The 142,955-nt window shown below is 38.4% G+C and overlaps 11 protein-coding genes, 1 long non-coding RNA gene and 1 pseudogene across 15 annotated transcripts; 7 read left to right on the forward strand and 6 right to left on the reverse strand.

The window, feature by feature from the left end:
- Positions 1-2,741: 2,741 nt before the first annotated feature.
- On the reverse strand, positions 2,742-12,316 carry LOC144628218 (prolactin-releasing peptide receptor-like). 2 transcript variants are annotated; one of them, XM_078486286.1, is made up of 2 exons: positions 12,244-12,316; positions 2,742-4,976 (listed from the first exon to the last, which is right to left on the reverse strand). In XM_078486286.1, the coding sequence occupies exon 2, from the start codon at positions 4,897-4,899 to the stop codon at positions 3,877-3,879; it is 1,023 nt and encodes a 340-aa protein (XP_078342412.1). In that variant the 5' UTR covers positions 4,900-4,976; positions 12,244-12,316; the 3' UTR covers positions 2,742-3,876. The 2 variants fall into 2 exon arrangements, with proteins under 2 accessions (XP_078342412.1, XP_078342411.1); XM_078486285.1 differs by lacking the exon at positions 12,244-12,316 and adding an exon at positions 6,546-6,652 and having other exon boundaries at positions 2,742-4,979.
- On the reverse strand, positions 7,324-13,462 carry LOC144628217 (prolactin-releasing peptide receptor-like). Its single transcript, XM_078486284.1, has 2 exons — positions 13,316-13,462; positions 7,324-8,550 (listed from the first exon to the last, which is right to left on the reverse strand). The coding sequence occupies exons 1-2, from the start codon at positions 13,338-13,340 to the stop codon at positions 7,448-7,450; spliced, it is 1,128 nt and encodes a 375-aa protein (XP_078342410.1). The 5' UTR covers positions 13,341-13,462; the 3' UTR covers positions 7,324-7,447.
- A 4,384-nt stretch (positions 13,463-17,846) lies between these two features.
- On the forward strand, positions 17,847-21,450 carry LOC144667478 (prolactin-releasing peptide receptor-like). The gene is made up of 2 exons (XM_078528899.1): positions 17,847-18,100; positions 19,741-21,450. The coding sequence occupies exons 1-2, from the start codon at positions 18,085-18,087 to the stop codon at positions 20,742-20,744; spliced, it is 1,020 nt and encodes a 339-aa protein (XP_078385025.1). The 5' UTR covers positions 17,847-18,084; the 3' UTR covers positions 20,745-21,450.
- Positions 21,451-29,414: 7,964 nt separating this feature from the next.
- On the reverse strand, positions 29,415-42,934 carry LOC144629068 (uncharacterized). Of its 2 annotated transcripts, none has more exons than XM_078487240.1 (7): positions 42,846-42,934; positions 39,125-39,262; positions 37,656-37,885; positions 37,080-37,149; positions 35,665-36,072; positions 34,923-35,108; positions 29,415-31,130 (listed from the first exon to the last, which is right to left on the reverse strand). In XM_078487240.1, the coding sequence occupies exons 2-7, from the start codon at positions 39,258-39,260 to the stop codon at positions 30,889-30,891; spliced, it is 1,272 nt and encodes a 423-aa protein (XP_078343366.1). In that variant the 5' UTR covers positions 39,261-39,262; positions 42,846-42,934; the 3' UTR covers positions 29,415-30,888. The 2 variants fall into 2 exon arrangements, with proteins under 2 accessions (XP_078343366.1, XP_078343365.1); XM_078487239.1 differs by lacking the exon at positions 42,846-42,934 and adding an exon at positions 41,090-41,370.
- A 4,887-nt stretch (positions 42,935-47,821) lies between these two features.
- LOC144629061 (carboxypeptidase B-like) lies at positions 47,822-73,192 on the reverse strand. Its single transcript, XM_078487230.1, has 10 exons — positions 73,094-73,192; positions 56,242-56,320; positions 54,665-54,883; positions 54,080-54,181; positions 51,938-52,042; positions 51,412-51,519; positions 50,789-50,879; positions 49,584-49,789; positions 48,737-48,821; positions 47,822-48,209 (listed from the first exon to the last, which is right to left on the reverse strand). The coding sequence occupies exons 2-10, from the start codon at positions 56,299-56,301 to the stop codon at positions 47,845-47,847; spliced, it is 1,341 nt and encodes a 446-aa protein (XP_078343356.1). The 5' UTR covers positions 56,302-56,320; positions 73,094-73,192; the 3' UTR covers positions 47,822-47,844.
- LOC144667262 (uncharacterized) lies at positions 64,031-67,932 on the reverse strand. Its single transcript, XM_078528661.1, has 4 exons — positions 67,740-67,932; positions 66,056-66,366; positions 64,638-65,124; positions 64,031-64,200 (listed from the first exon to the last, which is right to left on the reverse strand). Exons 1-4 carry the CDS (start codon positions 67,930-67,932, stop codon positions 64,031-64,033), a joined length of 1,161 nt encoding a protein of 386 aa, XP_078384787.1.
- A 138-nt stretch (positions 73,193-73,330) lies between the features above and the next one.
- On the forward strand, positions 73,331-86,540 carry LOC144628974 (ATP-binding cassette sub-family C member 4-like). 2 transcript variants are annotated; one of them, XM_078487110.1, is made up of 7 exons: positions 73,331-73,452; positions 76,299-76,938; positions 77,733-78,106; positions 78,762-80,068; positions 81,509-82,079; positions 82,689-82,825; positions 83,989-86,540. In XM_078487110.1, the coding sequence occupies exons 2-7, from the start codon at positions 76,468-76,470 to the stop codon at positions 84,897-84,899; spliced, it is 3,771 nt and encodes a 1,256-aa protein (XP_078343236.1). In that variant the 5' UTR covers positions 73,331-73,452; positions 76,299-76,467; the 3' UTR covers positions 84,900-86,540. The 2 variants fall into 2 exon arrangements, with proteins under 2 accessions (XP_078343236.1, XP_078343235.1); XM_078487109.1 differs by lacking the exon at positions 73,331-73,452 and adding an exon at positions 75,021-75,132.
- Positions 86,541-96,298: 9,758 nt separating this feature from the next.
- LOC144667263 (ATP-binding cassette sub-family C member 4-like) lies at positions 96,299-102,628 on the forward strand. Its single transcript, XM_078528662.1, has 6 exons — positions 96,299-96,972; positions 97,430-97,806; positions 98,296-99,551; positions 100,108-100,678; positions 101,299-101,435; positions 101,613-102,628. The coding sequence occupies exons 1-6, from the start codon at positions 96,436-96,438 to the stop codon at positions 102,626-102,628; spliced, it is 3,894 nt and encodes a 1,297-aa protein (XP_078384788.1). The 5' UTR covers positions 96,299-96,435.
- A 17,600-nt stretch (positions 102,629-120,228) lies between these two features.
- Positions 120,229-125,976, forward strand: LOC144628444 (QRFP-like peptide receptor). The gene is made up of 2 exons (XM_078486533.1): positions 120,229-120,351; positions 124,886-125,976. Exon 2 carries the CDS (start codon positions 124,930-124,932, stop codon positions 125,974-125,976), a length of 1,047 nt encoding a protein of 348 aa, XP_078342659.1. The 5' UTR covers positions 120,229-120,351; positions 124,886-124,929.
- Positions 125,977-131,370: 5,394 nt separating this feature from the next.
- Positions 131,371-134,397, forward strand: LOC144629262 (uncharacterized). Its single transcript, XR_013566330.1, has 3 exons — positions 131,371-131,529; positions 131,788-131,933; positions 132,854-134,397. It is a non-coding gene; the product is annotated as an uncharacterized LOC144629262 (long non-coding RNA).
- A 3,054-nt stretch (positions 134,398-137,451) lies between these two features.
- On the forward strand, positions 137,452-142,285 carry LOC144628094 (indolethylamine N-methyltransferase-like; annotated as a pseudogene).
- LOC144628092 (uncharacterized) lies at positions 137,955-139,359 on the forward strand. The gene is made up of 2 exons (XM_078486152.1): positions 137,955-138,776; positions 138,947-139,359. Exons 1-2 carry the CDS (start codon positions 138,113-138,115, stop codon positions 139,357-139,359), a joined length of 1,077 nt encoding a protein of 358 aa, XP_078342278.1. The 5' UTR covers positions 137,955-138,112.
- On the reverse strand, positions 140,117-141,805 carry LOC144628093 (uncharacterized). The gene is made up of 3 exons (XM_078486153.1): positions 141,669-141,805; positions 141,455-141,518; positions 140,117-140,982 (listed from the first exon to the last, which is right to left on the reverse strand). The coding sequence occupies exons 1-3, from the start codon at positions 141,760-141,762 to the stop codon at positions 140,199-140,201; spliced, it is 942 nt and encodes a 313-aa protein (XP_078342279.1). The 5' UTR covers positions 141,763-141,805; the 3' UTR covers positions 140,117-140,198.
- Positions 142,286-142,955: the final 670 nt, after the last annotated feature.

Consider the following 142,955-nt stretch of genomic DNA (forward strand, 5'->3'; position numbering starts at 1 on the left):
AATGGATTGCGTAACTAAAACACGAATAAATAATCACTAGCACTTACATCGTTTAAAAATTACAAACGTCAAAAATAAACCATACCAAAAAACTCGCTCTTTTCAAAGATATTATTGAAGTTAAAACAAATGCAAGAGATGGGGGCTTCTTTTAGCTTAGGAGCGGTTAAAAATTAGGCCAAATTTGGTCGCTACATGTAAGCGCAACTCTATTTCGTCATCAGCCTAGGTCGTTAGGGACGTGACCTCGCGTTGACAGGGAATGACAGCAATGTTGCATGAATCGGCTTTACAACATGCGATCGTATCTACGCAGTTCGAGTGGAATTTCAGTCAAAGACAGCATTCGTATTTCATCTTCAAATATAATTCGAAAGCATTCACTGTATATATGGCTTTTGTTTAATCCTGGGTCTTGATATCCGACCCTCGCAGAGCCTAGACAAAACGCAGCTTGAGTGTAACGATTTGTTTACGCCCCAATTATATGCGCAATGTTTTCTCCGACAGTAGTCGGAAATATCCGTATTTTTTTTCGTGCTTTTTCGTGGAGCAATCGTAACGATACGGCCTTGAACACATTGAACAGCGGTCTACCTATAACAATTCAAATATGGCGTCGCAAAAACAAAGCGTGGAACGCATATTTTGCTGTTTCATTTGCTAATTTCGCTGCCGTAATCGACTGCCTCGAATGGTCCTTGCAATTTTGAAGTATAGAATTGTCAGATCTCGGTGAAATTTGCACTGTTTATTTGTGTAATGTTAAGGAATATGTGTATAAATACCCGGCGCGGACGAGCCATTTTTGACAAAATTATATGGCTGCATTTCCTCCGCGAAGATAGGAAATTGTTAAACTAAACTACAAAGAAACTGTAATGATAAGTTCGAAGAACAATGTACAGGATAAACCTTCGACTCATACTTCATGCAAAAACGTCGGTATCTCGAAGAGACTTTGATTTTATTGTCGGTTTACTGACTTCTGCATGGTTGTTTTTTTTTTTACCTTAAAAAACGATTATTTTGAACTTTGAAAGACATTTTTTACATCAGGTTATGACTTAAAATGTCGTGCAGTAGCTCCTTGAGACCTTTGTTTTGATTAAGGATTTTACAATGCATATATCAGAGATCACAACACCCGCCACATAAGATGTTGCGATTACTTTGCTTTATACTGAAAATTATTTGGCCTTCTGCTGGGTGAATTTTATCATCGACGAATCCACAGAGCGCCCCATTATTTATTAAAATTATAATACCTTAAGCTGTTTAAACTGTTTTTCAATTTTTTTTTTCGATATCTTGTGATCATTTTTTTTTTTATTTGCTGCGGTGAGCTATTAAAAAGATTTGCATAATTTTGTTTACATCGAAAGAGTGTGCCGTTTCGCGATGGAGCAGGAGTCTTTTAAAAAGTGATTTGAGCTAATCGAAAAGAGGGAACACAACTTGCATAAAACGTTGTAAGAAACCCGGGCCAAGGAAAAGGAAGAACGACGGAGAATCTCATCTTTTTTTGATGACAGTGATTCGACCAAACTCGTAGCTTTGCATCGGTCAAGACGAGGTACTTGCCTTGTCTTGGTTTTCGAGTGTTTTATCTCAAATAAAAAAAATAAATATACTGATATCTGCGCATTTGGCATTGGGTCACGAAGGAAAAACCCGGGTAAGGTTAGTTAAAAAAATTATTTGTGTGGGCAATCTGTTCCAAATTAAATATAAATTGTCAACCAAAATGTTTTACGAAATAAACTAAATAATGAATTCAATAATGTTTTCAGTTTGACATCAGCTTTAGCAAATCCTTTCAGCACAGGATGTTGTCTAAAAGGTTATTTCATAGATGTATTACACTGCAACCCCGTCCCCCACCGGGGAGTCCTATATGAAAGGGGCGGGGATGCTCGTCGGAAATTTTGAAATTTAAGAACCCCTAAAAGAGACCAATCTGGGTGCGGCTCAAGCTTTTCTTGACCCCTAAAAGATACCAAAAAACTAAGAATACAATCTATATTTGTATATTTCTTCGTGTGCAGCTCCAAACGAGACCATGATAATAGCTAAAAATATTGGCGTTTTGCCCAGAACACCCTAACTGAGACCAAAAATCCGAAATGTTCACCCTTACGCGAGACGACGAGCATCCTTGCACCTTTCAAATGCAGAAATGCGAGTTTCCCCCCTCCTCTGGCAAAAACCCTCTTTTCTCAGTTTTCTCCCGAGATGTGACACCAGATATGTGATATGCTAGTTTGTGATGTTTCTCCCACGTGGACTCACGCTGAAACATAAGGACTGTTTTCACAGTTTGCAATCTACTGCAATGGAGTTTTAACAGCGTTTTAAAAAGAAATTCGTTGATTTATTTTTAACTCTTTTAACAGTGTGCCCTGAGTGTGAGGTATTGATTGTAACCATGTGTTTCAAATAGTGGAAGCTGTCCACAAAACGGGGCATGTAGTTATTTTGATTAACATTCCTTAGTGTAGAATTCTGTCTGACGTCTAGAGCGTCAAAAGTGAAATGACGCTGTTAATTTCATAGTTCGTCTGCTTTTTGATTTTGCCTGCAAAGGATGCAGCGGATCCAAGGAATTGAGGATTTTTCGAACGCCCCGACAGCCCATTAACCACTCTCAAGTCTTGGTTAGTTATGGACTTCACAAATAAAATATATGGCATAACAATAAAACATTTTTGATAGCACAACACACTGTCCATGATCATAGCTTTTATACTTTTCGATTAAACTGCAAACCATGTTTCCATGCTCAGGAACTCAATTTATGGATCAGTATCTAAATCGACCGCTCCCACAATTGGGCTTTTCAGGCCCAATGTAAACAAACAATGAAATAAATATTGTAAATGAAGATAACACGGTTAAAAACCGCAACTGGTAGGAAGCAGACCAGTTGGCTATTTACAAACGTAGCCAAGGAGTTAAACCTGGGACTACCGAAGACAACACCAGCTCGTCCCAGGAGCCTGCTAGTGGTCAGAACAGGATATATGAACTACGACCTCAGGATTTCAAGTCCAGCGCTCTAACCACTCGGCCAAGCTGCCTCCTTTTGTCAAAAATACCATGAGTTGGGTTGTTCAAAGCACGATTAAGCTAATCCAGGATTAACCTGGATTTTGATTTCACTTTTTCAACTTTTCGGTTATGTTTTCTGTCTACATTTCACGTCCTCCAGCTTTGGCGTCGTCTAAACTCAAACTGCACAAAACATAAGCTATAAAAACACTTTTATACAAGAGAAATTGAACCCTTGATAAGCTTTTTATCCTGGTTTAGTGTTAATCGGCTTTTGAACAACTAGGCTAATTAAAACAGGGTGGTCAATAAAGTGAGTACAGTATTTAATTACGAAGCCAGTAGACAAATTATTTTAAGCATTGTATACCTGTTTAGACAAAACACGCTACATCATTGGAGTATCTTTTCATAATAAGGGCTTTCTGGACTAGTTACACTATGAAAGGTTACACAATCTAATCTAACAAATCGCATTAGAAAAACTCTAGCCTATTTAATTATATTTGCCAAAACTTCAATAATTAGATACATACTTGTGACCAGAGACAAGCAGATCACCAATCTAATTGTATACCTAATTCCAACTGTGAAGAGTTTGGTCTCTTCTGTGGGAGCAAAGCCTGATACGGCCCACTAAATGTCATGACTAAATATTAATCATAGCTATACATCGTTCTATATAAAAGTCCAAATACGGATGGACCTCTTCCATTCTACTTTAAAAATAGTGAACGCTTTTCGGTGATAACCTCTTAGGAGATGTGTGCCTTTACAGAGGTCTCCATAGGCACAGGTTCAACTATTCTGCAATCTATGTAGTTTTTACAAGACTGTTTCTCGACAAACGTCCTCTTGGTCCTGATGAAGTAAGCCATTTTTTTGTTTGCGGTTTGAATGTTGTGCCCTTACAGAATTTTGTACAACCGAGGTATATCTTGTTGACGACTGGGCCCTGGACCTGGAGCCAAATCTTGAATACCTACCTCTGTGCACCACGTCACAAAGAGACTTTCGGAAACTGTCGCTTAACATCATGTAAAGCCATGGATTTATCGCGCTATTGGCGTGCCCCAACCAAAAGCAAAGGGACTGCACATACAGTGGAGCAGTGTCGTGGATATCAGGGCGAAATGCCAAAATAAGATGATAACACTGGGTTGGAAGCCAACAAAATGCAAAGACAGCTGTGATTATGATGAGCGTCCGTACAACTTTTCGCTTTGTCATTTCGTTTCGTTGCTCGCCCCCATTTGTAAATTGACGTCCAGGAACATTCCGGAGCCAAAGTGCACGGCCAATCAGGATGTACAACGATGACATCACAATAAGTGGAATCAAATACATCAGTAGGAACAGATACATGTAGAACCACTTCATTCCGAATTCTCCAAGCAGCAGAAAATTAGGTCCGCAAATATATAAACCAAATGGCTTGTATGCATCATAAATTTCCCATGTAACAGCGGCAGGAATCGCAAAAATCATCGAGCTTAACCAAATCAGGACGGTGAGGACTTTCGCTCCGCGAAATCTTGGGAAACGGCGAAGAGGAAAAACCACACCCAAGTAACGATCCACTGACATGAGAGTGAGGCTGAAGATAGATGCTGCAATAGTGACAAAGAAAATGTAATACACAAGTGTACATGTCACGTCGCTTAGAATTTCTACCGGCAACCACTTTCCACCATCGGTGTAAAGCCATGCTAAGGAAATGGGCATGACGGTAAATGTTACCAGAAGATCAGCGACGGCCATATTAACAAAAAGAAATCCAGTTAATGTTCTTGCGTCAGGCTTTCTTTTGACAATGAAGATAAGAAGTACATTGCCAATAAGGGCCATGAGAATCGCAATGCAGTACAACACAGTGAAGGTCGTTGTTTGTAGAGTGCTGAAGCTTGGATGTGCTGGAGGTGGTACTCCTGTTGAGCAATAAGAACGAATTCAAATTACTATCCGATGTTTCCTATTGGTATTTATCGAGAAATTAATCCGACAAATAAAACAGAAGGAAGCTTTGAAATTAATGTAGGTGAGAGGTAGAGAGCGAAGCCATTCTAGACTTACGCAAAACGTCCTATCACTAAATGCCCTACAGCCTCTGTTATTAAATGACGTCATTATGACAAATAATCTGTCGTGTCATAGTTAGTCGGTTAATTATCTGGTGTCAATTTAGTGACCATTGAACGAGGACTTTTATAGATAAAAGGGGTGGACTTCTGACCACGAATAAGATGGTTTTTTTGTTCTGTTACACAATACTATCTATAGATCGGAGTACAGTCAACTTTCTCAAAGACAGACACGGGCTCCACCTGTCCGTATTAGAACGGTGTCCGGCTTCTAAAGATTCAAGGTAACGTGACATCAGTAAATCTGAGATTACAAAACTGAAGTTATTCATCTGATTGATCTGTTTTAGGTCTGTTTAAAGTCGTTAACTTACGGTAAGCAAAAGCTACACCTTGAGAAATTGAAACAAAAATATTATCAGAACATTGACTAGTTTGTTCATTACAATCAATTGATAGTTTACTGCTTCTAAAAATAATACATGCTGCAGACTGGAACAAGTATTCGCTTTTTCATGCAAACAGTAGTGGCCTCTAGTTTAAAAAAATAACTCTCTCGTATAACTCGAACGTATTCAGTTCGATTCGCTTGTCCCAGCAAAAGTTGGGAGCTTCTACAAACTGTAACTGTAAGTAGTAAGCTACAACATCTCTGGTAAATGTAATCCTTTATAGCAAATTGTCTTTGAAGGGAAAGTTTTGGTATCCTGAAGTCGCTGAAGTACTTTTCACTAAAAGGAAACACATCCCACGTGTTTGTTGACGGTTGGCAAAGAGAGGTGACTACACTAATAAGATGTTGATGACTATTTTGGAAAAGGAAAAACTGGACGCAGTCTCTCAGCGATGCTTAAGTTTTCAAGTACGTTATTAAAGCTGGTCCCCCGCTGTCTCTTCTCTTCCACTTAGCTCTATCCTGTCTTAAGTGGTTTTAACATGGAGAAGCCTATATATTCGTATCGCATTAGGCTGTGTCTTTCATAACACGGCCTATTCCTTCTAACAATATCTGTTCACACAAAGGCTCGTCTTAAATGTGACGACTGCCGTACAAATCGGAATGCGCCGATGAATAACGTTTTGTAGTCAAAATTTATTAAGCGTGAAATTATATGTCGTAAACCAATAAAAATATGCACAGCATGCCACTTAAAAAGATAAACATGATAGTTTACATTATGTTCTAAACATCATACAAATGTCTGGATGAAAGAGCCAGAAAAAAACGTAAAAATAATTTCAAACGAAACAAAATGGCGTTTGCAATTCAGTTTTGGGCGTGCGTTTGTACGATGATGTTGCCTGTTAGCGTGTTAATACCAAACCATTTGATGACAGAGAAAGCCAAGAAAACTTGCTTCACGCTTGACGGCTCGCTATGATTGCAATCTGTGTGGTAAAACATTCACTTACCATGACTATCGTTCGATAAATTCATTGCTTAAACTTGGTGTGTGGCAATATATCACGCACACAAGAATACCTTACTTGAGGACGATCGCGAGATATGTGCTATAAACTGCACAGTATTGGAAGGCACGCATCAACCGCGTACGTAATTGTAAGATACACCAGCACTGCGGTTGTTTGATAAACTGAGGTCAACATCGTGCTAGTAAAAAATCAATTATATATATTTCCTGCCCTCACGATAACAAGACGGTTATTGGCTTTATTTAGAACAGGAAAATTAATTTGTGGCACTTTTATACAAGAGAAATTGAACCCTTGATAAGCTTTTTATCCTGGTTTAGTGTTAATCGGCTTTTAAACAACTAGGCTAATTAAAACAGGGTGGTCAATAAAGTGAGTACAGTATTTAATTACGAAGCCAGTAGACAAATTATTTTAAGCATTGTATACCTGTTTAGACAAAACACGCTACATCATTGGAGTATCTTTTCATAATAAGGGCTTTCTGGACTAGTTACACTATGAAAGGTTACACAATCTAATCTAACAAATCGCATTAGAAAAACTCTAGCCTATTTAATTATATTTGCCAAAACTTCAATAATTAGATACATACTTGTGACCAGAGACAAGCACATCACCAATCTAATTGTATACCTAATTCCAACTGTGAAGAGTTTGGTCTCTTTTGTGGGAGCAAAGCCTGATACGGCCCACTAAATGTCATGACTAAATATTAATCATAGCTATACATCGTTCTATATAAAAGTCCAAATACAGATGAACCCCTTCCACTCTACTTTAATGGAGAAAGCTTATGTTTGTTCACCTCTTAGGAGGTGTGTGCCTTTACAGAGGTCTCCATAAGCACAGGTTCAACTATTCTGCAATCTATGTAGTTTTTACAAGACTGTTTCTCGACAAACGTCCTCTTGGTCCTGGTGAAGTAAGCCATTTCGTTGTTTGCGGTTAGCATGATGTGCCTTTACGGAATTTTGTACAACCGAGGTATATCTTGTTGACGACTGGGCCCTGGACCTGGAGCCAAATCTTGAATACCTGCCTCTGTGCACCACATCACAAAGAGACTTTCGGAAACTGTCGCTTAACATCATGTAAAGCCATGGATTTATCGCGCTATTGGCGTGCCCCAACCAAAAGCAAAGGGACTGCACATACAGTGGAGCGGTGTCGTGGATATCAGGGCGAAATGCCAAAATAAGATGATAACACTGGGTTGGAAGCCAACAAAATGCAAAGACAGCTGTGATTATGATGAGCGTCCGTACAACTTTTCGCTTTGTCATTTCGTTTCGTTGCTCGCCCCCATTTGTAAATTGACGTCCAGGAACATTCCGGAGCCAAAGCGCACGGCCAATCAGGATGTACAACGATGACATCACAATGAGTGGAATCAAATACATCAGTAGGAACAGATACATGTAGAACCACTTCATTCCGAATTCTCCAAGCAGCAGAAAATTAGGTCCGCAAATATATAAACCAAATGGCTTGTATGCATCATAAATTTCCCATGTAACAGCGGCAGGAATCGCAAAAATCATCGAGCTTAACCAAATCAGGACGGTGAGGACTTTCGCTCCGCGAAATCTTGGGAAACGGCGAAGAGGAAAAACCACACCCAAGTAACGATCCACTGACATGAGAGTGAGGCTGAAGATAGATGCTGCAATAGTGACAAAGAAAATGTAATACACAAGTGTACATGTCACGTCGCTTAGAATTTTTACCGGCAACCACTTTCCACCATCGGTGTAAAGCCATGCTAAGGAAATGGGCATGACGGTAAATGTTACCAGAAGATCAGCGACGGCCATATTAACAAAAAGAAATCCAGTTAATGTTCTTGCGTCAGGCTTTCTTTTGACAATGAAGATAAGAAGTACATTGCCAATAAGGGCCATGAGAATCGCAATGCAGTACAACACAGTGAAGGCCGTTGTTTGTAGAGTGCTGAAGCTTGGATGTGCCGGAGGTGGTACTCCTGTTGAGCAATAAGAACGAATTCAAATTACTATCCGATGTTTCCTTTTGGTATTTATCGAGAAATTAATCCGACAAATAAAATAGAAGGAAGCTTTGAAATCAATGTAGGTGAGAGGTAGAGAGCGAAGCCATTCTAGACTAACGCAAAACGTCCTATCACTAAATGCCCTACAGCCTCTGTTATTAAACGACGTCATTATGACAAATAATCTGTCGTGTCATAGTTAGTGGGTTAATTATCCGGTGTCAATTTAGTGACCATTGAACGAGGACTTTTATAGATAAAAGGGGTGGACTTCTGACCACGAATTAGACGGTTTTTTTGTTCTGTTACACAATACTATCTATAGATCGGAGTACAGTCAACTTTCTCAAAGACAGACACGGGCTCCAACTGTCCGTATTAGAACGGTGTCCGGCTTCTAAAGATTCAAGGTAACGTGACATCAGTAAATCTGAGATTACTAGTAATACGTGACTCGCAGGGCCTCGCGAAGCTCTGAAGTGGATTATTTGAAGTTGAACATTGTACATATTCAATTTTCCACAGTAGGCAGGAAGATATATTTGTTAAAAATTAGTTACGGGCATGGCCGCGACACCCTCGTTCCCAGGGTCTACTCCGCTTTGAAGATGGCGGCTCTTTCAGGTTCGTAAAGAGGTATAAAGCGTTGGGAAGCGCAGGCTATTTTCAAAATCATCGACAAATTATTGGATAGTCGCATTTTGGTCATTTATTTGAGGGCATTAAAAAAAAAGAAGAACGAACGGCAGGAGGATTCGAACCCTCCGCCCGCGCGCCCCTGATGGCGATGAAAGGTTTATAGCCTGAATAGGCGTTGAGGGAGTAATATGTGGAAATCAGTGTTATTTTAATCCGAAAAGAAAAACGATAAAAATGAAAGGCTCAGGATTCGAACCCACAAAAAAAATAAGGAAAAAAAAAAAAAAAAAAAAAAAACCCTAGCCGGATTCGAACCCGCGCCCTCAGTCCCGAAGATCTGATTTCAAGTTCGACGCCTTACCATTAGGCCACCAGCACGCGGCGGCCGTGTGACGTCATTTCCGCCACACACCAAGCTCACAAATAAATAAATATATATATATATATGACCGTAAACTCCACACGAGATTTCATCCCGCCTGAGCCCTTTGAGGGACAAAATTATACACCCCGCTACGCTCGGCCTTCGGCCTCGCTTCGCGAGGAATAAAACTGAAGTTATTCATCTGATTGATCTGTTTTAGGTCTGTTTAAAGTCGTTAACTTACGGTAAGCAAAAGCTACACCTTGAGAAATTGAAACAAAAATAATATCAGAACATTGACTAGTTTGTTCATTACAATCAATTGATAGTTTACTGCTTCTAAAAATAATACATGCTGCAGACTGGAACAAGTATTCGCTTTTTCATGCAAACATTAGAGGCTTCTAGTCTAAAAAAATAACTCTCTCGTATAACTCGAACGTATTCGATCCGCTTGTCCCAGCAAAAGTTGGGAGCTTCTACAAACTGTAACTGTAAGTAGTAAGCTACAACATCTCTGGTAAATGTAATCCTTTATAGCAAATTGTCTTTGAAGGGAAAGTTTTGGTATCCTGAAGTCGCTGAAGTACTTTTCACTAAAAGGAAACACATCCCACGTGTTTGTCGACGGTTGGCAAAGAGAGGTGACTACACTAATAAGATGTTGATGACTATTTTGGAAAAGTAAAAACTGGACGAAGTCTCTCAGCGAGGCTTAAGTTTTCAAGTACGTTATTAAAGCTGGTCCCCCGCTGTCTCTTCTCTTTCACTTCGCTCTATTCTGTCTTAAGTGGTTTTATCATGGAGAAGCCTATATATTCGTATCGCATTAGGCTGTGTCTTTCATAACGCGGCCTATTCCTTCTAACAATATCTGTTCACACAAAGGCTCGTCTTAAATGTGACGAATGCCGTACAAATCGGAATGCGCCGATGAATAACGTTTTGTAGTCAAAATTTATTAAGCGTGAAATTATATGTCGTAAACCAATAAAAATATGCACAGCATGCCACTTAGAAAGATAAACATGATAGTTTACATTATGTTCTAAACATCATACAAATGTCTGGATGAAAGAGCCAGAAAAAAACGTAAAAATAATTTCAAACGAAACAAAATGGCGTTTGCAATTCAGTTTTGGGCGTGCGTTTGTACGATGATGTTGCCTGTTAGCGTGTTAATACCAAACCATTTGATGACAGAGAAAGGCAAGAAAACTTGCTTCACGCTTGATGGCTCGCTATGATTGCAATCTGTGTGGTAAAACATTCACTTACCATGACTATCGTTCGATAAATTCATTGCTTAAACTTGGTGTGGCAATATATCACGCACATAAGAATACCTTACTTGAGGACGATCGCGAGATATGTGCTATAAACTGCACAGTATTGGAAGGCACGCATCAACCGTGTAAGTAATTGTAAGATACACCAGCACTGCGGTTGTTTGATGAACTGAGGTCAACATCGTGCTAGTAAAAAATCAATTGTATATATTTCCTGCCCTCACGATAACAAGACGGTTATTGGCTTTATTTAGAACAGGAAAATTAATTTGTGGCACTTTTCCAAAATTTCTTTATTGTTAATTTTGTCAGTTAAACAGAAGTTTCTTTTATATTTTAAATTATATTGAATGATGATTGATATTTTCTCTTGTCCTTTCTGCTCCTTTCATTTTTTACCTTTCCTTTCTGTTATTTTCTTTTGTTTTCTTCATATTCATTTTCTTATTGGTGAGGCCCGATTATTTTGAGGGCAGTCATTCCTTATCCGTAAAATTAATAAAGGTGTTACCCTATAATTTTGGTTTTCATTATCCCAAAAATTGAGTTGTTATACCTTATACCTATAACTTTAAACATTTATCACTTATCCCTAAAATAATTTTGTGAGTAATACCTTACCCCTAAAACCCCAAACAGGGCCTCATTAGTGAACCTACTCATTTGCCGCTAATCTTGTCCACACATTCCAATTCATCCCCCCGCCAAAAATGGAAACTTGTGATGGCAACATGACAAGGAGCGTATTGACGCATTTTAACACTTTTTAAAACCGCAAATTAATCGGCTTAACGAATTTAGGAACAATTTGAAGCCGTGGCATGCCGTTGCAGTCGGGGTTTGCTTGATCGAACTCCCTCGAAAGTCATATCGGAAACTTGACATATCCGGTTTGTTTTTATAAAGACACGTTCTACATCTCTTCAGTTTGTACAAAATCTTCGTGAGTTCTACAAGACCTATTTTGTGCAGAAAATGCCGTCCTCTTTTTAATTTTTTTTTCTCCCATCTCAATTTTCCGTTGAAAAGCTATTTACTCCTCACTGACGGCAGCTAATCCAATATCACCGTACGTTATAAGTGTCACGCCATTTAGCAACAATTTGACCGGGAATAGTGAATCCAGCTCACAATCATGGACCGTGCAAAACGTTTGGTTTCATTACTCGATTACAAATAAGGAAGCCGTTAAATTTTGTTTAGATAGAAAAAGGATTTTTTTGCCTCTGGGCCATGCTTGTCTAGTTTCGTTTTCAACAGTTAAGATTACTTATTTACGAAGCTTTCCAAATGAGAGAGAATTGTAACACTAGTATCCCAGTGTAACCAATTTAGAATTACCTTGATAAATAACATTTGATTTGTAATATTTACTGCCTTTGCATGTTCTGCCCTGTTACGTCGGTAATACCAAGATGTGAATGCTGATAAAGCTGTTCATAATCTGTTTTTTTTTAGTGTTTGCGCCATGTCTTTCAACGTGGTTATTGAAGTTTCCAAATGTGCTGAGCTTGCACCCCCCCCCCCCCCCCCCACCCTTTCATTCTTACTTTCTCCTTGTCCCTTTCCCACACCTCCCGCCTGAACTCCCCTCCAACACGTCTCCCGGTAAGCTTGGTGAATGGGCACAATAAGTGATTGTTCTCCTCAAAATTCGATGAAGATGCAATTAAACTATTAACCCACGACAGCAGCTCAGATTTACATAAAGTTTCGAACACTCCCTACTTAATTTCTCCCGCGTTTGCATTCCTGGGCCCCTCGGACGCTTACTGGCGCGCGCGTTAACCCCAACAAAACCGCCAGCTACGCAGGTTAAGCTCTGTTGGCAGAAAGCGCCCAATTTTCATATTTCTCAAACTGATCTGTTCACACCAAGGCTCGTTTAAATTGTGACGACAGTCGTACAAATCGGAAATCGTCGATGAACAGCGTTTTGAAGCAAAACAATGTAGTTATTTAAGAGAATTATTAAGCGTGAAATTGCGGCGTAAACCTATTAAAATATGCACAGCAAGTTTGTGCCACTTAGCAAGGTAAACATAACAGTTTACGTTATGTTCTCAAGATCTTAATGGTAAGAAAAACAATTCATTCCAGGGTGGAAAAAACAAAACTTAAAAAGAAAACAGAATGCAAAGGCGTTGGCGAGAGTTTGTTTATTGCTTTTGCTAAACACAATAGTTAAGATTATTATGTTATCTGTTGGTAACAGCATAGAATGGAAACAGAAAGGGTTAATTTCAGGGTGGAAGAGACAAAATTCAAAAATTCAAGAGTAAAACAAAACAGTTTCATTTGCGCGCGTTTTTACAGTGAGGTTGCGTGCAGGAGTGTTAATAATGAACGATTTGATGACAGAGAGAGAACCGAAAAAATATCGTATCACGCTTGACGGCAGGCATGCAAATCTATCAAATTGCAAAATATTTGAACTTCCACTTACCCGGTGTACCGTTAGAAGAATTCATAGCGGTCGCTCTGTGTATACCACTATTTCAAACGCATTACAATACCAATACACTCGGCAGGCAGAGTTAGCAGTTAAACAGAGAACATGAGCGTAAGACACACCACCATTGACGTGTTCCGGTTGTCTTATGAACGTTTATGTTAATTTTATAAGGTCAACAGCGAGAGAAACCAAGATAAACTTTGGACAGCGTGCTGTCACGTAACAATTAAAGATAATAACTGACTTTAATTGGAACCGCGTGGAAGTACAGGAACCATGGACAAATAGAAACAAGGAATTTGGATTTTGGATATTTTTTTTACAGTTTATTTGGTATGAAAGAAAAGATGTCATAAAAAGTATAGTTTTTGTAGTTACTTTTTTCTTTAAAGTTTAGTTAACTCAATGGAGGTGCTTGATATTTTATTTTCCGTTGAGCAATGATATTGCTCACGGTATTTTTTTTTATTCTTCTATATGAAATTTCATACATTTGAACTTTGGGAGAAAGATTCAAAACACATGGAAGATGGTAGAAGTTATGTTCGCAACTTAAGCAGTAGCAAAAAGAAAACCTAAAAAAAAATCGGGCTTGAACGTTCAAGATCTTTCATGTGTTAAAACAAACAATAATTTGTTTTGCTAATATAACTATATGCTATTTACAGACAAAATTTTCCTCTACATTGGAAAAGCAACACTAATTTCAGTATCACACAGCTGCAATCAGTTTGGAATTGCATTCCAAAATGCCCAAGAATAAATTAAACAAAACCAACCAAACAAAAGAACCAATGCCCGCTGTGATAGGTTTCTTCTAATATTTCTTTCGACAGAAAGTTCATAAACTTAAGGTGATTCCACCAAGCCAAGCTTACATGATTACATTATCTATGATCCACTTTGTGTTGAATGTGTGTCTTATCAACGCAACTTGAAAAGAATTATATTTTACAACAATCATTTTCGAGGCCAGAGAAAATATTGTCCAATATTCTTTGTGTTGTCCTTTTTTCACAAATCCTTGAAACAATACCTCCATACATAGTTTTGATGTTTGATATGATTTTGTAAGGTTTTTTTTTGTGGGGGGGGGGGGGGGGGGGGTTGATAAGGTTATGTTTACCAAGTTCATGATTGTTATTACGGGCCAGTGGATCTCAAGTGGATCAGAGTTTGCTTGTCATGGTCTCATCGCATGTTTAATTTAGGCGATTAAAATAAGGTCACTAAAGATTTTCTTAAGTCTAAAGGAACTTTTTCTCAGATGCATCTTGTGAAACCGTACTGTTCACTGTGCTAAAAATTCGCTGGCTTTCTGTTACCTGATGGATTTTTATAATCATTTGAGCAGAGCCGCGTTAAAAAGCTAGCGTGGAACAAGACGATGTACTTGCCTAGTGTCTATGCTAGCGCTTTATCTCAAATTTAATTGAAATCTTCTGTTTATCTCCAAAGAGCATCTGGCACTGGGTCGCGAAAGATAATCCCGTGAAGGTGACTTTAAAATGCTGAGTTATTTGTGTAGACAATCTGTTCCAAATTAAGTATGAAATGTCAACCAAAATCATTTAAGAAATGAATTCAGTAATGTTTTCAATAGTGTTTACAGTTTTTCAGCAACTTAAGCAAATGATCTTGTTTTACTTTGAACTTTGAGTTCATCTGGGACCCTTTTTTCTTTTAAGATAAGAGACCGGATGTGTGATACTCAGGACGACTACGTCCAGGGGGGTCTGTTTTTGCAATCTACGACTTGGAAATGGAGTTTTAACAGCGTTTAAAAAGAACAATTTGTTTGATTTTGACTTCTATAACAGCGTGCCGTTAGCAAATGTGGAAAATTGATCTATAAATAGCCTAGGATTTCAGTTGGCTCAAGGTGTCAGTAGACCGGGGCGTTAGTGTTGAATTTTGTCCGCCATCTCGAGTGCCCAAGGTGGAAAATTTTAAACATCTTACTAGATCGTACGGTGGCCCATATAGGACATGAGCAATTTTTTTTTTCGATTGAAATTTTAACTCAAATTTCAGTTACAAAAATCCGTATTGTGTAATTGTCTAGGCGTACAACTCGGATTTTTACCGCAAAAATCCGAGTTGTTGAATTTTCAAAAAAAAAACTCAGATTTTTAACACAAAAATCCGAGTTGTTAAATTTTCAAAAAAAAAAACTCAGATTTTTAACACAAAAATCCGAGTTGTTAAATTTTCAAAAACACAACACGGATTTTTACTTCAGACACGTGGTTTTCCGCCGGGAACAGCTTAAAGTGCTCGGTCTTTCGACCTTATTTGCTTCTGACTTCTTTCTAAGGGTACTGTTATTATTTGGAGGCATTATGTATTGTAGAGCCGTAAGATTGTGGCCAAGGAAGTGTCTAGAGGTCATAAGTCTCGAATAAGTCCGCGCTGCGTGGTTTCCGTTTGTAGAGTTGAATGACGCCTCTAAATCTGTACTTTGCCACACGTGTGCTAGTTTAGTTTGTTTTGGCTAAATTCTAATTGCAAGATATGCTTTAAGCTCTCAAAATGTTCGCTCTGGAAGGACAAGATCTGAAATGTTCCGTGAAAATGTAAACTACTGCAAGATGCAAGATGTATTGTCTTATCACGGATTATCTTGGTCCGGCTTCGCCAGAGACTGTTTCAGCTTTACTATGAAAAAGCTGAAAGTTGGTTTCAGAGAGACATTCTGTGTTGTAAAGGCTATGCTTCTTGCATTATTTTGATCGAGCGCTCTGTCTTTTAAGCTCGATGTTTAGAATTTTACTACCTCCTTTGCTCGTTGCGTTACGTTGGCACCACATGATTCAAATATAAATTTGAAATCTATCACGCGCAAGTCCTACTGACTGTTTTGCGTTTTGTATATGCCACTATATAGTTTAGTTCAGGCAAAAACCATGAAACCATGAAACCATGGTCTTGCCTGATGTCACGAACGAAACCTTGGTCTTGCCTGATGTCACGAACGTAGGAGTCGTGTAGGCCCGTCACCTTTATTTACCATGCACTTTAAGCTGTTCCCGGCGGAAAACCACGTGTCTGAAGTAGAAATCCGAGTTGTGTTTTTGGAAATTTAACAACTCGGATTTTTGCGATAGAAATCCGAGTTGTGTTTTTGGAAATTTAACAACTCGGATTTTTGCGATAGAAATCCGAGTTGTGTTTTTGGAAATTTAACAACTCGGATTTGTGCGGTAAAAATCCGAGTTGTGTTTTTGAAAATTTAACAACTCGGATTTTTGTGTTAAAAATCCGAGTTGTGTTTTTGAAAATTTAACAACTCGGATTTTTGTGTTAAAAATCCGAGTTGTGTTTCTGGAAATTTAACAACTCGGATTTTTGCGGTAAAAATCCGAGTTGTACATTGAACGATGCATGTTTACAACTAAGATTTTTTAGTATAAATCCGAGTTGTACGCTTAGACAATTACACAATACGGATTTTTGTAACTGAAATTTGAGTTAAAATTTCAATCGAAAAAAAAATTGCTCATGTCCTATATGGGCCACCATAAGATCGTGATATTGATCTTGACTATATAAAGGATGCCGTGCAGCTGAAGAATTTGAGAAGAGTGTAAACGCCCCGATCAACCTTTAAATAGGGTCTTGCTTGAAAGGAGGGGTTGAGGAGTAGTGGGTGATAAGTCCCACTTTCCAGCCCAAATTTTGCCAAATTTTATAACTTAGCCTATTTTTTTGGAAGTCCCAACTTTCAGTCCCACTCTCATTTTCCTGTTTGTGATTGCCAGTCCAAGTGACCAAAGTTTCATTTTCCCAGGGAAACAAACAGGCAAATCCCAGGTTCCCCCCGTTTCCCTAGATCCCTTTTACCCCCTTAGCCTCTTCTTTGCATCTTTCCTTATTATTATTATATATCTTGTCACCGTATATCTTTATATAGCCTGTATTAGTTAAACATTAACCCACACTGTATTATCCAAATTCAAATTTTAGAGCCGTTATTTTCCTTATATTATAGTACTGGCCCTGAAGAAGACTAGCTCTGCCAGTTGAAATATTGGCCAATAAATCTTGCCCTCCTGCCGTTGTACCAGCCTTGCAATCAATTTGGTTTTATAAGCACTTAGAGTGACGTCTGGTACGAGCATTTCTTGAACAAGAGATCCGGCAGCAGAGAAGCCAAGCAGTTTTTTCTTCGTTGCGTGGTCCCCTGCATCCAAACTGTTTTTGTATTTACAGTCGGGACCGGGGACGGGGGGACTCTCTTTTTGACACGCTAGAATTCTTGTATAATTGTGCCGAATCTGGTACCACTTAATTTCTTTAGATAAACAAGGAAAGGCTAGCGACTCGCCTTGTGACTGACGATTGTGGAAGGTCTGAGAGCCGTGTTTGCAGATAGCGTTGCAGCCGGCTGCAGCTGAGTTCGTTTCGGCCTTTAGCGTGACTTTGGGGACAAGACTTGGGTAAAGACTTGACGGGCTGCTAATCAGCCGGATATGTCACAGTGGTGCTCAATAGACAAACGATATGGAGAACAGTCGAGAGGCGACGGATAAACTGAAATATTTTCGAAAACGAAAAGCAACAGTCCGCCCAGCTGGACGTTCCGCAGCCGACAACCTAATTGTGAACTGCTAGGTCGAAGTTGACCGCGCGAGGAGCTGGTGCTAGCTCTATCGACCACACTTGATATAGTTTCTTGTTGACTTAATCACGATAAATGACTTCTTTCATCCTGACGCACATTATATATATGGTATTGACATACGGAGCATACAGAAAGTATGAATTTCTCAGAAGGTAGGTCCCAATTTCCATTTAGCAGGGGTTCGAAATTAAGCGGGGTTTGCATATTTCTCTAAATATATCTGATCCAGGTGGAAAGAAAACAATGCCTAATTCTTGTCTTGATGCTATGTGTACGTAAATTACAACTTTATAAACATTGTTCTATAGATAAAACAAGCTTAGGCCGGAGTAATTGGATAGACTTTTTACATTTGAGCCTACAATAGTAGATTAAGCAAGGAAAAAAAGGTGGCCGGTAGGGTCTCAAATCATCTGATATTTTAACCACAGAACGTTCAGTGGATGTTTTTCGGGTTTACGGTTTCACATATGTGAGTTTTGCATAAATGATAATCAAAGACCCATAAAATCATGTAATCACTCTAAAAGCCCTTATTTTTGTCACGCACGAACGACCTAAATGAGATTAAACTGAATGATTCGAAAATAAGTCATATTCTAAACAACAGAGTGATTTAACATCACATCTCGAAAGCAATGTGACATTTAATCCAATCTTTTCATACCGCTTTCGAACGCTCGACTGATAACAGCATTCTTGTCCAAGCAAAGTTCAATTTAAGCTCTTTGCGCCACAGGATTCGCTAGAACGTTGTTCATTTCGAAGGTATAAATCGTGCGAAAAGAAGAGGCACTGAAGGGTTATCCACGCCTGTGGCCACATTAACTGTATTTTCGTCGAGTCTTACCGAATTTACTCTTACTGACTGATGGGTCAATAGTCTGCAAGGCAATTTACTGTAAAATCGCACTAACAAATGTTACGGCTCTAACAAATTTTATAACGAAGTTTACGTTGTTTCTAGTATAGTGTGCTGAACGCTTTTGTATATGGTGAATTCAATGATGGGTCTTGTTAATTCATTCTGTAGTTATTACATTTCGAGATAGTGAGGGTTAAGTTGGGTCAGTCGCAATTCTAGATTTTGTAAACTATCCACTTCGTTGCCGCCATGTTGTTCTGGCAATCTGAAACCATCAAGCAAGGCATACTCAGTAGATTTTGCGATAACCTGCAGGCATAAGCTATCGCGTGGGTAAAAAAAAAATAAACCTTCAGAAATCTGTGTAAGCCCGGGGTTTAAGGGGGGACTTAAAGTAAATTTGAGTGAAATTTTTAGTATTTTTTAAAAGGAATAAAAAGGAGAAAATTATTTTTGGAACACCAACAGACAGTTGACCCCCCACGCAAGAGCAAGAGCAAGAGAGTAAGGGGATTGTCATGTGTCCGTCCACTAATTTTGAACTTTAACTTCTAATTTTAAAACTACATCAAATTTTTAATATTTCTTATTTCTCTATATTTTATAACTCCTTTAAGAAAAAACTATCTCCTCCCAAAAACCTCCAAAAATCACCCAAATATTTAACCAACACCCCTGAACATAGATTTATGGGGCGAGCATAGGGTTTTTGCATTGCTAAAAAGCGAACGAGATATTTCCAAAAAAAACTCATCAAAAGCGACAGAAAAGAACCTTTATGTTAAGCTCCGCCTTAAAACCGGCATTTAACATTAGCCATTCCTTATTTAATAATGAAAACTAAGGGATTACTCCCTAGGCCAGGTTACTAGTTACATTCAATTATTTAAAAAAAAAATATTTAAAAATATTTATTTTCTTTAACAGAGCAATCCTCCTTCCTGAGCACTCGACAAGTCATGGGCTTCACTGCGTTGTACTGCATAACAATACTCGCGGCTCTCATTGGAAATCTACTTCTAATTTGCATCATTACAAAGAAGCGTGACACAAGGACTCTAACTGGATTTCTGTTTGTCAACATGGCCGCCGCTGACCTTCTGGTAACTTTGATCGTCATGCCCGTTTCTATAGAATGGCTTTACACCGGCGGAAAGTGGCTGCCGGGAATTCTAGGCCATGTCACGTGCACACTCGTGTACTTCAGCTTTTACGTCACTCTCACAGCATCTATCTTCAGTCTCACCCTTATGTCAGTGGATCGGTACTTGGGCGTAGTTTTTCCTCTTCGTCGTTTTCCAAGATTTCGCCGAGCGAAAGTCCTTGCTGCCGTAATTTGGTTGAGTTCAATGATCTATTCCATTCCTGTTGCTGTTATATGGAGACTTGTAGAATATAAGCCATTGGGTATATTCATTTGTACGCCTCAGTTTGAACAGCTTGGAGAATTTGGGATGGAGGTGTATTACATGTATCTGTTCCTATTTATGTACCTTATTCCACTTTTAGTGATATCATTGTTGTATGTTTTGGTTGGCCGCACGCTTCGCCACCGAAATATTCCTGGACAAGTTTCAACAGACATAGAAAAACGAAACGAGGAGACTAAACGAAGAATTGTGCGCATGCTCTCCATAATCACCGCTGCCTTTGCACTGTGTTGGCTTCCAGCTCAATGTTACCATCTTATTTTGGCATTTCGACCTGATGTTCATAACGCTAGCCCTCCGTATGTGATGTTCCTTTGTTTTTGGTCAGGACACGCTAACAGCGCGGTAAATCCTTGGCTTTTCATGATTCTAAACGACAGGTTCCGCAAGGTTCTTTCTAATGCAGCTTCTAGAGCACAGTCTTCAATCAATTACATCACGAGAGAACACTATGCAACGAGACGACAACATGCAAATCCTAATAGAGAGACAATCCTGTAAGAATTCAGGGTCCAAAAGGAATGGGTGGGGGACTGGCAGGAGCTATGAGTTCTAAAAGTTTCATCCTGTCGCGGACCGCTGTAACGTATAGTGAGCAGGACCCGATGCCCTAATGTTTTGGTTCGCCGGTCTCTGGAGCCCTATACCTCTTTGAGATCCTGACATTCTTGAGAACTTCAGAGATAGAAATGTCAAATTTAATGCCTTTGCTACAACATCAGTCGATAGAGCCATTCGAACGTTGAAATTACAAAGTACTGGTATAACAATAATGAATTAAGAAGTTCCTTTAAATGAAATTGTTCCGACTACATTCATGAATATATATTACATGAACATTATCACTAGTGTATAATAAACATTAGGTTTGTATAGCTTTAAGGTTCACAGTTTGGGATTGAGGCCACTATTTGGTCCTTTGTGTTATATAAGAACCCGACGATTTCAATCAATGAAAATCAATCATTGATTTCAATCAATATAATCAATATTAATCAATAGTAATCAATTGATTGATATTGATTAATTTACATAATCAATAAAAATCGAAAATCACTCACCGAGCCGTCTTAATTTCATTGATTTTCATTGATTTTAATTGATAATCAATAGCTGATTGTGCAACAGTAAAAACCCGGCTACAAAGGCATTTGCTTGATTTAACGCGTTTCCCGGCGCGTTTGCAAACACACTGAAACACATCATCGGCGCCATGTCTGTGAAGATTTCCATTTCTTGTGTAGTCAAAGGGTATCACCTCTGTCCTTTTCAAGTAGAGGAAGGCGAAGTGTTTTCGGTCACCAAAAAGAGGGGAGAACGCGGAAACGCATTTAAAGTTTTCGATGAAAGAGGACAGCTTGGCCACCTCCAGGTGGAGCTTGTTAGCCCACTCTGGCCACATAATACAAACATTTCAGCGTAAGTTAAATAGCCTGTAGAGATCGATAAATGTAATTCCCAAATAAGAAATAAATGGAAAAATACAGTTGTGGTTGTCTCACACTATTGTGATATTTCTATCTGTTTAATCTTAATAATAATATTTGACACACAACATACTCTACAGGGTTAGGGTTTAGGGTTAGGTTTAGAACGCTGATTCGAGATTCGACGTTGGGCACTGTTGCAGACATGCTATTAAAGATAACTGGTCTGTATCTGAAAGAGAATATGAGAACGTTTGGATAAACAGTTACCAAAGCACATTGTCAAGACAAAACAAGTTTTTAAGTCAATGAATTTTCGATTGAGTGTTGGAAAGCCAAAACCAAGCTTAAATCAGTCTTGCCAATTACAAAAGACGAAGACATTCCACTGAACCAATGAAACTAAAACAAGAAGTAATTACATGTATGTTGGGCTCAAAGTATAGAAAAACGCGTGCGGGCCTGTCGCGTTTGGTTTTGGTTTTACTTGTGATTGCAGTTAGTTAGGAAGGTAGCGTGAGATTTTTTTTCTTTAACCCTTTTCGGACGAGTGGGGTCGAATTCGACCCCGTCAGAGTCGAAACATTTTTCCCTCCCCTACACAGGTTATTTTTGCTTGTATGAAGCTGCAGTGACGGGGAAAACTATACAGCGGTTATCCAATTACATAAACATAGAGTCGGCCATTTTACTTTCAAGAAAATTCCCAATTTCTCTTCGCCGTTTCGTCGTTCTACGTTTGTTTACATCTGTGGAAAGGCATGGCGTCAGATTATTTTAATACTGAACAAGCTTTAGAAATGTTTTTGCGGGCTAGAAGTGATCTTGAGGACGAAGAAAGCTTGGAAGACGATTTTGACGATCGTGGAAACTGTATCTGGCTCGTTGTTCATTTATTTCGTGAGACGGACGTTTCTCTGAAGGATCGATTCAACCTTTGCCACCATGTCACAGGTCTTCGCTGCTAGAATAGGAGATAGAGCTAAGAATTCATTGTTTATTTTCTTTAATGTATTAGACGAAGTTTAAAAATGGTTGTTTGAACATTTTGGCCAAGTTAAATTGACATGTTCGATTCGAAGCTCACTGGAAGCTGTCCTCGGAGCTGCTACCACGTGTTTCTCCCTATGTTATACTAGAGTGAAAGTCACATTATTTTGTATATAGGAAATCGCTGTTGGCTAAATGATTGTGCTAAATGAATAACATATATAATAGCCTTTTTGATGATATATACATTTCCCAGAAGAAAATGTAAAACATCTTGAGAAAACTCGTTCAAACCTAAAAGTTTTTATTTTAATTTGCATATTTGCATAAATTATGTATGTTTATCGGTTACTATGGAGACGGATATAAATTATTTGTTTATGTTTTGGGTCAAAAAATGTTCAGAATTTTATAGGCTTTCTAACCATATATAACATGTGTATATTACTGCAAAGTGTACTTCTTGATAAAAGTATTTTGTTTTGTAGCCCTGAGAACCATTTTCTGTCTAAAAAAAATTCAGTCTGAAAAGGGTTAACTAATGGCTAAACGTAGTAATGCAAAACCAACGAAGACGCAAATTACTTTCGACACTCAAGTGAAATTAATTTTGTTCTAACAAACGAGAAATTCCCATACAATTGTCTATATTCTGATAAGCAGTGTGTCCCTTGTGATGAATTGTCTATATTCATTTTATGTTCAACTGTGTAGTTCCAAACTTGGTAGGAATTGCACCGTTGAGGTTTTGTCACGGTTATAAGTTGCCCGTTTAATTTGTGTTCCGCAATCCGGGTCTTTAATGGTCGCTCCGTTTGACCGTAGTATACAAAATTACAGTTGGTGCAATTGATTTTGTAAACTACGCCCAATCTTGGGCGGTCAGCATCATTTTGAGCCTTTGGGCCTGAGCCTTTTGTTATTTTGAGATATGTGTTCGTATCATTTAACAAAACAGACACTTTTTCTTGATATTCTTCCTTATCCATTACAACTATGGATTTACCTTTATCGGCTGGAACGGTTGTTACATCCTCAGTTCTCCTCAGGTCGTGCAAAGCGTTTTTCTTCTCTCTTGTCACGTTAGACGTTTCAGGCATTTTGCAAGATTTTAAGATGTTACTGACAGAGACGCGTATTGTCTCTTTCGCTAATTGACTCAGTTTGTAGATACCTGTTTCCACTGAAGATAATATTTCTGAAACGGGAACTTCTGTCGGAGTGACGGAGAAGTTGAGACCTTTCTTAAGAACTGCACTCTCAACAGGAGTTAAAATATGTTGGGATACACTGACAACCCAAAATAACCGACACAAGATCAAATCCAACAACTATCGTCGAAAGGGACCTTAACAAACTTTTGCTTAACATCAGAGAGGAAAAGAATGCTGGAACATCCCAAATTGGACCAGAGCTTTACAAAAAGCTGCATTGCAACAATTTAACACCAGCATCTTTCTATGGTCTCCCAAAAATCAACAAACCTGAGAGACCACTCAGGCCCATCACCAGTAGCATAGCCCGACATACGCTGTGTCCAAGCACCTGGTTTCCATTCTATCTCCTCTCCGGAGGAGCAGATTTTCAGTCAAGAACAGCTCAGTCCGTCACCAGTGATGAGATAATGGTCTCTTTTAACGTCAAGTCTTTATTCACTTCTATTCCTGTGAATCTGGCTCTAACCACTACAAACGAGAGGCTCAACCAAGATCGACATCTAGCAGATCGCACAAATATGCCCACCAGTAACATCATGAAACTATTAGAATTTTTTCTTAAGCAAACTATTTAAAACACGATAACATCTACTACAAACAAATCTTTGGATGTGCGATAGGCTCCCCGATCAGCCATGTTATAGCTAACCTTGCAATGGAGGAGATTGAAGAAATTGCGATCACCACAACTCGTCACCCTCCTAAGTGGTGGTTCCGCTACTTGGATGATAGTCACGTATGCCTCTGAAAGGAACATGTAAATGAGTTCCATCAACATTTAAACTCCATAAATCCCAGTATACAATTCACTTTTGAACTTGAGGACACCACGAGCAGGGACTACCCTTTTTGGATACTATCACAAAAAGGAGTGGCACACGAATTGACGTGAATGTCTACAAGAAGTCAACAAATACAGACCGATACCTTGACTTCAATTCTCATCACCCTGTGTGTCATAAGAGATCCGTAGTTTGCACACTGCTACGAAAAGCAAAGAGCATTCCTTCAACACAAGAAGGAAAACGAAAAGAAACAAAAAGAGTGAAGTCGGTGTTGCGCGAGAACAACTATCCACCATCTTTTATCAACAAGTGTGAGAGATCACTGTCAAAACCACAAACAGATATACCAGCAAATGGCTTCGTGGTACTTCCTTATGTTCAAGGCATTTCCGAAAAGATTGACCGCATTTTGAGACAAGAAGAGATCAAAGTCGCCTACAAACTGCTTAAAACTGTGAACAGTTGTTTCCGCGCCCAAAGACTCAAAATGATGCTGACTGCCCAAGATCAGGCGTAGTTTACAAAATCAATTGCAGTAATTGCAGCAATTGCAACAACCATAATTTTATACTACGGTCAAACGGAGCGATCATTAAAGACCCGGATTGCGGAACACAAACGGGCAGTTGCCATGTTCGACCATGACTCAAAAATCTCCTGTCATGTACATGAAAATAATCACCACATGGATTTTAATGCCGTCAATGTAGTTAGACATGAGCCAAATTACCACAAGCGACTCTTTTTGGAAGCCTGGTTGTCCTGGTTGTCCAATAACATTAAAAACACAGTCAGTGACAAACCTTTAACAAACTATGTCATCCCCTGACTACAAATACACTATTTTCAATAATGTTGTAAACAACTGGTTCATGCTTAAGCTTTTAGCTGTGCACTATCGAGTTACTTAAGAAGTCTGGAGAGCGGACGATATAGATGAGTAACGATAAAGATGATTAAAAAACTCATTAATAATTCATAAAGAAAATACAAAAGAAATTAATGTTTAATGAGTGTCTTTATATCTGATAAAGACACGGCTCAACTTTGCGTCGAATTTTCTAGGCCAAAATAACCCCAAATCTAAATATTAGTGCAAGAATGAGTTGATCTACATCAGAAGATTTTTAAGCCGTTCAATAAATTCGCAGTTCGTGTTTTATCAAGTCTAAAACACTCGGCTGCGCCTCGTGTTTTAAACTTGATAAAACACTGCTGCTCATTTATTAAACATTACGTAACTGTTTAGCAGCATTTCTGGTAAAACACGTTTATCCCGTACTTATACTTCTACTTTAAATAATATATATGTATTTTAGTTTTTTCTAAGCAGGCGGGAAGGGCAAAGCTAGCGAATATCACCTCCCTTGATCAAGCTATAGCTTTTGCTACATTATTCCTCCTGGTGGAGAATCAGTTTTATTAGAACAGCGTGTGTTTGTTTGTTTTTTGTTAGTTATCTGCTTGGAGTTTTCCCTGCTTTCTATGTTTTTTGTATTTTTTTTTACTTAACGTCAGTGAAACTCGATGATCTCGTTTGTAGAAGGCATCTAGCAACACTTCTTTTGGCCGCTTCGATTTATTTTTTCAAACTGAATTACTCTGTTTCTTTTTATTTATTTAGACAACTCAGCTTTAATCGGATTACCATAAAACGGGCAGAACTTGCGGGATCCCGAAGGTGACACCAAGGCATGTGAGAATATTTAAAACCCAATGGCTTTAACAATAGCCTCTTTAAATGTCAGGGGACTCAGGGATAACACGAAACGTAGAGAGGTGTTTAATTGGTTACGAAGAAAACAATTCTCAATTTATATGCTACAAGAACACTGCATCGAGCAATCAAATGATCTCTGGGCTGCAGAATGGGGCTACAAAACAATTTTTAGCACCTACAGTAGTAACAGAGCAGGAGTATGTATACTTTTCAACACTAATTTCAACTTGCAAATTCAAAGGCTCTCTGTTCACTGTCTGTTGATCCGTTAGGACGTTTCATTATATGTGACATCAAAGCAAATGAAAGGTGTTTTACCGTTGGCAACATTTACGCTTCAAATGAAGACAAACCAGAGTTCTTTCAGGATTTCTTTAATCACCTATCAGATTTTGACTGTGCAGATATAATCTTAGGAGGAGACTTCAATCTTGTACTCGATATAGAAACAGACAAAAAAGGCGACGTCGCTAAAACGCACCAACATAGTTTAAAAGTTGTTGAAGAGTTCTGCCAAAAACTAGATCTGACAGACGTTTGGAGGATCTTAAATCCAGATAGCTATAGATACACATGGAGACGGCGGCGTCCAAATGTTCATTGCAGATTGGATTTTTTCTTAGTAAGTCAAAGCTTAGTTGGAAACACTATCCTTGCAAATATCATGACAGGTTACAAAACAGACCATTCGATGATTACATAAAGCTTATCACTACATTCAAATCCAAGGGGACCGGGTTTTTGGAAATTAAATACATCCTTTCTAACTGAAATCGATTATATCAACCAAATTAAATAAACCATTTCGGTTACTCTTGAAGAATACAAAAATGATGACTCAGTAAACCCCGCATTACTTTGGGAAATGGTAAAACTCATAGTGCGCGAGAAATCGCTCCATTACGCAAAGACTAAGAAAAACATGACTAAACAGCGGGAGCTAGAAATAGAAGAAACAATTGCCAAACTTGAAGAGAAAATTGATAATTTACATATTAATAACCAAGACACGCAATACTTACACCTCGAACAGCAATTGGATGAACAAAAGAGTGAGCTTGAGAGAATAATAGAATTTCGCACCAAAGGTGCAATCCTAAGATCAAAAACTAAATGATACAACGAAGGAGAGAAAAACACGACATATTTCTTAAATCTTGAAAAACGTCAATACAAACAATAAGCCAACTTAAAACAAATGATAACGATTTTGCTACCACCGATGACGAGATATTAACTGAATGTGTGACCTTCTACAAAAATTTGTATACATCTAAAGTAAATGTTCTAGATCCAAAGGACATTTCTTTTTTTTTCTCGCAAGAGAACGATACAGTTCTCACAGAATTAAGATGAACAGAAAACCTGCGAAGGATATCTAACAGAAAAAGAATGCCTAGAGGCCCTTCGAAGTATGGAACCGAACAAGACTCCGGGAAGCGACGGACTGCCAGCTGAATTTTATAAAGTTTTTTGGAAAGAAATATCTACTACCCTCATCAGAGCGCTTAACTATTCATACGAATCTGGACAGCTATCAACAACCCAAAGAAGAGGCATTATCAAACTGATTCCTAAGAAAGATGCAGAGCCTTTTTTATTTAAAAATTGGAGACCCTTAACACTTCTTAACTGTGATTACAAAATAGAAGCAAAATCAATCGCGAACCGCATTAAAATTGTGCTCCCAGAGGAAAACTCTTCGATATTTCGGATTTGGCGATGGCGTCATTAACTGGATGAATATCTTTTACGGTAATGTGGAAAGTTGCGTTTTAAACAACGGATGGGCGAGCAACTGCTTTGAAATTCAAAGAGGAGTAAGACAGGGATGCCCTCTCTCACCCTATCTTTTCGTTCTGTCTGTTGAAGTACTAGCTAAAGCAATCCGAGAAAACAAAAATATCAAAGGCATCCTTGTCAACCAAAATGAAATCAAACACTGACAAGGACAATATAATATTTCCAGAAAGGAATTTCAAATGGCCAAAATATAAAGTTACATCCTAAGGTGTACGAATTTCAGTTGACCATGAAGCGACCATAATGTTATTATAAACAACGATTAGCTAAAGTTCGGAATGTCCTTGACTGCTGGAAATACCGCAGACTTACACTAATTGGCAAAATAACAGTATTGAAAAGTCTAGCGGCCTCTCAACTTGTCTCCGTGCTATCTCCGCTACGTACAGATTTAAATGCAATCAAAGAAGCGAATAAACTGTTCTATACATTTTTATGGAATGGAAAAGGTGACAAAATCAAACGAGATGTGATGATTAACGACTATCCTCACGAGGGTCTTAAAATGATAGATATTCAGTCTTTCAGTAAGTTCCTAAAAGTCACTTGAATTAAGAAATACCTTGACACTGAAAACCAAGGAAAATGGAAACTTTTCTTTGACTTAGAACTAGGAACATTTGGAGGAAAAATAGCCCTCACAGGAAACCTCAACAAGAAAGATATAACCAGCACTGCAAAAGCTTCAAATAGTTTTATAAAAGAAGTTTTGACAATCTGGTCAGAAACAAATTTTGAAGACAATATAATTTCTGAGAAACAATTTCTTGATCAATCCTTATGGTATAACTCGCTAATTAGAATCGATAACCGCCCTATTTTCTACAAAGAATGGTTTAACAAGGGCATCAAAAAAGTGAAACATTTGAAAGATGACTTAAACAACTTCCTGTCTTTAGATGAACTAAGAACTAAATACAATATCAATGGGTGTCCTTTAAGATATTACGGCCTGGTATCTACAATCAAGTCTACCTGGAACACGCACAAATGTAATTTTGTAAACTTCTCTATTAAGTTAATGACAACACAAAGTGCAACCCGACTTGCATATTCTAAACTCGTTGCCGAAAAATCAACTGCTCCAACCCAAAGCCAGCAGAAATGGATGAATGAATGTGACATCACAAATGCTGAAGATATTGAATGGCAAGAGACGTACCAGCTAGCTTCGAAGTGCACAAAAAGCACCAGTCTGAAAGAGTTTCAATTTAAATTTTTGCACCGAAGAATATCAACAAACGATTTCTTGTATAAAATAGGAATTAACAATGACTCTAAATGCCCTAAAACGGAATCCTTCTGGGCCGATGTGACATCACGGCTGACGCAGTGCAAAATTAATCTAAACAACAATTCATTGGAGTACACTGTTGCTATGGGTTTAACACCAGATTCATCTCAATATTACAATCAAATCAATTTCTGTTGCCTTCTTGCCAGACACTTTATTTGGCTTTGCCATACAAAAGAAACTATCCCCCACATAGATGGTTTTCGGCGATATCTTAAACTTGCATATGACACAGAACAGATAACAAAAACCACTACTCCGAAGAAATGAGAACTTTTGAACAATTTCATTTAAGAAGGTCAAATAACCAAAGAAAACTCTTGTATCCCCTGACATTCCACTTTCTACCCCCACTTGCCTTGGAAATGTCACCAACAGCCCTACATTTTTCTGCCACCATATAGATTTCGTCCTTTTTTCCTGCGCCTTTATCGTTTTTGTGCTTATTATTTTCTTATGGCTAAGTGATGTAGAGATTTGTAATACATCGTTTCTTTTTGTTTCATTTATATATTTACCTTGTTATTTTTTCCCTTTCTTGTGTGTATTGTATTGTTGTTAGCATTGTTGTAAGCATAAATAAACAAAAATTAAAAAAAAAAGTCTAGAGAGCCGCCTAGAAGCTAGAGTTGCTTTCGATTCTCGCCTCGGTCAACTCTTAAACTTCTTTCATGTTCTCCAAACTTTTCTCGGGCACCATAACGGGTAAAGTCTGTATTCGAGCTAAGTGGCTCATCAGGCAGCTATATCCCTGTTTCAATAGCATAAAGCGACTAGGAGTATTTCTACTTCCCCTGGATGGAATGCTAGTCCATCGCAGGGTTACCCAAAAGCATTAAATTCGCCGGTACCCATTTATACACCTGAGAGGAGAGAGGCAATACGAAAGTAAAGTGTCTTACCCAAGAACACAACGCAGTGCCCTTGCCCGCTGGGCTCGAACACGGACCGCTCGATCCGGAGTCCAGCGAACTATTCATTAGGGCAACCCACTTTTCACCATAGCTCGAGAGTGCGCTAAAACATTAACTAATTCTTAAATCAAAGTTTGCTTCTAGGCCCCTTGACTTATTGCGACCAGTTGGGAGGCGCGTTGTTTTAATGGTTAGCGCGCCGGACTCCCGATTAAACGGTCCGGGGTCGAGGCTGGCTGAGGTGGCTGTGTTGTGTTCTTGGAAAAGACACTTTACTCTCATAGCGCCTCTCTCCCCCCAGGTGTATAAATGGGTACCGGCGAAATAATGCTGGGGGAAGGGGTGTACCCTGCGATGGACTAGCATTTCATCCAAGGGGGGAGTACAGATATTCCTAGCCGCTTAATGCTATTGAAACCGGGATAAGCTCCGGTGGTATGGGCCCCTTGGCTCGAGGCTTCCTTTCTTATTGCATTGCGACCAGTTACTGATAGTTCAGGAACACGCACTTTCACACTCGCATATATAACTCCAGCTATTGCTGCACTCAACAGTAGTCCACTTCTTGTAAAAAGAATCAGAGTGGGTGTATAACACAACACAGTCTCTATTCTTCTCAATGTTGTATTCCTGTGGGTAACCTGACATCCAGTTAAAAAATGTGGCGTCATCTTTATTCCATTTCCATCGATACACGCCCTCGGTAGCCCCGTCAGTCAGACCAATGTAGTATCTCCCTGCAAAAGAGATTCGATATATCCCTTCATTTCAAGGTCCTTCCCTGCGTTAGTTAACGTGCTTATATCGCCTTTGCGTTTGTGAATGAACCCCTATTGAGTGACCATTCAAATGAAAGCAATTGAGCAGTACTTTCATGTGGAACTGTTAATTATGCTGTACGAGGTGGTTCTAACTTTTTAGTCTGGGGATGTATCCCAAGTGTTTGACCATTCAAAGAAAAGCTATTAAGTAGTACTTTAATGTGATATTGTTTGTGATATTGCCTGTCGGCTCGTGATTTACAGGGGGGGGGGGGGGAGTCTCTAAGGAAAATATTGGTTCAATCATCACTGCCAGTATGACGTCACGCTTCGCATGAGTGATATTAAAGATGGCGGGCAAGCGTCAATCGAGAAACGAGTCAAGAATGTGGTATTTTACTCCGTTACCTTCCTTCACAAGTCAATAATACAGAGCTGTTAGCGAATGCAACCGTCTCTCTTCTGCTATTTTTTGGTAGATAAGACGTTTTATTCATTTTTTTAAATCAACAGAAATACCTCCGCAAAGTGTAGAATGATCGATGAAATCTGTAAACAGGTCAAGTTTTCGAGGGTCCTTGCACAGCGAATTTAACATTTATTGTAACAGAAATAGGAGGTTTGGCACGGGATGTACGGTTATTGATGTACGTGCAGTATCAGACTTTCAGCATTCGTGGATCTTCATGTCTTTCCCCTTAAAGGTGAAAATCGGAGCAATCAAGAGGAAAAAGGCGCTACACGGTAATTCCAGTTGGTCACCCATCCAGGTGTTAACCTTGCGCGACAGGACTTAACTTCAGCCAGGTCGGATGGAGTCTGCGCTTCCATTGGGTATTATAGAAAAACAATACAGAATAACTTTACTCAATTAATCTACTTTATTAATCGGTAATTTTTTACTACTTGTCTTGCGGCAACGAATTTGAACTCATGTATATTTCGCACAACACGTTTTTCCTCGTTCAAACCACAATGAAAGCGCTTGTGCAATTAAAGCTGGCCAAAGTTAAGGCTTGCCGGGCGGGGTTAACTCTTGGATGGGTGCCCGACTCGAAATACCCCGTGTTGAAAGCTTTTCTTTTTCTTTTTTTTTTCCAGGAGGTATGCAATTAATGAAATCTAAGAGTCGTCCCGGCAAGGAAAGCCCCAAAATACAACAGAACTGCACAGATACCAACAGTAGTACATTATGATAAGCCAATGAATGCGAATAAAAATATATGGAAAAAGAATTCTACATCGGATCGCGAAGCAGCGATCGGCGTTGTTGACATGTTCTGGATAAAAATTATACCTTTGCACTCGAACGAAAAGACATGAAGTTCGGCTAACTCAAGCGACACGGAAGGCCCCGGAGATTAATCGTTAATATTCAAGGAGTAAAACCTCCTATTATGAAGCGGATTTGAGAAACATGTTTGGGTAAAAAGGTGGATGTTTTTGATGGACTTCGCTTGACCCGAAAGCAAAATGGCGGTCCCGCCTATTTCCCGTTCAAGAGTTAAAAATAATAACCAAATTACAGGAAAACGGGCGCTACAAAACAGAAACAGATCATACACACAGAAAGTTAAGGCATCAAACCTAACTACTGGGAAAGAATTAGCGAACAATACCGATATAAGCACTCGAAATACCCCGTGTTGAAAGCTTTTCTTTTTCTTTTTTTTTTCCAGGAGGTATGCAATTAATGAAATTTAAGAGTCGTCCCGGCAAGGAAAGCCCCAAAATACAACAGAACTGCACAGATACCAACAGTAGTACATTATAATAACCCAATGAATGCGAATAAAAATATATGGAAAAAGAATTCTACATCGGATCGCGAAGCAGCGATCGGCGTTGTTGACATGTTCTGGATAAAAATTATACCTTTGCACTCGAACGGAAAGACATGAAGTTTGGCTAACTCAAGCGACACGGAAGGCTCCGGAGATTAATCGTTAATATTCAAGGAGTAAAACCTTCTATTATGAAGCGGATTTGAGAAACATGTTTGGGTGAAAAGGTGGATGTTTTTGATGGACTTCGCTTGACCCGAAAGCAAAATGGCGGTCCCGCCTATTTCCCGTTCAAGAGTTAAAAATAATAACCAAATTACAGGAAAACGAGCACTACAAAACAGAAACAGATCATACACTCAGAAAGTTAAGGCATCAAACCTAACTACTGGGAAATAATTAGCGAACAATACCGATATAAGCACTAATAATACGCCTTTCTGGACCTCTGCTGTGTCGTACTCGCGATTTAATCCCGCTCATCTGACAAAACCGAGGGAATCGCTCGCGCGTTTCCATGTTTGACGTCATACTGGCAGTGATGAGTCAGTCACGAATAAACAACTGGAAACAATAGAGTCACCTCCTCCCCCCCACCCCTGCTATGGAAAAAGTTTGTTAAAGAAAAAGGAATCTATTTTATATTTCGTGATCAAATGGCTTTTTCTCATTAAGTTCTTCGGATAACGCGGTAAAAGCTGGCAAACCAATCACAGCGGCTAAAAGAATTAAACACAGGTCCAGCTCCACACACAAAATCTGCGAATCGACTCGACAAAAACGCTAAAAGTTCTCCAAAGCTACAAAAGTCATAGGAAAGAAAAGGAAAAAGGCAAACTGTCACGGTAAAAAATGTATTCAACGATTTTAAAGTTCTTTGACGTGGAAATCTAACAAATTATGACCGGAGTCATTCATCGCGAAAGTTAAAAACTACACGAAAACTTTGCAAGTTTTAACAAACTTTACCGACTGACAAAGGGATTGGAAATAAAGGTTAGTTCCACAAACTCTGCTTTAGAAATTTGTTATGAATTGATATATTTCTTTTTTTTTCGCTTTTGTCGAATAACAGACTGGCAGAAAGCAATGAAAGCACATAAAACTAAAATTATAATTCAAGCGCGTACAAGGACTCAGGTTATCAAAATAAATCAAGAATGCTTTCAAAGCGACAATTTGATGCAGTCTTAACCCTATCCAGACTGGGCTTTTTTGGCCTATGTAACTTCCAGAATATTTAAGCAATCACAATGAAACTTATAGGATGTATTGTATGTTCAAACATCTTTTTTTGGTATACGTAACGTGGGATATGGACGTCACGTCACGTGACAATTACATCATGATGTTAAAACAGCCGTCATCTTGGATCCGCCATCTTGGACTTCAAAATGTTTCCAAAATGCCAGAGAACCACCCAAAATTACTGCATAAAATTACTGTCATAAGTAAATTACGCTAAGTAAATTCAAAGGATCTTGCATCTACATCTTTACCAAAAATTAATGTTTTATACAAAGTAAAATACTAGAGTGTAGCTTTTCAAATGCAAAGTAGTTAACAGTAGTGTGCAAAACAAATTGGCTTATACTTTTAGTCTGTAGATGAAACGTTAGTGACTGTCTATTATGTGTGGTCATTTTTTTTTATTTGCAGCACAAAGAACACTACTTACAAAACGAAAACATATACTACCTACAAAACTACTTACAAGACAATACTTATACTACACTACTTATTGCACAATACTTGTGGTCAATGATCGGTTCAGTTGGCGAGGGCCATGAGGCAAAAGGGATTTTGAAGTCGTTTTCCCCAAGCCACTCCCGTGCCCTTTGTAAGTTGAAAGATTAAGATCCTGAAACGCGGAGGAATATGTTGCGGGAACAAAACCACAGCTGGGACGTGCCCCCGCAGCATGCCCCTTTGTATATGAAAGCACCTTAGTGTTAAGGTCACAATGGTGCATTAAAGAACACACCTGCTTGGGGAGCCAGGCTAACAAGGTGGTCGTTATCAGCGCTGGAAGGAATCTTGACCAGCTTTCCCGGGACGTTGCTAGACGTTTTATAGCCCGCGCACTGTTGGTGTGCTTTCGATCTCGTTAGAGAGGCGGTAAAGTATTTGATGCATCCAGTTCTGTATTGTTGCCAGCCGTTGATGCAGTCTAAAATTAAAGAAGTAAAACTGAGATAAGTCTATACCTGTTACATGCTTGTTTGCTCAAGCCCATGATTTTGTGTCATTGCTTTGAAAACAGATAAGAGACATTAAGTGTGGCGAGTCTCAGTCAACTTCGCTTAGGAAAAGTTAAAGTTTTTTACGTTCGCAATAAACGCACATTCAGGAGGAAGTGGTAAACTGCAGAACCGCAAATTAATGGGGATATTTTGCCGTTCATAGGAGAATAACCGATTTGCATAGCATCTCTGTTATAAGTACTGTATCACATGCTAGTTGTCTTATGCGTGAGAGTGTAAGAACGCAATGTTGTCCTTGAAACCTTCTAGAATGAAAATTGTTTATAATCTAAAGTACAACAATTTTCTTTGTGCCCGGATCATTTCACCGTCGCTTTTACCAACTACGAGCTACGAGGATAGTTGTCAACACGTGGTAAGTTAGACAGTCAGTCGCAACAATAGAGATACGCAGTCTGATAAGTGAGCAAAGTTGTCATTTTGGATTTAATAAGCAAAGGGAAGCAGCAAACTGTTCCATACCTGCCACTTGTGCAACTGACGAAGACGCTAATAAGTTAGTCGATGATGACGGCATTTGCATAGGTGATGTCATGGAATTTATTTCCGACGTCATTATCGGTGACGTAGAGGCATCTAAAATAGCTGATGACGTCATCGGTAAGGTGTCTGAAAGCGCTGTTGGTAACGTAGGTGATGTCACTAGGTATATTGCTGACGCCATCATCGGTGACGTAGAAACATCTAAAATAGCTGGCGACGTCATCGGTAACGTGGCTGAAAGCGCTGTTGGTGATGTCACTGGGTATATTGCTGACGCCATCATCGGTGACGTAGAGACATCTAAAACAGGTGACGATGTCATCGGTAATTCGACAATAGAGGACGAAGAGGGGGCCAACAGAGCTGGTGACGTCATCGATGATGTTTCTGCGGAATCGGATGGAAGGTGAATATTTATAAGTAGTTTTATAATGGTCTAGATATTAGTTTGCGTGCTTGAATTATATGGCGAGTTTAGGAGAATTAGACGCTTGTGTCTTTTTTATAAAATAATTTCGCCCCAATTAAACTGTATTTAGCTCAGGACATAAGAAAAAATCTCGCGTTTGATTAAAAGGGGAAGGACTATGCCCGCAGCTCGTGCAGTAGCACGATTTTTTATGTGTAGTCAAAATAACACTTGGCTACCGTTTCTATTGTAATAAAATGTGAATTCTACACATCTTTTTGAAGATGGATTACTTGTGAGTAACAAGCCTCCATCGAAGCAAGCTGCAATGCAGTTACTTAGATTGTTTTGACTTTGATTGATACCATGAATACAAGCCCCGGATGGGTTACTCCCTATAATGTCCTATACGGGGAGGCTCCGCCCGAAAGAGGTACCTTTTTCATGCTTTAGATATATAAAAGGGTAGGGATTTCACAAGTTAAAGTATTTGAAAGGGTAGGGAAATTGGTCATTTAGGTATTTAAAGGGCCTTCTATAAAAACATTTCAAACAGACGCACCTTATGGCGCACCTGTTTAAGGTATATGTCATGTCTTTTCGGTATATGAAAGGGGTACCTTTTTTGAGTAAAAGGTATAAGAAATGGGTGCGTTTTCTGTCAAAATGATATATAAAAGGGTAAGGGGTTGGGCATAGGTGCGGAGTCTCACTCATCCAAAACATTTTTTTTGAGTGCCACCCCCCCAAAAGGCAGGCTTCAAGTTACGTTAATTTCGCTCAGGGAAAATTATTACTGGTAGACACTCCCGTAAGAAAACATACCCTGAATGTGCTCTCTGATTGACAAAAGGCGCATTTATAATAAAAATATGAAATAGAAATAAGTAGATTTTGTTTTTTTCTTTTTCCATTTTTCGTTTTCATTTTTTTTTTCATTTTTCATTTATTTTTTTTTTCACAACAGCTTTTCTACTTAACTAACCTTCAGTTGTAGATGCAGCAGGATTTTGAACGTCGTCTATAATGCCTGAGGGACGATCTTGTCCCTGCAACTATATATATTAACAAATTAATTAACCTTCGGACGTACAAACAAAACCATTCCCCACCTTGGTACAAGAGAAGGGGGCGGGGGAGGGGAGGGGAGGGGAGGGGAGGTTAAAAACCTTCAGGGTGTGGTGGCACCCCCTCCCCCCCAAGGGTTAAATCCGTAGATAGGTTATTGAGGTTTCGGTTATTTAGTTATTGTCTCTTGCAGGGAGGAAAACATACATGTAATTCTGTGAGATTTACAGATGGAACTACGAGAAACTTATTGTCGGTTGAGTGCTGGCAATGTATATATTTGAGTGATACACTGTGGAATTTCACACCATTGACTTGCGTTGTTATTTCATTCAAAACCGCACCAGTTTAGTTACTATTTTCATATCCCTGCAAAATCCTGCCCCTCCCCCCCCCCCCCCCTCGAACACCCCGCCTCTTCAATCGGCCTCTTAAAGGCCAGTATTAATCACATTTTTCTCCTCATCAAGATCAAGTTAACTTCATCTCTTACCTCGTTTAACAATACGACTGGTTCGTGATAAGAGAACCCATCGCGAAATGTAAGTGCGTGACCAGATAACGACTGGGTCACGTCATTCAGCTGACAAATGTGACGCAAACCCGAATCGAAGAGTTGAAAGTTGAATGACGCACATTTAGAACACGACAGACATTTATGCAAACAATCCAGTTCGGAGAAGACCAAATACGTAGATATCACATGACCTTCTAGAACTGCACCTATTGGAAAAAAAAAAAGGAATGCACTTCTTTCAAGGCAGAGTGGCCCAGTGGTTAGGGCATTGTTTTGCAATCCGGAGTTCCCGGGTTCAAATCTTCGACCCTGCCACTAGATATATTTGTGTTTGATGCTCTCAAATTCAACTCCTCTACGCAGAAACAAAAATCTTTTCGACACGTTAGAAGGTCAACGAAGATTGTGGGTTCAGAACTGCTGTCAAAGTACCATATCTATTATTACCGTTTAGGAAAGGTGCTTCCCTACCAGAACCTTATGGGGCGAATTTGACGGTACGACGTTGCTGATGATTATCGCATGCGACACGCTTGCACCATGACTACAACACGAGTCGCTTCCTGTAAATCAACCTACAGCATCCTGACGACAGATGCTCGCGCTTGTACATGGTTAGCATGTCGTATGACTTTTGTACTGGGTAAATCGGCCCTATATATAAAATTTCTACTTCGTTTGGATTGAAGGACGTCTTTAGTGATCCAGTTTTCTTATGATCTGTGGTCTAAACAAAGTCTAAAAACGTCCCTACCCTCTTCAATTTTTTTATCCGACTCAGCTTTTTTATTATAATTGTTTGTTATTGAAAAAGATGGAACGAACAAAAACCAACAGGCGTTACTTTCACTTCGGACGTGGTTGAAACGTCTGTAAGATATGGCTCTAGCTTGTCTGCGTTTTAATACGAACTCAAGCCAAATTTTTTAAGCCTCAGTGCCCTAGGTCCATACTGGAAAGATCATTTACCTTGCAGGATTTATTTTGCAAGTTCCCTTCAGGATAGTTCGACGATGGAGGAAAAACAACGATATTCGAACAACACAGGTTGGGAATGCAACAAAATAATGAAAAATAAATAGTAAAAAAGCGTCTCCTGCTGTCTTTTTTTTTTTTATAAATCCGGACGAGAAATATTTGTTTTTGTAATGTATTGTCAGCAGTTTGTTAGGTATGCGCAATAAAGGGCGCGACCCTGATCTTGTTATGGGTCGTCATATTGAAATGTGGTTGTGTGTGGCATGTGTTTGTATTCGGCTTTATCGGACCTTTTGGAAACCATCTGTAGCTTTCTCGGTATTAAACAGTTTTTTTACTTGGCCTTATCATGTAGAATAAGTTCTCGTTCACCTTTCCCAAGTTTTTTTTCCTGAAAGTTTGATTGTCCAAGTTTTACTGTCAATTCACCCGCCAGAACAGAATCAACACCTAAATTTGTCACTTACCTTGCTTGACTTCACGAAAAAAAGCAAACCGTTTGCCTTCTTCCCTTTGAATTCCCAGTTCACTTCCAAAAGAGGTTTTTTCTCCAATAAACCTTAGAAACATGAAGAGGCATAGAGCAATTTCCAGTTCCTTCATTGCTGCGTGAAAAACATTAACATTGACATGAAGTTTCCTTTAGGTTTCATGTGTTTACAGTGTTAGAGGATAAATAACAGATGAATGCAATCAAAATGCAAATTAACGTCGATCGATGTTTGAAACATTTTTTTGACGGCATACTACAAAAGAAAATGGTGTTTTCATTCTCAGACGAGAGTTCTTTCCTCAGACATCCTGAAACAAGCTGTGATCACTACAATCAGTTCCACAAAGGCTTTTAGTGTTTACAGCATTCTATCTACATTTCTCTGCATGAAGCCATCAGAGAAAAGGATAGGAAGTTGATGGAACTGAACAATAAATTTATTTTTTAACTCTCTCGGAGTCAATCGGCAGTGCCAATATTTAGTGTTAGTATATACCACACAATTGAATATTGCTCTTCGTGCACTCTGATTGGTCAACTCGGAGGTCATTAGCAAGGTACTATTCACCTGCAAGCAGCTAAAGAGAAACAAAATAGCTTCCCGTGTATCTTTGGTTTTCGATAGTATTGTTCTAGTCCGCTTGTTATTCAACTTGTGTAGTATATACTAAAACAGTTATTCACCTCAGTTTCGGTGAATGTGGTGGATATTTACCCCGACACTTCCACCAATTGTTAAACATCACATTCTGTTGCTCTATTACAAAGTTCTAGAAAACTCCAATTTATTCAATATTATGTTAGCATTTGTTTTAAGAACAGTTCTAATTAACGGTTTGCTAAAAAGCTAGCTTTAGTAGAAAAAATATACTTCTACTTTTCATCAACTAATATACTGAGTACTTATAATATATTATTAATGTTGTCCGACGTTTCGATGTTGCTAATATCAGTATTAAGGGAGAAGTGATAGATTCGTTGCAGTGTGAAAGTTAATCAGTGAAAAATATAACAGGAATTTTTTTTTCTTGCACGGATAAAATCAGTTTGACTATTGGCTTAAAATCTCAAAAGATCCTAAACATATAACAGACATTTTTCCTGTGTTTCGATGTGTTGTCAAGTAAATAGTTTCCCACGGATTGCGGATTAGTTTGCACGTTAAGAGTTGAATTATTGGTTTGTTGGCTCATTGTTCACTTATTTACATTCACACCTAGGTAAAACCAAATCTGTTTCATAGACAATGATGTTATCAACATCGAAATGTAAGAAAGCCTTTTTTATTAGTTATTATACTAACAACAGAAAATAATGTTTTTCGATAATTCTCCCTTTCACATTCGGTGAATTCACCCTTTTCACATTCTTTTTTTCCGGCCGAATATGACTACTTCTACCAATTTTAGGGAGGTTTTCAGCGTTTGTTTACATTTTTTCTATCTGTTTTTTTTTATGAACTTTAAGCCAACAGGACAATGTATATGGTTTTAAATTGATCAAAACAATTGATGTATTTTTTTTTACCATGCGACGATATCCAACGACGCCGAATTCAATTTTGCTTTTCAAAATTGTAGACGTTGACAAATCCCAAATAAAATACAAAACAACTGGTTTTTTTAACTTTTTTCTCCCAATGTTTTTCTCCTGGGCGTTTAGATAAAATCGGCATCGAGGTTGAGGCTGGAATGTTATTGCTTCATTGAGGAAACTTGTCAAATTTCGACAGGATTTTCTTTAATTCGCTGCGACGCAAAAACATATCCAACGCGTCTCTGGCGGCTGAAGTGTGCCACAGTCTTTTTTTAATAATGAATTTTGAATTTTACTTCTTGTGTAAAAAAAGTATTCTTCGAAAAAAGACAAATCAATGGAAGTTTTGGAAATAACAGCAATATAGTTATATACCCAAATAAATTTTAACAGACACGCTCACCTTTATCATTCGCTGGTTTAGATTACCATGCTGTCTTGCCAATAAAGTTATGTATTTCAATCTTTCATCCCATTCTTATATATCATGATGTTGAATAAGCACTGACAATTCCATTCTTTTTTTAGTCTCCCGCAGCCGGAAAACCTTTTTGGTGGACTGTTTTGCTTACTGATTTCGTCACATGATCAAATTCTAGCGCTGTGATTGCCTATACGGACATTGGAAAAAAAGAGGCCACCTCCCGGACTTTTCAATTTTCCGTAACTCAAGCAGATTGTACATCCGCCAGTAGCTAGGTGAAATAAACTTGATGCTTTTGCTTACATTAATTTGGTCGGATGCCGAAACATCAAACGTTGGACATGTACGTTTCAAGAATTTACACAATCTCCATTCTTCCGGCCGAATATGGCTTTGAAATATTAAAGTTTTGACACAATTACGTTGGTAAATAGCTACATTTAATATAATTGAACAACAGAATAGATAATGTATTTAATTTCATGTCTGGCATTGAAAGAGTACATTCATTTCACATTTCCATCAAGATGAATGTATGCAACAAAAACTCAATAAACATGTATTGGGAAGATTTGTGTTGTGAAGCAAAAACGAACTAAAATTTCAGTGTTTTATTCTGGCTTCTGTTGAACTATAGTTATAAACACAAAAGATAAACAACTCATTAAAATTTTGGTCTCCATAGACAAAGGCGGCAAAGCTTAAAGAAAATGCGAACAACCTGCTAATTGACCGACTGAAATTTTTAATTTTCCTTCTTTGTGTTAAGTTAAAGTTTTATATACAAATCGATAAGAAGAGAAATGATTTAAAATAAATTGATATGTTGGTTTAGCCGAAAAATATACATTACACCATGCACGCGAGTTGTGCAAACTGGTTGAAAACGAATTCGTGTTCAGATCAGGGATTTTCAGTTAAAACAAACGATTCCCGAAAACAATAAAACTGTTAATTGCTGCCTAAAATTCTTAATTTTTCACTTTCTATTATTTTGCGTTCTTTTTCTTTGTTATGAAAAGTTTGTGTTTGACTTTCGTCGGCAAAATACGAAAAAAAAATAAATAAATAAACGCAATAAAACAAGAAATGTAAATTTCACGCTTAAAATAACAATAAGATTTTAAAATGGATTTTTTTATTTCCCAGCGTACTGTTTTAAATGTTAAAAGTTTGAATGCTGATTAAACGGAAGTGTTGAAAAAGAAAACTTTGGTGTTTTGCCCTGTTCAAAAGAATAATTATTTCTTTCGTCGCGGGGCATTTCTGGTACTGATGTTTGGTTGAAAAATGCTTTAAAAAAGGTCTTCCTCCCAGGAGCGAAATACTTTATAAAAATTCAAATGATGTAGAAATTTAATTTGCTTAAAAACTAGGAAGATTCGAGAAAACGTCCCTCTGGTTGAATACTAATTATGAATTATAGACAATTTGTGCAATATTCTAAAAAAATTTCCTGGTATGCGCCTTAAACATATATTGAAACAGCGAACATTTCACGGCAAAACAGGTAAATTAGATTTAAAAATAAAAACGTATATAAACTGGTAGATTCTGTGATCTGTATATTCTCGGTTAACTTAGTCGCGTTGCAATTACTGATCGTAATTTTAAGGATTTCGCTTTAACTTTCATCGCAAACATCTCACGACAGATAACCTAAATACTAAGCACGCCTCAAAACAGTAACATAACATTTTTCGTGCATGCCGATTTCAAAATTATTTCTACTTACTTCAATTTCAGGAACTCGTCTTTGCGTTGTCATAGTTCGACCAACAAAAAGCTGTCACAGTGTAAAAGTTTCGAAATATCCCAATGCCGTCATTGTCTTTTTCTGGAATATGCACTTAATTAAGTCACCTTTATATTCCAGCTAATAGCTTTGTTTTAGCGAGTGTTTATGGCAAACGCCCGTAAAACCAAAATAACAATACAAATAACTTGTAACTTTATACCTCGGAGTTTCGCTGTATTGGCTTAAATATCTTGGTCATTTCTTTAATGTTTAAAAAATAATACAATTTAACGTTTAAAAATAATAAAATTTAGTTCCTCGCCATGTCTAAAAAACTGTATGGCGCCGATGCAAGTGCAAATATAGTAAAACAGAGGTGTTAACTTAAAGTATATTTTCTCTAATGTTTGTCTGTGTTTTTTGTAAACGTCGCCAGGCAGCTGTCGACTTCAGATTTAAATGGACCCGGCGAAAGAAGCAAACGTTAGCTTGTTAGCTTAGGCCTTTTACTCCCAAACGTAAACCCCAAATCAATTATTTATACCAAACTGAAAATATACGTTTTTATTGTTACCTAGCACTATCTGCAATTAGTAGAATTCTACTTGTATACTAATGCAAATGCTGCAAACTGAATGACTGAGCTATAGTTCACTATTACCTAAAGCCATTAGCTAAAGTTTGGTACTAGTTCATATGTTTGTAAATTACTGGAGAACATTGTTAAATTTTAAGGAAAATGAGTTAAAATTTAACTAAAACAATTAGATAATTCGCTCGTAAAATTTTTGAGGTGATAGTTGATGAGCCAGAGGCCGAACCTCGAATCAATTATCCCCTAATAGATCGTTTTCACCCCAAAAACAAGATCGTTTCTCTTGCATTAAGGAGGCTCGATGTAGTTTTTTTAGCCGAAGGGTGGTTGTTTTGAAAATTAAAATAACCTAGGAAACCAATGTTCGATTTTTGCCAAAATACACCATAACGATCAAATATAACCAAATTTTAATTTTTTACCTGTCACTTAGTCACAACGGTTACCATAGCAACGATTGACGTTTTCTTTTGTTCTCAAACAAACTTGATTTTCTCGAAATCTAGATTGACTCTTGGTGTTTAATTTTTGGTATGTTAAAGTTTAGTAAATTGACTAACTGTTGACGAAATTTTAGAAAAATCTGTAAGAGCGTTTTCAAGTAAATCAGGAATGAAATTTTCAGAAAAACACCGTTTCGATATAAAATAGGTCCTTTAAAATTGTTTCGTATTATTTGAGCACAGTTACTATCACTGAAATATAAATACTTACACCATCAAAGACCATTAACTAAAAGCAAAAGTCTTTTTGCTTTAATTTGTTAAAATATATCGACTGCCGATTGTAAGAAATTATAAGAAAATACCAAAAACTTCATTCTTGATTTACTCTAAAACGCTCTTACAGATTTTCCTAAAATTTTGTGAACAGGTAGTAAATCTACTATACTTAAACATATCAAAAAATAAACACCAAGAGTCAATCTAGATTTCGAGAAAATCAAGCTTGTTTGAGAACAAAAGAAAACGTCAATGGTTGCTATGGAAACCTTTGTGACAAAGTGACGGGTAAAAAATAAAAATTTGGTCATATTTGATCATTATGGTGTATTTTGGCAAAAATCGAACATTGGCTTCCTAGATAATTTTAATTTTCAAAACAACCCCCCTTTGGCTAAAAAACTTCATCGAGCCTCCTTAAAAGCATCAACAAACTTTGAACTTTGACGGTACATCACGGGAAGAAAAATAAATCCCAAATCTAAACGCTACAGTGTTAAATGGAACCACGTTACGGTGAAACAATATTCGGAAAGTTGCAGAACTTTGGCGTCGCCATATATTGGTGTACCAAAGTGGTAACCCAATATGGCGGCTAGAAACTGGTCTGCAAGAAAAAAAAATAGGTCACCAAGGGTGACATGAGTCTAATGCCGTATGGCATAGTGATACAGATTGCGCGGTTTTCGTAAGCCGGTTAAAATTGGTTAGAGGTTTGTGTTCGGGAGTTTAATTTAAAATGCTTATAGCAAGCTAGGGGCATCGTGGATGATTATGGATGAAAACGAAACAGTCATAAATGTTATATGCTTCACAAAATTTAAAGTATGAACAGGAGTTGATGTTACTTCTTCCGTATTGCCCGTAAAAGCAGAAACGATTAAACATTTGGACAAGATTGCGTGACGATTTACAAAAAGCATGTTCATTACAACAAGGGTTGAAGAACTTCACATCGTTTTCTTTCAGATTTTTCACCATTTTGATGATGACTCTTGAAACAGATTTTGCAATAAAAGCACTTGAAATAGTGACTGTTACTCCACTGTACTGTAAGCACTTAGTGACAGATTTTCCTAAAAACGGGTGTAAATGCTCACGTCAATATAATGATGACCTTTTGAACGCTGGAAACTAGGCAATTATTATCGAGCTACCATACACAGGAGCGAAGACTGTTTATCATGATGTACAAATTTCGCGAATCATCACTTCCATATCAATGTAACCATTTTATGATTTTTCTAGCTGTAAGAAGAACTTAAGATCTCTGAGAGTCGTAAAAGCATGAAATTCGATTTCAGTGTATGGCAAAGGCCGGGACAGTGTAATACTGCAAAGCGGCCAAACAAACGCATTTTGATTTAGTCGCGTAACTTGATTTACATTTATCCATGTACATCTTTTATTTTTGAAGGTTTTTGTTTGCACTGTAAAGAAAAAATTGGTCAAAATTCGAATGACTTAAATACAAAAACCGAGGTAAAGTTTTCTATTTTTTAAAACAAAATAAATATTTGGTCGCATTGTGTAAATAAACGCGAGTCGCCGTCGAAATATTTTTTCTCAAAGACGTCTTGCTTTTTAAGCAAGACGAAAACACAAGTGCTTAACTGAACTGAAAACGAAGATTTATTTTCACAAAAAGCTTACAAATGTCTTAACTGGAAAATTATTTCGTCCTGTTCAAGTGTTGAATAATCGTGACTTGAGAAAGAACTTTTAATTATGCGTGGGAACACGTGTCGCTGATTGGCTGTTTTTAATTGAAACTAATCGTGCGTGTCCGTACGGAGTCCGTTCTTGCAGCTGATCATTGTTTTCTACATTACAGCGAACGATTATCGATCCCGAACCATTCCCTTGGGATTGCTAACAGCTTTTTTCATATAACAAAGAGTCTAATGCGCATGCGCAAAGCGCACGCAAGCATTAGACTCAAAAACTGACAGATTTGGCTACCAATGGATACGATTTTTACTTTAAAATGCTTTGGTAATCATTTAAAAATCTGAAAGAAAAATATATAGAGAAGTATTTAAAATAGGAAAAATATTGGTTTCTGTAACGCTTCAGATCACCTTGAGTAAGGTTGTCTCAAATTTCAAATCGCTTTTAATTTTTTTTCAAATGAAGCACTTTACCAACTGAGACAAAACTGTCATTAAAGATGTGAATATTGTTCATCGTGATGTAAGATAGGTAATGAACGTTTATTCGTTTGTCTCACGATAGAATCGCTTTGAGATGTTGATCGCGACGTTTCGACTGCAATACTGCTAGTCTTCATCAGGCGATGAGGTCGATTGTTTACGCGTCGCTATTTATGCACGTTGGTTCGCTGTGATTGCTGCATTTCGATCCTCATTATTATTCCGACTAACAGATGGTGTTCCCTCATAGGTCCGCTTTGTAGTTGAACGGCTGTTATGCTTTCTGATCGTAGGTATCCATGCTTCAGGAATTTCAATTCCGCTATCTCTATTGATGTTATTAGAGTGAAGTCTTATTTGGATAGCCTCTTTGACCCTGCGTGTGTATCGGTGAGGGTCACGATCGATAAACTTGACTTGATTCCATAAAGGAATATGCCCCGTTTCGTTTGCGTGCTCCGAAACTGCGGAGGTTTGTGTATGAGCAAGCCTTATGTCTCTGTCGTGTTCTTTTATCCTGTCTTGCATCGCTCTCCCTGTTTTCACTATATATACTTTGCCGCATTCACATGGAATTTTGTATACAACACCTTCTTGTTTGCCTGGTTCTAGGGCGTCTTTTGGTCGTACTAAGTAAGACCGAAGAGTTGTGTCAGATTTAAACGAACGCCTTGTTCTTGTAGGCAGCGGCGAAGAACCTCTGATACACCTTTGATATAGGGTAAAACCGCAGTAGATATAGGGTAAAACCGCAGTAGGGCAAAACTCTTCCCCAGTAACTGGTGACAGCCTGGCTGGAACAATAGTTTTAAATTTAGAATTTTGATGATGTCACGTGAAACTATCTGAAGAAAACTCGACCGAATAATCTAATAATTGTTATTGTTAGTCTCTGAGCAAAATAAAATGGTCCCCTTAATTTGACTTGCTTTTCCATAAATGAGGTCGCTGGACCTTAACGCGTTGCAGGCATGTGTCAAGAGTGTTCATCAGTAGCGTTTGTCACTTATAAAAACGCTAAAAATGTGGTTTCTAATATTTCGTTTATTATTTTGGAATTTAGATAGTATTAAGCCGAGTTAACACGAGCAAGTTTTATGTGACAATTTGTATGTGACAAATTTATTTAATCGTGTAGATGACAAAACAATGATTCGTCAGCAGTCCAAAGTTTAGCGCGCCATTAATGACTGCTGGGATACGCACAGAGATACGCGTATACAGTGCTCAGTGGGAGATTGGGAGGTTGGAGACCACACATGCTGACGCAATATTTGGAACATTTTATGTGACAAATCTTCTACACGAGCAATTTTTCGTATTTGACAAATTTTAGTTGTCACATAAAGCTTACATGCCAGCTTCTCAACAAATATATATTTGTCACATAAAATTCGCCATTTCTTTCTCATATACCCAAGCCGAAATAAAATTTAGCACATAAAAATTTATTTAGAACAAAAAAAAAAAGAAAAACAGTCTCAATCTGGAGTTTATCAATGTTTAATTGATTCTGATACTTTTTTCTATTGTCTCGCTATATTTTCAGTTTCTCTTCTCTTCTTTTCTCTTCTCTTCTCTTCTCTTCTCTTCTCTTCTCTTCTCTTCTCTTCTCTTCTCTTCTCTTCTCTTCTCTTCTCTTCTCTTCTCTTCTCTTCTCTTCTCTTCTCTTCTTTTCTGTTCTTTTCAACAACTGTTTCCTTTTCTTTTGTCAAGATCGGTGTGATGGCTTTTAGGGCCGCCATGATTTCTCTTCCTGTAGGAATGATTTCGCACGCAGACAACAAAAATCCATTTGGGTCATCGTCTCCTGGCCTTAATTCCAAACCATAAGAGTGGACCACATTAAGTTTGTCATAGACATAGTCAACTGTATCTCCATACGTTGGATCTACAATAAACATGAAAATACACAAACTTTAAAATGCAAGGCTGATAAAGCAGCTGAAAACTAATATGTTATATCATTATTTTAAATCTGACCCAATATCCCAGATGGACAAAACCAACCTTACTCAAGGACATTAAATCGAAAGTGGGCAGGAAAAATGAAAAAAAAAACGGTTACAATAACTATAAAAGGATATGATGAAATACCGACATATGGTTGGCTGAGAATAATAAACAAAAACCAATAACAGTTGGAAAACAGACATAACATGCAAAAATGAACACAATAAGTCTTATCGCATGTTTTTATGCCAATAGGTGGGATTTAAAATTATTTCATTGAGTTCCCGGCGAGAGCCGAAGTGGTGTGAAAGGACAGCAGGTTTTTTAAGAGCTTATGTATGGTTTTCAGTTTTCAACTGCAGTCTGTGTTCTGCACATAGGTCACTTGCTTGTTAATTATTTATGAAAAAAAATACTGTCGGTGTAAGCTACGTTACTTAAGGAAAAAAGAACAATTTTGCTTACAGATGGTCGAAAATGTAGGTCCGTAATAGTACTGCTTTCCACTTGTGTTATATATAGCGTCTGCAGCAGCGCTCATCAGAGTTTCCTGTGATAAGAAGAAACTGAAATGATTAGCAGTGCATTTACCTTATAATAAACGCTGTATTTGTGCCCCTCCCCCCCCCCCCCCCCCCCCTCCCCCTTCGTATTGCGATTAAACTATTTAGGTCTGAAACAGTCGACACCATTCTGGTTAATTTTTGATCGACAAAAAGTCAAATGGGATACTCAATTTTCCTTAGAAATGGCCATGGGCGCCGCAGGCCGTTCAATACAGTATACACCCGCGACCAATAACCTGATTTTGTTAAACCTGTTAGGCCAACATTTGCCAGTTTAACAACCTTTTTATAATAACCTCTTTAGCCTAAAGTTTGGATATAAAATTATGTTCTTATTATTTTTAAATCATTAAAAATGTTTCCTTTAAGGGCAATTAGCTACGTCGTCATTCTGGATCTTCATTGGAGACACGTGGGAGCTTTATCACTCTAATTGTAATGTAAATGTCAATGTTCAAAATCTACGTAAAATATTACAGTATTATTGATACAATCACAAAAATTATAAACAAAATGGTATGCAAACTTCATGGAAGGAAAAGGCTGAGTCTCACATAAAACTTTATTGACCACAATGTAAACTTTTTCTTCGGGAAAATAAGAACCTATTAAGACTCTAAATAGCCTAAATTTGTGCTAATTACCATTTATGTAAGAACCTGTTTAGGCTAACTTGGGAAAATGCAGGTTCTTACTGGCGGGTTTTTACTGTATTCTTTAACAGTCTGCATAAATATGCGACTAACCATTTGACTATACTCTGTAGGCATATCGTCCTTCCATCCCCATGGCGACAACCACATCTGCGAATAAGAATGAATGTCAAAAAATGCCACCAATTCGGAACTGCGTTTGGCCAGATAATTTGCGACGTTCGAAGATTCTTTCTCCGAGAAAGGCCTATCTCCGGGATATACTTCACAGCAAAGGTCTTTTGAACATTTCCCTGTTCCTGTAAGAATAATAACAAAATCAATATGTAAAGCTATAGCTCGTCAGCTGTCAGTAAAAATGGGATTTTCGCTGGGCTGTTAGTTAAATTAGAGCCATTCGTCGGTTATTAGATAGAAACGTTAGTTTGTCCAGATTAGTTGGTGGTCAAGTGAGATATGGAGCCATAATTGCCTCAAAGTAAAGGTAAGTCTGCAGCGAGCCTAGTGACTCATAAAGGCCTGAGCTTATCCCGGTTTCTGTAGCATGCATGCATGCGCCGGTACCCAATTTCACACCTGGGTGGAGAGAAGCACTATGAGAGTAAAGTGTCTTGACCAACAACACAACACAATGATCCTGGCCAAGGCTCGAACCAGGACCACTCGATCTGGAATCCAGCGCGCTTACCATTAGGCCACCGCTACTCCCCGGCTCCCTCCTTCAGTTTTCATGGAAAAGAAACCCCGATATAACGGAACCCCGTTACGGTGGAACGTCGATACATGTACAACAAAGGGCCAAGGGACGGGCAAAATATCTTCGCTATAACTACGTTTTGTTTTATCGAGGTTCTTTTCCATATATTTTACTATTACTGGGGAGAAGAATAATGTTCGTAATACCGAGGACTTCGTTATGTAGAAGTATGTTAAATCGAGGCCCCACGGTAATTGGAAATAACGGAAAGATAACTTAACAAAGGTATGCTTCGCTTAGCAGATGTGGCATTTGCCGTGTTCCTTCCGCATTTACTAATAGCTTGCTTTCATTTAGACGAGTTCTGAAGTACGAACTACATTTCTGGTCGAATAAGGTCCAAAATCTTTCCAAATGTAATCCTCTTTGGCTTTTAAGATACATGTAGGTTCAACATCCTCTAGAATAAGTCCCGGTATTCTGGGAAATTTACTCACTATAGGTAATTTTCAAGAGAGAAGGTGGTCCATCAACAGGAGAAGGAAGTATGCCCTATCGGGAGGTGGTTGGGTGGTATTAGGCACACCTTTTAAACACTTACCCCATTGAACTGAATAAAAGTTCCGATTCAGGTCCACGCCAATGCATGAAGAATTCAATACTCGTCGATTTTTTCGCCAAAGACGGTCTTCCTATATTTTAGAAAGAAGAATTTCAATTTTCTTAGTCCTTGCGATATAACTTTCTACTTTTTGCTCGTTACTCGATCCTTTCTAGCGAAGTCTGCGTGACGACTTGCACTCCAGCAAAACATTTATTTCCCGAGGGGGAGGGGGGACGAGGGGTACTACCCTATAAACGCCTATACGCTATACGCGGGTATGTGCCGCTGGATGAGGTCTCATTTTTGACCTTCCAGGTCTGTGTTAGAATTCCAGTCAATCCGACCATTTTGTTTGAGATGGCATCGCTTAATGGAAAAAAAAAGTTATCAAGTTTATTGAAAATAAAAGCGAATTTTGTAGTACTGAATCGCTTCACTTCTGATCTGAGATAGGGAGTATAGATTAAACTCTTAAGTCTGAGATGGGATAACAAATTTAATGAGCTTTTTTGGTCTGAGACGGGTTAGGGGTTTCTAGAGCACCCCGACTTAAACTTTTCCAAGCACCCCCCTTCCGCCACGACATGCTATTGTTATAATATTTAATAATTTTTGCTAACCTTGTGTGTAAAATCATATCCGTCCACGTTTAAAACTGATAAGAAAAACCATTCAAATGTTTTCAACATGTCTGCAATTTCTTGGTCATTTCCTGTGGAATTCAGCAACTGAAAATGGAAAGGAAAATGCTAAAAAATGGCGTTTATTATCCTACCTCCCCTTTAAAATATATATAACTAAATTGAATTATTTGACCGGTGCATGTGCATTAAATGCATTTAGAACAATTTTTTCCCTCCCATTCACGTTTAATAAATAAACTCAAGCGTAAATTTTCGGTAATAAACAACATAAAATTAGTGATATTTCCAACTTAAATTTCATATTTTTAGGTTGGCGAGAATCAAATTTCCATCCTCGACATTACCAATGTAAAAACATTCCTTAAGTTGAACTATTATTTTTTAATTCCCACGTATAACTTGAAGCTTTCAAAATTCAACCCAGTGGTCTCAAAAAGGCTGTCGTTTTCTATTTAATGAGGTTATGAAAACAGTTATTGTGTTATAATTGAGTAGACCTTACTTGACGCATTAGGTACATGCATGTCGCAGGACTTATCCACTCCCTGGCATGAATTCCGCAAGTGATAAAAATCAAGCCCTGAGTGTTACTTGCGTTTCGTTTTATCTGTAAAACGCAACAAAATAAAAAAAAGTAAGTCAATAACAAAAACAAGGTACTGAACTCGTTTGCCAAATTACAGAGTAATAATTAACAATTATTCCATGAGCCCGCGTTGGATACGAGGTGGTAAATAGCCAACGAGGCGCGAAGCGCCGAGTTGGCTATAACGACTCGTATCCAACAAGGGCGAATGGAATAATTGTTTTATTAAATTCTTCTCAAGCTTAAATCGACTGGACATTTCATTTTGATGTAAACGAAGTGATAGTATGAGGAGGCGCAAAAATTTCTGGCGCGGTGTTCACTTCTTGAGTTGAATGAAACATACGAGGAAAGCGAGCGAGAGAGTTTTCTTCCCAAGATTTTCCTCGAACAATCCACTCTAAAGTCGTCTAAATATCCTGGAAATTGTGACAACAGTTACGATTTACGAGAAGATCTGAAGCAAAAGCTTTTCTGGAAACTACAAGTCTTGTCCAAGTCGAACGAAGCAAGTGTTTACATTGCACTTCTTTACGGCTCCACGGCTGTCATCAAGACTGCTATATTATTTGAAGCGAAATTGAGCTCAAAGTGGAACAGGTTTATTGAAGTATAAAAGGACAAAACCAATATTGAAAGGTAACAAACTTTACTAAAGTGCTGAGCCTAGTTTTATGACGTACACTGAATGAAACTGTGTCAGTTCGCCGTTCTTTCGTAAATTATTTGCTGCTTTTCTACTTTATTCACTCGCTCTTATTGTGTGTTTAAAAGTATTATTAATTAAACTTTTCGAATCTATCCTTTTGTTTTGCGTAGTTAAATTTACTATGGCATTTCTGTGGTTTTTGTAGGCACCGCTGATTATTTCTTGTTCATAAAGCTCGCCAGATTTGCTGTTTTCAACCATTTTTCTGATGGAACTGTCGCTTCCCGCCGAAAAATTTTACGCTGAGCGGTACTTGCCGCACTCATTTCCCATATAAGGTCAAACATAGGTATATGAGCTGATAACCGGGATTCAGTAAACCAATCAGAAAGCTAGAAATGCAATATTCGAGGTTGAGAATTTAATAACAAACAATAGTGCAAGGCTGATTATACGAAGTGAGAACAGTAGGTTTTGCGAGACACCACCGCGACTAGAACTGATATAGCAGGATTAAAATTGCGGACGTCTGTTTCGTCCTTATTAAGACTTATCAGCGCGGTGTAGCGAATCTAAATGACGCCAGCTCAATTAACTTAAAGAGGTTTTTTATGCACGTAAAACGTAAAAATTGAATGTTGAACGACGCAAAGGTATTGGTGTCTAACTACATGTAATGCTAAAACAAGAGAGGATGAGGGGACAGAGAGGTACTCTCCCAGTCTAGGCCTTGGGATATGTCAAAGACAGAAAAGTTATATTTAGCCGCGTTTAAAACGGAAGTGTCTGTTTTTGTTGGCTTCCGCACACGCCATTCATGATCAAGGCGTGAGAAATGTCATAAACAATAGCGGAAACGTTTCATTGATGGGAGCAAGTTGTGAAATTAAATTTTCGCAGGAAATATTAGGAATAAGAGATAGATTCTACAATTTTTTTTCAAATCCAATGGCTCGCGAAGAATAAAGTCAAAACCATATAAATTAAACCTGCATAAACACAAGGCAAACAGATAACAGATAACAGACCCCATGGCCAGTAGCAAAACAAGCTATTATAAGAAACTGGAGCATAGGATAATGGAGACGTCCTAGAGTTAGGTTGGCTTAGCGCGGGCCATTTGATATAAGCCATGCTCAGCTAATATGGTCGACAAAAATGAACTTCAGGTCTTTTGATCAAAATAAAATTAGCACGATTTGTCAATATTACGATATTTTCGTGACTTCCGCTCCGGTGAAAAGAGGCATTTTGAGAGTAAAGTGTCTTGTCCACGAACACAGCAGAATGACTCGGCCAGGGCTCGTACCCGGACCGCTCGATCCGGAGCCTAGCGCCATAACCACTCTGCCCCTGTTAGGATAAAACTGTCGATTATTATTTTCTAATTATAACAGAACTTGTCTTACCGTCATGCCTAACATATCTCGTTCCTCGTGTGACTTTCCGAGGTCTACAACCTTTGCCAAGGAGGGATGAGCGTTCGCTAGGCGATATAGCTCTCTGTGAATCTGTGTCGGAAAAAAATGTGCATGTGACTTCATACGTTGCTTCATTAATTCTTAAATCAAAGCTCGTCCTCTGATTGGCTTAATTGGTGTCTGGTAATTGATCACCCGTACGTGCTCCTGCGTATTTTGTTTTGAAGAAAAAAAGATTGTGTTTCACAACAGGTTTTAAACTGAAACATACAAAGTTAAACTCGAACAGTCTACTATTGATGTACCATATTGCAATCACGGATGTAATATGTAATAAGCAGACACCCTTTATTTTAGAGGTCCTTTGTCAAGATCGCATAAAATGCACCTACTTATAACTATAAACTGTCCTTTTATTCTATGTTCGCATTTTTAAGTTGATTCCTGAGCTGATTGAGGTATTGAAGAACAAAAAGCAATGGCTCTTGCTTGGGATCGAACCCCGACCACTTGGACCGAAGTCCAACGCGCTACTATTGGCTACACTTCTCCCAGAAGCACTATTCGACATACCTCTTCCAATGTATTGTAACAGTTGTCAAAATCATGCAACCCCTTATCATTTCCACAACACATGGACTGATTGTCAATCGATTCTTGTGAATCGGTTATTATTGCTATCTCAGCTAGAGATCGCTCATCTAGACGAGCCTTAAAGTCTTCAATAACATCTGGACGTAAGTGAACATGCACCTCTCTTCCTGCTAGTGACGGTGCCTTCCATACATCTACCTTAAAATTAAGAGGATAAGTTTTTTCGAAGAAGGGTTCATTTAGAGGTTTATATCTGACTGATTCAAACATATAAAAAAAAACTGGGTATTTCTTTTTATGCAAGCAAGCATGTTCTTTGCTTCTTCCTAACAAGGCGGGAAAATGTTATGGCTTTTGTAAATATATTCCAACCGTGGTGTTCAGTGCCGTTGTAAGGTAACTCTCTTTGACAGAGAGATACGCGCGCTTCCCGCACTTTAAGGGGCTAGCTAGGTAATTCTGTTTAGTTTTGTTAATTAAAATATTTACATAAACTTTAAATCGACAAAGCAAAAGTATTTTTATTTGGCACAATTACGGTCACATAACAAATAAGGATAATTTTCGAGCGTTGTAATTATACTCAAAGTAGTTAAAGGAGAAGTTCACTCCAGAATGGCCATTTATTTTCTTTACGCCAATAAAAAGTTTACACAAAGATATGTTATTCACCAAAATTTCAGCCTCCAACGTTCGCTATAACCCTGCGAAATCTTTCCCAAAACTCGACAACTGAACGCCGCCATCTTGGAGCTGGTAATGTATGCGTGACGTCAAAGAGATCAGCCTGAAGTTTGACGGGGAAATTTTAATAGTCGAAACTCCTTGTTTTTTGTATTTCTTGGAGCTCTGTTTGAGCAAAATAGAGCTGCACAAAGAGGCATTTTGACAAACAAAAGCCACTACGAAGAAACGAGGAGTTTCGAGTATTTAAATTTTCCCGCCAAACTTCAGGCTGAGCTCTTTGACGTCACGCATACATTACCAGCTCCAAGATGGCGGCGTTCAGTTGTCGAGTTTTGGGAAAGATTTCGTAGGGTTATAGCGCACGTTGGAAGCTGAAATTTTGGTGAATAACATATCTTTGTGTAAACTTTTTATTGGCGTTAAGAAAATAAATGGCCATTTTGGAGTGAATTTCTCCTTTAAAAAAACCGAATGGGCCTTTTGCAGCTTACGGTCACATGATACATATCCGCCATGTTGAAGGACAAGCTGGGGCATTCAAACCAAAGAAATGTCAAGCATGACTGGTAGAAATCGCTTTGTTTTGGATGTCCCAATGCGTAGCTTGCCCTCCAGCAAGGTGTTACCATGTACCACGTGATCTTTAGCTGCAAAGGGCCCATTCGATTAATGAGCGTACACATTCCAGACATTCAAAAACTTCTGGCTAATCTCTAGAGATGTTCTCGCCTTCTTTAATAGTGCTCATTTTCATCTGGGCGCCGTTACGTATAGCGCTGAAGGTTATAGTACTGATTTAAATGAAACGTCGCACTTTACTGAAGTATATTGTTTAGTCACTAGCAAGATTTTTTCTTACTTATACTTACGTCATTTCGAGTTTGCAGTAGTTCTGCCAGGGAGGCTACGTCATCATTCGACTGCGGCATCACTCGTACAAGCTTGTGACTGAAACATTAACATGCACCATATGTAGAAATGTTTATAGAAAAATGAGTATTAGGCATCTGTGTATCTGTCGATTTTTTGGATTCATATCGAAGTGAGGGGTGAACGGAGTTTGTGATAATCGTGCAAAACGCTACTTGAATGACTTCTATTTATTAGCTCCAGCTCCTAAAGCAACCGCGTTACGCGAGCCTGGGTAACTCCTTACTAATGATTAGCTACTTTGGCACGTGCAGAGCCTAAGGGTATGGTCTTTGACCCGTATAGATTATTCAAGGGTGTAAAATTTTGACCGTTTTGGTCTGAAATAGGGTTGGTATTTTGTACTTTGGTCAGAGTTGGGTACAGTTCTTGAAAGAAACTATTTTTTTATAATTTTTGTTGTTCACCACTTAAGAAGTGCAAATTAATGACAACTGTTTTTTGCAAACTGAAATACCAAATATTTATGCAAACTGAAGCTGAGTTCATTGGAAGGGGCCGGTCTAAAATAAGGTGTCGAGTTTGGGTCGTGTCTGAAAAAACGTAAAATAGCAGGTGGAATAGTAACTCAAATGTTTCAAAGAGGTTTTATGTTTGGATGGAAATCGTCCCCATTTTACATGTACATGACGCTAGCAGCGCTTACTACTGTGTAACTGTTATTATAGAATAAATATCAAGAAGCGTCAAAAATGTTTTACAAAATACAAACGTTTTGTTATATATCCCTTTTTCAGCGTCAAGGGAAAAATGAAGCTTTATGTGGAGGCGGGTGCGAGTATATAGTAGCGCGCATAATCCACTCAACTTTGCGCGAAGCGTGGGGCGAGCATGGTTCAACAAATGGTACAGGGTTTTCCGGTCATTTCTGTTGGTTTCCTAAGGATTTCCTTTTTTTTCGGAAAATTTTCATTGGAATAAGCTGTCCTATTACTTTTCAACGAAAAATTCCGGTTTTTCATGACAAATGGTAAACGACCCTGGAAAATATGTTAAACGAATTTCCGTTCAGCGTTTATTTCCATCTAAATTGGCAATATGAGGAAAGTTGACGATTTTTACATGACACAAGTAAGTTGCTCTATCTAAACTGATTTGTCCAAAGAATTCAAGACACCAACACTGGATTAACTTCAAACTCATTTCGGCCCTTAGTTATCAAGATCGCTTAGAAATAATCAAACAAACAAACAGGGTCTCGGAAAAAAATCAACAATAATGGATCCGAGAAAAGGGCCCTTGGAAAAAATATTACATATTGTTCGAAATCGTCTTTTCATATTTGTTTTCAATTTCGGCTACGGACAGTAATATGAAAAAAGGACATTATATATATCTTTCCGTTCACCGTTTATTTCCGTCTAAACGCAAGCAAGTTGCTCCGTCTAGATTAATCGGTCTAAAGACCTCAAGACACCAACACTGAATTAACTTTAAACTCATGTTGGCCCTTAGCTAGCAACATCACTTAGAAACACACAAACAAGCAAACAGAGAATCGGAAAATAATCAACAATAATAAATCTAAAAAAGCTCCCCCCCCCCCCCCCCCCCCATAAAAAAAAGAAAGAAAAAATGTTCGAATTCGCTCTTCTTTGAACCAAAATCGGCTACGGACAGAAAAACAAAAAAACAAAAGGACAATACAAAATCACAAGGTGCTCGCAGGTATTAATTAAAACGATTCAAAAATCAAAGGCACGAATCACCGGGACAACAGCAAATATATTGACTGCATCGCCAGTTTTAGTATGAAATCTATGTGCCCACTTATTTTTCGTTTGTTGAAAAATTAAACAATTCATGTATTTTTAGCATACTTTTTGTTACAAATATAACATCGTTTTTCAAAACTGTTGATCTGACGTCCTTTTACTACTTCAAATGTTTAATTGAAAATCACCTGAATTTAATATAAAACATGTTTATTGCACTAAAGAAAACAAAAAAAATCGGTCCACTTTTGCATCTCGATTTGCCAATATTTTCTGCCTGTTCTCAAGTTCTGTTACAATTACTTTTACATTTAACTAGCCCGGTGGCGGGTGACGCAAGATTTTGTTTTTGTACAACATTTAAATACTAAATATGACGATACATACATGAAAAATAATATCAAGTCAATCAGGACTATATTTTTTCTGTGTGGGTACATCTTAGGCCTAGTTCAGACATCGTGCTCCTGCCGTGCCGAACTAAATTGTAATTAGGTTCGACTGTAGCACGGCAAAAGCACGACTCTTGATTCAGACGTCGTGCCAGAGTCGTGCCAAATTCAGGAGTACTGAATCTACGTAACATTTAGTCAGCGGTGATCCAACAAAAATGGCGCCGTTTTCCAAATTGCAGCAAAAACTCAAAGAAAAGCAACAGAAAAAAAATTTCCTTTAGCGAGTACTGCGAATGCTTGTTTGTTTGCCTGACTAGTTTTCGAAAACTTGCTTATTTCGGATTCAGACCCGCTAGCTTCTTCTTCGCCCTGCTCCCTGTCATTAGTGTCATCTACTTTGTTGAATGAAACATCCTCGACGTGCTTTTTAGCAGAAAAATATTCATTGTATTCCTTTGGCTGGCCGCCATGGTTTTTGCCGTCTGGCAAGAATAAAATTCAATTTGCATACTTTTAAGTATGCAACTGGTGACGATGTTAAAACATCGTCACCAGGGTCTTCTCCGTTTTCAAAATGGCGGCTAAAACGGAGAAGACCCTGGGAACGAGGTTGTGCGCATACTCCGTAATGGAGAATTATTCTCGAGTCTCCTCGCGGGAACGTAATCCCGCCAAAATACATTAATATAATTTATGAATTTGGTTTGGTGCGGCAAAAGCACGACGTTTGAACCGCTGCCGTGCCAGAGTCGTGCGGCACGACATGCCGTGTCGAACTAAATTGCTTTGCCGAACTCAATTCAAAAGTTTGATTCAGACGCCGTGCTTCTGCCGTACTTTTGTCGAACTTAATTCCTGAATTTAGTTCGGCACGGCAGGAGCTCGATGTCTGAACTAGGCCTTAGTAATGCAATAGCAATATGGATTTAAAACATTCGTTTTATAGTCCCCCCTTTATAGTCCAAAATGCCGATATTTTAAGCAAGACACATCTGTGATATCTGCTGTAAATTACTTTGCGTAATATGCCGGACCAGCCTTTCTTTTGAACGAGTCTATATTCATTTATTTCCTCTACATAATAAGAACGTCCTTCAAGTAAAGAACAGTAATTCATGAATTATGTTCATTTGACGATGAATTATGTTGTCTTCAGCAAACGAGCAAGGAATATTATAAAAAAAATGTTCAAGGTGTTCTTTCAATCGTCGATTGAAATCTGAAAGCGCGCTTAGGCGGTGGCAACGAGGATATTCTGTGGCGGACACATAATATGTTGGCCATGGTGTTTTCTTGGGAAAACAAATGGGGAAACATTTGTTGCGGACACAAAATGTTTCTGAAAGAGTTAAAAAGCATATTTGTGTCTCGAACACAAATTTTGTGTTCGCAACAGATGTTAAGCGCGCGGGAAAACAGGGAAACGTTTGCAACCACCTTTAAATGTTGAGTGAACCGTTACAACTGCAAAATATACAAAGAAAACTAATAAGTAAGATTTTTGCAAAGTCAAAGAACCTGGTTAAATCTTAAAAGCGTAAAGCGAGTCATAGCTTGCCCACAAAATTCCGCGCCGTCTCTAATAATTGCAGTCCGCGAAACCTATTTGACAACGGAGTTCTGTTGAAATTTATCACCCAGAACATTCGCGATTTTTTTTTTCACAGAGATTAAACAGAGCCCTTTTAAATTCTAAATTTAATATTTTCGTAAATGATTCAACTTACCCTTTATAGCGCTTCCGACCCTGAATTTGGTGAGTGCTGAAAATAATTAGTACAACGAATCCAAGTTGAAAATAGCATCTTCCAGATATCTTCATCTTATTCCAGAAGATAAACAGTAAACCGATCTGGACAAAATTGGTTCCTCCAGATTCTTTAGTAAGATCCTTTCACAGTTTTTGTTAGGCTGAAACTTCACTTCCTCAATCAAAATTCTATGTGTTTTCGACTGTATTCATTGTTAATCAACAATTACTTTTTACTTAAAATATCAATACGTTACCAAGAAGTCAGGCGACAAGAATTCAACAGAATTATCAAGCTGGACGCATTGGTGTGATTTACGATTAAATTCCCCGAACCAATTGAAAAAGAAATTATGTAAATCAGTTAGAAAAAGACGTATTTTGAGATTTTGAACAGTGGATTGATCATATGCAGTGTTCCAATATTCGTCATTGTTGTTTCTAATAAGACCTTCACGCTCAAACAAAACAAATGCTAACGAAGTAAGCCCTTGCTTTTCGATACCACTTGTTAAAAGCGCAATATAAAAGGAAACAAGTAGAAAAATAAACCTTTCATCCTGTGTTCTTATTTCTAATATTTAACGCTCAGTGCTATTTTGGGTCAATTTTTGTTGTCATTGCTTACATGGTATCAGATCGCGATATTTTTTTTGCAATTCACTAGTAAAACAAAGAATAGAACATTGAGAAACGTTTCCAAGGTAATAAAAGTCCCTTTAAAGATCGGGCAAGTTTCGCCACCTTTAAGGTCGCGGGGGACACCTGAGGCTCATCATTATGCATTTATTTAAAGCGTATGCACGACGTGCAACGACTGACATGGACGACTTTACGAGATATTCATGACTGGATAAAAATATGGGTGCGTGCGCGTGATTTGAAAAACAAATCCCTGTTTCTTTGATATTTTTTACCAATTTAAAACAACACTTAGCTTTATACTTTTAAATAGATTGTAGGAAGTCTATGAGCCTATTTCCATTCAAATTTTCAAAATTTCTGCAACTCTGAGTAATAATATTCGGCGTAAACAATCGTGTCCTCTTTAAAAACGCATTGTTCTCACTATAAAAGCGTGGAATATAATTACCATAATTACATCTCTCCTTTGGGAACTGATCGTGTTTTGGTCGGGACACCTTCGGAAATCTCAAAGTTTGGACTTTTCCGACAATTTTGTGGCAGAGAATACAGCGCGGATACAGAACTTCATGACTTGCCACTCCCGATAGGTAAACTTTGAATACTGTAGTGTGTCATAACAGAAGCGGAATTTTAAAAGAGCGCTTTAAGAAAGAGGTAGAAGGCATTAAATAAAAATTTCCGCCTTTAAGCCGCCATAACTTGCTGGTAAATTTTAAATTAAAAAATCCGCTTCTGTTATGACACTCTTGAGGTATTGACTGATCAGTTTTTGACAAGATCACAGTGTGCTGTGCCAAAGTCGATCCGTAAACTCTGCCACAAAATCATGTTCTTTCCAATTTGGCACTAACGAGGCTATAACATCGCCTTTAAGTGCAATCTACCAAATAAAAGATGACATACATAATATTTCATCATTTCTTTATGTCTCTGTAAAATTTGAGCTTAATCGCACCCATAACCACCGAGAAATAAGCGTTTTAAAAGATGCAGGTCAAGCAAAATTTCGCTTCATGAATTTATTCATGTTGTAGTATCCCCCGCGACCTTAAACCAGATTTTAAATTGAAGTTTCTCCAAGGAACAAAAGCTTTCTAATTCAAAATTTTAGCAAGTATAATTTTTGCATATAAACATTTTTTTTTTGGAGTCATTGCCAGCTTATATTGTGCCCTTATAAAATTACAGCACGTAACACTCATAAAAACGTTCAGGTTAGGTTTTATTTTGGTTCTGTCCTCGTCTATAAGAAGCAAAACAAAGACCGAGCAGTACACTACAACGAGAGAACAAAATGACAATTACATAGAGTTAGGGGCTTTAGAGATAAAGTAAAAAAATATATTTTTTTTCACAAAATTATTTTAGCAATAAGAGATAAATGTTTAAATAAATACAGAGATAAGGTATAACAGCTCAATTTTAGGGATAATTAAAATCAAAATAATTGGGAAAACATCGTTGGCACATTTAGGGATGACGAATGAATGCGTGCAAAATTATTGGGATAAGGGGTAACGTAAACATTAATGCAAAATTCAACCGGCTGCTCGTTTGTACGTATCTGCAAGAGCAGAGAGAGACTTGCCATTCGAAATTGCAACACCAAAATTATTTGCCACAATAGTACGTTTACTAGCATTCTGAATTATAACTGATAGTTTGCTGTGTAACCTAAAGTAATTTTACAGCTTAAGAGGCGGTTGCGCAACTGTGATAAACCTTTACTACAGCGGACAAACTGGACAAGACTGCCTGGGCCCCATTACCTAGTTTGTGATTTAACCCCGGGGGAGGGGACTCCCATATGAAACGGACGGGGATGCTCGTCGGAAATTTTGAAAAGAACCCCTAAAAGAGACCAATCTGGGTGTGGCTCAAGCCTTTCTTGACCCCTAAAAGATACCAAAAAACTAAGAATGGAGTTTATATTTGTATATTTCTTCGTGTGTAACCCTAAACAAGACCATTATGGCTAAAAATATTGGCGTTTTGGGCGTTTTTTCCCGGAACACCCTAAGCGAGACCAAAAGTCCAAAATTTACACCCCTAAGCGAGACGACGAGCATCCCCGTCACTTTCATATGCGAGTCCCCCCCGGGGATTTAACCAAGCATCACCGACTAGCTGATGCCACCCTTTAATCCCGAGACGTCATCCGTCTACACGAACAGTTAAAGAACTAGTGACTGATTTTTATTACAAGGAAAGGCTAAATACAATTTCACACGTTGCTTTCTCGTACTAAAATCATCGTAAACGATTGCTGAGAGGTCATCCGTCTACACGAACAGTTAAATAACTAGTGACTGATTTTTATTACAAGGAAAGGCTAAATACAATTTCACACGTTGCTTTCCCGTACTAAAATCATCTTAAACGATTGCTGAGAGGTTTCAAGGAACACAACCTGCAATTAGTAACTCTAGCGTGAACGTTCATGGAAGCATTTCTTTTAACGCAACGTGACAATATAGCAATTAAGTAAAGTATCGATAAGGTATGTCGTAAGCATAAAAAGCTTTTCTTAAAACCTTTACGCTTTGAGTTCGAAATGACCTTATTAGTTTACGAGAAATTATATGAGATGCTTCACAGTTGTCGCTTCACAGTGTTCGTTTATGGGAGGCGCGGTGGTCTAATGGTTAGTGCGCCGGACTCCGGATCGAGCGGTCCGAGTTCGAGCCCCGGCCGGGGTCACTTGTGTTGTGTTCTTGGACAAGACACTTAACTCCCATAGTGCCTCTCTCCACCCAGGTGTATAAATGCATATGGGTACCGGCGACATAATGCTGGGGGGGGGGGGGGGGGGACCCTGCAATGGACTAGCATCCCATTCAGGGGGAGTAGAAATATTCCTAGCCGCTTAATGCTACGGAAACCGGGATAAGCTCCAGCAGTATGGGCCGCTTGGCTCATGGCTTACGGCAGCGGTCTCTTACGAAATATACTAATTATAAAGTTTGAGTGACTTTTCAAACAGGGTTTTTACAATGGTGGTCGTAAGGGTAGTCACAAGGGTAGCCATTTCCGAGTTACCCTTTGCCTCTGTTTCAAAACGAGTCTACGTGCGAAACCATTCAAATGAAAATAAGTTTGATTTGCATGAAAATGGACTTGTAGGTGAAACTCATTTTCATATGAATGGTTTCGCACGTAGACTCGCTTTGAAACAGAGACAAAGGGTAACTCGGAAATGGCCTATTTCTACCCGCTTTGCCTACTCGTTAAGATGGCATCGAAATCCGCGATAAGGCCTATCGTTGCTGGTTTTTGAAGCACACCAAGGAGGACCAAACTGGCCAAACTGGCCAAACTGGCCAAACTGGCCAAACTGGCCAAACTGGCCAAACTGGCGAAGACATTCTGAGGTGTCAGGTGATGTCCAGTCTTTAAAAATGGAAGTAAACGCATGAGCAAAATTTAAGACTGTACAACAACACAAGCAGTATTTTATTTATTCATTTTAATTTGTTATGCAATTGAATGTACAATGAAACGAATCCACTAAAAATGTTTATCTACAAGTAATTATAGCTAGCATCTAAGAAGTTTGGTCGTTGACAGCTCATCTAAAAAACTAATTATAATTACTTAAAAAATAACCGTTGGTCTATTTCTACCTAAGTAAAATACTTTGTTTTCGGGTTTTCTTAGATTAAAACTTAGTATAAAAATGACGTAATGCAATACATCGTAGTTTCATTTTACCTTACGATTACTTCAAACAATAACATTTTTTCTCATAAGAAAATAATAAATTAAAATTATTAAAATGATCAAATTTAAAAATTTTCATACTAAAATGTCAGAAAGTTATTGTTTACTGTAGTCTCCGTTGCAGTACTCTCGAATTCCCGACAGCCCTTGCAGGAGGTAATCACGTGAATTTTCCCGTTTGTCTGACATCTTACGAAACTGGTTTGCGTAAGTCCTGGGTAGTTTTTCCACGAAAGCTGGCGATTTTGCAGAATGCCGCAGCCGGGACGGTAAGTTGTCCTCCTGGTTTGGCGGGAAATCCATATCGACAGATTCAAACCGGTTTGACTGGATTGGGCAGCAAGGACAAGGCGTTTCCTCAGGTGGGTATGCTGGTAAGTTTCTCGGTGAATACCCCGCGGGGCTCGGGAACTGCGGTGGTCCTCGAAGGCCTACATTCGCAGGATAAAATGGATTTCTGAAATGAAGGTCGCTGTAGGACGCACTGGGGGGAAGCGGAGACCGGTCAAACTGGTTTGGCAAGCAGGTCTGAGGGCGAGCAGCTGTGGATCGTTCTTGTCTTCTCAACTTGGCGCGACGATTTTGGAACCAAAACTATAAAGATGAAAATATGGAATGTAGATATTATAAATTTATTTGAAATTTACGATACACTAAGAATAACAAATCCATTATTTATAGAGAGTGTCACTTTCTGTTGCTCGAGAATAATTATTTCCCCTTCGCGTTATCAGATATAATATTGAACTTGAAAACATCGATCCCGAAATAGTGTTCTGTTTGCAAATTGTTAACATTATTGTCTCTCATCACTGGGAAAGAGTTGTTCCAAACAAAATGCTTTGTTTTTGTGATAAAATGTTTTAGATTTTAGGCAGTCTGGTTCAACATGTTTTTTAAACGTTAACAAAACAAATAGTTTTGCACTTAAAAAAAAACATTTCGTTCATAGCACAAATCTCGGACACTGGTAGAAGAAACTGTTTTGAAGCTTCATTTTAAATCGCCATAGCTGTCCACCAAAGTGGACAGTGTATCAATATTTAGAACACAACCATACATTCCCGTGTAATTTTCAAATATTACTTTTCCAAAACTTGGTTATAAAGATCACTGCAAAGAAATGTCTTTGATGAAAACAATATGATATTATTTTGTTGAAACGAGCTATTTTGTGCATTTAATAAGAAAAATACCAATGAACATTGCACAACTTCGTTTCTTATCCGGAATCATTAATTATTTAGAGAGTCATTGGAAATAAAATCGTTAAAGCATGGGGATGCTAACGCATTTACGGTGCTCTTAATCAAAGGCAAGGGATCTTTTTTTTTTTCCTTTAAAGGTGGATTTCCACTGACGCGTAATTTTTTACGTGCGTAAAAAAATTAGAGACAATGTATGAACGGCTTGCGTACACGTTTACGCAGGCCGTTCATACATTGTCTCTAATTTTTTTCACGCACGTAAAAATTTACGCGTCAGTGGAAATCCACCATAAGTGTACAATAGAAAAAACTCTTACCCGAATATTCCTAGCTGTGAGTCCAAGTTTTTGTACCAATTCATCTTCATCCTCTGGCATTAAATATGGCCGCTGGGCGAACACTTTCTCGAGTTCCCATACTTCGATCGGCGAGAATGTAGTTCGCTGCTTTTTCTTTCGCGGACGCTCGGCGGAGTTCGGAGCTGATCGGCCAGTGTCGTCGCTTTCGCGACCGCTGTCAACGTCGGTGCTCGGGTTGTCGGAGTCAACGCTCGGTGAGTTGTCGGAGCTTTGTCGGCTTTTGTAGTTGGCGTTTCCTATACTGCTTTCGGTGTTTGAGTCACCGCAATCTGGAACAGAAAAGTAATGAAGGGCATTAGCAATGATCAGCTTTTATCCAAAAACAACAAGCGCAATACTTTGAAAACGAAACAATATGCTGATAGAGCTCTGATGAAAGAAAACTTTCGAGAAAAAAAAAAATAAGGAAATCAGTAGTAATCCGCTTTCATGCGAACACAAAATAATTATGATAAACTTAGAAAACGAAACAATTGCGATAGAAAAACTGTTGAAGAAAGAAAGCAAAATAATTAATGATGAAATTTATGATAAAATGCCTCTCCGTTTGTTTTTTTTTTTTTTGTTTTTTTTTTAATTGACCTCGATTGCATGAAATAACATAAAAGAAATTACAATATCGTTTAGTGTTGTTATACTGATACAGCATGCTGCGCGGTTTATTAAATCGATATACGATGAAATGCAAGCCTGTCTCTAATGTAAAGAAAAGCTCAAATAACTTGTGCGCACAGGCAAGCGAGATGCATGTCACATTCACTTCCAAGCCTGAATTCATCAAAGCAACTTGGCTAAATTGAAACTTTTACAAGATTCTAAAACAGTTTTGGTCAAGTTAAACTACAACACCACGCGAGAAAACACTTTTCCAACTTTAATAAACCATTTTCCGTGCGCTCACTTTATTTGACAGTTTTGCCTTCAACCTCCAAACAAAGTTTATCATAATAAATTTCAGACGAATAAACTTTCGAACAAGATATTAGAACGCCCGAATTCTTTTTTTAGTCCAAACTTTTACGGTCAGAACAGTTTTCGATAGTATGCCGACAGCGGAATCCAGGATTTTCGAACGCTTCATCAGTTCGCAACCTGGAACCAAACTAGTTTCCAATGGATTTGCTTCACTAAAGTGATCACTGCAATTTTACCCCGAATTTCCCGAGCCTCCAGTTTCTCGTAGCAATTTTCGTTAGCCATGAAGGTTCGAGAACCCGAAATTCTACAGTAGATTTAGTTCGAGTAGATCTTCAAATTACTGCAATTTGAAGAATTTTGTAAAGCAAGAAAAAGCTGTGAATGCGACTTCATTCGCCAAGACAACAAATTTAATTTCAATTTTGAATGCCGTCAGCCAATAAATTGAATTTTCAAAGCGGTCGGAACTATGTTCAATAAAGCCAACATTACTTTGTATATATTTGTATTCGCTTACATGCTTAACTTACACGTTTCCTCGCTTTGTCATACTACGTTTACAATTTGCCACAAATTATCCCCCGGCTAACGTATTTTAGTCCGACGTTTATCGCCGGAGCATTTTCGTAGTTGAAGTAGATATTTAATGAATGATTGTGGTCCCTTCTCTTATTGATGACATAAACGTACATAATAAACAAATAACAACGTAACTTCGACTTACCGAGTAGGCGTGTATCTGATTGAGATTGAACGGAGGCTTCGTCAAGACCCAAAATCCGGGATATAGAAAATGATAGCTGCGGACTTGTCGGTGGAGCTGGTACAGAGGATGCTCTGATCAGTGGAGGACTGGGCGATGATTGAGGTACAGAAATCGCAGACGAAGAACTAGTCATTTGAACACTCGAGGCCATATTTTCTAAGTACAATTAATATACAACTCACTAACAATCCTTCCCTTCTGAACTGATCTGACATGTGCTTTGCTCGCCGGAACGACAGCCCGCTTATATCCAACACCGGCTGTCAATCAAACCGATCAAAGGCGGCCGATATTTTTCATGTATCTTTGAACCGTCGACCTTACTCATCGGCGGGAAAAATATACAAATAAACGAACTACAACGCTTCAGAACTATATAAGCAGCCGCGTACAACTTTGACGGCAGTAAACTGCCGCCAACTGTTTTTGCCGCCACGATGAAAAAGGGGAGAGGGAGAGAGTTATTAAGTTTAATTTCGCAAAACAGTTTTTTTTCTTTCTTTTTCATTGCCATTTATACCAAATGCGAAAGTTTTGAAACGAAAAACAAATATAAAATAAACAAGAAAAGCGCCCCTGATTTTATCTATAATTTGCTACTCCCCTACTCCAGGTTTTTCTCCACGTACTTCTGATAAAAACTTAATTCAGTTGAACCAAACTTAAAACACGACGTAACACTGGCACATCTGTATAAAGCGGCACCGCATTGAGCTTTTTATTAAGCAGTCAGTTGTCTAGGTCCCAAAATTACATCACACAGTTACTTTAAACTTTACCTTTTTTTCAGAAGTCACCTCTATTAAGCTCTAAAGATCCCAACTAGAGTATTCTATTATTGTTTTACTTGAAAACCGTGGGAGACGGCCGCCGTTAGACAAATGGTTAGTGCGCTTGACTCCGGATCGTGCGGTCTGCAGGGTTCGAGACCTGGCCGGGGTCACTGTGTTGTTGGGCAAGACACTATACTCTCATAGTGCCTGTCTCTATCCAGGTGTACCCCGTTAAAGTGTATATGACATGAAAAATATTTTCTGCTTTTTTGAAAGGCCTTTCGAAATACAGAAGAATGGCGTTTTTCTTTACGAAATATCTTTTTTCGTTTCAGAGATAGTGACGTTTTTGTATTATGCAATGTATTATCTACAAGAAATTAAACGTATTTCAAATTAAACGTATTTCAACAGCAACATAACGTTTTCTATAAAGTTCCCTGTGTAACTGAAACTCTGACCGTAACCGTACTAAATCAACTCTACTAATGAACCCAATTGAAAAAGTCGGTAACTTTACTTTGCACAAAAGCTTTTAGCTTGTGACACAACCAAGCGGACTTAAGTCACGCTAGTAAGCTACTCTTTGTAATAAAGTTGTTTTAGCTCGTCGAATTCTGTCATTTTTGACCATGGTGAATTTACCAAATAATCGCGACAATGAAAATTAACAGTGCACACATAAACAGTGTCCGTAAAGCGGGGTTGACAATGTATGACAGTTTGTCACTCGGGGCACAGAAAAGTGTCCGTATTAAAGCAAATTTATATGTAATATAAATGCCAATATACATGTAATATAAATTAAAGTTAATGTGACAACCATGAAAGGAGTTCAGAGAAGTCATAAGATCACTTTATTCAAATACGCAGATCTGTCACGCAATATGCTGCAAGACTATCACTCTTGCGTTACATTCAAAGGTCAAACTCACTTTTGAGTGTGATGCGCTATTCGGGCTGGCCAATCACATCGCCCCTTTTCTATTATGTCAATCAAGGCCATGCGGTTTTATCTAGACTTGGGTAGTTTTACTTCGAATTCTCTGAGCTGCCTAAAAGAGTTTTCACAATAATTCCCACCCACCCAACCCTCTTTGGTTCTCCTTTAGCTTAGTATTTGTAAAAATGTAGGCAATGTTTTAGTTCTACGCACATATCCGGCTATGTTAAGGGTGTTTATTATATAACTATTATTATTTTTAAACGTTAGCCATAGCTGATGGACTAAAGAAGCAAGCCCGCATTTATAGACATTATTCTATTATTATTTCCATTTTGTATGCTTACTTACGTTTAGAGCTGATGGACTTAAGCAGCATGCCTGCTTACAGAAACATTGTTTTTTTTTATATTGTTATCATTTTGTATGCTAGCTCAGGCTTAGAGCTGTTGGACTTGAGCAATGTGTCTGCTTTTGAGATATTGATATACATGTAACCGTTAGCTTTAGTGTCGAGCTGGCATGTAACAACTCGACCATTCTGTTATTTGATTACTGTCATTTCTGAACTTCTTCAATAGCTTTAGACCATCTTAACTAAGCATTGTCTTTTCTTATAGTTAATAAACCACGGGAGGGGATGAAGTGCTCTGTACCATTCGCCCTTTTCCCCCATAGCCTCACAGGGTCAGCTTTCCCCTTATAGTGGGGCCCCCCAGTGTTGCTGTTGTTGGTTGTTGTGATTGTTCCCAAGGGTCCTAGAGATTAGGACCCCAGTTTCTTGGGAACGTTCCCAAGGGTCCTAGAGATTAAGACCCCAGTTTCTTGGGAACCAGGGCATGTGGTTGTGTTTGTTCCCAAGGGTCCTAGAGATTAGGACCCCAGTTTCTTGGGAACTAGGGCTTCCTGAAAGGAAGGAGAGGATTCCAGTCTCTCGTTGCCAACCAACTAACCTGTGATACATGTACCCTGCATGATTTCTATTGATGATTCTGATTGACAACTCGAGCACTTCATCCCTTACCCCTTTTCTCCCACTGAACTTGTTGTCTTGCTTTGACTTCATGGGTTGGGAACATTAAGCGGATCAATTTTAGCGAAAAATGTATGAGGCTTTTGTCGGGACAACGAAACTGTCCGTAATACCGGGGTGTCCGTATTAAGCGGGTGTCCTTAAAGCGGGGTTCCACTGTATTTAGTATTATTGGGTACCAGCGAATTAATGCTGGTAGTAATACACCCTGCAATAGACTAGCATCCCATCCAGGAGGTAGTAGAAAAACTCCTTGTCGCTAATGCTACAAAAACCGGGATAAAATCCGACGGTATAGGCCGCTTAGCTTGACGCCGACTTTCTGCGTATCCCTTTGCTTAAATTCAACGGCCACTTTAAAGTTATCCTGAAAATGTCAGTCTTTTCCGCTATCAGACTATCCGTCTACCGGGCAAGAGCTAGCCACCCTGGATTTTAAGCTGAGTGCGGGACACGACTAATATTTGAGGCTACTTTGAAACGTTGTGAAAAAAATATGAAAACCGTCTTTAATTTGACTTCTCTGAAAACATCCAAGCATAAGACGGGTAACTCCTGGATAATTTAGATATACAAGATCTAATTACGATAACAAATTTTCGCGATTTTGACTCTTGTATTGTACAAAAATTCACGCAGTTAAAACTCAAGACAAAGTTAATGGAAAGTCAATTTAAGCTTTCAACCTGAACTGGACGGTACCATATTGAGTGGTCTCTCTTTATTTATTAGACGGTTAGTTGTCAAGATCCACAAATTGCACCACTAAATTACTGTAACCGCAAGCAAACCGGAGTGAAAGCTAACCGCAAGCAAACCGGAGTGAAAGCTAACCGCAAAGAAATCTAGATATGAAGGCTAACCGTAAGCAAACCGAAGTGAAAGCTAACCGGTCCTCGTAGAGGCTAACCGAAGCGCTGTTAGAATTCTGACTTGAGTCCTGGCTCGAATCCTTAGCTTGAGTCCTGAGCTAGAGTCCAAGCTCACGTCCTGGCTCGAGACCTGACTCGTTATTTGGGTATCCTCGAAAAAAGCTCTTTCGCCAACAGCAAACTATTATCAGTTTGCAATTGAGAGACTAAATTAACTATATTTTAGTTCGAGTACCAGCAACCGTTGGAGAATCGCAATCTCGCCTGCCCTTTTTTCAAGCTTTGTTAACATGAATTGCTGCTTTTTACTTGATCTTTTTATTATATAATATTTGTTTTGTTGTTGTTGTTGTTGTTGTAATTGTTTTGATTTCATGAAATAAAACAAGAATGAATCAGGCGTTATGTTATGTCACGCTTTCATGTATGTATGCTCATGAAAATCATTGTGCTCTCCAAAAAGTATTACAGTTGAACCCCGATAACTCGAACCTTCGAGGGAAATTGGAAAAGGTTTGAGTTAACGGAGGTTCAAGTACCTTATTACATAAAATTTTCGCGACACTTTAATTTCGCGAATTTCGCGATTCTAAAAAAATCGCGAAATTAAAGTGACGCGAAAAATAAGTGTCGCGAACATAACATGACGCGAATATTAAGTGACTCGCGTATGTCCGTAATCAATGTAAATGGATGTTGTCGTCAATTGACTCACTTGTAGACATTGTGAGAACTGCTCTGTTGTTGCTATTGCCGAGAGTAAGTCCCCCTGCGTTTTTGTTAAATTTGACGTTATTGTTCCTTCGGTGAAGTCGTTTTATATAATTCAAAGGCATGTCAAAATAGATTGCCAAGAAAATGTAAATTGTGTCTCACTCAAAAACGCGAAATTAAAGTGATTCAAAATACTAATTTTCGCAAAATCGCGGCACTTAAAAGTGCCGCGAAATATGTGCACCTCAAAATCGCGAAATTAACGTGTCGCGAATATTTCATGTAATAAGGTAATCAAGGGTAAAATTAGTAAGAAAATGACCTGAAGGGGAATTGAAAAAGGTTCGAGTTAGCGGGAGGTTCGAGTTATTGAGGGTTCGAGTCAGTGGAATTCAACTGTACCTACCTATTATCGCCCCCAAATGAATCCCGATAACTCGAACCGCCATTGCGAATAAAGAAGGTTTCGAGTTATCAGGGTTCGAGTTACCGAGGGTAACACTGAGAAAATGACCTGGGGAAATGAAAACGTTTCGAGTTAGCCGGAGGTTTGAGTTTTTAAGGGTTTGAATAATCAGGATTCAACCGTACTTTTCATATATGTGTGCTCGGCCATTAAAAGAAAGTACGAGTTTCGAAATTAAGTATCTAGCAATGTTTTGTTTGATAAGCACTGAAGTGAGACAAGTAACGTTCCAAAAGATGTCGAAAGCGATTCAATAAACGATATCTTGGCTATCCCTATATAGGCCTTTCTTCGCTTTTCTTCTTCGCGGTGGCTATTGCTGCTTGCATTCAAAGATTCGTTGCCTTAGTTATGTCTTTGTTATCCCAGTTATTTTAGCAGCAAATATATATGATTCGCGAGAATCAATTCATGCAAATTTTGGTGAAAACACTTATGAATTCAATTAAAATTAACGGAGCTAAAATGTTTCACGATCGGAAAAGCACTTCCATGCAGATTAAGACTGTACATATTTTTGCACTCCTTCCATTTTGTCCAGCGTTAAGTTGATTTTAACGCATGATAGCCGGGTTTTTCCATTTCGAAACACCAATTCGTGCAAAAATGCCTTTAGGAATAATACCCCTGAATGGAGTAGGACAATTAATGGCAACCCTCTTTTATATCAACTTTCTGAACCACGACAGAGACATCTCAGCAAATCACCGAAGCAAGCAAAATATTATTTGTTTTGTTGTGTTTCATGATTAATATCACGACGTAAAGGTCCGATATTGCTTTTTATTTATGCGATCCATTCACTGCCCAACAGTGAGCAGCTAAACTTCACCATTCTCAATTGAAGATATTTCGACGGTCTGCAACCGGGTAAGTTCCGTTACTGTAGTTAGTTCTATATTGCCCGTCGTGGTTTCCTGTGCACTTATTTCTTCATTGACAAGTTAGCAAAAGGTTTGTGCGGGATTGATCAACAAGCCAAATTAACTCGAAAATTGATTACCAAACTACGCATGTGGCTTCTCTCAATTGATCAACGCCAGACAGCAAAACGGTTTTATAGTTATCGAAGCTGTCGAACTAAAAGGTTTAAAATTTACTGACTTCATCACAAGCTGTCAGACCAAGTAGTATTTTCACTGATCGACTGACAGAACCGACAACGTACATTTTTTTCTAAGCAAGTCCCCGAGGAAACTAGCGGTCAAAGGCATGATACCTTGAAGAAACTAGCCTGAGAATACAGCCGCCTCTCATTCGCTCCCGCTACTACTTAGTAGCGGGAGCGAATGAGAGGCGGCTGTATTCGCAGGCTATGGAGAAACAGCCTCAAGCTGCATTGTTACTTAACTATTTGTGTAATTTAACTGGTTTTGATTTGAGAGGAAAAAAATTCATCCAGTGACTTTTTCATATTATTTATATCTAGATCAGTTGTACTAAACGTCCGTTGCATTACGGTAATTTTTAGTTGCATGTTCATTACATATCTTTGGTATGTTTGGTATGACGTGGTGCTTGAATTAATTTTACAACTCACGGCCTCATAATAAAAAATACAATGCTAGTGCTCGGTAGCCGTTTACTATGATAAAATCTGCAAGCCAGCATTCTATACATCAAACTGTTTACAGTGGAACCACGCTTACACAAGACTGCAAATTAACAGTCCGGTTAGCAGTAGTCGGGTGGCAGCTGCTCGCGCAATGTCTCGCATGAATGGCTCGCCACCCTTCGAGTGATCTGCGATCAGGCGTTCTTGCAGTTTTCGAAAGGGAGAGATAAGTGAGAGTGATAAGTATGGAGGGAGGCATCTTCTCAGTGTCTCTCAAGCTAGCCTTCGAGACAGCAACTGTTATACTGGAGGACCAATAATTTAAAAAACAAATTACGAGAGATGCTACACTACCGATAGTGGCGAATAGTTGTGGGGCTCTGAAACCTTTAATTTGATCTCGAGACCTCGGAAGCCTTTGCGATGCATAATGAAGTCACGGCATGTTTTCGTCTAGGAGTCTTAAAATTTTTGCCGCCAAGTCTCGTAGTTGAGAACTTCACCGAGTCGCTCTAAAGTCGAACTTGTGGTAAACGACGAAGGGTTTCGCTTAAATTGAGCTCTATACGAAATATCTACACCGTGTTATTAGTATTATGCAAATCGTTCAGTCAAGCCAAACCGTATTATAACTTCAATATTATCGACTAAGTCATTCTCACGTGTCACGTCAGAAGTCACGACAACAGCGAAAAGAAAGTTTCACTTCGAATTAGTTAATTTTAACTATTTTTTTTATTATTATTATTATTATGTTCACGACTTACTTTTCTTAAACATTCGAGACCCGATATATCGGCCATTCAAAGCACGCCTTACAATTCCGCTCAGCGGATGCTCTCTATTTAGTTCCCAGTCTTCCCCTGCATTGAAACGCCTGGAAGAACAATTAGTCTCCACTATTTTGAGCCGTTTTGAGTGAGTTTCTGCGGCTTTTTTTTTTCGATTGTTATTAAGAAAACAAGTCTTCCTTTAATGCTCCAACATATCTGAAGGTAGGAGATGTTTTATTTTGGAATAAATTTGCAATTATCTCGACGAAAAGATCGATGTACCCGACGATTTTTTCGATGTCGAAGGTTTACAAGGTGACAGCAAGGATGAAAATTATGAAGTTATCCAACCAAGGATGATAATTCTGTTGAAGAACAAAAGAGGGACTAAACCTTCGTGGCAATAATATTGCAGATTATAAGTGCAATGAAGATTCTCCTGATCCAGGAAGGCTTCTAAACATTTGTTTTTGCAACAGCAAAACATTTTCGTACGAAAAGTATTAAACTTCCAGTTATCTGTCCTGACACTCAGCAACTCTTTTTTTTTTTTTTTTTTTTTTTTTTTTTTTTTTTTTGGGGGGGGGGGGGAGGGAGCATAATGTAGATTTGAACTAGTCAAAGGTAGAAAATTTGATATCAAAATAATATACTAATATTCAATAAATTGGTTATCAATCTAGATATGTGCAGTAGTTTTCATGACCAGATCAAAAGTGCAGGACACTGAAAAACATTGAAGTCAACATGTTGTGTGACACTAACGTAATGTTCTACCACGTGTTAGACATAACTTATTTAAGTAACTTATTAATAAATATGTGTATTGACAGATAGCCCTATGTCTTGTTTGTGACATATCCAAATTTGGCTGTAATATGTCAGATGAAACTTAAGATAGAGCAAATGTTATAAGACTGGTCCAAAATTAAAGAATCTCACTAAAATTAATTTGGGCTATAAAGGGTTAAGATGACCGACGACAACAAGCTTCAGGAATCTTCAATTGAAGAACAACTACAACCTCTTTGGTGCAAAAGTCTATTGAATGTTATCGGGGGCTAGTTCAAGACGGGGCTTTATGGGAGAAGGGGCGTTCAAGGATAGATGGGCTTTTACGGTATGCCGTTCGACCAGGAGCCCATGTAATGGATACCCGTTTCAATGGTCAGTAGTATACGAAGATATTTGGAAAAGTGTTTCGGCCTGTTTAAAAAACAGGTTGCACTGTACTTGGTGTAGTACCCTTGTAGTGTGGAGTAGTAGTTTTTTCATACTTCCATAAACGATCTCCTTTTTGACATATTGTTTTAATTGATTTGTGATTAGTGGAATTTTGCACTACAGGATTTAAAATAAATATTTAATGTAATATCCTTTTATTTTAGTTTTCAGAATTAAAGTCAAGAAAATACCATACTATTATCGAAGAAAAAAAGAGCAAGAGTAATGAGGAAAAGAAGAAGAGTGCAGCAATAAACAACAACAACAACAACAACTATCACCACAGTACAAGATTACGATTAAAAAAATAAAACACACTGAAAGTATACAGCTATGTTTGGCAGACTAACATTTAATTTTCTCTCTGGCATTATTCAAACCGGCAATGAAAGGCCTCTGGAAGAGGCTGATTTTGCTTCTCTAGAAATCGAGAGTACGCGATATGTGACTGAGAAACTGGAAGAAAAATGGCAAAATGAGATGAAAGTAAACGGAGAACCCAGCTCTCGACCGCGCTTGTGGAGGGCTCTACTTGAAGCCGTCGACAAAAAGCTCATAACGATGATTGTACTTCTGGCTATTTTAAGCTCTTTCTGCAGACTCATTCAGCCGGTTGTACTCAGCTTTTTCCTGGAAGAAATGACTTCTGGTCCATCCTTCAGTGCGAGCATATTGTGTCTTTATTCAGCTCTTCTATGTATCAGCTATTTTGTTCAAACATTTGCTGTCCATCACGCCACTTATGCCATGTACGTAATGGCAGTTCAAGTCAAGGCCTCCTTGATCGGACTGGTTTACAAAAAGGTAGGTGGACGTCAATTGGCTCCGATACAATAACTCGGGTTTCAGCCCTTTTAAAACACGTTTTTTCTTACTGTTAAGTGTTTGGAGGGTTTTTTGTGAAAAATTTTAGCGTTGTAAATCTTTATCTGCTCTTCAAAAATCGGTTAAAATCCCTCATGAACCAAGAGAAATTTTTTGAATTTCTCCTCGGAAATCTTTGACAGTCTTCGGTCGTCTTCGGTAGTCTCCGGACATCTTCGTTAGTCTTCGAAAATCTTCGTCAGTCTTCGGGAATATTCGGTAGTCTTCGAAAATCTTCCTAAATGATCGGAAATTGTCGGAAAATGGCCGAAAACTTAATATAAACAAAATGAAAAAAATGGGCCATTTCCGAGTCCGCCCGTTCAAAGATCTAAGTGGAAACCATCATATGAAAATGAGTTTCACCTACAGGTCCATTTTCATGCAAATCTAACTCATTTTTATTTGAATGGTTTCGCACGTAGACTCGTTTTGAAACGAGGGGGTAACCGGAATGGCCTATTATATTGGCTTTTTGCCTAAGGTTTAACTGTTTCATGTTACAGAGCCAAAAAACTAAGTGTTCAGTGTTATCGAAGTACCTTCATTGAGACCCTCTTGCCAATGTCTTTTTTAAACTGCCGAAAATATCCACTTGACACGGAAGCTCAGCTAAAAGCTAATCCTAGGTCTACCTGGTCTAACTAGTATTGTCATTCTCTGTGTTATCAAACATGTTGCTATAGTTAATAAGCATGCTGTCATAGTTACTAATCCATACTTTATCCACGCAGATTATGACAACAAAACATCACACCCTTGCTGAAAAATCTTCAGGCTATGTAATAAACTTGATTACAAAAGATATGATCCATATTGAACTAGCCATTACCAACTTAGACTCGTTTACAGCTCTCGTTGAGATACTAGTCGTCTTTTGCCTGCTTTGGAAACTTGTCGGCTGGCAGACGTTTGGTGGAGTAGTCTTTTCAATTATTCTCATCGCTTACCAGACAGCTCTGGGAAATGTTTTCAGAAAACTCCAAAGCAAAGCGAAGTTGACCGACAGGAGACTAAGACTAATCTATGACGTAGTTTCCGGTATCCGTGTGCTGAAGATGAATGCGTGGGAATGGTGCTTCCGTGACTTGGTTTCCAGTGTAAGGCGGTATGTTGTATCTCTCAACTATTCTTCTCAAGTTGTTTCTCGTTCTCTAAGTTATAAACATGTCATAAAGTCGAGTCGTGGAGCCCACTTGTGGTGGATGCCACTAGTAGAGCCCACCAGTGGTGGAGTCATGGTGGAGTCAGGGCGCCCTTTGCTCACTAGTTAGGCAGGGTTTGAAGTAGTTCGAGGAAGTCGACAAATTAGTGACAGACGTATCCAGGAAGGGTTTGGAAAGCTCGTAAACATTTTTAAGGCACAATTTCCAACTCATATGTCTTTTGTTTGTATCTATAAAAGCAACAATCCTCCATCAAAGCCTTAATTTGCCTTCATTCGGGGGATTTACTGTTCAAACTTCAAAAAGGGTAAAGCCTTCGTTCATATAATTGTTCTTGGTATATTAGCATAATCTTGCTAGAGGCCTAATCAGCCTCATCAACCCGAGTTAAAATGAAGTTATCATCATCATCATCATCATCATCATCATCTTCATCATCATCATTATGGGGTTGGGAATAGGCAACGCGCCCAGAAAAAGCAAGAGTTTAGCGATGATCGTTAGCAGAAAGTCTTTTAGAAAGTCTAGGGGGGGGGGGGGGAGCACAGAGTTATCGTATGATATTGCTTATCTACCGAGTATCTACGTTTGTTTCAGATCTGAGCTTAACTTTGTTTACAAAAATGGCGTAATCTTGGCTGGCTACGCTTCTGCGTATTCCTGCTACCCAATAGTTTCTAGTTTTGTCTCTTTATTTCCATTTTTAATGGCTGGAAATCAACTAACACCTCAGAATGTCTTCACCACTTTGGCCCTCCTCGGCGTGCTTCAAAAACCAGTAACGATTCTATTTGCCTATGAGTTACGGTCTCTGCTTCAAGCAACAACGACACTTGAAAGAACCAAGTCTTTTCTTCTTGAAGATAGCTGCGACGAAATTAGTTCTTCAACAGAAGCAAAAGATTCATTACGTTTGCATTCTGACAATATTCACCAAAGCAGTTACAATGAAGAACTTAGTAACCAGTTGCAGTCTCACGGTAAGAAATCACCACTGACAAGACATGTTTGTAATCAAGGAAAACCATTCCTTTGTTTAAGCAAAGTACAGTTCTGTCCATATGAAATATCTGACTTTCTAAACTTGTGTATATCTGACAGTCCATTGGTTGGAATAACGGGTCCAGTAGGATGTGGCAAAACTTCTCTATTTCACACCATCATCGGCGAAATGCCATCAGCCTTTGGACAAATTGCTCACCAAGGACGAATCGCTTATGTTTGCCAGACACCCTGGGTGTTTTCAGGAACGATCCGTGAGAATATTCTCTTTGGAGAGGAGTACAAATATGAAGCTTTCCAACGAGTTGTTGAAGTTTGTTCCTTGAAAGAAGACCTTGCGTCGCTTCCAAGTGGTGATATGACCCATGTCGGTGAACGCGGTGTAAGTTTGAGTGGCGGTCAGCGGGCACGGGTCAACTTGGCTCGCGCAGTTTATTCTGATGCTGATATTTATCTACTGGATGATCCTCTTAGCGCTGTTGACGTAAAAGTGTCAAATGAACTATTTGAAAGATGCATTTGCGGCGCTTTGTCTGATCGCATTCGGCTTTTTGTAACCCATCAACCATTTTGTCTCCAGATGACAGATTTGGTTCTCTTCATGAGCAAGGACGGTACACTGTCTCAAGGCACATTTAATGAGCTGTGTAGATCGGGAAAATTTTCTGAAATTTCTTCACTAATATCTTCGGAAAAAGCACAGGAAGTGAACTTTCCAAGCCCTCTGCCAACGTATGAGGAAGCTTCTGCCACTGATATTAACAACTCTTCAGGCTTGGAAATCGAGGACGAAGATCGCTTGACAGGCTCTGTTTCGTACTTGACTTACTGGAAGTACTTGACATACGGTTTCTCAAAGTTGTCCATGGTGTTTATGGGAGTTGTAATTCTTATACCCGAAGGTAAGTACATACAACCAGTGATAGAAGCATGTCAATGCAAGGTAACTTTATAAAATTGAAAAGTGTGAACTGTTTGCAAGCAGGAATTGAGATTAAACGAATTTGTGTAAAAGTTAGAAGTGTTCTCTGGCTAAGAATTTTGTACAAAATATAAACTTTCGTCTGCCAAACTACAGCCTTTGACGAATGATAAAAATGGCGCGAAGGAATGAATATATAACGTGTAAAAAATTCAGAATAAACATGCGTAATAAGGTGACAAGAAAACGAGAAGGATTTGATAAATAAAGAAAACTATTTTAAAAGAATGGAATATTGTCGGGGTAATGACCTAGCAATGTTTTCCGCTTCAGTTGTCATGGCAGTGTGCCATGACTCGAGAGTTTTCCGAACGCGATTGTCTCCTTTCTCGATAACTCTTGCATTTTTGAAATCAATTTGATGGGTCGTTCATCCATGTATGGTTTGCGACGCTCCATCCTTGTTACAATGTTTTACATTTCTGATGTGTTCTTTTTTACGTGTCTGTAGACATATGCCGGTTTCTCCAATGTAGCTCCAACTGCATTCATTGCAAGGAATCGTGTAGACAACGTTTATTTGAAGATGGCTGGGTGGCCTGAATTTTGGCGAAGGAAGTTCCTGATGTAGGGTTCAATGGGGTCTGGTGACAACTCGAATTCTATTGTTTCAAAGCAGGGGGTGGGAGGGGGGGATGTTGGAAAGGGGAAGAAACGTTTTTATTTATTTAGAGATTTGAAATTTTTACACATGTTGTTAATGATATTACAGTTGCGATGTTCTATCCCGAAGACAACGCAAAAACTTTTAGGTCTTTTTGGTTAATTATATATGGACTACAACCAGAGGAAGTCAAAACATAGTGTGAAATAAAATTTGGCAGGAAATTGCTAAACTGCCAATTGTAATGGTAGTTTCAAACGCCGCTAACTCCGATTTACTTCTAGATACCAATTTGAACTAATCTGGATTTTGATAACAGCACATAAGACTATTGAGGGGGTTTTTAGTGAAACAGTAGACTGAAAATGACTCAAATTTGGGTCAAGCTCATTAATAAATCAGTGCCAGTTTTTAACACCGCGCAAAAAAACTTAGTATTGAAGCTCAGGAAGTTTAATATATCTCAGTCAATTTATAAGGGAGTAAGTGTCATTGACAAAATAGAAGTTTGAGGGTTTGTTTTGTTTTTTTTTTTGGCGGGGCTATCTCGAAGAAGGGGGGAAAAAAAAAAAAAAAAAGAACGTCTACTGCTGCAAATGCCACCGTTGCTAAACTTTTCAGATAGCTTTTATACTGTGAATAAATGGCCGACCTCGATGTTTTGCTTCTGCCCGGTTTTCTTCGACAATAACACTTAAGTTTTTTTATCAATTGAGCTCTCGTTTTTTTTAAGAATGGCCTATTTCTTGTCAACAGGAGCAGTACTAGCTTCCAGCTTTTGGCTTGCGCACTGGACCAAATTACCATGGCAACACCAACAGGATCCATTCAACGTTCATGTCTACATTGGTCTGGCGGGGGGTTGTTTGATCGCAGCTCTATGTCGCTCCTTTCTTTCTTTCTTTGGACTCATCAACTGCTCGTCCAACCTGCATACGGCAATGTTGACATCACTCTTGAAAGCCCCGGTTCGTTTCTTTGATGTGAATCCCGCCGGTCGCATCTTGAATCGATTTGCCAAAGACATTGGTTGCATGGATGAAGTCTTGCCGCCTACACTAGTAGAAGCTGGTCAATACATCATGTTTACCATAAGTATTTTGGTTTTGGTATCAGTTGCAAACGTGTGGGTGATCGGAGCAAGTGTGCCTTTCACAGCCCTGTCGCTGTATCTTGGCAGGCGCCACCTTAGGGCTACACGTGAGATCAAGAGAATTGAAGCGATTACGAGCAGTCTAGTCTGCACACACGTTGCTGATACAATTCAAGGTATTACTACAATACGCGTTTACAAGAGGCAAGAAGACTTCATAGAGCAGTTTTACAGGTTTGCTATCTCGTTATATGTTCGATTAGCAACTGTTTTTGCGGCGATTAGTAATGTCAAGTCGGTGTGAAGTCTGTTCAGAACCGGCGGATCGGAGGGGAAATATGGCTTATCATTACCAACACCTAACACCGCTTTCTGTAGTATAAGGATTGCATACAATCCCCCCCCCCCCCGTTAGGATTTAGTATCTTTATCTCTTTAGTTACTAAGTTTCCCTCACAATTTGCCGGAATGCCTCTGTCTTCCTCTGAATAGCGAGAGTAACTAGACGTAATTAAGAGAAAAGTGCCTCACTCAGGCCGTACATAAGGGCACACGAGGGTATCAACGAAGGTACAACCGATTGTCAGTCACCATCTCCGGCGCTTTGATAATTTGACCATTGCAATACAACTTAAGTAAAAAGGCGCGTTCCTTTCAGGGATGATCGAATCAGGATTTATGATTAATGATTACTCGGATCATGGTACATCAAAGAATCTGATGAATACACAGTAAGAATTCGTAGGTTCATTTGACGCCACATGATCCCATTGATCTCGGATCACTGATCCTGATCCAAAACGAGAGCATCGTCAATTCCGTAAATTTTTCTTACTGTTTTAGTTATCAAGATCGGAACAACAAAGCTTGGTACTGCTACTTCGCCTCTCTGAAGTGGCTCGGTGTTCGCCTTGACATATTGAGCGCATTTCTTGTTGCTGTTGTTACTTTGGCAGCTACATTTCTCTCAGGCGATGCAGGTAAATTTTAATAAACTCTTTTGAACTGATTCATCATGTCAAATTCATTTGTGTAACTAAAGTAGCCAGGTATCGAAAGAGTAAATTTTTGTGGTCTGTAAAAACCTGAATTTATTTTTAATCAAAAAACGTCGTGCACTCAAAATAACTGTCTGCTTACCGTATTTACTCAAAAAAGCGCCGCGGCGCTTTTTAAATTTTTCGCGCCTCAAGTGCGGCGCTTATAAGAGATTAAAGGGCGGCGCTTATTTAAAACTTGGACGCCAAAAAGAATCTTTTATTTTACAGTAATCGGAAAGAGCGTCTTTTGATTGTCAGTATTCGTCTCTTGCTGAGACAGAAGTGGCACCAGCTGCCCTGGCAAAGTTTGCGGCGTTCACAACATTAACAGAACTATTACTCAACATCGCACTTAATGAAACGAAAGGTTCAAGCTTGTTCAAGAGTTGCTTTGTAGTGTCATTTTTAGTTTAACGAAATTCATCAAATAAGCGCCGCATCGGGTCTCGCGGCGCTTATTAAATTTTTTGTCCCAAATGCGGCGCTTTTTCGAGGGCAGCGCTTATTCGGGGGTTGCGCTTATTCGAGTAAATACGGTATGTATTTAGACAGTAAAAACGGAGAAAATGCACCCAGAATATATATATCTGATGACAACTAGATCGTAAAACTGAACTAAACTGAAACTTTATTTACCCTCGGTGTTATGAACCGTGTTAGGCCGCTAGAAAGTAATGCTAATTAAACCGAGCATTTCACAGTATACAGCATAATGCACAAAGACCAGACCACAACACCGGGAACTCCATACATGCCCTACTCTTTATGAGAAGTATGTGGGTTCTTTGACGTCTCCTACTGACCAAAACACTGAAGATGCAGGAGACGGGGCCTACGGTTTATTGTCCTTATCTCAAAAGACTAGAATATCAAACCATTTTCAGATGACATTGCAAAGGCAGCATATTCTCCTCAGTAGTTTTAAGACCCTGAGTGTTGGTCCAGTCCGGGAATTGAACCCGAGAACTTCCGCACGATAGTCTGGCACTTTACTGACTGAGCTAACCGGAATATTAATTTGTTCTAGTTTGTTTTTAGATTAACTTACCAAACGAATCCAAAACTAGCAATGGTTTTATTGCATTTCATCTTTTTTTTTTCAGCTCTATCTGGTTTATCGATAAGCTATTGCCTCCAACTAACTACAACTGTGTGCTGGATGATACAAGCAGTTGGAGACGTGGAGAATTACATGACATCTGTAGAACGAGTTTTAACTTACGCAGAACTTCAGTCCGAGTCCGGTTACGATACATCCAACCCGCACAGTTCTACGGGATGGCCCGAGAAGGGCTCTGTAACTTTCAGAGACGTCTCTCTGCGTTATTACGTGGATGATCCTTCCGTTTTGAAAGGCATCAACTGTGATGTCTCTCCTGGAGAGAAAATAGGCATCGTTGGACGTACTGGTGCTGGCAAGTCTTCACTTCTTGCGTGCTTGTTGCGAATGCCTGCAAACACCGAAGGCGAAATTATCATCGATGGACTATCCGTTGCTGACCTTAATGTTCAAGACGTTCGCTCTGCAATCGCAGTTATTCCTCAGAATCCCTTTCTATTCAACGACGCGCTTCGTCGAAGTCTTGATCCAGCGGACAAATTTGCTGACGAAGAGTTGTGGACAATGTTGGAAAAAGTTCGGTTGAAGTCAACTGTGGAAAATAGAGAAGGACAACTAAACTGCCATGTTACAGAACATGGGGCCAATTTTAGTGTTGGAGAACGGCAGTTGATCTGCTTCGCTCGCGCTCTGCTGTTCGGTAAAAAAATAATTGTGATGGATGAAGCCACGTCTAGTGTGGATAATCAAACGGATGAACTGATTCAGAAGATAATTCGGAAGGAAATGGTTCACTGCACTGTGATCACAATTGCCCATCGTTTGAGTACAGTTATTGATTATGACAGAATAATGGTTCTTGATGGCGGAAAAATTGTTGAAATGGATTCACCGAAAGTTTTACTTGACAATGAGCTTAGTATTTTCTACAAGCTGTATCACGGTTTATCGTAATATCTGCAGGATTGTACTCTATTTACAGTAGAAGTTGTCCTTGTGACCAATCAATTTAAGACCACCATGGACACCATTGTGAAACCATGTTAAACGTTGTAATTAGTAGCTCTCGTAAAGGACCGCTGCCGTAAGCGACCGCGACCACTGCGAAGCATCTCATATAATTTTTCGTAAACTAATAAGGACTTTCCGAAATCAAAGCGTGAACGTTTTAAGAAAAGCTTATCATGCTTATGACTTGCTTAATCGATACTTTACTTTATTGCCATTGTCGCGTTTGGGAACGGTGGCAACCACAGGTGATACTAGTTTTAAATTTTCGTACTTCGCATTTGTTTTTCTAAAAAAAATCCTTCCATAAACGTTTACGCTCTAATTGTAGGCTGTGTTCCTTGAATCCTCTCAGCAACTGTTTACGATGATTTTAGTACGGGGAGGCATCGTACACAATTGTATCTAGTCTTGCAGAACCACCTTGTAGGCTGTTACATTACTTTAGGCTACACAGCGAGTTATAATTCAGCAGTTATAATTCAGCATGCAAGTAAAAAGATTATCGCGGCAAATATTTTAGGTGTTGCAATTTCGATAGGCTAGTCTATCTTTGCTCTCGCAGCAAGTACATGCAAGCTAGCAGCCGGTCGAATTTTGCATTTATGGTTCTTTATCTCAAAAATTTTTGCGGGCATTTTTTCGCTATCCCTAAATTAACCAAAGATGTTTTCCCTAGAATTTTGATTTGCATTATCCCTAAAATGGAGTTGCTATACCTTAACCCTGTAGGTATTTAAACATTTATCTCTTATTGATAAAATAGTTTTGTTAGTTATACCTTATCCCTAAAACGCCTAAAAGGGCTTCAGGTTGTTTCTATTTGCTTCAATAACCGGGTTTTCTTTGCACGTTAGAATCGGTCATAACTGAGGTTAGCAAACGGGTTTTGCTTGATTCACCCGCCACCGAATTACTTGGCTTCTCTCACCTTATCTTCATCAGGCAGTAAAACAGTTACGTTAAATGTTTTGAAGCTGTCTGACCGATATACAGTGCAAAGTTAGACTTCCCGACAATATTTCCTTTTTTTATTTTTATTTATTCGAAAATCACATAATAATATTAACATACAAAAAAAAATTACGCTACAGTGATATTAATTGTTCCTTAGACATATGTTACTTACAATTAACTACAATAGGTTTGCAATACTATAATTATACAAAGTTTGTTAAACACTATAACATTACTTACAGTACTGGGATAACTTTATACTTGTTTACAATTCCATTTTATAGTTACAAACGCGATAACATTACTCATTTAATAATTAAGGTTAAAAGCTATTAAAAAAAATATGACTAAACGTTTTCGACATTTTTGACGATGATCAAATAAATCGAAAACGTTGAGTCATATTTTTTTACAGCTTTTAACCTTACTTTTTTAATATATTTCATCGGCGAAATGTACATATTACTTACAATAATTATAATCGTACTTATGAAGCAAAACTAAGGATACGAAAAGATACAGGAGAGAGGAAAATACCTTAGATAACCTAATACAACTAACAATGTAAAAAAATTCAGATCTATGTCATACTAATCAAAACTTTCAGATTATAATACCATACTTACTTTCCTTATCACTCCAAATAATATTTTGTCAATCTCGCTGTGAAGAGGAGCCACGACAATTAGACCACCATGAAAGCATTTTAAAAGGCCAAGTAAAAAAAGTTGTGTTTCGTCCCGCCCGCTTCATTTTTGGGGGCCGCCTCTGCTTTTTTTATTGTGGGCGTTGTACTTTCACTTTGTACCTAGTTCTCCTCAATTAAAAACAAAGAAAATTCTATAAACATGGCTTCTTTCTGCGTTTTAATACGCACTCAAGTCAACATTTTAAAGCCTCGGCACGATAAGTTCGTACTGGACAGGTCATTTATTTTGCAGCATTTATTTCACAAGCTCACTTCTAGGGAATCGGACGATGAAAAAAAAAATAATAGTGATGAATAACTACAAATAGCGCCCTCCCGCTCTCTTTTTTTCGTATAGTATAGAAATCCGGACGAGAAACTTTTTTTTTTACTAGACCCAAACGAACTGAGAAGAGATATTTTAATCCTTTATATCTTAGCTACAAATTAAAAAGAAAAAAAATCATCCCATGGGTTCCAGCAAGTGTTGTAGATATGATTTCCATGTTCCACTCCCGTGGGGGGGGGGGGGGAACATGGGGTTTTATACGGGGAGGCTCCGCCCCAAGCTCTAACCCTTTACCTTTTTATATACCATTTTGACAGAAATTGTACCCCTTTTGCATACCTTTTACTGAAAAAAAGGTACCCCTTTCATATATCTAAAAGACGTGACATAGCCTTAAAACAGGACGTTTTCTTGTCATTTTTATGAAGTGCTTAATAAATGAAAATAATACAGCCATAAAGTGGGTCTGTTCGAAATATTTTAATTACAGGCCTTTTAAAAAACCTAAAGACGGATTTTCATACCCTTTCATATACCTAAACTTGTGAAATCGCTACCCTTTTATATACCTGAAGCCTGAAAAAGGTACCCCTTTCGGGCGGAGCCTCCCCGTATAGGCCATTATATGGAGTCCCCCCCCCCCCCCCCGGGTTCCACTGTTGACTTCGAGTATACGTTTTAATTATCCACGCCAGCCTGAGTTTTCCTGGTCAAATGGTTTCACTTGCTGGCGGACGCAACCGGCACAACATGGAGTAGAATCCCGGTAACTGGAACTCGGATAACTCGAACACCCTGCTAACTCGAACTACTTCCATTTCCCTTGGATTCGAACCCACTTTTCAGTCATTTTTATTCGCTTAACACGAACTCGGATAGCTCGAAAATCCCGCTAACTCGAACTAGTTTTCGTTTCCCTTCATCAAAGTTTGGGTCAAATTTACCCCGATAACTCGAATTCCGATTCTTGAAACTTGGCACGAGCAAGAAGTTATCACGTATTTGACAGCCATTTTCCACTCTTATCATAAGATTTTATGATCTTGTTAGAGTTTCTGACGAGATAAGTTTAATCTGCACTGTACTGTATCGTTCTGTAGTGTACTGTACTTTACCGTTCCCAAATTCGCAAGTAGCCAATCAGAAGCGCGATCTACTGTCCTGATATCCTACGATATTAAGTAAATAACCTGATATGCCACGATATCATAGTCACTTTAAAGTAGTGTTATTGTACGATGAATTGAAAAGGGGTTTTATAATAAAACAGAACCTCCTTGTTTAGATTTAGCTGGTGTTTACTGCTCGTAAAAGGAGAAAAACTTTCCTGCCAAAACTTAACTTGAGCGCGCTCACCAATTGCGCGATGTTTGCCGACGAGTACTGAAACATTCAGACTGAAACAATGGATTCGGAGTTTTCAAATGTTTCGCAAAATTTTGATTTTGAAAATTTAAAGAATGAAGTGTTGTAGTGAAGTGTTGTATTCGTTCATTTATTTTCGAAAAAAATCTTAGCATAGCAAAAATGAACATTTAAGAAAAACCCTTACCACTTTTCGTCACAGTAGGTTCCAATTCTGAGGAGAAATAAAACCGCCAAGTTTAATACTTCCCACCATCCGCTTTTCGACTGCAATGAAAACCCTGTGCCTGATAATATATTCAAGATTGCAGACTTTGTTTTCGCATTCCCTACGGCCAGTTTGCCACTTGGGGATAACAAGTCTTGGGAAACATTAAAACATCATTTTAATAAGAAAACCAATTTTCATATTTGAACACTCGCTATGCCCAAGTGGCAAACTGCCCGTGAGGAATTCGAAAACAAAGTCGGCTATCTTGAATATATTATTGAGCACGAGGGTTCTCGATGCAGTCGAAAAGCGGATAGTTAGATGTACTGAACTTGGCAGCTTAATTTCTCCTCAGAATGGGAACCCACTCTGATGAAAACTGGTAAGGGGTTTTTGTAGATTTTCTTTTTTGCCATGCTAAGATTTTTTTTTCCGAAAATAAATGAACAAATACAACATAGGGGAGCTAAATATAAAATATCTAATTTAACCTTGCACGCGTCATAAAATTGTGCTTCCTGTTGCACTGCTTGTGTTTGCTGTAGGGTTCTGATTCCTCACTTTCGTTTTGATAAGCTTTTGGGGATCATTATTCTTGCAGATGACCGATAGTTTGGCTGCACTGTTCCGCTATTTGTGCGTCAGTTTACATGATTGCATAAGCGAAGCATTTTTAGATACAATTTGACCAGCATTTTGTGCAGCGAGTTGCACGGTCAGGATTGTCATGAAACATTCTGATACAAAACTTAAGAGCTCTGAGGCTTATTTGCTAAAGTTTGGGAGAAATCTGTCGTCGGGATTTAAAGTTATAGACATTTTTGGTAAAAACTAGATTTTCAAAATATGTTAAAATCTTAAAAGATTTTATTCCAACTGAAAAACAAATGACATTTTCCGTAAATTCGAACATTTTTCATTCAGGACGCAAAAATTCGAAGAAATCGGTGAAATCTTTCCTGCCAAAAAGCGCGATTCAAAAATGCAACCATCGCGTAAATAAATAGGATCGGGCCACCTTAAATTATTCAATTAAGGCACCGCTTGAATCAGTGAGCCGTGTACAAAATTTACATACAGTATTATTGTTGTTGTGCAAATTGTTTAGTCAAGCTAAACCAATATTATAACTTCAATTTCAAAGTGACAGGTCAGAGCTCTCGGCATCAAAGAGAAGTTTTATCTTCGAGTCGCTGATTTTATTTTGCTAAAATTGTATTATTAGCAGCTCATTTCATTTGAAGATGACTGACGTCAACCATGGGCTTTAGTTGAAGAACAAACTCTAAACTTCTTTGTTCCACAAGTGTATTGAACGTTATAAATGTAGGTAAGTATTTTCTTCCCTTAGTCATTTTTTTTAAAAACTTTTGTGATCTATTCTGGCAAGTTATATTATACATAAACAACGTGATCACAATGACGTTATTGTTCGTTGCCCCCCTGGGGAGCAACTAGCGATGCGTAAACCCTTGGGAAGAGCGCTCTTTCGTTTATAGTGTTTTTGTCGAGTAAAGAATGTTAAGACTCCAGAAACAGTCTTTTGTTCTTGCTGCTTACACCTGTTTCAAGAATTTCGGCGTAACTTGGATGTATGTCGTGGCCGATTTCTGCATGATGTTTAATCGCGGAGTTGATATTTCCGTTTGTTCCGGGCTTGTGTTCGGCCCCTCGCGATTTCCAGTTTCTTTTGCTTTGCCCAACGTATGCAAATGAGCATGTCCTGCAAGTCACTTTGTATACGATTCCTTTCAACTGCTCTTTATTCGGTCGGTCCTTGGGCTTTTTGAAGATATTTACTAACGTTCGTACTGGTTTAAACGCTGTCTTGATGTTTTCGCGGCTCAAAATCCGTCGAACGCGCTCCGATACTCCTTTCACAAATGGATGGACGTGTATGCCTTCGGGTTCTCCTGGGCTCTTGGTTGCGTGTTTGTTTTGTTTGATTCGCCAGCTGACTTGATGAAGCTCTCAGGATAACTGTTAGCTTTTAAGTCATTAATAACGCGCTGTTTCTCGTTTCGTCTTTGCGTAGTTGTTGATTAAATGCACTTAACTCGGTCCATTAGAGTCTTAACGACAGCTCTCTTGCTTTGCGCTGGGTTGTGTGAATGGAAGTCTAAATGCTTGCTCGTATGTGTGGTCTTGCGGTATACACCCACCTCGATCCTACCATCCTCATTAACGGTGTTGTTGGTGTCCAGGAAGGCTATGCTGTTCTTGCCCATAACACCGTTAATAATCCATCCCGTATGTGAAAGGAGTGTCGGAGCGCGTTCGACGGATTTTGAGCCGCGAAAACATCAAGACAGCGTTTAAACCAGTACGAACGTTAGTAAATATCCTCAAAAAGCCCAAGGACCGACCGAATAAAGAGCAGTTGAAAGGAATCGTATACAAAGTGACTTGCAGGACATGCTCATTTGCATACGTTGGGCAAAGCAAAAGAAACTGGAAATCGCGAGGGGCCGAACACAAGCCCGGAACAAACGGAAATATCAACTCCGCGATTAAACATCATGCAGAAATCGGCCACGACATACATCCAAGTTACGCCGAAATTCTTGAAACAGGTGTAAGCAGCAAGAACAAAAGACTGTTTCTGGAGTCTTTACATTCTTTCCTCGACAAAAACACTATAAACGAAAGAGCGCCCTTCCCAAGGGTTTACGCATCGCTAGTTGCTCCCCAGGGGGGCAACGAACAATGACGTCAATGCAACTTATTAGAATTCTGCGAACCTTGCAAAATCCATCATTCTCTGAAGAAGATCGCAGAAGGCGATCGAAAATTTAGAGTATCCTTTTATATTTTTAGATCTGTTTTAAACATTTTTATATTTTAAGCTATGACCACAGATCGCTCCAGCAGTTTTATTTACAACGTGATCACAACTTATAGTTTAAAAACATTGCTAAATGCTGTGACTTCTATTCATAGTGTGATATTTTAAACCTTTATGGGCTCGCGTTCTGGCGGGAAACAAACGTTTATTTTAAAAATTTAACATATAAGTAAGGCCAAGGCTAGACGCTGTATATATACAAAACTAAAAGTTTGATTACTAGTCATGTCTAATTATCAGACCCTCGTTCTCTATAAATATCCTTAAATATTAGTATAGTTGAGACTATATCCTAGCGAATCATAATTTCCTAAATTTAATTTTAGCGCCTTAATCGTGCCTTCTGTCCGATGATCAGGTCCAATGAACTGAATAATTCGTTATTTAGTCTGAGGCCTTTATGCATATTTTCGGTGTACAAGAAGGTAATGATAATAGAGACAAAACGACGCTTTTATTTTTCACAAACAAGTTTCGACGGTATAGCCGTAATTGTCAGTGCAACTACTTATTAGCGGGAGTTGAGTTATATATCGTGCATGAATTGAATAAATTATATATCAGTCGCATGTTGGCAAAATACTACAACAATGAATAAATACAGATAGCGGAACAAAATCAATATTAAATAGAGCGCGTTAAATTGAGATGTTTGAGTTTGACAAAGGCCAGGTTTTCCTTGGTGATATGCATAGCTTCTTTTAGATTAACCTGAAGTTTAGAGATGTCAAAATCTAAAATTTCAAAACAATCATAAAACAGGAAATGGGATGTGGCTCGCAATTACGTAAACTGCTGGAAACTTTGGCAGGGTCTTTACAAAGATAGCACCCCAAGATAAAATGCACCCGCGCGTGCTATCAAATGTCCTGTTGGACTCGCTGATGTAAAAGCATTACAGCCAGCGAAGTAAGATTCATGATCGATGTCATTTTTCTTTTCAATATGTATAACCCAAGCAACATTAGCGAATATTGTTATTGTGCCACAATCTCTTGATCTCGCGTAAAAGGATGTTAGGTATCTCATGGAGCACGCGATCTTATCTCCCGAGAATATCTCAGGCATTCCCGACAGTATTTTTAGGTTTCAGATCTCGCATCTGCTGACGACAGCGTGTTTCAACTGAATCAAAATGACCGCCCCAAAACAAAAGTTGAGTTGATTCGTTCTCTAATTTTTGGCCCCTCTCCCCCACCCCCGTGAACAGCTTGTATAAGTGAATTAATAGAGTCTTAATAGATAACATGCAGACGCGTACGGAGATTAGTGGGACGGTTTTTCACGTGAAACAGATTCCTAACGTTGAAAGTTGTAAAGACAAGCTTGCAATCGATAGCCTAACTAACAATAACCAGTAGCAAAGCTGGGTATCTTCCTTTGAACATGACAAAAAAGCCATTTAGAAAATAGCACAAAGAAAATACGTGCGCTGATTGGTTAAAAATTGTGTTTCTATAACTCGATGGAGACACAGACAGTTGTCGTAGACACGGCAATCAATATTTACGGCGCTGAAATAAGCAATGCAAAAATAACAACTAAGAATTGTGTCAAATTTTAATGTCACAGCTGACAAAAACCAGGTTAAGACTAAACAAATATTTACACACTTGAAAACAAGCGAGTAAGATGTTTACGGAGCCCGCTACACATTCAAAAATAGTCTGTGAAAGAAATGATCGATATTTCTCATAATTAAATTAACTTTGAGGCCTGTTTTCTTTGTTTGTTTGGCCAAAAAACGGTGAATTTTAGCCTTGAAGCGAATGTTGAACAGCTGATTTATTTCTGTTCATTGACTCCCTTACTATGAGCGCGCTCACCAATTGCGCGATGTTTGCCGACGAGTGCTGAAACATTCAGACTGAAACAATGGATTTTGAAAATTTAAAGAATGAAACTCCAAACAAACGAATAATAAAAAATGTCAGAAGAGTAACTTGATAAAAGTGTTGAAGACCAAAAAAGTACCAGTATAAGCAGGTCATTACAATTGGCACTATGTACCTAGCAATCAAGACTTGACAGAGTAATTAATATCACCGGATTTTTGGCTGAATTTGGGTACGGTAAATACCTAATCGTACCTTTTTGGTACGCTTCGAAGGCATATCAGGCTCGTTTGGTTTCTCATTGGCTCGCCGGATATGCCACCGAAGCGAACAAAAAAGGTACGATTAGGTATAAGAACTGGACTGGACTGGACTGGACTGGACTGGACTGGACTGGACTGGACTGGACTGGACTGGACTGGACTGGACTGGACCCTTAAAATAAGTCAATAATAATTCAATATGTTAACTGGATCCGTTCTGCAAAACTTGACTAATTTTTACATGCATGTATAAATGTTGCCTTATTTAATTTTTGAGCTGCTTGAATTAATTTCAAAATGAAACATACATGGGTCGTTAGTCGTTAGCTATGATAAAATAAAATCCGTTACATCAGATCGCTTTTAGTGGAACTGCTTTAAAACAATAGACTGCAAAAAAGCAGTTCTTATTTGAGCACAAACGCGGCTCCTGATAAGGAGCTGGGTTACGTGACGATGCCAAAGGAAGTGTGCGTAAAAGGTTAGAAGTGCCACACGCGCGTGGCGCGAAAATGACTGCATAACTTATGATGATGTAAGACACTTCTTGCTTAATTATGCAACCGTTCATAATTTTTCAGTGGTCTGATCTGATTCAACTATTGAATGCAGTGTTTTGACAATGGTTAGCGTCTTGGCTACAAGTGCTGTCAAGTGCACTTTAACCAAACTAAACGGTTGCATTTACCGTCAAACTTCGCCGAGTCGCTCTAAAGTCCAACTTGCAGTAAAGATAAACAGAACTTAAAACTATTCAATTAAGGCGCCACTTAAATCAGTGAGCCGTGTACAAAATGTACATACAGTATTATTGGTATTATGCAAATTGTTTAGTCAAGTTAAACCGATATTACAACTTCAATTTCAAAGTGACAAGTCAGAGCTCTCGGCATCAAAGAGAAGTTTTATCTTCGAGTCGCTGATTTTATTTTGCTAAAATTGTATTATTAGCAGCTCATTTCATTTGAAGATGACTGACGTCAACCATGGGCTTTAGTTGAAGAACAAACTCTAAACTTCTTTGTTCCACAAGTGTATTGAACGTTATAAATGTAGGTAAGTATTTTCTTCCCTTAGTCAGTTTTTTAAAAACTTTTGTGATCTATTCTAGCAAGTTATATTATACATAAACAACGTGATCACAACTTATAGTTTAAAAACATTGCTAAATGCTGCGACCTCTATTCATGGTGTGATATTTTAAACCTTTACGGGCTCACGTTCTGGCGGGAAACAAACATTTATTTGAAAAATTTAACATATACGTAAGGCCAAGGCTAGACGCTGTATATATACAAAACTAAAAGTTTGATTACTAGTTATGTCTATCTGTTTATCAGACCCTCGTTCTCTATAAATATCTTAAAATATTAGTATAGTTGAGACTCTATCCTAGTGAATCATAATTTCCAAAATTAAATTTTAGCGCCATAATCGTTCTTTCTGTCCGATCAGCTCCAATGAACTGAATAATTCTTGATTGATTCTTCGGCCTTTATGCATATTTTTGGTGTACAAGAAGGTAATGATAATAGAGACAAAACGATGCTTTTATTTTTCACAAACAAGTTTCGAGAGTGTAGTCGTCACTTTCAGTGCAACTACTTATTAGCAGGATTAGAGTTGTATATCGTGAATGAATTGAATAAATTATACATAATAGTATGTTGGCAAAAGACTACAACAACGAATAAATACAGATAGCGGAACAAAATCAATATTAAATAGAGCGCGTTAAATTGAGAAGTTTGGGTTTGATAAAGGCCAGGTCTTCCCAGGTGATATGCATAACTTCTTTTAGATTAACCTGAAGTTTAGAGATGTCAAAATCTAAAGTTTCAAAACAATCATAAAACAGGAATTGGGATGTGGCTCGCAATTACGTAAACTGCTGGAAACTTTGGCAGGGTCTATACAAAGATAGTACCCCAAGATAAAACGCACCCGCGCGGGCTATCAAATGTCCTGTTGGACTCGCTGATGTAAAAGCATTACAGCCAGCGAATTAAATTCATGATCGATGTCATTTTTCTTTTCAATAAGTATAACCAAAGCAACATTAGCGAATATTGTTATTGTACCACAATCTCTTGATCTCGCGTAAAAGGATGTTAGGTATCTCATGGAGCACGCGATCTTATCTCCCGAGAATATCTCACACATTCCCAACAGTATTTTTAGGTTTCAGATCTCGCATCTGCTGACGACAGCGTGTTTCAACTGAATCAAAATGACCGCCCCAAAACAAAAGTTGAATTGATTTGATCTCTAATTTTTGGCCCCTCTCCCCCACCCCCGTGAACAGCTTGTATAAGTGAATTAATAGAGTCTTAATAGATAACATGCAGACGCGTACGGAGATTAGTGGGACGGTTTTTCACGTGAAACAGATTCCTAACGTTGAAAGTTGTAAAGACAAGCCTGCAATCGATAGCCTAACTAACAATAACCAGTAGCAAAGCTGGGTATCTTTCTTTGAACATGACAAGAAAGCTATATAGAGTAGTTTTCACTTGAGTGTCGAGAGTGATTCACATTTACTTTGGTTACGCATTACTACACTTGTTCACAAACGTTTCTTTCGCTTCGTGCCGGCTCTTGTATTCCAGTTTCGATTGCAGCACTGCATTGTTTTCGTAAATTAAGATTGCCAGAGTGATAAACTTTGTTGGTTGGTTTTATGAAACTCGGTTCAGGCAAAACTGTTCTAAGAAAGGACAATAGTAAAGGGATGCGTTGCTTATACTCTCATTAACTATCTCCTCATTGACGTTTACTTTCCGACAATAAGTTTCTGCCTTTTTTAATATTTTACTTTTCAGAATAAAAGTTAAAGCGTTCTATTCTCCAAGACTTGAAATTCGAAAAAGACTGCCAAGAGGGCCGGGAAAGAAGAACAGTGCAGAAGTAAACAACAACAGCAATAACAATAACAACAACAATAATAATAACAATAACAGCGACTATAATGAAATCAATCAGAAGAAGGACATAAACAATTGAAATTCACGTTAACTAAGTACGCAAATATGGGTTGCAATGTCTCCAACATTCGTTACGAGAAGTTGGATGACAAACCAGATGAAACTAAAACATTCTTTGGTAGGCTAACATTTGGTTTTCTGTCGGGTTTAATCAAAACGGGCAACACCAGGCCTCTGGAAGAAGCCGATCTGTCTTCTCTGGAACTTGAAAGCACGCAATATTTGACCGAAAAACTAGTAGAAGAATGGGAAAAGGAGATTAAAGTAAAAGGAGACAGCTGTTCTCGACCGCGTTTGTGGAGCGCTCTGCTTAAAGCCGTCGACAAAAAGCTCATGACGATGATTGTACTTCTGGCTATTTTAAACTCTTTCTGCAGACTCATTCAGCCGGTTGTTCTCAGTTTTCTCCTGGAAGAATTGACTACTGGTTCATCCTTTGATGCAAGCATATTGTGTCTTTATTCAGCTCTTCTATGTTTCAGCTCTTTTGTTCAAACATTTGCTGTGCATCACGCCACTTATGCCACGTTCACGATGGCGGTTCAAGTCAAGGCCTCCTTGATCGGACTGGTGTACAAAAAGGTAGATAGACATCGATTGTTTCCAATCCAGTTAGGCAGGTTTTGACTCTTCACAAGTAACAAAATACGTTTTGTTTTCTACTGTTTCTTTTTTTTCCTAGCGTTCATTGAAGTAAGATGATCTCAAAGGTACAATGCTACACAGCCAGGTTATTGGACAATACACTGGAACCGAATGCTAGCTGCAACCTATTAATAAGACAGACAACAACAGACACACTTTTCTTAACACGGGTGTTTACAAGCAAACACATCAAAAAGTGGGCATAAAACGTGAAATAACCCGAAGACACTTTTAACTAAGTTGCTTATGCTAAATAGATAATTTGTCTCGACACGGAAGCTCAGCTTTTCCAACACAAATTACGTTTACTTAATCTTAATTTAATATCAAGCATAAACGGTAAATAATATTTTCATGTTAAAAAGCTGATTCATTCATATTTTATCCGTCGCAGATCATGATTACAAAACATCACATCCTGGCTGATAAATCTTCAGGCTATGCCATAAACTTGATTACAAAAGATATGATCCACATCCATCAAGCCATTAGCAACTTAGATTCGCTTACAGCTCCCATAGAGATACTTGTCGTCTTTTGCCTGCTTTGGAAACTTGTCGGTTGGCAGACGTTCGGAGGGGTAGTCTTTTCGATAATTCTGATCGCTTACCAGACGGCGCTGGGAAATGTTTTCAAAATCCTCCAAGAGAAAGTCGCGAGGCTGACCGACAGGAGACTGCGATTAATCTATGACGTAGTTTCCGGTATTCGTGTGCTAAAGATGAATGCATGGGAATGGTGCTTCCGTGATCTGGTTTCCGGTGTTAGGCGGTATGTTGTTCTTCTCAACTGTTTTACTTCGGTTGTTTCCTGTTCTATAATGGATAATTATGTAAACACGCTTACCTGAATGGAAGCCTGGGTTTCTGTCACTAGTTTGGCAAGGGGATTAGTCATTAGTTAGGTAAAAAAAAACCCTGATCATCATCATCAAACGAACCTTACGGCCTATTTGTCCCCATTCCGTTCAATTTTCACTCTAAAACTGAATTGTTAGGGTGTAGAGAATCGGCAAGGCACCGTCAAAAAGTTTACTACGTAGGACCTTTCAATAGTTAACTGGTGATCGCCAACAGTAACAACGAAAGTGCTCCGTCATCGCCAGAGATCGCACTACCAAGCGAAAACTCAAACAGTCGTTTGTCATCTTATGGAAGACAAGCTTTAAAGGTTATTCTACTTCTGTTATGGTGGGCGAGGAGCGGAAGTATCTTATGGTAAAGAGAGTATCTCGTTTTTTTTTTTCGTTTTTTTTTTCAGATCTGAGCTTAACCTTGTTTACAAGAAAGGCATTATCTTGGCTGGTTATACTTCTGCGTATTCCTGTTACCCAATAGTTTCCAGTTTTGTCTCTTTATTTCCCTTCTTAATGGATGGGAATCATCTGACACCTCAGAATGTATTCACCACTCTGGCTCTTCTTGGTGTGCTTCAAAAACCAGTAACGATTCTATTTGCCTATGAGTTGCGTGCTCTGTTTCAAGCAACAACGACGCTTAAAAGAATCGAGTCCTTTCTTTTCGAAGATAACTCTGGCAATATTCACCCAAACAGTTACAATGAAGAACTTGGTAACCAGTTGCAGTGTCACGGAAAAACATCAGCACTGACAAGACATGTTTGTAATCAAGGAAAACCGTTCCTTTGTTTAAACAACGTGCATTTCCGTCCACGGGATGATTCCAACTATTTAAACATGTGTATATCTGATAGTCGATTGATTGGAATAACAGGTCCAGTAGGATGTGGCAAAACTTCTCTTTTTCACATCATCATCGGCGAAGTACCATCAGCCTTCGGACAAATTGCTCACCAAGGACGAATCGCTTATGTTTGCCAAACACCCTGGGTGTTTTCAGGAACGGTCCGTGAGAATATTCTATTTGGGAAGAAGTATAACCATGGAGCTTTTCAACGAGTTCTAGATGTTTGTTCCTTGAAAGAAGATCTCGATTCGCTTTCAAGTGGTGATATGACCCATGTCGGTGAACGCGGTGTAAGTTTGAGTGGTGGTCAGCGGGCACGGGTTAACTTGGCACGCGCAGTGTATTCTGATGCAGATATTTATCTACTTGATGATCCTCTTAGCGCTGTTGACGCAAAAGTGTCAAATGAACTATTTGAACGATGCATTTGTGGCGCTTTGTCTGATCGCATTCGGCTCTTCATAACTCATCAATCGTTTTGCCTCCAGAAGACGGATTTGGTTCTTTTGATGGGCAAGAACGGTACATTGTCACAAGGCACGTTCAAGGAACTATGTGAATCGGGACAATTTTCTACAATCTCTTCAGTAACATCTTCGCAAAAAACACAGGAAGAAAGCATGACAAGTCCTTTTGCAACGTACGAAAAAGAATGTGTTACCGATGATCTCATCTCGTCGGGTTTGAAAATCGAGGACGAAGATCGTTTGACAGGCTCTGTTTCTTACTTGACCTACTGGAAGTACTTGACATACGGGGTATCAAAGTTGCTCATGGTTGTTATGGCAGTTTTAATTATTTTACCTGAAGGTAAGTACATCTAATAAAGGTTACAGGGATTTACGTCACTGCAAGGTAACTTTTTCTTGGATAAGTGAATTTCGGGAATTAAACGGAAAAGGTATTCTATCGTGTAGAATGTTCTAGTACATGCACGACATGTGCCATCGTGATCGTGAGTCCCACGATATCAGAAAATAGGGTATTGCCTGATAGCAAATTATTCAACTTAATATAATTCAGAAAAAATCCTCGCAGTTATGAACACAACTTAAGCAGTTGCGAAAAGAAAGCCTGAAAAATCTGGCTTGCCGGGACTCGAACCCTGACCTCTGCGATACCGGTGCAGCGCTCTAACCAATTAAGCTAACCTGCACCGGTATCGCAGAGGTCAGGGTTCGAGTCCCGGCAAGCCTGATTTTTTCAGGCTTTCTTTTCGCACCTGCTTATGTTGTGTTCGTAATTTCGAAGATCTTCTCTTCATTTATTCTTCATCCGCAGTTTAAATATATGATTTCATATATTCATAATTACATTAAGATAATTCATTAGAACTCTTTACGAGTGACGCATTTCTTGTCAACAGGAGCAGTACTAGCTTCCAGCTTTTGGCTTGCGCACTGGACCAAATTACCATGGCAACACCAACAGGATCCTTATAACGTTTATGTCTACGTTGGTCTGGCGGGTGGTTGTTTGATCTCGGCTCTATGTCGCTCCTTTCTTTCCTTCCATGGACTCATCCACTGCTCGTCCCACCTGCATACGGCAATGTTGACCTCACTCTTGAAAAGCCCGGTTCGTTTCTTTGATGCGAATCCCGCAGGTCGGATCTTGAATCGATTTGCTAATGACATTGGTTGCATGGATGAAGTCTTGCCGTATACGCTATTAGAAGCTATTCAATACATTATGTTTACCATAAGTATTTTGGTTTTGGTATCAGTTGCAAACGTGTGGGTGATCGGAGCAAGTGTCCCTTTCGTGGCCCTGTCGCTGTATCTTAGCAGGCGCCACATTAGGGCTGCACGTGAGATCAAGAGAATTGAAGCGATTACGAGCAGTCCTGTCTGTACACACGTCGCTGATACAATTCAAGGGATTACTACAATACACATTTACAAAAGGCAAGAAGACTTCATAGAGCGTTTCTACAGGTTTGTGATGCCATTATATGTTTTGATTAGTAATATAATAGTTTTTTAATTAGTTTTGATGTGACGTTCGTTTCAAGCCAATGGGTCAAAGGGGTCAAATGGTTTATCGGTGGAGGTACCTACATATCTTTCTGTAGCATGATGTGACTCCGGATGAGATACTCTAGTCCATTCTGGGCTACATCAAAATATTTTTTCAAGTTGACCTGTCAACTCGCTGGTATACCCACGTATACCTATGAATAGCAAGAGCAGGTAGATGAATGACTAAAGTGTTTGTCCGTCTAAAGACACAGCTCGATGGCAGAAACAAGGATACCACCGATTGTCATCAAGTGCGCTTTGTTAATCATTTGACCACTGCGCTGCAGCTTTAGTCAAAGGGTTCGTTCCTTTGTGATGATCCGAATCTGAATGAATGAACCAAGATCACTCCGATGACGGTTCACCATCATGAATCATGAATCCACTCTGGACTTGGATTTACCAGTTCCTTTATATTAATGCACGCTAATCCGAAAGATCTTGGATCACTGATCCTGACCCAAATCATCTCCAATGAACGCATGCTAACTTTTGCGTGGCTTTTATTTATTTATTTATTTATTTTATTTTTTCAGTTATCAAGATCGGAACAGTAAGGCTTGGTACTGCTACTGCAGTTCTCTCAAGTGGGTCGGTCTCCGTCTTGACATATTGAGCTCATTTCTTCTCGTTGTTGTCACACTGGCAGCCATATTTCTCTCGGGCGATGCAGGTAAATTACCTTTTTTTTGAATGACATTACAATTTGTTTGCGGGATAAAGGCGCAATATACACAGCTAAAAGCAGCTAGATATATAAAACAGGAATATCACCTTGTTATTAGATTGTTTTATCAAAAAATTTCCAAGGTTAATTGCATTGATTTCCCGCACTTCTTCCTTTTATCAGCTCTATCTGGTTTATCGATAAGCTACTGCCTTCAGCTAACTACAACTGTGCAGTGGATGCTGCAAGCGGTTGGAGAAGCGGAGAATTACATGACATCTGTAGAACGAGTTTTGACTTACGCACAGCTTCCGCCCGAATCCGGTTATGGCACATCTAACCCACAGACTCCTGAGCGATGGCCAGAAAAAGGCTCTGTTACTTTCAAAGATGTCTCCCTGCGTTATTATAAGGATGGGCCTTCCGTTTTGAAAGGCATCAACTTTGGTGTCTCTCCTGGAGAGAAAATAGGAATTGTTGGACGTACTGGTGCTGGCAAGTCTTCACTTCTCGCGTGCTTGTTGCGAATGCCTGCGAACACAGAAGGCGAAATAATCATCGACGGAATGTCCGTGGCTGACCTCAACGTTCAAGTCGTTCGCTCTGCAATCGCAGTAATTCCTCAGAACCCCTTTCTATTCAACGACGCGCTTCGTCGAAGTCTTGATCCAGCGGACAAATTTGCTGACGAAGAGTTGTGGAACATGTTGGAAAAAGTTCAGTTAAAGCCGACTGTGGAAAATAGAGAAGGACAACTAAACTGCCATGTTACAGAACATGGGACCAATTTCAGCGTTGGAGAACGGCAGTTGATCTGCTTCGCCCGCGCTCTGCTGTTCGGTAAAAAGATAATTGTGATGGATGAAGCTACGTCCAGTGTGGATAATCAAACGGATGAGCTGATTCAGAAGATAATTCGAAAGGAAATGATTCACTGCACTGTGATCACAATTGCCCACCGTTTGAGTACAGTTATTGATTATGACAGAATAATGGTACTCGATGGAGGAAAAATTGTTGAAATGGATTCACGTTCGAGAGCTGCTATAACTTTGCGGTTGTATAAATATTTTATCAAAGGTTTTTGTTATTCGTTTTTCGTGTTCAAGCCGAAGTTTAGTTGGCTTTGTGTAACACTCTATAAGCTTTCCGAGTTTTCATTTGTAATTGATATTCCTTTACCGCCCCACACAGATTGAAACTGATTTACTCATACTCATTCATGAATTTATTTTAGTGTGTTTTAGAATTTGTTTCTTTCGAAAGAACTTTGGTTTTTATAATTTATAATTTTTGGTTGAATCATCTACCATTCCATCGCATATTCTCACCACAATTAATTTCCTGTATTTACACAATTTTGTACTATGACTATTTCTCGTGAAATATAACATGGATTGTGCGTTCAAGATTGTGATGCATTCACCATCAGTCTAGATTATAGAATTTTGTTAACGTGATTCCACTGAATTGAATTGCACATTCTTCCTGGATATAAATTTTCGCGTCATCTAGCGCATACACCAGGGGGCGGGATTGCCTTCAGGCTTAGCTCAGCAGGGAGATATTTGGTCGTTTTCTTTTAAACGAGCACGGTGACCCCCATTATTAATGCATTAATTTAAATTTCAAACGGTTGACTACAATATATCACGATTTAAAGAAAAGTTTAAGAATCTACCTTGAGGAAATTTGGGGGGGGTTGAACTGCTTTAATATTTTAACGCAAGAAATGATTTTTTTTTCTTGAAATGATTCGTATTACCCCCATTCGTATTACTAAGTTTCCTAATATATACCTCGCGGGTTGTATATTTACTATAATGGCTATTCATTTTGCACAAAAACTAGCGTGGTGACCCCTATTTTGTATTACATTTTTGTAATGCTCATAACATAATTGTAACCGAGACCAAGATTTCGTGTTTGTCAAAACTGTACTAAATTCACATTATGCACTACTTGTTTATATTTACCGTATTGAAATCCTTAATCCTTATTGCCTTGTAATATAAAAGGTGTCCATTTCTAATCAGCTGGTAGAATAATGTGTCTTGTGTTCATGTTTGCCCACTAGGTTCCGTGATAACATAAAGTGCACTGGGTAAACATTTTCGACCACCAAATAATATTTTATGATCAAGTTTTTGTCGGCAAAGACAACGTTAGTTTAATATAGTGACTTGCACAATAGCCGTTGGGTAGTTTTATGAAAATCGGTATCTGGTTTGCAGAGGTATTCGTCATCCTGGGTCGTGCAAAAGAAGTATACCGTATGCGCAAGCAATGAGGCTACGAAGAATTTGTTCGAAATCGTCCTTTTTCGAAAAGAGAGCGAAAGATTTGGTGCTTTTCTTAACCAACAGGGGCTACAAGAAAAGTTACGTCGAGAGCCAAATACAGAGAGTAAGAAGCAAGACCAGAGAGGAGTTTTTGACAGGAAATCATCAAACGCGCAAGACAAAAACACCGTTCGTGGTGACTTATCATCCGGGATTGCCAAACTTAAGCAGGATTCTTAGGGACTTACATCCAGTGTTGCAGTCATCTAACAGATGCAAGAAAGCTATCAAAGATGTTCCATTAATAGCATTTCGGAAACCTAAAAGCCTTGGTGATTATTTGGTGAGAGCAAGAGTGAATAATCGTGAACGTGGAGATTACAGGCCCGGCACATGTAAATGTACATCCAGAAGATGTGAAGTTTGCAAATACATCGATGAGAACGGTCGTTTTAAGAGCTCGCAAGACAATAGAAGTTATTCGATCAATTACAACCTTAATTGTAACTCTAGTTATGTAGTTTACTTAATTACGTGTAAGAAATGTTTGTTGCAGTATGTGGGCTCCACAACAACGAAATTTAGACTTAGGTTTAATAACCACAAGTCTAGAGTTAGGCGACACGAAATGTTGACGCAGGCCGAGAAAAGGGCTGATGATCTTTTGTACAGACATTTTTGTAGTGAAGGACATAATGGACTAAGCGACATTAAGATTCAATTGATAGACCGGGTTAATGGAGAACAACAGTTGCGAGAAAAGGAGGGTCAGTGGGCTTATAGACTGAAAACTCTAGATCCGAATGGATTGAATGATAATGATTTTTTCTTTGTACAAAATAGGCGCTCGAGACGTACGTAGATTTATGTAAAGTTAGTTAGCGCGCGCATGCGGGGGTGTAAATTAATTATTGTAGCGCGCGCGCGTGGTTGCTCAATTTGAAACTTGTTAATGTAGTATGGCGTGTGCGGGGCAACGGTTATTTACCCTGAAGAAGACGCCTATAAGGCGTCGAAATATAGGTAAAAAAATGGAAAAAAATGTCTTCATTTGTGATAAAGTTATATATATATATATATATATATATATATATATATATATATATATATATATATATATATATATATATATAAGAACTTTGCAAACTGACTTTGTAATTAAGTAACGCAATCTTTAGTATACGCAATTTCTGTTTTCAAACCCTATAGTTTTTATATATCATAGCAACTGCTTTTATATCGCATAGCAACCTTAAGTTAGCCTTTTATTGCCAGTTTATGTATTTTAACGGTCATTCGTTGATGTTGCCTGATGAGTGTGGTCATACTTTGATCACACGAAACAGCGTTGTCGCAATAAAACGATGAATTGAAATCTTCCTACTTTTGATCATTATTATTATCACTGCTCCTCTCAGAGTTGAGCGCTCTACAAATTTATTCTATTCAAGTTCAAGAAGTATATATATATATATATATAACCAACAAATGGAGTGAAATTCTCATCTGCTACAAAGTGCTCAATAGCTGAACTAGAGCGGTGAATAACAGTAAAATCTCAAGAGTTAGTTTATATGGTCATTTATTCGCTACTCTGAGTTTCATGCCTCGTGCGAGGCAATCATCAGGCGACTGCCAGAAAAAACGGTTACATTCAAAGATATTTGAAAATTCAGAACAATACAATACATTGCGTGTCATATGTCACGTCACGCGAGAACTTTATCACTAGTTAAAAAACGTTTTTCAGTAAGAATTTCCTAGAATGTTTGCAACACGATACAAGCTCATTTCTGCTGTTCAGAGTTGACATTTCCGGTTTACATAAAATGAAAAATTTCTCCCACAAACACAAATTACATCTCTTGGTTACATTCGAATAAGACCTAGCCTGTTTAACTTTGCGCCACTTGATGTCATACTTTACTTTCTGATCTTTCAGGCTCCAGATATACTTACTTAGTTCAGTGGCGTGTTTATACCGCTCATTTCGAAAAGAACATACATGATTACGGTATCTTAATTTAAACGTAGTGTCACATAGCCCGATGTATGTTTCCTTCGTGGTTGGTGTGGTGACTTCGGCCTGGTAAATAATGCTTTCAATGTTACAATTTCCATCCATAGGACACGTGCTAGATTTCCGGCAATTGCAATTTTTCGTTTGGTCATTAGTACTGGTGGATTTGTTAATTTCAGCTTTGTTATGGTTAGATATGATTGTTTTGATGTTGCCCATGCAGCTGTAGCTTAATTTGATTGTGTTACGGTTAAAAATTTTATGAAGTGGGTTAGATTTGGGGAAGTGTTTATCAATAAGTGAAAGGAAGCATTTGCCGACGTTTGTTTCCACGTTCTTGCTATATGGTGGATTAAACCATAGGATGTTGCGCTGTCTGTTTTTTCGTGTGCGGGGTGTCTGGTTTGGTGTGGCATTGAATGAAAGGTTGAAGTGGTATCCGCTTTTGTTGAGTGCTTCTTGATAGACGCCTTTAGCGTTATCGAAGCATTCTTTATCAGAGGATATTTCGCAGAGCCTCTTGTTGATAGATTCGGGGATATTTTTCAGGATGGATGGTGGGTGGTTGGATTTTCTGTGGACGTATAGAGGGACGTTGCCTTCCTTTGTGTAGGGATAGTACTTTCCACTTTGGAGGTCAAGCGTGACGTCTAGGAAATTGACCTTGGTGGTGTTTGCTTCGACTGTGATCTTTAAGTCGTGGTCACGGAAAACTTTGCATATATCTTTTTTAATCCTCTCCACTTCCTTTGGGTTTCCCTTGAGGGCTGCCAATCCATCGTCGCGGTATAAGCCGATGTTTTGGCCATACTTCTTTGTAAGGATGGACAAAAGATAGCACCCAACCAATTCACAGGTTTCTGCTCCGTCGAAGGACCCCATGGTGACATCGAAAAGGTTGTTTGCAGATTTCTTCTCCCATGGCCAATTATCGCTGAATAGCAGAGATCGTTTTGCTTGCAGGATAATTTCACGCTCATGCTCGGTGATTCGACGGTACTTGGTGGCAAAGTCAAGCGCATCAGAAAGCAACTTCTCAGTTATTGAGGGATAGAACTCACACACGTCAAAACATATGAACGAGAGTGAATTCTTGCTTTCCAAACTGTTAAACCACTTAAGAACGCTGGAGGTGTTTTTCCACTGGTTTATCTTCGTGCTGTCGATGATAGCTGTGTTAATTTCATCTAGAATGTGTTTACTAATTACACCGATCTCAGACTTCGATGGATTTATTAGGCGACACGTTGGATGGTCTTGAAAATTTGGCTTGTGATCCTTCAATGTGATAAATGCGTCTTTCTTAGCTAATTTTTCAATGCGATCATCTAAATTGAGTCGTTCGGCTATGCTGGCAGACTGCGCGTCTATCTCTCTTACAAGTTCATCATTCGATTTTTTGTAGGTTTTGGTGACATTTTCTTTAATCAGTTTGTCGTAAGAGGAAGGGTTCATTGCATAGAAGTTTGTAGTCTTGTCTGCTGGAATGAGGAGGGTGTCTGATCTCTTGATCTTGTTCTTGATATCGCAGTTTAATTTGCCTCGGAAACTGCATTTAGTGTCATTGAATTTGATGTTCTGGATAAGATTTGTCATGTCTTCTTCAAAAGGTATCAACTCGTTGATTTGCGGCGGTGAGTTTCTTGATTTGAAGCCATAGGTCTCGTTTGCTGTTGATTCTGTTTTATTTAAGAAATGGTACGCTTTCCATCGCATTCGACGTATGAAATGTTCTGTCTTCTCAATAAATGTCTTTAAGTACTCGTTCTTCTTTGGCAGCGGGATGTTCTTGGTCGAATAGCCCAAATTAACCTTCTCCATAGTAATGAGAGATGAGTCAGACAAAGTGCTCTTAAGTTCTTAGTGCTCTTAAGTTCTTAGCGTTCTTAAGTGGTTTAACAGTTTGGAAAGCAAGAATTCACTCTCGTTCATATGTTTTGACGTGTGTGAGTTCTATCCCTCAATAACTGAGAAGTTGCTTTCTGATGCGCTTGACTTTGCCACCAAGTACCGTCGAATCACCGAGCATGAGCGTGAAATTATCCTGCAAGCAAAACGATCTCTGCTATTCAGCGATAATTGGCCATGGGAGAAGAAATCTGCAAACAACCTTTTCGATGTCACCATGGGGTCCTTCGACGGAGCAGAAACCTGTGAATTGGTTGGGTGCTATCTTTTGTCCATCCTTACAAAGAAGTATGGCCAAAACATCGGCTTATACCGCGACGATGGATTGGCAGCCCTCAAGGGAAACCCAAAGGAAGTGGAGAGGATTAAAAAAGATATATGCAAAGTTTTCCGTGACCACGACTTAAAGATCACAGTCGAAGCAAACACCACCAAGGTCAATTTCCTAGACGTCACGCTTGACCTCCAAAGTGGAAAGTACTATCCCTACACAAAGGAAGGCAACGTCCCTCTATACGTCCACAGAAAATCCAACCACCCACCATCCATCCTGAAAAATATCCCCGAATCTATCAACAAGAGGCTCTGCGAAATATCCTCTGATAAAGAATGCTTCGATAACGCTAAAGGCGTCTATCAAGAAGCACTCAACAAAAGCGGATACCACTTCAACCTTTCATTCAATGCCACACCAAACCAGACACCCCGCACACGAAAAAACAGACAGCGCAACATCCTATGGTTTAATCCACCATATAGCAAGAACGTGGAAACAAACGTCGGCAAATGCTTCCTTTCACTTATTGATAAACACTTCCCCAAATCTAACCCACTTCATAAAATTTTTAACCGTAACACAATCAAATTAAGCTACAGCTGCATGGGCAACATCAAAACAATCATATCTAACCATAACAAAGCTGAAATTAACAAATCCACCAGTACTAATGACCAAACGAAAAATTGCAATTGCCGGAAATCTAGCACGTGTCCTATGGATGGAAATTGTAACATTGAAAGCATTATTTACCAGGCCGAAGTCACCACACCAACCACGAAGGAAACATACATCGGGCTATGTGACACTACGTTTAAATTAAGATACCGTAATCATGTATGTTCTTTTCGAAATGAGCGGTATAAACACGCCACTGAACTAAGTAAGTATATCTGGAGCCTGAAAGATCAGAAAGTAAAGTATGACATCAAGTGGCGCAAAGTTAAACAGGCTAGGTCTTATTCGAATGTAACCAAGAGATGTAATTTGTGTTTGTGGGAGAAATTTTTCATTTTATGTAAACCGGAAATGTCAACTCTGAACAGCAGAAATGAGCTTGTATCGTGTTGCAAACATTCTAGGAAATTCTTACTGAAAAACGTTTTTTAACTAGTGATAAAGTTCTCGCGTGACGTGACATATGACACGCAATGTATTGTATTGTTCTGAATTTTCAAATATCTTTGAATGTAACCGTTTTTTCTGGCAGTCGCCTGATGATTGCCTCGCACGAGGCATGAAACTCAGAGTAGCGAATAAATGACCATATAAACTAACTCTTGAGATTTTACTGTTATATATATATATATATATGTGGCGTAAAAAAACGGTATTGTAAAAAAGCTGTTTTTTTACAATAATATATTTTGTAAAAAAGCTGCATTTTTACACTTATATATTTGTAAAAAAATGATTTGAAGGCTGTAGCTTTCTTCAATTAAAGCAAGTGTTCTGTATCTTTCTGTACGCTTTAAAGGCTCTTACTAGAACTATTTGGCAGTGTCATTCTGTATTTTAATGTGTGAAAATGTGTATGGCCAGTTTCCTTACAAAATTAGGTTTGTAAAAAAAAAAGATCTGTCTGCTATACATGCAGCTCAGCAAAGACTAATTAAAACTGCGTTTTTTTCGTTTGTTTCAAATAAATTTAAATGGATAAACACTGGAGCAAGTTCTTCGTATTATATTCTAACTCTTAGCCTAAAAGCAGACGTTTCTTGTTTCAAACAATTAAAATTTCAACTCGCCGACCGAAGGCCGCCGGATCGGAACGATGACTGTTTAGTTTTGATGCCGAAGCAGCTGGCCTCAAATAATAAACCGCTTCCGTTCTTAATTTTCGCATCACCGAAGCACGAGATTCGTATGAATGTATTTTAAATAGAGGTAATTTTAAGAAGTGAATATCCTTTAATCACCAAATGATTTAATTTTCGTGACCTCTCCATGACCCTTGCGTAAACATTCACACGTTGAAACAGATAAGCCTGTTTCAGTCCCTCGTTATTTTTGCGAACAGAAATCAATATCTTGTCGATCGAAATGAAACAGGCTTGATGTACCGGGCACGCAAGATCACTTCATTATCACGCACACTTCAAAAAGTGTAGCAACAAGGCAACTGAACAGATCTAGAAATGCTACACGTTGCGCATAATATTAATGTTGTGACTCAGTCGACCAAGGCTTTAAGACAGTTGCGCTTTGGTATATGGGTTTTGCATACCCCAATTCTCCACTCAAATTCTCTAGAGGTACTCTATGCAGCATCTTGCTGTTTTTCTGTAAAAAGCAGCTTTTTTACAACTATATAACTGTAAAAAAGCTGCTTTTTTACGTAAGAAATCAGCTTTTTACAAATATATATTTTTGTAAAAAAGCAGCATTTTTACAATGATCAATGTATTTGTAAAAAAGCTGCTTTTTTACATAAAAAAGCAGCTTTTTTACAAATATATATTCTTGTAAAAAAGCTGCTTTTTTACAATTATATAATTGTAATAAAGCTGCTTTTTTACATAAAAAAGCAGCCTTTTTACATTTATTATATATATATATATATATATATATATATATATATATATATATATATATATATATATATATATATATATATATATATATATATATATATATATATATATATATATATATATAAAGAGAGGGAATAGACGGGGAAACAGACTGTTTTTTTACAATGTTTTTAAATATATGCGTAATTTACATCGCGTGATCAATTCGTGCAAATGAAAAAGTTTTAGCTTGATGCCCACGCTGGCGTTTGCGAGGATGTGAAAATCTAAAAGCGTTATATTTCCGCCGTAAAATGAAAGGCATTTCAGTTTTCTTTCTCTATAAATGTTCTGAAGTCACGTAGAAAGTCACTTAGCACAGTTACAGGTAAGCAGATTGCGTTTCACACGCTGTTTTTTAAAATGACAGTGTAATGTAATACTGTACATTCGTGAAGATGAAAAGTGTTAGCTTGGGGCGCTTGTTGGCTTTCGTGAGGTAATTTGTCTAAAAGTATTTTGTTTTCGCCATAAATTGACAGGGCGTTCCAAAAATAACCCAAGTTGTTTGAATGATTTAATATGAAATGTAGATACCCCGGGTAATGGTCTTCTGAGCACGGCAAATTTTATAGAGTTTGAATGGGAAGCTAGTGAAAAATATTTCCCAGCAGTGTTAATAATAACTTTATTTCCTGTAAACTTTCCTTTGGGAAATCCAAGATCGCCTAAAACAAAACGATCCATTAAAGAAAATTGACTTTGAATCAGTAACATAAACTTCCTCAGAACTTTTTCAAAATAAAATGATAAAATATCTTCCTGCGTCAATTTGGCTCATTTTCCATTTAAAGCAATTGCATATAAATTTCAATTTTTTTGTCACTTAACAGCGTACGAAGCATCGAGGATAATATGGGGAAAGATTTTGATTACACACTGTCTGATTTCTTTTGAAGAAAGTAGAAAACGTGCATATACAAGTTATTTTTGCTTTAATCTTTTTGTTTTTTACTTGTAAATGTTAATTAAAAACGGTACTCTTGTGGAATACTATTTTTAGGTAAGTTGTACTGATCCTATCCAATCAAAATAGAGTCATTTTCTCGAGTGGACAATATAACGTACTAAAACTACGTCATATAATCAATTTAATCTAGAGCGTTGAAATTGAAAAAAAGTCACGTTGTGTTGTTAGTTCATATCATGCAGCTAATTCGAGAAAGGTTGTCAAAAAAAAAAACCAACACAAGTACACGCGACTGTCTGGGTATTCACTTGAATATTCCATATTGGCCCAGAGGAAATGTACAAGTTTGAATTTTTGCACATGAAGATTTTGTTTTCCCTCTCAGGAGGCCTTTTTCTGTAGCTTTATTTTTACATGTCTCAGAGTTTTGAAAATTCTACTCAAATTTAGCTTGCCTAAAAGTACCTTGTTTCCATATATCTAAAGAGAAAGAAAACGTGCAATTTCGCGTTTCTCATGTCGTCATCTTATTCAGTGGTATTCAGCACGTGCAGTAGCTCTCTACTTCTACCTATGTGCATTTTTGTGTTTTATTTTTCCGACAACCATTCTCGAATTAGCTGTATATATAAAAAGACAGTGAATAAACAAGGAATCGGATTGCTTTTACACTGTATTTTGAAATAATAAATGAGTAATTTGCATTCGTGAAAATGAGAAGTTTTAGCTTGAGGCGCTCGATGGCGTCTAAAAGTGAAATATTTCCGTCGCAAATTGAAAGGCATTCCAAACCAATCCTCTTAAAATGTTAATTTTCTGTAAGCCACGTTATAAAGTTACTTAGCACTGTTACGTACGGGAAACAGACTTTGTTTCACACTTAAAGTGAATTTCCACTGTTGCGTAATTTTTTACATGCCGGTTTACGTGCGTGAAAAAAAATTATAGACAACGTGTGAACGACTACATACTTTTTACTTTATTTGAAAACAAAGGTCTATAAAGATGGCAGCCTAGGGCTGATGTGGACCTTTAAAACTTAATTACAGATAAAAAATAGAAAATAACTTATGCAGACTTGCGTACCAGTTAACGCAAGTCGTCCATACGTTGTCTCTAAAATTTTTCACGCACTTAAACGCACGTAAAAAAAAATGCGCGTCAGTGGAAATCCAGCATCATGTTTGAAATCAATGTGTAATGTTATCCATTTGTAAAAATGAAATTTTAAACGGTGTTATAGCTCGGCGGCGCTCGCTGGCGTTCGTGAGGTAATTTATCTAAAAGGGTTATGTTTGCGCCGAAAATTGAAAAAGCGTTCCAAAAATAACCTAAATCGCGAATTCGTTGTTTGATTTAATATGGAAAATAAAGACCCCGGGTAATAATCTTCTGAGCAAGGCAAATATTGCAGTGTTTAAATGGAAATCTAATTAAAAATATTTTTAGCAGTGTTATATAATGACTTTATTTCCTGTGAGCTTTCCTTTGGGATATTCAAGATCGGCTAGAACAAAAAGATCTATTAAAGAAAATTACTATGAACAACGTAAACTTCCTCGAGACATGCAAAATAAATTGACTGAATATCTTCCTGCGTCCATTTGGCCTCAAATTTCCATTTAAGTCTATTGCATATAAATTTCAGTTTGTACGATTTACGGCGCACAAAGTATTGAGTGGTCACGTACAATGACGGACGGGTCTGTTAATTTAAAGTTGTAGGGAAACATTTTGTTTTAGTTTAGTACCTTACAATACATTCGTTAGTTTTATCCCAATATTAAGCTTATGGTACAAAAGAAAACAACAGCGGAAAAGGTTAAAGGTAAGTCTTAAATTGATCTTACAATAACTCAGGGTTTAGCCTTTTTGCACGTAACTGCTGGCTACAAAAGAGATCGCCACTACCACCATCCTATAAGAAGCTAATCCTTCGCACGTTCATCGCAATATCTTGCCATTCTGCTACAAAATGCACCGGTACCTATTTGTAGTTGTACAACTCGTGTTATAGATAGGTACGATGAGCAACGACCTCCTGAAGTCGGCAAATCGAACGCACCAAACATTAAACAACAGCACCCAGTAAAAGACACAATTTTTGACGGCCTAAAAGGACATCAGTAACCCCAAGGATGGGTACCTTCTTGTCGATGTTGATCATTATGTCTTTTTTTTTTGTGGCTCTTAATTTCTAACAATCGATTATCCATACATTTCTTTTTTTCTCAAATCCTTTAAAGCTTCTCTCTAAATGATCAGGAATGAATGAATTGGTTTATTTAGTTGACTATAATTTTTCATTTTCTTACAATTGAAAGTGTCTACAAAGTGCCTCGAGGACAGGCAGATTTAACACACTCACTTGTCGAAAGAGTCGATTTTTCTAGGAACAATTGAAGCAGTCTGCTAGCAAAGAAAGCCAACATTTGAAATTTCCGGGCTAATGATGTGTTCGAAACATTACTTGATCCAGAACCACTTATTTTTGGCTAGGCCGAAATATGAGTAAATCAGCGTGGTTTCTGTGAGGTTACCGGGAGCAATTCGAGAATACCAATTTAATAAACTACTGAAAATAAAAGAGAGTTCTTTGTTCTTCAATTTTGGCTAAAACTGGGTTATGCTGTCAATAGAAAATTATCAACTGTTACAACTTCCTATCCTTTCGTTTTTTCTGGATGTAAGTTTCTTATTGGTTAAATTTAACACATAATTCTCGCCCGAAATTACTTACAAATAATAATTAAGCGGTGCCTATTTCCTGGAATGATTTTGCCTCTGGTGTTTATATTTATATTTTACTCCAACCGTGGAATCCATCATTCTATGATCACTTAGAATAATAGAGCAAGAAGGAAAAAGAAAACAACTGCTAGATTTCTTGTAGAGCTTGGAGTATGGGTTTCTTTATCAATCAGCATCTGACAAGATCTCAAAATGCACAAGGGTTGACGGCTTTTGAGGAAAATATGTCGGAGCAACAAATAATTGTATTTATCATACAGAAACGACGGCCTGTAGGGAAACCTATCGGAAGGTTTTTGTTGTCGATCGAGTATTTTCTACAGTTGGGCCGAATAAAGTGTTTTACATTTATGCCACAGTGTTTTAAGGAACAATGTCACGAGAAGTCTTCTAGGTTTTGTGTAAACTATGCTAGTTCTATGAGGACGCTAATTGCGCTAATTGTTTATGCGCATCCCTACTGCGCACGTAATTTATGTCGCAACGCCATGCCACGCCATACATTGAGCGCGCGCGCTGAGTAAAATGTCTAAAAGAACATATAGGGTGAGTTGCGGTTCCGCTAGCTTCGCTTGCAATTTGCTCTCTTAAATGGTCGGTGACCCCTACTTTTTTCTTAACGGATCACTTTTGTTAATTAATATCTACGTTTTGCGAGAAAATGAAAAAAATATATCTAGTGGAAGTTTGATTTTTTTGTCAAACTGACGGTTTGAATTCCACTTTTTGAGCCTTTCTTTTTGCCGTACGACAGTTTCAAATGTGTTTTACCAGGGTTCAGTTTTCCAAAAAGGATGGCAAAACTAGGAATTATTTACGCAACAGACGCACTTCTACAAAATGTGGCTAATATCGTTAGCCTCCGTTTACTCATCTTCGATATTTTAAACTATAAACCTTTAACCATGCTGAATTACGTGCGCCAATTTTTCGAAATCATGGTAGTTTTCACACGCTTTTTATCTGAAACGAAGTCGGTGACCTCAACCTTTTTTTGCATTTCTGACACAAGTAACTCATCATCTGACAGCAGCAAAAAAATTAAAGAAATCTATCGAGTAGAAAATTTCGCGCGAACGTCCTTAAGTCATTTTTCTAAGTGTCAAATTGCTTTAAAATTAAATAAGGCCTAAAAGTTATATTTTGTCTAAGGGCCTGTTTACAAGCAGGTAGGGTAACCCTAGGTGCTAGGGTTACCCTAGCAAGAGGGATAGAAGATAGCCCGGGTTTACAAGCAAAATTCGCAGGTAGGGTAACCCTACTTACCCGGGTCAACTTACACCGGTTACGCTTCAGTTAACCTTGTAAAATTTTGTCGTTAGAAACTGTTATTCGAAAATAATTCCGTTCCAGTGCAAAAATACGACAAATTGTGAATGAACACGATGTTTCTTGGTCACAATTCGCTGTTTTTGTCGGTATTTTTAAACATATTTAGCTTTTTGGAGCCAAAATAAAGTTGTCCCGGGGTAGGCGAGTTATCCCTAGCAGAGCGTTTACAAGGCGCTAGGGTTACCCTAGCAGCTAGGGTAACCCTAGCACTCAGCTAGGGTTACCCTAGCTGCTAGGGTAACCCTAGCGCCTTGTAAACACGTCGATGAAAAAAAGAAGAAATGTGGGAGCGCTAGGGTAACCCTAGGTGCTAGGGTAACCCTATGTGCTAGGGTTACCCGCCTCTTTGTAAACAGGCCCTAAAGAAGAAAAATCATTACAGTCAAAACCATAAAAGCATGCACACCTAAAATCATTTCTGGAATGTTTATTAGCGACCAATCAGATGCGAGACGTAACCGCGACAAACTGCAAGAGTAATTAGCTGAAAGGTTTGGATCAGTCACGAAACAACGAGTTGGCTTTTTTCCACGATAAATCCTTAATTCTACCTTTAACAAATACTGAAATTGCCATTCTTTTTCTATTTCATAGGTTATGCATAAGCAACAAAAAACTATGAATGATATTTTTCTGAAAAATTTAAAACGTTACATTCTGCTCTCAGACGCGCTGTCTAGCCATGTCTTAATTTTCAATTTAATTTTCCATTCAATTACTCTTGCGGTTTGTTGCGGTTACGTCTCGCATCTCATTGGTTGCAAAACAATTAACATCCCAGAAATAATTTTAGGCTTTCATGCTTTTATGATTTGACCGTAAAAGAAGTAACAATAAACTGAATTAAAATAGACTGAGTAAGTTAAGACAGATTGTGTGTGACATGAACTGCATGAATGAATCCAAATATTCATAGTTACAATGCACCGAATAATTTGCCCCGCGCAATTAGTCTAAATTGTCACGTGACGAGGTCAACACTAGAAATGATGAAGACGGAGTACGAGTGACATGAAGTGCATGGATGAATCAAAATATTCATAGTTACAATCCACCGAATATTTTGCCCTGCGCGATTGGTCTAAACATGCCAAGTAGTGCGGTCAACACTGGGGTATAAACTATGACCTATGAAATCTCCAAGTGACATCCCCCAGTTTTTCAAAATTGGCGTTTTACTTTTGCAAAGCTCAGTCTAGTTGTTCCATAAACCCAACAAGTAAACACGAGCGCTGTGAAATTGCAGCAACAAAATGGAAATAAACCAGTTCTAAGGAGGCTCGATGTAGTTTTTTTAGCCAAAGGATGGTTGTTTTGAAAATTAAAATTATCTAGGAAACCAGTATTCGATTTTTGCCAAAATACACCATAATGATCAAATATGACCAAATTTTATTTTTTTTACCCGTCACTTTGTCACAAAGGTTACCATAGCAACGATTGACGTTTTCTTTTGTTCTCAAACAAGCTTGATTTTCTCCAAAATCTAGATTGACTCTTGGTGTTTATTTTTTGATATGTTAAAGTTTAGTAGATTGACTTACTGTTGACGAAATTTTAGAAAAATCTGTAAGAGCGTTTTCAAGTAAATCAAGAATGAAATTTTCAGAAAACACCATTTTAATATAAAATAGGCGCTTTAAAATTGTTTCGTATTATTTGAGCACAGTTACTTTCACTGAAATATAAATACTTACACCACAAAAGACCAATAACTAAAAGCGAAAGACTTTTTGCTTTAATTTGTTAAAATATATCGACTGCCGATTGTAGGAAATTATAAGAAAATACCAAAAACTTCATTCTTGATTTACTCTAAAACGCTCTTACCAATTTTCCTAAAATCTTGTGTACAGGTATTCAATCTACTATACTTGAACATATAAAAAAATGAATACCAAGAGTCAATCTAGATTTCGAGAAAATCAAGCTTGTTTGAGAACAAAAGAAAACTTCAATCGTTGCTATGGTAACCTTTGTGACAAAGTGACGGGTAAAAAATTAAAATTTGGTCATATTTGATCATTATGGTGTATTTTGGCAAAAAACGAACATTGGCTTCCTCAATAATTTTAATTTTCAAAACAACCACCCTTTGGCTAAAAAAAACTACATCGAACCTCCTTAAAACCCCCAGGTCTTTTTATAAAATATTCATCAGTGATTTCATTTTTCATCAGAAATTAAATAACTTATATATCCTGATTTGCCAAGAGATACGAGCGAACCTTTTTATGGAAAATAGTATTTTGATACCTTAAAAACTTCTTACTTAAATTTGCTCAGAGGCTTAGGGAAATACGAAGAAAGAAATCTCATCAAAAATGAGAAATGACTAAATATTTTTTTTTTCCTCTTAGCCCTGGAGCCAAATTCAAATTTTAATATGCAGAAAATTAAATGTCCTATTAGGTTCCCATTTCTGGGAGCAGATGGCCTGCAATAAAAGAAATCCATTAAATAACAAACATAAATTTTACGACCCTTACCTAAAGCGTTTGTATGACATGTACCGTGGTTTGTTAGTCATCTTGCTTCCTTATAAGAAAGAACGAATGCACCTTTTACGGATATGTTTTTAGATTTCAAATTTATAGCCAAACGGCTGCCATGGCGGTCTATTAAATGTGTTTATCAGTAGATGATGGTCTTAGAAGTCATTGATTGTTTAAGAAATCCATTTGTAGGTAGAAGAATAAGACAAAACTTGGTGCATCAACGTCTGAGAAATTAGGGAACATATTATTTAGGTTTCATTAATTTCTGACAAATAAGGAAAACCCTATTTATTTAACAATGATTATAAGTTATTCCTTTAAAAAGTACAAGTTTAAACGTAAACAGGAAAGTTCTATAATTGTTCACACCTAATCAAAGCAGCACAATTACACATAACTGGGAATCTACGAAAGATGAATTTACTTCGTTCTGTAGCAGTTTAAAAAGATTTTGACAACAGATTTTGCCCTGATTCGTTGCGGTTAGTATTTTTCAGCAATCGTACGTAGCGTGGTTGGCAATATAATATATTTGGAGAAAATAATCACATTGCAAGCGCCCGTGAAAACATCTTTGTTGTCAAAATTTGACAAAAAAATGGGTGTCTAGAAGTACAAAGAGCGATTCCATTTTTTGTAATTTTCGAAGCCTTGGCCACCGAACAAGATGGTGTCATAAATTAACTGTATTATTTTAAAATATGTATTTTGTCAACTTTTTTAATATTTGCATATTTTTACTGCATTATGGAATAATAAAACAATTGCCTCCTGTAACCTGCTAGATAGGTCACATTAGCTTAAGATTGGTGATATTTCAAAGTTCAGCAATTAATACATTGCACCGACAGGCACTCAGTGCAACGACATTTTGAAATAACCTTCAATTTGTGTGGAAAATCTTTTGGAAAGTTTGAAAAAAGGTTTGTTAATAGCCGACAAAGATATAGGATGCATAACATTCAAGGAGATTGAGGATCGATTATGGTAAATGAACTGAAAAAACTAAGGATATATATTTTTTTTAAGATAGTGAAATTTGTGTGTTTGTGTTTTTTCTTTTTCAAAGTTGCGATGTACGAAGTGGTTTTTCTTCATTTTCCCTACGATTTTTTTTCGACTAGAATGCAAGCTATAACTTCTGTTTTCGAGTTCTGGTCTTAATTAACTTATAAATAATACAGTTTCTATTGTGCGTTAGCTCTGATTGGCCAAAAAGCTCTCATCATGTTTTATATAAATGCAAAAAAGCATGCGTTTCCATCAAATACTTATCACACTTCAGCATAAAAAAGCCGATGCCTTGTATTCTACTGTCAATAAGCACCCAGGCAATGAGACCACTTGAGAAATGAAGAAAACAATCCCCTGTGACTTCCATATGAAATTGACAGAGAGGCACGTCGAAAAATACCAAAAACCATTTCTGGGGACCTGGTTTAAGTGTACTTATTTTATCTTACCCCTAAGAGATAACAACGCATACATTTCTAAATTTTAATTCCATCGCAAATTTAAGGGACACTAAGTTGCCATTTGTAAGACTGTTATATGTTACCCTCGTTAAACAAAGTCGATATGCTATGTCAGTCTTCTCCTCATCGTTCTTCTTCTTCTTCTTCTTCTTCTTCTTCTCCTTCTTCTTCTTCTTCTTCCTCTTCTTTTTCTTCTAATTTATAATTAAAAACTCCACGATTAAAAATTCCTTAATTCGGAGCGAACTAAAATGAGCCGACGCATATCAATTTATTAACGCGCAAATGACCTTTATGCATAATGATAGACCGTCTGTTTTTTTATCGATCGTAAATAACCCTTAAAGAAAATGGGTGCCATAGCAAAAACATGTGGGACAGAAATGATAACCACCAAAAACTTTATTTCAACATTGTACTTGAGAAAAAATAACTGGTCGAGAAGGTTTGTAAGATTCCCTGAAAACAAAAGCAAGAGTTTATACACGATTTCAACAACAGCACCATTTTCCTGAAAAGCCTAGAGCAACAAACAACACTTAACACTTATATTTACATTTAGCAAATTGAATACCCATTGCCTTAAAAGGTTGTAATTAAGTCATAAAACCTTATAACCAGCTGGGAAATAGTAATTTAACCTGCTTTTAGTTCCATTTGTCGCATTGGCTTTAAATGAAATATATATTTTTTTTAATTCAAAGTGCCATATTTCATTAAAAGCTTTTCCTTTTTACCAGCCGTGCTTAATAATCGCTTGACGCGAACATGCTTTAATTTCAGCACGGTTGGAGTTTTTATGCCGAAGGAAAAACATATTACAAAATTGAACTGTTCCCGACAAATAGTCACTTTATTTGACGTCCCTGGCTAGGAAGAGATATATTCCAAAAAAGGTAAGGGGCATTTTACCTTTTATATAGGGTTATTGCACCTTAAATAAATTATCTAGAAACGCATAAGACGGGTCAGTAACGAAAGCCAACGTGTGAATTTCATTATACTTTAATTTTTTCATCGGGGAAAGGTGACACGCTATAAAATCAAATATTTAATGTCAGAATAGTGTCGCGCTTCCAGTGAACGCAAATGACTACCGATCAAAAAACTTTGCAGCGCGCCGTGTTCTAAATTTTGTGTCGCCACATTTAACCATCGAAAAGACCGATAGAGTATTTTAAATATTTTACCAGTTTCGATATTCCCAGCATGGGTTCTGTGTCTTTTTTATATTTTATTTTATATTTTTAACAGTGAGATTGCTCACGTGAAATCTCCACATTTCCAATAAGAACACTGTAGAGTTAAACAGGGAAATTATATCCTATTTTGAAATTATAACAAAAAACCTTATCGAGATAGATACCACGTTTTCTCAAGATTATAATGAGGTTAATGTTCTAACTTTTACATTGGTTCTAACTCTACATTAAAAGTGTCTTTGAGAAGTACTTTCATGGGCTTAGTTGTTAACTGTGCTGTACGGGGTGGTTCAAACTATACTGTCGTTTAAGTCTGTGTTTATTAAAGGAAAACCTATTGGTGGTTGCTCATTTATATGAATATTAATCAAATTCAGCTATTGAGCAATACTTTTGAATGATGTAGTCATTCTACTGTACAAGATGGTACGTTCATACGTAACTTTAACAACTCTTTAGCACGTGTGGCAAATTGACCACTACTTTCATGTGGTTTTGTTTGCTTTCAAGTTTCATAAAATGATAGAAAAGTTGGATTTCTTTTATTTTAATTTTACACTGATGAGTGGCTTCATGAAAGTAAAAAGATTACATCCACCTTAAGTGAAGCAAAGTGTTCTTTGTGTTTCGATAAATATGGAACATGATATCATAGAAAGAGGGTAGATTTTACGATAAAACTTCAAACTCTAGGGTACTTGAAAGCTGACGGTTATTAAGAACCAGACTTTTGTTGAATTTTACTTTCATTCGGATGTATTTTGGATTGTGTCACAACTTAGCATCTCGTTTAGTTTACAGTCGAATCTCCCGTCTCGTTATATATACGGTTCCTTGAAGGAGAAGTTGGATCATGTGGTTGCTTACCGTAGGTAAGAACAACAGAAATTTCACATCATCAGCCCTAACAGTGTTAGCCTGGGAGCAGGTTTTCGAGAGTTTGCTCGCGGGCTATAAAAGTGGTTTCGGTCGCCTAAGGGTAATAGTCACCGCGTTACAAGAGGTTCCGACTGTAGTATTTGGCCTTTTGGAAAAGTGGTCGTTTACCAACGGTGGTGCTTATTTACAAAAGACGATCGCCTATGACAGGAAGGCTCGACTGTATTAGTTTCAAATACTGCGCGTTCTTTTTTCATCGGCTAATAAAGTATTAAGAGACTTATACGATATCTGTAAGGGCGGTCTGTAAGAAACGGCTTGATCGTAGAAGAATGGATTTCGTTGTTTTTTTTCTTGTGTACTGTGAGACTTTCATCCGTTAATAATAGCAAACGCCACAGCGTGCACTATTGCGTTACGGACGCACGCCGGAGGTTTCTAAGCACGAAAAAAGCGTACTTGAGTAGTACGGATGAAAGATGGCCCAGTTTATTCTAAATATGACGTCACTATAAAAATATGTGACGTCAGTCTACTTACACGTCACCACCACAGAAAAATGCTGCTCAATAAACAATAAAACTTACTCGAGCACTGTCAATAAATATTGTCAACCTTTCGTCACGTGTACGTTATGCAAAATATACTTAAAGAATCGAATATCTCCATGTTTAAAGTCACTTTTCTGATGCAAATTTTAAGTTCTTTCAGAAACTTCTAAATAGCAATTTTCTAAGATAAATACGTAACAGGGAAGGATGGTTACCCCTGAGAAAGATTAGGACAGCCGTATACGATTGTTTTAAAAACAAATGTAAAGCATAAGATTTATCTAGCAACCTTTTTGGCATTTCAGGTGTTTTAGTATAGGATCACATATTTAAAGGGTTCCCAAATGTCCACTCAACTTAAAGTGGGTAAAGTTATGGTGGGTGAGGTGTGCGTTCTGGAAGTGTCGTAAGGGCAAAAAGAAAAATGAGTAAACAAACCAAAACTAGAGTTAACTTGATAGGCGTACGATTGTGCACTAGTCTAAGGGACCAGCAAACTGTAATGCAGCCACGTCAACCACAAGGTGTTGCAAAGAAAAATAAATAAATGAAGAAAAACAAAATAATTAAGGGGTTACGTTGAGAAAACAACAAACTGCGGTTCAGCTAAATCAATGACAAGGTAGTGCAAACTTTAATAAAATAAAATAAAACGGAAATAAACAACAAGATGGACATTGAAAGTTTATTAGCAAGATAATTAGCAATGGAAGGAAAGGGAGGGAAGAAGAAAGGGGAGAGGGGTGGGGTTATAATTAACACGTGTTAGGAATACGAAAGACAGAAAACGAAGGACAAACTTGAAGCAATTGGCTCAATGTTTTTCATGATTCGTCGTCCATGACAGAGCCCCTTCAAGTTCAGAATGTTTAGTGATGGTATGTAAATATGTTTGACACAAAAATGTATAAAGAGTGACTACGGCGAGCACACGAACAAATAAAGCGAGCTTAAAGGGAATATTTGCTTGCTAAAGATAAAGGAACTGATTAAATATGCTTACTCAAATAAATAAAAAATTGAAACTACACAGTTGCCTTTCATCACTTGGACATACCGTATCTAATCAAAATACTATTTCCATTACTTACAATTACTATATTATTCACTTAAGCGCTTTCGAATATAAATTAGCAGTTTCTAATTCATTGGAGACATACATGTAGTGTATTTACTTCCAAACATCTAGTGCTGAGTTTAATCTCTTACAATTCCTTCTTCGAGTTTTGTTTTGTTTTTTATTTTGTTTGCTTTTTTTCTTTTTTTCTTTTTTTTTTTGTACTGAAACATGTACCTTTGGTGATGTGGGAAAAAACCCTCGTATTAAGTCCGGAAGAACTGATGTCTTCCATTAAGCTTTGACAGACTTGAGTGGGATTTCGTCGGTTATGCAAATCCATGATAGAAAATTTCCGGAAAAGAAAGAGGCTAGACTACTTGTGGTTTGGTCGGGCACAGCATTAAGCGACAAATTGTATTGCTTTACATTAGGGTAAGTTGTTACTTCTAGTGTTAATATCTGTGGCATCTGCAGTTTGATTCACAATAAGCATTTTATTTTTTTTATTACATTCGCGGTGAGTATTGCATTAAGCGTTATAATTTTTTATTACGTTTTCGTTTAGAATTACATTTAGCGTTGTCAGTACACTTAGCAGTGACACTTCCCAAATTTGTCTCAAATATAATTTACTACAAAGGACAGAAGTGCAAGCAAAATCCCGGTTAAAGAAATTCACTCAATTCTTAAAATTAGCTTCGTTTTATCTGATAATAATTTTAACCTACGAACTCAGATAAAACGAACATGTGGTTGTCATCAAAGGATTCCATTTCCTTGCTTTCATTCGAGTTGCTGGCTGTTTGCAGCTGTTTGGGCAAAATATAAATATGACAAAACTGTGGGCTACAAACCGGGTTTTATCATATCGCTGATCTTCACCTTTTTATAGAATACTTCTACTTCATTGATAGAAAACAAACGAAAAAATACAGATTAATACAAAAATACAATGACCGGCGGTACAAATAAATATAAAGATAAATTAGTGATATAGTTACAGTTCGTTTTAATAGTGATTGCGCAATAGAATTTATCATTAGCAAAGAAAAAAAAGCTAAACGCAGAAATGAAAAAGGGTTTGTTGAGATATTATAAGACAATTGATGGCACGACCGAGGTTGGTACAATGGAAATGAGTTAGATAAAACAGCCGTAAAGCATGCAGTTATGATAGAGTGCTCAAACTTTCGTTTTAGTGTTACTGAATTTCGTATGTTAATTTGAGGTAAAGTAGAAATTCTAGATTCCTTCAATTGGTTCTCTGGTTCTCATATGACCGCCCCGATTTTTTCTAGCGCATCGATCGTTTGCAACTAATGAGACGATCAGCTGGGTTCTATATGATCGTCTTGATGGCCTGGTAAGAGCGAAGATTTACGAAAAACATTAATTTTAGCCCTAGATCCAGCGCAATGACAACCTTCAATGAAAGAAAAAACTTGTGGCCTCCTATCTTCTCAGTTTTGCAGTTTTACGGCGAAGAAGGGGAAGAAAAGGTTGAAGGATAAGAACACGGGCGATCCAAGCGATCGTGGTCGCCCCAAACGCCGCAGACGTTAGCGATCGTCTGTGTACTGTTCTCGTATAATCGCCCCCATCGCAAGAAAACTTTTTGAAGCGACAGAGGTGATTGAAACGATCGGGGCGATTATATAAGAGCCAGGCCTTAGATCACCATCGTAAAATTGAATTGTTATTCTAAATGGCGTTTTTGTTCCTTTTTTTCTTGTCATAGAGAAACCCCAGCCAAGATAAAAGAACACTGCAAACACCCCCGTAATGGAAGAAGACGGAAAAATTGCAATTACAGTTATCTACGGAGTGCTGTTTCTTGCAGCAATCCTCGGAAATGTTTTGGTTATTTATGTAGTGCTTAAACGACCTGGCATGAAGAGCCCTACAAACCTTCTGCTAGTAAACATGGCGATAGCGGACCTTCTTTTTGCTGTGTTTATGTACCCGTTTGTCCTTATTCGACTCTACGTGAGGGGGCTATGGATTGGAGGCGCCTTTGGGGAATTCTCCTGCCATGCCTTATTCTTCATGTCCCATTTACCAATTGCCGGTTCTACGACGACTCTGATCTTCATAGCGTTTGAGAGATTCTTTGCTATTATTTTCCCGTACAAGATAATCAAGATTTTCCGCAAAGTTTGGATCATTACGGTGATGATTTGGTTGAGCTCCGTGCTTCTAATGATTCCTGTAGGTATAGCAGCAGTCACTAAAGAAAAGAATGGAGAAACACACTGTGATCGTGACTGGTCTATATTGGGAGATCCTCTAATAGCACAACGGACATTTTATAACGCCACATTCGTGGCTATGTATGCAGTTCCTCTGCTTGTCATGGCCGTCCTTTACACTATCATCTGCCGCAAGCTCTGGAGGCGACGCGTGCCTGGCCGTGTGACGGCGCACGCGCAGCAAAATAGCATGCTCCACAAACGTCAAGTTGTCAGAATGCTCATCACCGTCGTCATCGTGTTTGCATTGTGTTGGCTTCCAACCCATGCACAGCACCTTATGATAAATTACTTTCCGGAAGTTCAAGCCCGCCTTTCCCTTACCGCCATGGTCTCGATGAATCTGATTGGTCACACCAACCCCGCAATAAACCCGTGTCTTCTGGTGGGACTCAATAACCGATATCGCAGCGAGTTTTTCAAGTTGTCTACCAGGCGTAGAGTGGCACCCTTGAACACGCTTCCAAGTCCAGCTGAAAATTTAATGCCGGAGCTTGGAACTCGAGAAACAAGACCCACGTCATCCACTGCAATAGCAACATCAAGGCCAGGAAGATGGATGCAGGTGGCCGCTCCATGATCAACTGTAGCTAATGCTCAGGGGAGTTGGGGGGGGGGGGGGGGGGTCACTCCCTTATATAAGCTATATGTGTGCATGTGTGTATAAGCTATATATGTGCATGTGCATGTGTACGCTAAAGGTATGATCTTTGAGCTGTTGTGATCCTAGCCTCGATTTCAGGGGATATCTGAAATTCAGGCTGTTGTGGTCTGAAATAGGTTATAGATTTTGACCATTTTGGTCTGAAAAAGGGTATGGTTTGTGAACTCATATCAGCAGTTGCTTATAATTCTTTGAAAGGACTATATTTACCATAGTTATTATTCAGCTGTGTAGAAGTGCGACTAAACTAATATTGCGATTTTCAAGTCCTTTGTAAATCTTAACGCAAGCCCAAGCGGTTTCTAGCTAGGAGCTGGTATGAATAAGTCTGAACGAATTTTGCTCCGAAATAAGCCGGTGAAGGGGTAAAAGGCGAACTGCATCCCCACCCGACCCGAACTTTTTAGCGAATCATTCGGATTCACTGAAGTCAAATCTTCAAAACAAAACGCAGAAAATTTACAAATTTTGAGGGGTGGGGTGTTCACTGTAGTCCCAGAAAACACTTGAGGCAATCCCGTACTCAGCTAAACTAGTTATTTTGATTTCACATTGAATAGTAGACACCGCGGTTAGGTGATCATTCATAGTATCTGTGTAACTTACACTTGTCAGATTGGAATTACGACTTGAATTCTTCAGAATCTATAGTATAATGATCTGTACCTTTGACGGAGTTTTCTTCCTTTTCTTCTATTAACCGAAATTTACTATTCACTCGAATTGTCACGTGTATGAGGTTATTATACGCATGGCCTATTGCACGCCTTGCAGGCCTCTGTACGCATTGCAGGCCTTTGTAACGTTTGTCAAAATAGAACTTAAATTTTAAAATAACTTAAATTTTGAACCATGAAAGAGCTTTAAAAAATTTAAATAAAAAGAGGTCCTATTATGCCTTTATGAGCAGGAACCCGGGCGGCTTTGTATATATCCCATTATTCATTATAATATAAGTTTCCTGATACATTTATACCGTAAAATTCCGGTTATAAGCCCTGGGCTTATACAACTTCGTAAGGGGTTTTGGGTGGGCTTATAAGCGGAGGGGCTTATATCCGGGAGGGCTTATAAGCGGAATGAAAAAAAAAAAAACGTTTCGAAACGAGCCACGGGAGCGTTGATCGAAATACGTTTTTACGTTAAAAACGCATAATAAAGCAACATTTAGCCCTGTTCAGTACTGTCATCCTTTAGAGGGGGGCTTATATCCGGAGGGGCTTATAATCGGGTGTATTTTTTTTTTGGTTTCCAGGTAGATGGGCCTATAACCGGGGGGCTTATAACCGGTATTTTACGGTATTTGAAGAAACCACAACATGAAGTAAGCTGACCCCTCTAAGCTAGTAGATGGACATGTTTCATGAAAAAAGTTATATATCGCTTTTAGTTGACACTGATTCAACTTGTTTCCAGGACAGAGGCCACAGAATGATAATTTCACTGTACTTGCTAAATTAGTCTTTATTTCTGCCCTCATCCCCTGCCTCACATAAAAGAAGTTGAATAAAACAAAAACATCAACAACAAAACAAACAAATAATTAACAAACAAAACCAGGAATTGTGTTATTTTACAATCCAATCTCTCAACATTTTGCGGGGGGTACCCCATAAGAAGTCACTTCTTTTGTTTTTACAATAGCAGGGTCCAGCTGCCTTTTTCATAAATTAATGGTTTAAAAGGCATGTAACAGGGTCCATGCATGTGGTGGCCGTTGACGCCGTTCATCTTATACTAGCTAAAAATACTAAATATTCGCAATTAAAATATAATAAACTATTGCATGCATTTAATAAAGTTACTTAATTGAAACTATAACAATTAAATGGTTATCTCATAACTACAGAGGCAAAGTTTGTATTATGTAATGCGCAAATACTGCTTAATTGAAAGTGTGGTCTACTGTCTGCACTAAAATCCTGGTTCTTTAAATTATAGCATCTTTCAGTAATAGAATGTTTGTACCAGCATTTGCAATTTTAGGTATCAGGTTTCAAATCCTATTAAATGTCATGCTTCAGTGGTAATGCTACATGCAGTTACAATAAATCCTAATGCTCTTGTAAAAAGAACAATGTTCACATTTATTATTTATAACTATTGAATGATAATTAAGAAGTTTTCATGATATTGGAAGATTAGGGACCGGTCATTATTTTGCTGGGTGGGAGGGAGGGCTAGTGCAAATAATGGAAGGCTATGATCAAGTTATCTTTACCCTCCCCTATTTTGAAGCACATTTTTTGCTGACCGTTCTCGCTCTTACCCACTCATATACCTGCCAACTCCCACGCCTTAGGCTTGAGTCTCACGCCTGCGAGTTGAAATCTTCGATCTCACGCCAACTCACGCTTACAAACTAATTTCTCACGCCTAGTGAAAACTGTGAGTTATTACATTGACCCAGAAAAAGTAGGCAGGTACACGGTCACCCCACTAAACCTTTATTGTGTCTCAAGTTTGCATAAATTTATGTGCCCCCCCCCCCCCCCCACCTGCCCCTTGTTTTTTCCCTGCATAAAAATCAGTGACCATCTTCCTTTTGCACCAGCCATCCCCACGCTCGGACGGAACCCCGATATAGCGATCTTCGATATAACGATATTCCCGATAAAACGATGAGAGTTTAGTGGACCGAACGTAAAATCCTCCCGATATAACGATATTATCAGTACACAGTCACATTTTTTATTTACAAAACATCGAATTTAATGCGTTAACATTACGGTAATCGAGTCATCTCTAACGTTTCTAAAACGAGCTTTGTACGATGATATACAAAAATGATACTGTGTTCTAAGCCTTCTTATCAAAATTATTCTCTTTATCCTCCTCTAATATGCAGTAAAAAGTACTTGTTAGGTTTACCCCGATAAAATGATACTTTCGGTTATTTTACGGCCATATCGTTATATCGGGAGTTTCGATATAACGATTCTTCGATATAACGATATTATTTTACTGCTCCCTTGGCATACCGTTACTATCGTTATATCGGGGTTCCACTGTAGTGACTGATCCCTTAATGGCAAGTCTTGATTACCTATTTCCGTTCATAGTCTTATCTCTACTAATGCAGGTTGAAATTCTTCGATTTACCATTCACACATCCAAAATTTACAATAAGCCAGTGGAAGCCTTGTCTTTGATCTGATTTCCTACAAATCATTATTCAAGCGACATGATATGCCAGATTTACTGCCAAATTTGGGTATGGTAATAAATATAAATATGGTACCTTAATATTTAGTCTCCCTCACAGCCGTTTTTAGGGTCGTCACATAGAGCAGTTTTCAATTGAGTGTCGTAAAACCAAAACCAAAGTAATACTCTGGCCAATCACAAAGGACACAGACAATCCAGTGAACCAATCAAATTCGAAGCAACTACATGAAGCCGGCACGAAGCGCGGGAAAACGTGCGCGAGCGAGTCACAATTGGTTTTGGTTTTAGTTCTGATTGGCTGAGAAAGTGGCGCGAGATTTTTAAGCCAATCACTAAGCGAAGCAATGCAAAACCAAAGCAAACGCAATTAACTTTCGACACTCAAGTGAAAACCGCTCTAATGCTCCTTGACGACACTAAAAACAGCTGTAAGGGAGACTACTTAATATTAGGCTTTAATTTATTATTACCTTTTTGTTATGCATTGGTGGCATACAGTGTATCAGTTTCGATTGGTCTCACCATCATCAGGGTTTTTGGCTTGCATGCCTCTTGCCAAAAATGAACCATGCTATGGCTGACTTGCCTAGCAATTGTTGCCGAAGCATTACCAAAGAGGTATGTGTACGCAGTACAGTTAGCTAATAAGTATTAATATGCGGCATTTGGTGGTCTTATAGTTAGGGTGCTGGACTCCAAATGAACGGGTCCCAACTTGAGCTCTGATCTAGGTCACTATGTTGTGTTCTTGGGCAATTAAGACACTTTACTCTCACAATGTCTCTGCGCCCGATTGTTCAAAGTGCGGATAACTTTATCCACTGGATAGCGACTTATCCGCTGGATAGGACTTATACGCTCTTTGAACAACCGGAGCCTGGTGGATAGTGAAGTGAATTTTGTATGACAGTTTTCTACTGGCATGGATAGCGATATATGCAGTGAATAGAATTATTCATCCTTTGAACAACTGGGCCCAGGTGTATAAATGGTGTATCACCTGGTATAATCATCGCCACGTTCCCTTGCTCTGGCGCCGTGTAAATCTCAGGTGCCAACACTCAACAGATGTTTGGAGAGTTTGGAATTACTCAATATATAAAACCTTACCATATGGCTGCAGGGTTCACACAAACTTATTGCAAATTTTCTGAGCTGCCTGTTGTGCTTGGATCAGGAAAGGCAAACAATAAGTGTATCATTTTCTTTTCCTTAATAATGCATGGCTCAATTTGACCTGTTACCATGCCCCCCCCCCCCCCCCCCCAGGGGGACACACTATCCTTGTTTTATGTACAAAATAAAAACAACAATATTGAAAAGTTATTTTCAATTTTCCCTGCCCCTACCCCTGGGACAAGACCGCTTCAAACAATTCCCCACCCACGAGCCCGAAGGGAAGAGCTTGTCCCGGGGGTTGCCCGAGGGGGGTTGGGGGGGGAAGAGATGGTAACAGGTCAAATTGAACCATGCTCAATTCAGTTGAACAATAATAAGGGGGGCCACTATGTCACATTACTGTACCCAAATTCGCTAGTAGCCAATCAGAAGCGCAATCTACTGTCCTGATATCCTACGATATCAAGTCACTGACCTGATATGCCACCATGTCACGGTCACTTCAGTTGAAGTAAAGTAGTGTTCCTGTGCGATGAATTGAAAAGAAGTTTTACCAATAAAAAAGAAGTTCGTCATTTAAATTTAGCGGTGTTTAGCGGTTGTAAAAAGAGAAAAACTTTCCCTCCAAAACTTGACTTGAGCGCGCTCACCAATTGCGCGATGTTGCCGACGAGTACCGAGCAGGCACGAGTCTAACCTACTCACCAAACCCCACGGATATCAGACAAATTAGAGTTTAAAGTAAGTGTTTTACTGCGTGCCGAATAGAGTGCGAGCTGGTACGATTTTCGATTCCTTTCACAGTACTCAGCAAAGATTATTTCCTCAGCATAAGGCACGTCGCTGATTAGATCGGTGATTTTCGGGCCTCCACCAAAATTTAAAACCCTGAGATTCTTCTTGGGCATTTTGGACTAAGCTTCGTGGAAACTTCGCATCATAAAGTGTGAACAGTCAAATAATCTCACGGTGGGCACAGAATGACTCAAAATCGCTCGCCATTCGTGTGACTAATCGCCATATTGGACGAGGTCTATTTTCGGCAGACTGGGTACGAATTTAGCGGAGCAGGAAATGACGTTTTTTAGCCCTTCCCAGAGGGCCCTATGAGGTCGGAAGCTCAATGCAAGGAAGCCATCTTTGAAGTAGAAGGAAAGAGCTTTAATTTGGTACCAAATAAAGGTAGGTTTCTCTGTTTTTGTAGACATCACGGCTTTGATATTTTAGCCGCTTCGTGTTCCAGTGCTTCTGAAATGAAAAGTGCCTTTTTTCGGCTCCATTCATTTCCGTCAGTTTCTGCTAAAACCTTTTGATTTTGCCATCATAGCATTAAGAGTACGTTAAATTTCGATCGTATGTTTTTAGTTTTTTAAGAAAGAAGCGTGCGCCTTCAGGGTTACTCGTGTTTAACGGTGTAATTTTGCGATTACCTTCGAACAGATATCAACTGTTCTAGAGACCAACTGGCCTGGCGTTTACCTACCTCCAGCTTTCTGGGTGTTTCTGCTAGTGAGAAAATGACACGAGAAGTATCCAAAGTTCGAAGGCAGTACTTTACTACAATTTAACTTGATTTTGTTTATCAGGTAAGCTCAATCTAATGTCTATTTACTATATAAACACCAGTGAAATACCAGGTGAGCTTTCGCGCAAAAAATTGATATCTTCACACGTAAAACATGCGGAGATAACCGTTACTATGGTTACATAATAAATCGCTTTCCAAGTTATAATAAATAGAATATTATTTGGCTGCTTAGAGATATGAAATTTCTCTTTGAGTTGAGTGTTGAAAAATATTCCACTTGTTCGCTTCCCTATAATTATTTCCCTGCTGAAATATTTTTCAGCACTCAAAGAGAAATTTTGTATCTTCGCACAGCCATGTTATAGTGAATTTTGTTTTAAAATATATCTTGTTTGCTGTGTTTATGAAATTTTGTTTTTATAAGCACAATTACAACAGTACACACACGATACCGTAAACTACTGTTTAAGAATAATCAATAAAGGTTATAGTACTGTAGTAGCCTTGAAATTTCTTTCCGGCAGGCTAAAAAAATGCAATTGCTTAAATTGCTCACACACTGAGAATCACATCATTTATTTCATCATTGTCTACAGTTCACATATATGTCTTTCGTATATTCACTATGTCAGTACTAATACTCTTAACTATATCAAAAGGGACCAAAAGAACATTCAGTTGTGATAATCAAAATTCCATAAATCATTTTCAATAACAGACATAGACTGATTGTTTAGATTTCTGTTGGCAATCAATAACAATAGATTGTCATATTGTTGCACCACTTCTATGTTAGCTAGATATGACCTAATCAGTTTTTAAAGGTTATGTTTTGCTCTTAATAGCCTTCTATAATTACACCATTGTGATTGCTTAACACTTTTTTTTCTATATGCATATGATGATATATGATTAACCCCACTACATTAGAAATGTGCCATTTTGATTCTTACTTTTTTTTTACTTTTCTGCATCTAGGAATTGACTGGGGAACCAAGCCAGGGTCACATCTACTGGAAGCTTGTTATTATTTTATTTAAACAGCATGCAACCGCATATTTTTTTAAATAATTTAACTGACGAGCTACTCTATGGGTGCCCATGATATTTCCCTTTGCTTTTCTCGTAAAATAAATTGCAAATATTTTCTGTAGTGTTTACAAGCTTTGATGGTTTTTATCAGAGTTTTCAATTTGATCAAGCAAATTTTGGTCAATTTCAGCTCTTCGCTTCAATCTTGAGATCTTTGATTTCTTCAGAAATACCCATAAAGAGGCTCATCACTTATCTTTCAAGCGAGCAAGTATTTTTTAACAGCAACATAGTGAATGTTTAAGCTGTCAACATATCAGATATTTTTGGTTTGGTTTATTAGACAACAGCTGTGTTAAAAATATAAGCTGTTACCGGTAATCACTTAGCACAAAAATAGATTACAGTGAATGTGTATGGTATAGAACAAGCTAGGTCATATATTTTTGGCTCAGGAATGGGGCTGTTGAATCTTAGCTTAATAAACTCAAAATAGTTAACGAGACAGCAGCTCTATTTGCATCTTAGCTTAATAAGCTCAAGATATTAGTTTAGACAGAAGCTCTATTTGAATCTTAGCTGAATAAGCTCAAGATATTTATTAAGACACAAGTTCTTTTTGGATCTTAGCCTAGCTCAGGATATTTACTAAGACAGTTGTATTATTTTAATCTTAGCTTAGCTCAAGATATTATTAAGACATCAACTCTATTTTTAATCGTTGATGTACTTTGAATATATTTTTAGCTTAGCATTATAGAATACAGTTGATGTGTGTACTGTAGATTTCATATTTATTAAGGCAACAGCTCTATTTAAAAAATTTAAGCTGATTGAATATATATTTTGTATATTTTAACTGAGCAGAATTTAATTAATAACAGAATACATTGAATGCAGTGTCTACTGTTGAACACATGTCAGTCATTTGCTTAAGATATAAATGCAACAGCTCTATTTGTAATTTATTATAGCTGTTTTTTATGTCTTTTTAACTTTGATTTATTTTATAACAGCTAAACAACTTAGCATTCTAGAATACAGAGGTTGTGTATTAATACAGTTGATCACAGGTCAGTCATTTAAGCTCGATCAATATATTTATTAACACAACAGCTCTTTCCATTTTTTTAACTTAGCATAATTTATTAGCATCAAACTACAGTGAATGGGTACTCTGTTGAAGACCGGTCAGACATTTTTGGCTCCATTTATTTTTTTGATTTTTTGAAATCTTGGCTATTCTTCAATTTTTGCTTAGTATTTCTTATGGTAAAAAAGGTAAAGTCTGTGTCCTAGCCAAGTGGCCCATTGCTTAGTATTTCTTATGACATACAGTGAATGTGAACACAGGTCAGATATTTTGAGCTTGCTATATATATATTTCTCAACAACATATTGATGTATGTGAAAGATAATATTTAAGGTTAAAAGCTGTTTCAGCACTTGAAGAAAAAATGGTTAACAAATATAAATTGAATTTTATCTTGTCTTGTAGTGATTATTTATAATTATGGGGAAATGGGGTATGACTTTTTTGTTATACCCACCCACAATGTCTGTTACGAAGCGCTTCTGAAGGCTTAAGGGTTCTCAAAAGCCCCCTAAAAACATTAAAAAGATACAAAAAAATTCTTTATTCTGATGTTGTTAACCCCTAAAGGTGGGTGTAAATATTTTTAGATTTTGGTATTTGTTAGGGATACTGCAATAACAACTATGGTTAGAATTATTCTAGCCATCGTTTTAGAATTTAAAGGCAGAGCTTTCATTTCTCTGACTATGGTATATATGTTGTTTAACTGACAAGCATTCTTGACCCCTTCATTTGGGAGACTCCCACAGTTGTCAAAACAGTATGATATTTTCATAACTTTAATAATTGTCATCTCAGCTAAACTATCCACTTCTTACTCGTAATTATTTATTCGTTTGCAGAAAAACACTACAAAGTAAAACCGTGCGAACAAAATGCCGCTATTTACACAAAATTTGGTGAACACCGTGATGATAAGGGGCAACTGCGACTCATGAAAAAAATGTTGTCCACAGCATAAGCTTAAGTACATACTCTCCAAAGTGAAAAGGGGATAGTTTGCCTTTGCTTAATTTGTACAGAAAATTCCAGTTCTTCTTTTCGGATGCCAGGACGGATACTCTACTGCCCGATTTTTTTTCCTGTCAAAGTCCGCTTGAGGTATTTGTTGACAACATATAAACGCTCTGTTTCATCAGAAAGGAGAGAAAAAAGCTGCTAAACTGGCCGTAATGTAGTGAAAGAAATTGTTTCTGCCTTTTGAGTTTTACCAAAGGACACAAATGGGGACAGAAAACCCATTTTGAGCTTTAGCTACTCTTATTATCACGGGAAAAAACTTTTGGAATATCGTCCATTTCACCAACTTCATCCACAGAGAGAGCCGCCATTTTGAAATAAGGCGCCAATACCGCGCGTAACCGCTGAACAAAATGAATGGCGAACTTGAGCGATTTTGAGTCATTCTGTGCCCACCGTGTCTTTGGGGTCAAAACTTCTCTGGATCTTAGTTCCATATTGCTTGCTTATTGCTTGCCACCCACATACAGTTTCTGACTTCAGTTTTGCAAATTTCACTGGGAAATGTACTGTGACTGGGTAGACTACGAGCAGTCCCTTTTTTTTCGCAGAGTTTTTCCCTTCAAGCTCGACGAACTCTTCGAAAAAAAAATTCGCTTCAAGCTCAACGGACTCTGCGAAAAAATAGGGACTGCTCGTAGTCTATGACTGTGGGGGGAGGGGGAGGGGACAGGGGGGTCTGAACCTCCCGCCTACCGTACCTTTTACTCCCACTTCCCGTACCCTTTACTCCCGCCTCCCGCCCCTTTCCGTAGCTTTTCTCTCCTGTTTGTTTCATGTCTATTGCGAAATATAATGAAATGTTACGAAATTTCACTCGTTTTCTCCCGGTTCCCGCCACCTTAAGAATCCCGCTTCCCGGCCTCTCTCCTCCCGCTTCCCGCCCAGGGGGGGGTACTCCGGGATCAAAGTGACGGGGATGATCGAATGGAGGCAAACTCAGGACCCAAAAAAATCCCTGAGTCTTCCGACATTGCCCAAAAAAATCCCTGGACCAAAAAAAACGCCCAAAAAAATCCCTAGTCAAATTACCCCTAAATTGCCAAGGCCGCGCCAAGGCACTTTAGTTTGATTTTAATAGGTGGTTTTCACTGTCACGCCGCGAAAAAATAAATCCAAAACTATTGAGTCAAAAAAATCAAGAATAATACAAGTTGTAGAAAACTATTATATAAACTACTTGTCCAAGTTTCAGGTCTGTTCGTTATTTCGTACTCGAGTTATCCATCAAATTGTTTCTCGCAAATTTAGAGAGCACAGTATGGACCCGCCATGTTGGAGCCCAAGCAGTTGGGCTCCAACATGGCGGCCGGAAATCAATGAAAACATCTGGCATTAAATCCCGCTACAAAAAGCGGTCGGATCACCCTCATGAACAAGTTAACATTTAGCCAGCGTAGCTTGGCGTTCTAGTCACTCGGGGAGAGCGAGAAATCGCGCGCGCGAGCAAAGCGACGGCAGTCACATAAACACTTCTCGCTAAACCTCAACTGTTCAGATTGTTACAAATTGCAGGATAAGGCATTTTTTTAACAAAACGTGACAGCCTTCTGGCGGCCATCTTTGATCTCGTGTGGTGTGAAACTCCGAAATTCAAAATGCTCTTTCTTAAAGATGGCGAATGCTATCGAGCTAAAAACCCTCAACAAGATATATATTAAGGACGTCCATTAGGCAGTGAAGGATAAAAACTCAGAGGTCTTGCGATTTTGGGTTTTAGAATTTTGATGACGTCACGTGAAAACCAAGAATACCCAAAAAAGTCCCCTATTTAAATCAAGTCACCCAAAAAAAAATACCTGCCAAATTCTCCTACCCAAAAAAATCCCGGAATCGAAAATTTCGACCCCAAAAAAATCCTTCGCACATCCCCGTCACTTGGACCCCGGAGTACCCCCCTGGGGCTTCCCGCCCCTTTTCTCCCAGGATCCCCCCCCCCCCCCCCTGTCCCCCTCCAGATGACTGGGCGGCAGGTCTATTTCGGGGGCGAGAGTGAGGGGTGATGGTTTGGGGTGGGGGTGAAGGGTGAGGGGTGAGGATTCGTTTTGTAATTTGCTAATCACCTCCGAGTTAACCAATCAGGGCGCGCGAAAAGCACTATTCACTTGTGTGGTTTATACTAACATACACTTATCTTTAATAAGCATAAAATAGAAAAACTAACTGACATAAATAAATACATATATTAAAAATAAATATATTAGAGTTTTTCCTAAAAGAATATATCTAAGAATTTTGTAAGATTTTTAATTATTAAACGAATCCACGCCCCTCACCCCCACCCCTCACTCCCACCCGTCATCCCTCACCCCTCACCTCCGAAATAGACTTGCCGCCCAGTCCCAGTTGGCCTACGAACGCAGCAGACGTATTTCCAGTGAAAATTTGCAAAACTGAAGTCACAAACTGTATGTGGGTGGCAAGCAATATGGAACTAAGATCTGGAGAAGACTATCAGCAATGTTTTGACCCCAAAGACTATTTGAGTAATTATTTGAGTGGAATCTCGACAGAAAAAATCGACTGGTCACACTTTATGATGCGAAGTTTCCACGAAGCTTGGTCCAAAATGCCCAAGAAGAATCTCAAGATTTTAAATTTTGGTGGAGGCCCAAACATCAGCGATCTGATCAGCTCCGTACCTTATGCTGAGGAAATAATCTTTGCTGAATACAGCGAAAGGAATCGACAAGCTGTTGAAGCGTGGCGACAGAAATTGCCTGATTCTCACGACTGGTCATCGTATTTCAAGTTTGTTGTGCAGAATTTGGAAGGAAAAGAAAGTCACGAAGTCTTGATACGTGAAGCTGAGCTGAGAAAGAAAATAACCCATATTCTACCGTGCGATATCGAATGGGAAGACCCGGTGAAATGGCCTTCTTCGTGGCCCTCGCAGTCGGCCATGTTTGATGTTGTCACGACGAGTCAATAGGGACCTTTAGCACCGACGCCGAGGACGTGGACGAGACCTTGTTTGACCGAGTGGGTCCTGGGACGGGACCGTCATTTACGGCGGGAAAAATAAACATTTAGCAGACCGCGCCGGCTACGAGGACGAGGTAATCTTCCAGTTGAAGTCCACAGAGAACATGATGTCCTTCAAAGAATTTCGTGAGATGCTCATACTTCTCTACGCCGACAACATTGTTTCAGATGAAGAGTTTTTATTGCTTTACGATACCTTCAGTTCAAAAAATCCAGATTTCCCTCATGGAAACTACGAACGATTCGATTTGGATTCTATGAACTCCGCCGAATGCAAAGCAGAGTTTCGTGTTGAGAAGCAAGACCTTCCTCGCCTTATTGCAGCACTCCAACTACCACCAGTGTTTAAATGCGAGCAGAGGAGTATTTGCGATGACATAGAAGCCTTATGTATGCTTCTCAAACGAGTTGCCTATTCATGCCGACTCAGTGATATGATTCCGCGCTTTGGCCGACCGGTTTCTGTTATAAGTTTGATCACTAATGATGTCATGGACTATATCTTTGACGTTCACGGACACCTCATAACCCAATGGAATCGAGATCTTCTGAATCCTGGGGCTTTACAGCGTTATGCAGATGCTATATCAGGAAAAGGCGCCCCGCTTGACAATTGTTTTGGTTTCGTCGATGGGACAGTACGACCCATTTCAAGACCCGGAGAACATCAAAGAGTAGTTTATAATGGACATAAAAGGGTCCATGCCCTTAAATTTCAATCCCTGTCCCTACCAAATGGACTAATAGGAAACTTGTATGGACCAGTTGGTGAGTTTTTAATTTTATTCTCTTTTTAGTACTTATAATGAACTTTATTATTAAAACACAATCGATCACAAAATAAAATATGATATTGAAAGTTGTTTTTATTGTTTTTAGCTCTACAAACTTCCCAAACTATTTCTATTCTCACCTCCTATTTTCTTTGTTTTTTATAGAGGGGCGTAAACACGACGCCGGGATGTTGGCAGATTCTGGACTATTGCGTGACCTTCAACAGTATGCTTTCTCTCCAGTAGGCCAACCCATGTGTATATATGGAGATTTGGCCTACCCTCTCCGTGTGCATCTTCAAACCCCGTTTCGTCGTGTCCCACTTGCACCCGCCATGCAGGATTACAACGAAGCCATGAGCGCGTTAAGAATTTCAGTGGAATGGCTTTTCGGTGATGTCATTAACTCTTTCAAATTTCTTGACTTTAAAAAGAATTTGAAGATCGGCCTAAGCAATGTCGGTAAAATGTATGTTGTGTGCACACTACTTCGTAATGCCATAACATGCCTTTATGGTAATACCACCAGCGACTACTTTGGTATTGAGCCCCCCGCCCTGGAGCAATACTTTCAATAAAGTAAAATAGCTGTGTATTTTTTATGATACAGCTTTATTTTTCTGGACAAACGAAAAATGTAATGGGGCATGAAATGCAGATTGTAGGGGAGGGGACATTACAGGAACAAATAAAAAATCCCAACATATCTTTTGATCCCAACATATTTTTTTTATGATACAGCATTATTTTCCTGGACATACAATACATGTTATGGGGCAAAACATGCAGATTGTAGGGAAGGGGACATTGCAGGAACAAATAAAACATCCCAACAACCCCCCCCCCTTCTACAAAGAATGGTCCTTAAACCCTTATTAGCCTTGGCCTTTTTTTAGACTGGGGGTGGACTGAAAGTACCCCACCCCCTCTTAAAAAATAGAAAAAAAATGCAAAAAGGGAAGGGATCATTCAGGGGTGGATCCAGGGGGATGGGTTGGGTGGCTACCCACCCCCCTTGATTAACCAGAAAAATGAAAATAAATACATTAAAATAGACAATAATGACAACAACACTGAGTAAGGTTTGATCTCTTCTGGTATGTTCTTCAAAACTTCTAAAAGATAAAACACAAAAGTATAAATTTTGGTCAACCCTAAAGGAAAACATTTGGTTGCCATGAAAATCACATGTTACACTTAAAATTGTAACAAAACATGAATATTAAATTTAACTTTTTTCAGTACTTAACTCAGCACCCCATGGGGTGAAAGGGTTCACCTAGGTTTTCGTAAACTTCAACTTTATATCTCTTTTTAAATTTTAAAAATTGACCATTAAATAAAATGTTAACCACAACATAGTTCCAAAAGGCTTAAGTGTGCAAATGTTTTTCTAAACAGCTCTTTTGCCTTCCTCTTATGAGGACTTGGGCAGGACTCTTTCCAGTAAACCCATGAGTACCTGGCTCTGCTGTTGTTGCTGCTCCAAAAAAAGCATTTGGAAATTTTGCATCTGCTGTTCCTGTCTCTGCTGCTGTTCAGTCATGACCTTTAATACATCCTGGTATTGTTGCTGGCTGTGTCTCTGCTGAACCATCAGCATCTGTTGCTCGGCAGCTCTATTTTCTTGTTCTTTCTTCTTAATTTCCATTTCTTCCTTCCTGATTTCTTTTTCATTCTCATACTTTTCTTTCAGAATTTGCACAGCTTCAGTGGTGCTTTTTCTGCTTTTTGGTGGAGTAACTTGATCAGAGCTTGCATCAGCATTCCTCTTTTTGGTTTGCCCCAGGCGCTCCATGGCCTTCAATCTACTCTCTTCTGCAGAGGCCTTGTCACTTTCATTCTTCTTAGTAAGAGTATTTGAATTTTGTTTTCTTTCCAAATCAGCTGCTTGCTCTTTTTCGATGATCTCAGACAATGCCTTCTCTAATTCGGTTTCATCGTCACATTCAATCCCAGAACCTTGCTCCTCCTTTCTCATCTTTTCTTTGTATTTGTTGACTAAAAGAGTGAGTCTTTCCCTGACAGAACGCTTACTGACTTTGAATTTGGGATAGTTTGTGCCATTTAAACGTAATGCTACTTCGCCCCAGACCTCTCCTCTTTCTTTGCTTTGCTTAGGGAATTTCCATGGTTCCAAGACAAGGACTTCTGTGCAAAGCATGCGATCATGTTCTTCTGACCATTTCATTGCATAATTTCTGAAAACAAATAAATAAATAAATAATTTTTTACGGCCTTATGTGCCCAAGGGCACGAAGAGGATTGAGTGAGTGAGTGAAATTATTTTTACAATCAGTTTATATTATTTAAACTGCATTGCAAGTAAAATATATTTAATCTCGAGGCCTCAAGTGTATATACTAAGTTTTCAGTGCTGTAAGTTGTAAATAAACCTTTGTTTATTTTTTTTGCGGCTAAAATTAAAATAGGATAAAACGTGTAACGCGTGTTGGCAATCTTTGATTACAAAAATTACCCTCTACGACAATTTAGGCTTCATTCAGTATCAACGACAACTTAGTGAGAAATAAAACATTTCAGAAGGAACTTGGTCGATACGGTAACCGCAAATTTAAACGGACAACTTTGATTTTCAAAGCTACAATGAAATGCAGTTGAAAGCATGCGACTTATATTTTTAGAAAGCACTTATAAGATTTATGTACGAACCCTGTACTCTTTGTATCATCATCCGCCATCACTGTAAACACAGCTGCAAAGCTCAAAGCTCTTTCTGCAGGTGAAAAGAAAACAAGAAATTAATATGGTTCTTCACGGTTCGATCAAATAACTTACGGTACCTATCTTGTCCACGTACCGACACTTTAAATTGAAAAAATCCCCAAAATAAGTCAGCAAAAGACAGTAAACATATAAAACATACCTTCGTTCAACACTGTACGGCAAATGGCGGCAAACGACGTCCTCAACGAGGTGTGGACGACGAGTTCCGCACGAATGGGCATGCGTAGTAGCATCAAAGTTCATTTTCTCAACTTCCGGTCGGTGACGTTCACGTCCTCGGCGTTGGTGCTAAAGGTCCCTAATGCCTTGAAACTATCGTGGCATCTACTGAAGACTATCGTCACGCAATCGCTAAATTGAAAAAGTTTCTCAAGCCGGGTGGATATCTCTTGATGTTTGGCAATCTAGGCGAGACATTTTACATGGTAGGGCAAGAGAAATTTTATTCTTTTTCACTGAGCAAGGAGATTATTGAAGAAACAGTTGCCAAAGAGGGATTCCAGGTTATTGATATGAAATTACTGCCGTTGTTTGACACTGTCGTGGACTACAGTGATGGACAAGCGTCATTTTTCTTAAGAGCAGCATTCCAAGCATAATGAATGTTTAGGAGAGCAGAGCAATTGGGCTGCACTCTGGTATAGTGTACAGTCAACTCTCTCTTAACGGACACCTCTGTAAGACGGACACCTCAGTGGTGTTGGTCCCGTCCCTATCGTTTTTCAGTCATTTTACTGCAACTAAACTCCCTATAAGACGGACATCTCTCTAAGAGATTTATTCTTTTATATGTATGTTAACTAGCCCTACTGGCCTCCTCAGCATGTGAAAAATTCAAAAGAATTTTTATTCTAAAACGAGGCCAGTAGGGCTAATTAACATACATAAAAAAGAATAAATAAATTGGCCGCCATTATGAAAGTGGTGTATGCAATGTGTGAAGTTGCGAAATAAAAATGCTAATAACTAAGAATATTTGTGAAAAAGAATGTTGTACTGTCCAGGTAGAGGACAGGAATTGTTATCCGCATTGGGAGTTAGCTTCGAATGCCACGCTTCCAAAGTTTTTCTTGTTCTAAAGCCGCCTTTGTCAATGACAGATGCATTATCGAAGTCAATCGCGTGATTATTGGACCAGACGTGATTAGCGATTCTCGAACCTTTTGCCGCGGTTTTAACATTTCTCAGGTGTTCTTTTTTCCTGATGTTGAAGGCTCTGCCCGTCTCACCAATGTAACACCATGAACACTCAGCACAAGGAATTTTATAGATAACGTTTGTCTGCGATTCCAAAGAAGGTCGAAATTTTGGAGCTGGGAACTGTTGTTGGAGGGTGGTCAGTGGTTTGTTTACTACCGGTGATATCGTGCTTTTTAAGAACACGGGTCAGAGGTTCTGTTACCCCTTTAATGTATGGTAGAGAGGC

The sequence above is a fragment of the Oculina patagonica genome, chromosome 10, assembly GCF_052425735.1.
Source record: "Oculina patagonica isolate OP01 chromosome 10, crgOcupat, whole genome shotgun sequence".
Taxonomy (NCBI): domain Eukaryota; kingdom Metazoa; phylum Cnidaria; class Anthozoa; order Scleractinia; family Oculinidae; genus Oculina; species Oculina patagonica.

What these genes read in the sequence shown, in the direction of transcription:
- LOC144667263 (XM_078528662.1), top strand. Translation starts at nt 96,436, where the DNA reads ATGGGTTGCAATGTCTCCAACATTCGTTACGAGAAGTTGGATGACAAA. An exon ending in TCGGACTGGTGTACAAAAAG is followed by an intron (nt 96,973 to 97,429) that starts GTAGATAGACAT and finishes TATCCGTCGCAG; the next exon opens with ATCATGATTACAAAACATCA. An exon ending in TTTAATTATTTTACCTGAAG is followed by an intron (nt 99,552 to 100,107) that starts GTAAGTACATCT and finishes TCTTGTCAACAG; the next exon opens with GAGCAGTACTAGCTTCCAGC.
- LOC144628217 (XM_078486284.1), bottom strand. Translation starts at nt 13,340, where the DNA reads ATGAATTCTTCTAACGGTACACCGG. An exon ending in TTCTTCTAACGGTACACCGG is followed by an intron (nt 8,551 to 13,315) that starts GTAAGTGGAAGT and finishes ATTGCTCAACAG; the next exon opens with GAGTACCACCTCCGGCACAT.
- LOC144628974 (XM_078487110.1), top strand. Translation starts at nt 76,468, where the DNA reads ATGTTTGGCAGACTAACATTTAATTTTCTCTCTGGCATTATTCAAACC. An exon ending in TGTAATTCTTATACCCGAAG is followed by an intron (nt 80,069 to 81,508) that starts GTAAGTACATAC and finishes TCTTGTCAACAG; the next exon opens with GAGCAGTACTAGCTTCCAGC. An exon ending in TTCATAGAGCAGTTTTACAG is followed by an intron (nt 82,080 to 82,688) that starts GTTTGCTATCTC and finishes TTACTGTTTTAG; the next exon opens with TTATCAAGATCGGAACAACA.
- LOC144629061 (XM_078487230.1), bottom strand. Translation starts at nt 56,301, where the DNA reads ATGCCGCAGTCGAATGATGACGTAGCCTCCCTGGCAGAACTACTGCAA. An exon ending in GAGATATGTTAGGCATGACG is followed by an intron (nt 52,043 to 54,079) that starts GTAAGACAAGTT and finishes TGCGTTTTACAG; the next exon opens with ATAAAACGAAACGCAAGTAA. An exon ending in GATATGATTTTACACACAAG is followed by an intron (nt 50,880 to 51,411) that starts GTTAGCAAAAAT and finishes TCTAAAATATAG; the next exon opens with GAAGACCGTCTTTGGCGAAA.
- LOC144628444 (XM_078486533.1), top strand. Translation starts at nt 124,930, where the DNA reads ATGGAAGAAGACGGAAAAATTGCAATTACAGTTATCTACGGAGTGCTG.
- LOC144667262 (XM_078528661.1), bottom strand. Translation starts at nt 67,932, where the DNA reads ATGGCCTCGAGTGTTCAAATGACTAGTTCTTCGTCTGCGATTTCTGTA. An exon ending in ATCAGATACACGCCTACTCG is followed by an intron (nt 66,367 to 67,739) that starts GTAAGTCGAAGT and finishes TTTCTGTTCCAG; the next exon opens with ATTGCGGTGACTCAAACACC. An exon ending in GTACTGCAACGGAGACTACA is followed by an intron (nt 64,201 to 64,637) that starts GTAAACAATAAC and finishes CCATTTTTAAAG; the next exon opens with ACTGGACATCACCTGACACC.
- LOC144628218 (XM_078486285.1), bottom strand. Translation starts at nt 6,570, where the DNA reads ATGAATTTATCGAACGATAGTCATG. An exon ending in TTTATCGAACGATAGTCATG is followed by an intron (nt 4,980 to 6,545) that starts GTAAGTGAATGT and finishes ATTGCTCAACAG; the next exon opens with GAGTACCACCTCCAGCACAT.
- LOC144628093 (XM_078486153.1), bottom strand. Translation starts at nt 141,762, where the DNA reads ATGCTACTACGCATGCCCATTCGTGCGGAACTCGTCGTCCACACCTCG. An exon ending in CCGTACAGTGTTGAACGAAG is followed by an intron (nt 141,519 to 141,668) that starts GTATGTTTTATA and finishes TTTCACCTGCAG; the next exon opens with AAAGAGCTTTGAGCTTTGCA. An exon ending in GATGATACAAAGAGTACAGG is followed by an intron (nt 140,983 to 141,454) that starts GTTCGTACATAA and finishes ATTTGTTTTCAG; the next exon opens with AAATTATGCAATGAAATGGT.
- LOC144628092 (XM_078486152.1), top strand. Translation starts at nt 138,113, where the DNA reads ATGATGTCCTTCAAAGAATTTCGTGAGATGCTCATACTTCTCTACGCC. An exon ending in AAACTTGTATGGACCAGTTG is followed by an intron (nt 138,777 to 138,946) that starts GTGAGTTTTTAA and finishes TGTTTTTTATAG; the next exon opens with AGGGGCGTAAACACGACGCC.
- LOC144629068 (XM_078487240.1), bottom strand. Translation starts at nt 39,260, where the DNA reads ATGAAGGAACTGGAAATTGCTCTATGCCTCTTCATGTTTCTAAGGTTT. An exon ending in TTTTCGTGAAGTCAAGCAAG is followed by an intron (nt 37,886 to 39,124) that starts GTAAGTGACAAA and finishes TTTTTCCAATAG; the next exon opens with GTGCAGTTCTAGAAGGTCAT. An exon ending in TGCTGCATCTACAACTGAAG is followed by an intron (nt 36,073 to 37,079) that starts GTTAGTTAAGTA and finishes CCGATTCCGCAG; the next exon opens with AAACATCATCGATGACGTCA.